Consider the following 134,292-nt stretch of genomic DNA (forward strand, 5'->3'; position numbering starts at 1 on the left):
TCAAACCATGAGAAGTCACCTCTTCTGAAATAATATCTAAATCCCAAGATAATATGTTTGGCCTTTAAAGTGACTGCTAATCCTCTTTCTCAGGACTGATGCTACCATCATATTTGGAAATATTCACTACTACAAGAAGTATATAATCCTCTTCAAACTCCACAATTTCCATGGAAACAAAGACAAACTTGGAAAAATAATTATGTCATAATTTCAGATTCAAGAGGTACCACATAACTTCAGCTACAAGAAGACAGGGGTCATTTTGTCTGAAAATACACTGATTCAGACAATGCACTTTGACCTACTTTATAATGATGGAAGAGAAGCAGATCTGCTCAGTAGGTGACCTGGATGCAAGTAGGTGCCCTTGTGGGCTTTCTGACTATGCCCACCTTGCCTTTGAAGATGATGCTTTGCCTAATACCAAGTATTGATCTCTCTAGTTGGGTACCCTACTAAAATCGCCTAGCTGGAAGATACGTTTGTAGAGAATCAGCCTTCTCTGTCTCTTTGCACAGGAATCCAGACAGGAAGTCTTTCCTCAGATCAGGTACTGAAAGACTCAGGAGAAAACACGATATGCCAGACATTTAAATCTTGATAGGCTTCACAGCTTTAAGACTCGCCACCAAGGCTCTTAGTTCTGTCAGCTGTGAGGCCAGAGAACTGCTTTCTCCTCTCAGGCACTTGGTCTTAATAGATCTAATACTTACCTCAGTTTTCCTCCAAAATTTAGTCATCTCTTCACCTCCAGTGGCTACAAAGTGTGCAGCTTCATTTGGCTTCCTTTCCTTGGTGGACACTGAAGTTGTCTTAGGCTTCCCTCAAAGACATAGGTCCTCGCTCTTGGCTGCACATTGAAATTACCTAAGAGGCTTTTTTAAAAAGCTCAACATCCAGGCCAAATATGGGCAATAAAATCAAGTCTCTCAAGACGAAATGAGGTTTCCTTTTGTTTAATGGTCCTCAGCTGATTTCAGGGTGCAGTCAGTGTTGAGATCCACTGTTCTAGACGCCCTGTTGGTGTAGAGGTGGAGCATCTTTTCATATGCTTATTTGTATGGCTTTATTTTTAACATTACATTTTTGAGGTTCACCCATAATATTATGAGTCACTGCTTGCTTATCTACTCACTATTGCTGAACATTTGCATTGCCTATAGTGTGGGGATACTGTGAATAAAGTTTCTATACATATTCTTGAAGAATCCATTTCTCTGTAGGCATAGTTTCACTTCCCAGGTAAATACCTAGGAGTGGAATTACTGTGTCATAAAGTTTATATTTATTTAACTTTATAAAAACTGTTCAAGAGTTTTCCAAAGTGATTCTAACATGTTATGGTCCCCTCAATAATGTAGGAGAGCTGTTCCACATTCTCATCAATGTTTTGTCAGTCTTTTTAATTTTGCCCATTCTAGTGAGAATGAAATGGTATCTCATTGTGGTTTCCATTTGCATTTGTCTTCTAACTAATGATATGGAGCACAATTTTGTGTGCTTCTTGGCTATTTGTATTTCTTCTATTATAAAGTAACTATTTTTTTGCCCATTTTAAATTGAATTATCTTTTTATTATTGATTTGTAAGAGTTTATTGTTTTGTAGCATTTGGGTATGTGTGATCATATATATATACGTATTCTTATACAACTCCTATATATACACAACTGTTTCATATTCTTTTTATTGATTTGTAATTTGTTTCATGTGTGTATATATACACACATATATACATAAATATATGTATATATGTATGTGAAAATATATATATATAGCATATACACTCTGTATACAAGTCCTTTGTCTGATATATGTATTGTGAATATTTTGACCTAGACTGTGGTTTTTCTTTTTAATAGTATGCTCATAAGCAGAAATTATGACTTTTAATAAAAGCTAGTGTCATTTTTTTTCTACAATGCTTGTGCTTTTTCTCTCTGCTCTAAGGAATATCTGCCTGCCTCTGACATGCAAAAATAGTCTCTATGATTTTTCTCTAGAATATTCATAGTTTTTACTTTTATGTTGGGACTATAATTCATCTCAAATTTTTATGTGTAGTATTAAGTAAGGCTGAACTTAGCGTTTTCATATGTCTATCTAAGTATCCCAATATCATTTATTGAAGACTTTTATTTTCTCATTTAATTGACATGAACTCTTGTCGAAAATCATATGACTATATATGCATGAATCTGTTTCTGGTTTCTATATGGTGTTCCATTGATCTGTTTGTTCAGCCTTTAACCAATACCTCACTTTTTGATTATGGTAGATTGCTGGTAAGTTTTAAAATACTCAAAAATATTCAGTCTGAAAATCTACAAACATACCTCTTTATTTTTTGTCTTCAGTTTATCTCAGCAAAGTTTTTTAATTTTTACTGTAGAGGTCTTTTGATAAAATTATACTTAAGTATTTAATATTTTATAATGTTATTGTATATAGGGTGGTTTAAATTTTTATTTATTTGCTTCCAGCATATAAAAATACAATTAATTTTTGTATGTTAACTGTTATCTTACAAAAAACTATTCTAAATTAATATATTGTTTCTAGTAGCTGTTTGAAGATTCTTTGAAATTTTATACTTAATAATGTTATCAGCAAATAAAGACAATTTTATTTCTTCTTTCTCCATGTGTATGCCCTTTTAAAAAAAAAAAAAAATTTTATTTCACTGGCTAGGATCTCCAGTGTAGTACTGATTAGATTTAATGTGAATATACATTCTGGCCTTGTTCCTGTTTTTAGGAAAAAAATATTCACTATTTCATCATTGGATATAATGTTAACTGTAGGTCATTTGTAGATTCCCTTTATCAGATTTAAAAGGCCCATTTTTATTTCAACTTTGCTAACAATTTTTACCAATAATGAGTATTGAATTTTATTTAAAAATTTTTTGTATTTATTGAGATACAGTTTCTCTCTTCCATTTTGTTAACATGGTTAATTACAGTGACTAATCTTCGAATGTTTAATAAACCTCACATTCCTGGTATAAGCCTCACTTAGTTATAGTGTATTATTCTCTTTATATGTTGCTCTACTTTATTTGTTAATATATTGTTAAGGATCTTGCCATATATATTTATGTGGAATACTAACCTCTATTTTTTTTAATTGCATATCTGTCAAGATTTGGTGACAAGGTTATTCTGGCCTAATGAAACAAGTTAGAAAACATTTCCTCCATCTTTATTTTCTTAAAACTTTGTGTAAGATTAGTATTATTTCTTCTCTAAATATTTGATATGATTCACCAGAGAAACCATTTGGACCTGAAATGTTTAATTCATAAAGGTCTATATTTCTTTAATAATTACAACCTATTTAATAGCTATAGTGCTATTAAGATTTTCTATTTCTTCTTGTGTCTATTTTGGTTTCATTTTTCAAGGAGTTTGTCCATTTTATCTAAGTTTTTAACTTTTTGCCAAAAGTTTTATCAGAATGTCCCTTTATTGACATTTTAATGTCTGTAGTATGTTTCCCTATTCCCTTATTCTCAATTTTGATTACTTTGTTGTCTCTTTTTATTTATTGTTTTAGCTAGTGATTCGTCAACTTGTTGATGTTTACAAGCAATCAACATTTGTTTTTCATTTGATTTTCTCTACTTCTTTTATTTCCTCCTATTTATGTCCTGTTATTTATTATTTTCTTTCTTCTTTCTTTGTTTTAATTTCTCTTCCTGCTTTAGCTTCTTAAAGCAGAGAATTTGATCAACAATGAAAAATTTTTGTTGTTCTAATGTAAACATTTAAGCTTTAAGTTTCCTGCTCAACACATCTTGCCTGCATCATGCAAATTTTGATATGTTGCATTTTCATTTTTAATCAATTTGAACTTTTATCTAATTATACTTTATATTTGTTGTTTCACCAATGTTGTATTCGAATTGCATTGTTTTATTTCCAAGAATTTGGGACTTCACTAGATGTCTTATTGATAGTAATTTCTAATTTAATGCACCAGAACACATATTCTATAATATTTCAATATTTTGAAATTTATTGAGACTTACTTTATGGCTCAGCATATTGTCTTTGTGAATAATTCATGAGTATTTGAAAAAGATATGCTGTTGTTGAATGTAGTGCTCCATAACTATCAATTAGGTCAAGCTGTTTGATACTGTTAGATATTCTACACTTTTCTGACTTTTTGTGTCATTTTAATCTCAAATAATGAGAGATACATTTAAACATCTTTCAACACGATTGTGGATTTGTCTATTTCTCTCTAGTCCTGTCAGTGTTTGCTTTATCCTTTTTGAAGCTCTAATATTAAATTCTTACATGTTTATAATTACTATGCCTATCTGATAAATTTACCCTTTTATAATTTTAGAATTATAAAATAATTTAAAATTACCTTTATTTCTCATAATACTTGCTTTGAAGTCCACCTGGATGGATATTAAAATAATCACTCTAGCTTTCATATGCTTTTAGTTTTCTTGATATGTTAGATCATTCATGCATTGCTATAAATAAATACCTGAGGCTGGATAATTTATAAGAAAAAAGGTTTAATTGGCTCATGGTTCTGCAAGCTATACAGGAAGCACAGAGAGAGCATCTGCTTCTGGTGAGACCTCAGGAAGTTTGCAATCATGAAGGAAGGTGAAGGGGGAACAGGCATCTCCCATGGCAAAAGCAGGAGCAAGACAGAGACTGGAGGGGAGGTGCGCTATACTTTTAAACATCCAGGTCTCATGGGAACTCACTCACTATCTTAAGGAAAGCACAAAGCCATGAGAGATCTGCCCTCACAGTTTAAACACAGTCCAGCAGGCCCCACCTCCAACATTAAGGATTATGTTTCAACATGAGATTTAGAGAGAACAACACCCAAACTAAATCACTTGGTTAATTTTTCTATTCTATTACTTTCAAATATCTCTTTATTTTTCAAATATGTCTGTTAAGAGAAAGCCACTGGACCAATATATTCAAAGTGCTAAAAACAATACTGTCAGTCACCCTATATTCAGTAAACTCTCCTTCAAATGTGAGGGAGAAATTAAGACATTTCAGACAAAGAAAAGCTAATAGAGTTTGTTACCACCATATCTGCTCTGCAAGAAATGCTTCAGGGAGCCCTGCAAGGTGAAACAAAAGAACACTAGATAGTAATTCAAAGCTGTATGAAAAAAAATAAAGACCTTAATAAAGCTACATGGGCAGTGATAAAAGCTAGTGTAAGTTTGTAACAAGATTGTAACTCTGCTTTTTGTTCTCTACATGATTAAAGGGACTAATACACTTTTAAAAATATGAATCTAAAATCTAGTATCATCATAAATTTAGTTTGTAGCTCCACATTTTGTTTTGTACATAATTAAAAGACTAATTTAGGCCAGGAATGGTGACTCAAGAGCCTATAATCCCAGCACTTTGGGAGGCCAAGGCGGGTGGATCACTTGAGGTCAGGAGTTCGAGACCAGCTTGGCCAACACGGTGAAACCCCATCTCTACTAAAAATACCAAAATTAGCCAGGTGTCATGGCTGCGTCTACTCAGGAGGCTGAGGCAGGAGAATTGCTTGAACCTGGGAGGTGGAGGTTGCAGTAAGCCAAGATAACATCATTGAACTCCCGCCTGGGTGACAGAGCAAGACTCCATAAAAATAAAAAAAAAAGACTAATTTATGTAGAGAATTATTAGCTTAGAAAAGGAGAGAGGAAGGGATGGAGCAGGGTGGCTGAATAAAAGCCTATACTCTTCCTTATCTCTTGGCAACAGCCACGTGGCATGGAGATCTGTGTACCTGAAGGAGGGCACAGCAAGTGTGAGGCTTTGCATTGAACTCAGTGCTGCCCTGTCACAGCAGAAAGCAGAACCAGGTGAAAGTCAGCTGATGTCTGTCCATGGAGGAAGCATTTGAATTGGCCCTAGCCAGAAGGGAATTGCCTATCCCAGATGCCAGAACTTAAGTTCTGGCCAGCCTTGCCACTGCAAGATGGAGTGCTCTGGGGCTCTAGTGAACCTGAGAGGCAGATTGGACCAGAAGGACTGCAATTCCCAGGCAAAGTCTAGTGCTAGGCTAGCCTCAGAGCCAGTGGACTTGGGAGACATGTGACCTACATCAGAGTGGCTAAGAGAGTGTTTGTGCCACCCTGCCAACACACCCCAGAAATGGCCGCCCAATGTGGAGAAATCCATTCCCTTGGGAGAGGGAGAGTGCAGAAATTGAGGGACCTTACATTGAACTCAGTGCTGCTCTGTCAAAGCGGAGACCTGGCAGGATGCATCACCTACTGACTAGAGACCCTGGTCCGTGAATTCCCAATGGTGACATCCAGGTACTATACTGCAGTTTGGGCTCTGAGACACGTTGGCTTCAGGTGTGATCCAGCACATCTACAGCTGTGGTGGTTATGGTGAAAGACTCCTTCTGTTTTGAGAAAAGCAAAAGGAAAAGTAAATGGGACTTTGTCTTACACCTTATGTCCCAATTTAGCCACAGTAGGTTAGACCATTAAGCAGGACCTTGGGATCCCTGAATCCAGGACTAGGCACTTGATCAGTATTTCTGAGCCTGTCCTGGGCCAAAGGGAAATCCACTGCCCTAAAGAATGAGTTCTAGGTCTGGCAGCATTCATCCCAAGCTAACTGATGAAGAACTCTTGATCTTTAAGTGAACATCAGCAGAATCCTGGCAGAACTCCCCATAGAACCGTGGTGGTGGTGACCACAGAGAGTGGTTCCTCTGCCTGTGGCAATGGCAGAGAAGAATGGGAAGAACTTTGTCTTGTGGGTTGAGTGCCAAGTTGGCTGCAGAATGGGACACTAGGTAAATTTCTAAGGTGTTTTACTTCAATCCCTGGCTCCCAGATATCATCTGTGGACCCAGCCAGGGCCTGGGGTAACTTGCGACTCTGAAGGGGGCAACACCAGCCTCTAGGGGGTATTTGGACCTGAGAAGATTCTGTATCACGTCCTTGAGCCCACTGCTGGGCCTGCTCCCACACCGCAGAGTGTACTTTCACTTTCATTAAGTGTTTGCTTTTGTTACTTCATTCAAAAAAAAAGTGGAGAGCAAAGGACTTGCATGGACATTTCTCCAAAGAAGATATACAAATGGCCAATAAACACATGAAAAGATGTTCGACATCATTAATCACTGGGAAAATGCAAATCAAAATTATAATGATTAAACCCCTCAGCAAATTCAGCATAGAAGGGACATACCTTAAGGTAATAAAAGCCATCTATGACAAACTCACAGCCAACATCATACTAAATGGGGAAACATTGAAAGGAATTTCCCTGAGAACTGGAACAAGACAAGGAAGCCCACTTTCACCACTTCTATTCAACATGGTACTGGAAGTTCTAGCCAGGGAAATCAGCAAAGAGAAAGAAATAAGGGGCATCCAGATTGGCAAAGAGGAAGTCAAACTGTCACTGCTGATGATATGACCATATATCTAGAAAACCCTAAAGACTCATCTTAAAAGCTCCTAGAACTGGCAAATGAATTCAGAAAAGTTTCAGGATACAAAATTAACGTACGTAAATCAGTAGCTCTGCTATATACCAACAGTGACCAAGCTGAGAATCAAATCATGAACTCAACCCTTTCACAATAGCTGCAAAAAAAAAAATTAGAAATATACCTAACCAACAACATGAAAACTACAAAACAACAAGGAAAACTACAAAACACTGCTGAAATAAATCATAGATGACACAAACCAATGGAAACACATCCCATGCTCATGGATGGGTAGAATCAATATTGTGAAAATATCATACTGCCAGCGCAATCTACAGATTCAATGCAATTCCCATCAAAATGACACCACCATTCTTCACAGAATTAGAAAAAAACAATAGACCTCTCATAGCCAAAGCAAGACTAAGCAAAAAGAATAAATCTGGAGGCATCACATTACCCAACTTCATGATATTAGTATGAAAAATGGTACTGCTATAAAAAAAACAGCATGGTACTGGTATAAAAATAGGCACATAGGTCAATGGAACAGAATAGAAGAAATAAAGCCAAATACTTACAGCTAAGTGATCTTTAACAAGGTGAACAAAAACATGAAGTGTGGAAATGATACCCTATTCAACAAATGGCACTAGGATAATTGGCAAACCACATGTAGGAGAATAAAACTGGATTCTCATCTCTCATCTTATACAAAAATCAACTCAAGATGGATTAAAGGCTTAAGTCTAAGACCTGAAACCATAAAGACTCTAGAAGATAATAATAACACAGGAAAAAAATCCTTCTAGATATTGGCTTAAGCAAAGACTTACCATATGGTGGAAAACAGTATGATAGTTCCCCAAAGAGTTAAAAATAAAATTACTATATAACCCAGTTATTCCACTTCTGTGTACATACCCAAAAGAATTAAAAGCAGAATCTCAAAAAGATTATTTGTACACCCGTGTTTATAGTAGCATTATCAACAATCACTAAAATGTGGAAGCAACCAAAGTGTCAATAAACAATGAATGGATAAGAAAAATGTGGTCTTATTTATACAATGGAATAGAATTCAGTCTTAAAAAGAAGAGTCTGCATTCTGCTAAAACATGGTTGAACCTTAAGAACATTATGCTGGCTGGGCACAGTAACTTGAGCCTGTAATCCCAACACTTTGGGAGGCAGAGGTGGGTGGATCACAAGGTCAAGAGATCGAGACCATCCTGGCCAACATGATGAAACCCTGTCTCTACTAAAACTACAAAAAAAAAAAATAGCTGGCTGTGGTGGCGTGCACCTATACTCCCAGCTACCTGGGAGGCTGAGGCAGGAGAATTGCTTGAACCTGGGAGGCAGAGGTTGCAGTGAGCCAAGGTTGCCACTGCACTCCAGACTGGTTCCTGGTGACAGAACGAGACTCTGTCTCAAAAAAAAAAAAAAAGGAAAATTATGCTAAGTGTAACCAGCCAGTCACAAAAAGAGATATTATATGATTCCACTTAAATGAGATACCAAAGTAATTAAAATCATGGAGGCAGAAAGTAGAATGGTGGCTGCAAGGGGCCTGAGCAAGGGGAAATTAGGAGTTATTGTCTGATAGGTATAGAGTTTTGATTTTATAAGATGAAAAGAATTATAGAGTTGCATGGTGGTGATGGCTGCATATTATGAATGTATTTAATACCATGCTATGAATGTACTTAATAACTTTTTTAAGTTGTACACTTAAAAAAGGTTAAGTTGGATCTGGAAGATGGTGCTATAGGAGCAACTCAGGATTGCAGCTCCCAGTGAAAGCGCAGAGGGTGAGTGGATGCCACATTTCCAGACAGATCTTTATTGCCCACAGACCAGGAGATTCCCAGGTGTAGGAGCCCCACAGGCTGCCAGCGCAACTGTTTCGACTAGCGTGGCCGTTTCGGCCAGTGTGGCAGCACAGTGGCACTCCATACAAAATACACTGGTCTGGTTGCCCTGTTAAACTGGCAATTTGAGATTTGGGAAGGCAGATTAGCACATCCATCTGATTAAATGGGACTTAAATAGTAAGCCAGGCCAGGAGATTCCCAGGAGGCAACGTTGTTTCAGCTGGCTCAGTGGGTTGCTGCACGGGAAATCACACAGATCCTGGTGCCCTTTCAGCAGGCGACTGAAATACCTGGGAGAGAGTCAACCGTTCAACTTAAATAAAAAGGCTCTGAGGCAGGGAGCCAGGTGATCAGGCTCGGCGGGTCCCACCCCCACAAAAACAAACAAAACAGCAATTGGAAACACTCAGGGTTAAGAGTTTCACGGCAAGTACAGCTGAACCCAGGACAGTGCAGGTCAGTGGAGGAGGGGCATCCACCATTACCGAGGCACTCCACCCCTACAGAGGTACTCTGCCATTGCTGATGCAGCTGCCGTTACGGAGGCAACCCGCCATATCAGAGAGAGTCCGCCATTACAGAGGCGGGCTACCATCGCCACGGCAGTTCTAACCACACCCATATAAACAGGACTACAGGGAATTACACACGGCAGCAGGACGGAGCCCATGGCAGCAGGTCGGAGCCCAGAACAGCTCAGCATAGCCTTGGCAGGCAGGCAGTGGCTATACTGCCTCCTTGCTGGGCAGGACAGTGCAAGGGATACTCATAAATAAAGCCCTAACTCCCCAGGACAGAGCACCTGAGAAAGAAAAGGGGCTTTATAAGTTCTGCTGCAGCAGACTTAAACGTACCTGACTAGAAGCCTTGAATGAACAACAGAGCTCACAGCTCAGCACGTGAGCTCCTATAAAGTACAGACCACCTTTTCAAGCAGCTCCCTGACCCCCGTATATCCAAAGAGTCACCTCACAAAGGACTGATCAGACTGACATTTGGCGGGCATCATTCTGGAACAAATATAGCAGAAGAAAAAACTGGTAGCAACCCTCACTGTTCCACAGCTGCTACAGGTATTCCCCAGGCAAGCAGGGCCTGGAGTGGACCTCAGTAGTCCTACAGCACAGGGGCTAGACTGTTAGAGGGAAAACTAAGAAACAGAAATACTTCATCATCAACAATCTGGACATCCACTCAGAGACCCAATCAGAAAGTCAGCAACTACTCAGATGACAGGTGGATAAATCCACAAAGATGGGAAGAAACCAGCGCAAAAAGGAGGAAAACATCCAAAACTGGAACACCTCACCTCCTACAAGTGATCACAATCCCTCACCAGCAAGGAAACAAAGCTGGATGGAGAATGAGTGTGATGAAATGACAGAATCAGAATTCAGAAGGTGGGTAATGAGAAACTTCCGTGAGCTAAAAGAACACGTTCTAACTCAATGCAAAGAAACTAAGAACCTTGAAAAAAGATTTGAGGAAATGATAACAAGAATGACAATTTAGAGAGAAATATGAGTGAATTGATGGAGCTGAAAAACACAAGAACTTCCCAAAGCTTGCACAAGTCTCAACAGCCAAATTGACCAAGCAGAAGAAAGGATATCAGAGGTTGAAGATCAACTCAATGAAATAAAATGAGAAACCAAGACTAGAGAAAAAAGCACAAAAAGGAATGAACAAAGTCTCCAAGAAATGTGGGACTACGTGTAGAGACCTAATCTACGTTTAATAGGTGTACCTGAATGTGACAAAGAGAATGAATCCAAGCTGGAAAATACTCTTCAGGATATTATCCAGGAAATTTTCCCCAATCTAGGAAGGCAGGCCAATATTCAAGTCCAGGAAATACAGAGAACACCACAAAGATAGTCCGCAAGAAGAGCAACCCCAAGGCACATAATCATCAGATGCACCAGGGTTGTAATGAAGGAGAAAATGCTAAGGGCAGCCAGAGAAAAAGGTTGGGTCACCCACAAAGGGAAGCCCATCAGACTCACAGCAGATCTCTCAGCAGAAACCCTACAAGCCAGAAGAGAGTGAGGGGCAATATTCAACATCCTTAAAGAAAAGAACTTTCAACCCAGAATTTTATATCCAGCCAAACTGAGCTTCAGAAGTGAAGGAAAAATCAAATCCTTTGCAAACAAGCAAGTACTTAGAGATTTTGTCACCACCAGGCCAGCTTTACAAGCGCTCCTGAAAGAGGGACTGCACATACAAAGGAACAACCAGTACCAGCCATTCCAAAAACATACCAAATGCTAAATAGCATCAACAAAATGAAGAATCTGCATCAACTAATAAGCAAAACAGGCAGCTAGCATCAAAATGGCAGTATCAAATACACACATAACAATATTAACCAAAATGTAAATGGGCTAAATGCACCAATCAAAAGACACAGACTGGCAAATTGGATAAAAAGCCAAAACCCATTGGTGTGCTGTATCCAGGAAACCCATCCCACATGCAAGGATATACAAAGGCTCAAAATAAAGGGATGGAGGAAGATTTACCAAGCAAATGGAGAGCAAAAAAAAGCAGGAGTTGCAATTCTCGTCTCTGATAAAATACACTTTAAAGCAACAAAGATCAAAAGAGACAAAGAAGGACATTACATAATGGTAACAGGATCAATATAACAAGAAGAGCTAACGATCCTAAATATATACGGATCCAATACAGGAGCACGCAGATACATAAGGCAAGTTCTTAATGACTTACAAAGAGACTTAGACTCCCACACAATAATAGTGGGAGACTTTAACACTCCACTGTCAATATTAGACACATCAACCAGACAGAAAATTAACAAGGATATCGAGGACTTGAACTCAGACCTGGAACAAGCAAACCTCAGAGATACTTACAGAACTTTCCACCCCAAATCCACAGAATATACATTCTTCTCAGCACCAGATCACACCTACTCTAAAATTGAAAATATAATTGGAAGTAAATCGCTCCTCAGCAAATGCAAAACAACTGAAATCATAACAGTCTGTCGGACCATAGTGCAATCAAATTAGAACTCAGAATTCAGAAACTAACTCAGAAACGCACAGCTTCATGGAAACTGAACAACTGGCTCTTGAATGTTGACTGGATAAACAATGAAATGAAGGAAGAAATAAAGAAGTTCTTTGAAACCAATGAGAATGAAGACACAACATACCAGAATCTCTGGGACACATTTAAAGCAGTCTCTAGAGGAAAATATATAGCAATAATATTATTCCCACATGAGAAGAGTGGAGAGATCCAAAATTGACACCCCATCATCAAAATTGAAAGAGCTAGAGGAGCAAGATCAAAAAAACTGAAAACCTAGCAGAAGACAAGAAATAACTAAGAGCAGAGCAGAACTGAAGGAGATTGAGACACGAAAAACCCTTCAAAAAATCAGTAAATCCAAGAGCTGTTTTTTTGAAAAGATCAACAAAATAGGCAGACCACTAGCCAGATTGATAAAAAAGAAAAGAGAGAATAACCAAATAGATGCAATAAAAAATGATAAAGGGGAAATCACCACAGATTCCACAGAAATTCAAACCATCATCAGAGAATATTACAAACAACTCTATGCACATAAACTAGTAAACCTGGAAGAAATGGATAAATTCCTGGACACTTGTGTCCTCCCAAGCCTAAACCAGGAGGAAGCCAAAACTATGAATAGACGAATAACAAGGTCTGAAGTCGAGGCAGCAATTAAGAGTCTACCACACAAAAAAAGCCCAGGTCCAGATGGGTTCACAGCCAAATTCTACCAGACACACAAAGAGGAGCTGGTACCATTCCTTCTAAAACTATTCCAAATAATCCAAAAAGAGGGAATCCTTCCCAAATCATTTTATGAGACCAACATCATCCTGATACCAAAACCTGGCAGAGACTCAACAAGAAAAGAAAACTTCAGGCCAATATCCATGATGAACATAGATGCAAAAATCTTCAATAAAATATTGGCAATCCGATTGCAACAGCACATCAAAAAGCTTATCCACCATGATCAAGTAGGATTCATCCCGGGGATGCAAGGCTGGTTCAACATATGCAAGTCTATAAACGTAATTCACCACATAAACAGAACCAAAAACAAAAACTACATGATTATCTCAATTGACACAGAGAAGGCCTTTGACAAAATTCAACAGCCGTTTATGCTAAAAACCCTCAATAAACTCAGTATTGATGGAATGTATCTCAAAATAATAAAAGCCATTTATGACAAACCAACAGCCAATATCATACTGAATGGGCAAAAACTGGAAGCATTCCCTTTGAAATCTGGCACTAGACAAGGATGCCCTCTCTCACCACTCCTATTCAATATAGTATTGGAAGTTCTAGCCAGAGCAATCAGGCAAGAAAAAGAAATAAACGGTATTCAAATAGGAAAGGAGGAAGTGAAATGGTCTCTATTTGCAGACAATATGATTGTATATCTAGAAGACCCCATCGTCTCACCCAAAAATCTCCGGAAACTGGTAAGCAACTTCAGCAAAGTCTCAGGATACAAAATCAATGTGCAAAAATCACAAGCATTCCTATACACCAATAACAGACTTAAAGAGAGCCAAATCAAGAACGAACTGCCATTCACAATTGCTACAAAGAGAATAATAAAATACCTAGGAATACAACTTACAAGGAATGTAAAGGACCTCTTCAAGGAGAACTACAAACCACTGCTCAACGAAATAAGAGAGGACACAAACAGATGGAGAAACATTCCATGTTCATGGTTAGGAAGAATCAATATCATGAAAATGGCCATACTGCCCAAAGTAATTTACAGATGCAACACTATCCCCATCAAGCTACCAATGACCTTCTTCACAGAACTGAAAAAAAACACCTTAAATTTCACATGGAATCAAAAGAGAGCCCACATAGCCAAGTCAGTTATAAGGAAAAAGAACACAGCAGGAAGCATCATACTACCGTACTTCAAACTATACTACAAGGCTACAGTAATCAAAATAGCATGGTATTGCTACCAAAACAGAGATATAGACTAATGGAACAGAACAGAGGCATTGGAGGCAACACAACATATCTACTACCATACAATCTTTGATAAACCTGACAAAAACAAGGAATGGGAAAGGATTCCTTGTTTAATAAATGGTGTTGGGAAAACTGGCTAGCCATGTGCAGAAAGCAGAAACTGGACCCCTTCCTAACACCTTACACTAAAATTAACTCCAGATGGATTAAAGACTGAAACATAAGACCTGGCACCATAAAAACCCTAGAAGAAAATCTAGGCAAAACCATTCAGGACATAGGAGTAGGCAAGGACTTCATGACCAAAACACCAAAAGCATTGGCAACAAAAGCCAAAATAGACAAATGGGACCTAATCAAACTCCAGAGCTTCTGCACAGCAAAAGAAACAGTCATTAGAATGAATCAGCAACCAACAGAATGGGAAAAAATTTTTGCAGTTTACCCATCTGACAAAGGGGCTGATATTCAGAATTTACAAAGAATTAAAACAGATTTACAAGAAACAAACAAACAAGCCCATTCAAAAATGGGCAAAGGATATGAACAGACACTTTACAAAAGAAGACATACATGAGGCCAACAAACATATGAAAAAATGCTCATCATCACTGGTCATTAGAGAGATGCAAATCAAAACTACATTGTGATACCATCTCACGCCAGTTAGAATGGTGATCATTAAAAAATCTGGAGACAGATGCTGGAGAGGATGTCGAGAAATAGGAACACTTTTACACTGTTGGTGGGAGTGTAAGTTAGTTCAACCATTGTGGAAGACAGTGTGGTGATTCCTCAAGGCCTTCGAAATAGAAATTCCATTTGACCCAGCAATCCCATCACTGGGCATATATCCAAGAAACTATAAGGACACATGCACACGAATGTTCATTGCAGCACTGTTTACAATAGCAAAGACCTGGAACCAACCCAAATGCCCATCGATGATAGACTGGACTGGGAAAATGTGGCACATATACACCATGGAATATTATGCAGCAATCAAAAATGATGAGTTCGTGTCGTTTGTAGGGACATGGATGAATCTGGAGAACATCACTCTCCGCAAACTGACACAAGAACAGAAAATGTAATACCGCACGTTCTCACTTATAGGCAGGTGATGAACAATGAGAACACATGGACACAGGGAGGAGAGCACTACAAACTGGGGTCTGTTGGGGGGAATAGGGGAGGGACAGCGGGGGGGGGAAGCTGGGGAGGGATAGCATGGGGAGAAATGCCAGATGTGGGTGAAGGGGAGGAAGGCAGCAAATCACACTGCCATTTGTGTACCTATGCAACTATCTTGCATGTTCTGCACATGTACCCCAAAACCTAAAATGCAATTTAAAAAAAAAAAGATTAAGTTGGTAAGTTTTGCTTTCCATATTTTACCACAATAGAAAAAAAAATGAGGAAAAGATATTTTTAAAAAAACAAAAGTAAAACAAGTAGACCAGCACATTGGAGAAAGCGCAGCTCATAGTGACTTGTGTTGACTGTATTCTGACCTTAGACATCATGTCACTCCAGACAGGCCAACAGATCTCTAAACTACAAAGAGACAACTCCCCTTGAAAATAAAAGTGTCAGCCATCTCAGAAAGTAAAACTATATGTTTGTTAAGAGAAGAGCATTGTTGGATATTATTTTTATCCAGTCTTTTAATTGCTGCCCTTTGATTATTGTTCATTTATAGTCAAGGCAATTTCAACATGGTTGGATTTAGGTGCACAATGTTGGTATTTGTCATTTATGTGTCTTATCTGTTTTTGTTTTCTTTTCCTTCTTTCCTGCTTTTAGAAAAATCTTTTTAAAAATTCTCTATTGCACCTTAGCTATACCTATTTTTATGAAATTTTTGGTGGTTGCTCTAAGGATTACAGAATCAATTCTTATTACAGTCTACCTAGAATTAACATTATATACAATGATCTTGCGAAAGTATGGTTTCATTGTCACCAATCCTCATCCTTTGTGCCCTTTTGTCCTATATTTTACATATACATCTATTATAAATCCCACAATATAATGTTATAATTTTTGCTTTATTTTTTATTGAAAAATAAAAACTGTATATATTTATCATATACAACATGTTGTTTTGAAATACCCACATGTTGTAGAATGGCTCAATCAAGCTGATTAACACATGCATTACCTCACATACACACCATATTTTTGTGGGGAAACACTTAAAACCTACTCTCTTAGCAATTTTCAGGAATACAATACATATTTATAAACTACGGTCACTATGTTGTACAGTACTTCTATTCGTTCAACATTTTTAGATTCCACATGTGATTTTTTTCTTGAAATTGTCAATTACATTTTCAAGAAACTAAGAGAAGAGAAAAGATAGTTGTTTGTATTTGCCCACACACTAGCCATTTCTAGTACCTTGCAGTTAGGCTCAAAGGGTGATGCAGAGTAATAAAATGTGATCTGTTTAGCATGGAACCCTCAATTTAGTTGAGGGTTACATACAAACATATAGGAAATATTTAAATAGTAATAAGAGTTTGTATCTAATTAGGTGTCAACATTATTGGCATAAACCAACTGTGTAACCAGGCTTTGGATCTGAATTCAAGTGAATGTTATACACAGAGGTTTAGAGGTGGGAGTGAGCCTAGCAAGTTCTCTACAGTAGGTAGAGGTCAGATTATGGAGCCAAGATCAAGAGTTGGGCCTTTTTCATGTTAGTAGCTATAACGGAATCTTAAATAAGGAAGTGACATAATGACAGCATTTATTTTATGTGCAGGATTGATTTGAAGGGGAGGAGGCAAAGGATTTGAACCATGTGCACTTCAGTCACAATAAAAGGAAATTTGGTCTGGGGTGGAGGTAGTAGAAATAATGAATAAGGAATAGATTGAGAGGGCTTTGGAAAAACATCATCATCTTGTGTCTTAATATGGTGGTTGAGAGGGAAGGAAGAATCAGGGAGGATTTCATCGTGGGGTTGCAATAGGATGTAACCACTTAAGAAAAATTAAAGAAGTTGAGAGAGGAAGTTGGTCTGAATTTGGAATAAATTGTAAAATTTGAATTGTATTACAACTGGGTAGACAGTTTCTAAGTTTTCTACTTCGAAAACACCAGCAGACTTTTCAAAATGAAGAACTGAAATTCAGATTACAGGTTGGAACTAGAAATAGACTTGTAGTCATCAAAAGAGAGCCCACATGAAAACTGTAAGATTTGATTTGGGTTATAAAGGCAGAGGGAAAATGTTGGCAAGGTTAGAGGCTGTGAAATTCTGGGAGGAACAGGTAGGCAAGAGGATGGTTGAAAAAGACCCATTTTTTTTTTTTTTTTTTGGTCTTCTCAGACCCTCCTTTCCTCTGAGAACAATCACCTCCAACTAGAGGCAACTGCTTCTCTGTGATGCTGCTAAGTGTTCTCCATGATCCTACCCTTTACCATATTTGATGGATTCACTGTAAGCCCATCAAAGTCTATTTTTGGTAATTTTCTAACTTGATCAAAGAAAACTTTTGTAAGGTATGAAATCCAGCAGTTTCTCATAGCTATGTTCTCTACCCTATAGCCTACTACATGCAGAAATGAACAGAAACAAAGAGATGAGTACAGCTAAAACCTGGTTTTATTCAGTTCCCAATGTTCCAGAGGTCCAGCTATATCCTTGCCCTGTTTGGCTTTCATTGTCCAACCCTTTAATATTCCATAAACCAATACATACCACTTTTGCCTAAATCTGTTTGAATTGAATTACTGACTCTGTCAACCCAAAGATGTATGCTGCACTGAGTGGTACAAAATCACATAAATGGAACAACTAAGTCCATGGGCAGACACATAGAGAAGGGATAAATACGTAAGTTTGTTATGGATCGGGAAAATAAAAAGCATTATTCTTAGAATGGCCTGACTCAGACTCAATGGGAAATCTAAATAGAAGATTAAATTTCAGAACAAAAAAAAGATGAAATGTCAGAGAAAATCTAACAAATGGCTTATTGGTACAGTCTCTTATATGGTTTGTTTTAGTCTACTTGATTCACTTTGTTTGCAAGGTATATTTAATTTGACAGGTTATGATTAAGTTTAAATAAAGGTTTATTTATTTAAAAGTGTTATTCATTTAAATACTGCCTGAGCAGGTATTGTGCTTGTAAATAAGGTTGGGAGATGAAATGACGACACAGGCATCAACCTGAGCTTTTCTGTGCAAAAGAGGCCCTACATATACACAGTTATTTAATAGTTTGTAATTTCATTGGAGGAATGCTCCAAGTCCCTCTCAATCCATATCATCTCTTCTCCTAATCATTCAGCAAATATACTGTGTGCATTTGAGGGCATTCATGACCAAAGTGGAAGTAGGGGAAACTGAAAAAGAACTGGTGAAGACAAAGTATATTGACTTCACTGTTTTGCTGAGGGCTAGCATCTCCCAAGTTCCAGACACAGTTCAGGTCCTCAGGCATCTCCTAGTTGGAGCAGAGAGGCAGTGGGGCCCTTCACATGTGGAAGTGTGAACACAGATACACATAGTCTGAGGGAAACATGACAAACCTAATCACCCATCTATGAACTTTAAGGATGTCCAGAGTTAGTCCCAGACATTCCAGCCTCAGATTAATTATGGAAATAATTAATAAGAGCCTGGGGAAGGTGATACTTGAGTGCCTTTTGATTTGTTTAAACACCTGGTGGAATTAAGCAATTGTTTTTACACACGGTTTAGTTTAGTATAAACCTGGGGGTTCCATAGCACTATTTTGTGTCTTTTATTTTCCATTTAGATCTCTGAGCAATACCTTTGAACATCATGTACAGAGGTTTTTCCACTAATTTTTGCTTCTGGAATATGAACTTTCAGAGACAATCCAATTGAAAGTAGCAAAGTCAATTGCTAAGCCTGGAGGTTTTGGAGTCATAATGGCCAATAGTTGCAACCTCAGCTCCAACATTGACCAAATTAGAAACATCAAAATATCTATTAATAGATAAATGGATAAACACATTGTGATATATGCATGCAATGGTGTGCTACACGGCCATGAAATGAACATGGGTGATCTCACAAATATATTGTTGAATGAACAAAGAAAGTTTTAGGGCAATTTGTATACTATGATATCATTACTTCAGTTCTTAAATATCTACAAAACACCACCACATACTATGCAAGGTTCCATAAGTGGGTGAGAAAGCAGAAAGAAATGTGTGAGAATTATAAACACTTCATTCAGGAGCATGGTTACTGCTGATGGAAGAGTAGTATAAAAAGAGATTCTGGGCGATTCCTCAAGGCCTTAGAAATAGAAATTCCATTTGACCCAGCAATCCCATTACTGGGTATATACCCAAAGGACTATAAATCATTCTACCATAAGGACACATGCACACGAATGTTCATTGCAGCACTGTTTACAATAACAAAGACCTGGAATCAACCCAAATGCCCATTGATGATAGACTGGATTGGGAAAATGTGGCACATATACACCATGGAATATTATGCAGCAATCAGAAATGATGAGTTCGTGTCATTTCTAGGGACATGGATGAATCTGGAGAACATTATTCTCAGCAAACTGACACAAGAAGAGAAAATGAAACACCGCATATTCTCACTCATAGGCGGGTGATGAAAAATGAGAACACATGGACACAGAGAGGGGAGTACTAAACACTGGGGTCTATTGGGGGGAAAAGCGGAGGGCCAGTGGGAGGGGGAGGAGGGGAGGGATAGCCTGGGGAGAAATGCCAAATGTGGGTGAAGGGGAGAAAGCAAACAAAACACACTGCCATGTGTGTACCTATGCAACTGTATTGCATGCTCTGCATATGTACCCCAAAACCTAAAATGCAATATAAAAAAAAAAAGATTCTGGGATGGCTTACACCTGTAATCCCAGCACTTTGGGTGGTCGAGGTAGGCGAATCACCTGAGGTCACGAGTTCAAGACCAGCTTAACCAACACGATGAAACCCCGTCTCTACTAAAAATATAAAATTAGCTGGGCATGGTGCCTCATATGTGTAATCCCAGCTACTCAGGAGGCTGAGGCAGGAGAATCACGAACCTGGAAGGTGAAGGTTTTGGTGAGCCAAGATAATGCCACTGCACTCCAGCCTGGGCAACATGAGTGAAACTCCACCTCAAAAAAAAAAAAAAGATTCCATTATTTTGTAATGGTTCAGTTCTTAGGTTAGGAGACAGGTGTTTATTATTATTATAATATTATCATTTTTTGTATATCTGAAATATTATGTAATATATTTCTCAAAGATTACATCATAGATTTGGCTGTTTTTGTCGACATTACATGCTATGTAAATACTTTAGATATTTCTCTATCAGGACATTTACATGTAGATACACAATAGTATAATGAGTTTCTTTCATTCTTAGAACGTATTTTTTTGGAAGGCATATTAACAATAAACAATCTAGTCAATTTCCTACGGCAAAAATAGTCTTTAGAAACAGAACATGACACAAAAATTCTATTATAAAATGAAAGATTAATTTTGAGCATATGTTCTCTACCTTTAAAATTATTGGGCAAATATTCTATCTATGTTTAGAAAAATCTATACTGGGAACAATCATTTTCCATTCTGAGTTAGAATGCAATTAAAAATAGTTCCTAGTTAGTGGATTAAAGACAATATTTTGTAAATCACATTATTATGAGTGAATTAACCTAAAATTATATCTACAAAAGAAAAAGTACTAGGTTTCTACTTCCAAATAAAAGGTTTTCCGGGGGGGAGGACACAAGATGGCACTGTGAGAACAACCCAGGATTGGAGCTCTCGTTGAATCCGCAAATGGTGAGTTAGAGTTGCATTTCCAGACTGATCTTTGTTGCCCACAGAACGGGGAAACTCCCAAGTATAAAAAAGACACGGGACGCCAGGCAGTAGGTCTGCCTGGCCAAGCCGGCAGCCGGGGCGTCGGCGGCCGGCCCTACCCAGCAATCCCCACAGGGCGCGCTTGTCCGGGTGCCCTGTTGAACCGGCAACCTGAGACTTGAGAGGGCTGGAGTTGAGACTGAACGAGACATGGACAGTAGGCCAGCCCAGGGGATTGCAGGGACAGATCGTTTGGGATACCCAGTGGGACGAACAAAACCGCGATTTCAAACTATCCCGAGCAGACGGTCCGAGACGCTCTGTGGGGGAGGGGCGTCCACCACTACCGAGGCAACCGGCCCCAACTGAGATACACGCCCACTGCTGACGCAGCCAGCCGTTGCCGAGGCAACCCACCCCAACTGAGATACACGCCCACTGCTGACGCAGCCTGCCATTGCTGAGGCAACACGCTACAACGAAGAGACTCCGCCGCAGGGCGTGGTGGAGACCACAGCAGAGCCTGCAGGAACAGGGCGAATCACACAACAGCAGGGAAGAGCCTCGGCAGCCAAACAGTGGCTAGTCTGCCTTCTAGCTGGGCAGGACACCTCATCGGACATCGAAAAATAAAGCCCGAACCCCCCAACACAGAGCATTTGAGAAAAAAACGGTTTTTTTTAATGAGCTCTGTTGCAGCAGAATCAAACATAGCAGCCTAACAGCCCTGAATAAACAACAGAGCTCACAGCTCAGCAATTGAGCTGCAAAAAAGTACAGACTGTCTCCTCAAGCAGCTCCCTGAACCCTCTATATCCAAAAGACTGACATATGGCAGGCATCATCCTGGGACAAAGATAGCAGAAAAAGAAACGGGTAGCATCCCTCGCTGTGCCACAGCTGCTAGAGGTGCACCCCAGACAAGCAGGGCCTAGAGTGGACCTCAGCAGTCATACAGCGAAGGGGCTAGGCTGGTAGAAGAAAAACCAAGTAACAGAAATACTTCATCATCAACAATCTGGGTGTCCACTCAGAGACCCAATCGAAAAGTCAGCAACTACGCAGACGACAAGCAGATAAACCCACAAAGATGGGAAGAAACCAGCGAAAAAAGGAGAAAAACACCCGAAACCAGAACACCTCGCCTCCTAGAAAGGACCAAAACTCCTCACCAGCAAGGGAGCAAAGCTGGACGGAGAATGACTGTGACAAAATGACGGAATTAGACTTCAGAAGATGGATAATGAGAAACTTTTGTGAGCTAAAAGAACATGTATTAAATCAATGCAAAGAAACTAAGGAACTTAAAAAAAAGATATGAGGAAATGATAACAAGAATGGACAACTTAGAGAGGAATATGAATGAATTAAAGGAGCTGAAAAACACAATACAAGAACTTCGCGATGCATGCACAGGTTTCAATAGCTGAATTGACCAAGCAGAAGAAAGAATATCTGAAGTCGAAGAGAACTCAATAAAACAAAACGAGAAACCAAGATCAGAGAAAAAAAGCACAAAAAGGAATGAACAAAGTCTCCAAGAAATGTGGGACTATGTGAAAAGACCTAATCTACGTTTGATAGGTGTACCAGAAGGGGACGAAGAGAATGAATCCAAGCTGGAAAATACTCTTCAGGACATCATCCAGGAAAACTTCCCCCACCTAGCAAGACAGGCCAACACTCAAATGCAGGAAATACAGAGAACACCACAAAGATATTCTGCAAGAAGAGCAACCCCAAGGCACATAATCGTCAGATTCAACAAGGTTGAAATAAAGGAGAAAATACTAAGGGCAGCCAGAGAGAAAGGTCGAGTTACCCACAAAGGGAAGCCCATCAGACTCACAGCAGATCTCTTGGCAGAAACACTACAAGCCAGAAGAGAGTGGGGGCCAATATTCAACATTCTTAAAGAAAAGAACTTTTAACCCAGAATTTCATATCCAGCCAAACTGAGCTTCAGAAGTGAAGGAAAAATAAAATCCTTTGCGAACAAGCAAGTACTCAGAGATTTTGTCATCACCAGTCCAGCTTTACAAGACCTCCTAAAAGAGGCACTACACATAGAAAGGTACAACCAGTACCAGCCATTCCAAAATCACACTAAAAGTTAAAGAGCATCAACATAATGAAGATTCTACAACAACTAACAGGCAAAACAGCCACTCAGCATCAAAATGGCAGTATCAAATTCACACATAACAATATTAACCCTAAATGTAAATGGACTAAATGCACCAATCAAAAGACACAAACTGGCAAATTGGATAAAAATCCAAAACCCATCAGTGTGCTGTATCCAGGAAACCCATCTCACATGCAAGGATACACAAAGGCTCAAAATAAAGGGATGGAGGAAGATTTACCAAGCAAAAAAAAGCAGGAGTTGCAATTCTCATCTCTGATAAAATAGACTTTAAAGCAACAAAGATCAAAAGAGACAAAGAAGGCCATTACATACTGGTAAAAGGATCGATAAAACAAGAAGAGCTAACGATCCTAAACATATATGGACCCAATGCAGGAGCACCCAGATACATAAGGCAAGTTCTTAATGACTTACAAAGAGACTTAGACTCCCACACAATAATAGTGGGAGACTTTAACACTCCACTATCAATATTAGACAGACCAACCAGACAGAAAATCAACAAGGATATCCAGGGCTTGAACTCAGACCTGGAGCAAGCAAACCTGATAGACATTTACAGAACTCTCCACCCCAAATCCACAGAATATACATTTTTCTCAGCACCACATCACACCTACTCTAAAATTGACCACATAATTGGAAGTAAAACTGCTCAACAAATGCAAAACAACTGAAATCATAACAAACAGCCTCTCAGACCATAGTGCAATCAAGTTAGAACTCAGAATACAGAAACCAACCCAGATCGCACAGCTTCATGGAAACTGAACAACTGGCTCTTGAATGTTGGCTGGGTAAACAATGAAATGAAGTCAAAAATAAAGAAGTTCTTTGAAACCAATGAGAATGAAGACACAACATGCCAGAACCGCTGGGACACATTTAAAGCAGTCTCTAGAGGAAAGTATATAGCAATAAGTGCCCATATGAGGAGAATGGAGAGATCCAAAATTGACACCCTATCATCAAAATTGAAAGAGCTAGAGGAGCAAGATCAAAAAAACTCAAAACCCAGCAGAAGACAAGAAATAACTAAGATCAGAGCTGAACTGAAGGAGATTGAGATACGAAAAACCCTTCATAAAATCAATAAACCCAAGAGCTGGTTTTTTGAAAGGATCAACAAAATAGACAGACCACTAGCCAGATTGATTAAAAATAAGAGAGAGAACAACCAAATAGATGCACTAAAAAATGATAAAGGGGAAATCACCACAGATTCCACAGAAATTCAAACCATCATCAGAGAATATTACAAACAACTCTATGCACATAAACTAGTAAACCTGGAAGAAATGGATAAATTCCTGGACTCCTGTGTCCTCCCAAGCCTAAACCAGGAGGAAGCTGAAACTATGAATAGACCAATAACAAGGTCAGAAGTCGAGGCAGCAATTAAGAGCCTACCACACAAAAAAAGCCCAGGTCCAGACGGGTTCACAGCCGAATTCTACCAGACACACAAAGAGGAGCTGGTACCATTCCTTCTAAAACTATTTCAAACAATCCAAAAAGAGGGAATACTTCCCAAATCATTTTACGAGACCAACATCATCCTGATACCAAAACCTGGCAGAGACCCAACGAGAAAAGAAAACTTCAGGCCAATATCCATGATGAACATAGATGCAAAAATCTTCAATAAAATATTGGCAAGCCGAATGCAACAGCAATCAAAAAACTTATTCACCATGGTCAAGTAGGATTCATCCGGGGATGCAAGGCTGGTTCAACATACGCAAGTCTATCAACGTAATTCACCACATAAACAGAACCAAAAACAAAAACCACATGATTATCTCAATTGACGCAGAGAAGGCATTTGACAAAATTCAACAGCCCTTTATGCTAAAAACCCTCAATAAACTCGGTATCGATGGAACGTATCTCAAAGTAATAAAAGCTATTTATGACAAACCAACAGCCAATATCATACTGAATGGGCAAAAACTGGAAGCATTCCCTTTGAAATCTGGCACTAGACAAGGATGCCCTCTTTCACCACTCCTATTCAATATAGTTCTGGAAGTTCTAGTCAGAGCAATCAGGCAAGAAAAAGAAATAAAGGGTATTCAAATAGGAAAGGTGGAAGCCAAATTGTCTCTATTTGCAGACGACATGATAGTATACCTAGAAGACCCCATCACCTCAGCCCAAAAACTCCTGAAACTGATAAGCAACTTCAGCAAAGTCTCAGGATATAAAGTCAATGTGCAAAAATCACAAGCATTCGTCTACACCAATAACAGACTTAAAGAAAGCCAAATCAAGAATGAACTGCCATTCACAATTGCTACAAAAAGAATAAAATACCTTGGAATACAACTCACAAGGAACGTAAGGGACCTCTTCAAGGAGAACTACAAACCACTGCTCAACGAAATAAGAGAGGACACAAACAGGTGGAGAAACATTCCATGTTCATGATTAGGAAGAATTAATATCGTGAAAATGGCTATACTGCCCAAAGTAATTTACAGAATCAACGCTATCCCCATCAAGCTACCATTGACTTTCTTCACAGAACTGGAAAAAACCACCATGAACTTCATATGGAACCAAAAGAGAGTCTGCATAGCCAAGTCAATTCTAAGCAAAAAGAACACAGTGGGGGGCATCACACTACCGAATTTCAAACTATACTACAAGGCTACAGTAATCAAAACAGCATGGTACTGGTACCAAAACAGATATAGACCAATGGAACAAAACAGAGGCACCGGAGGCAACACAACATATCTACAACTATACAATCTTTGATAAACCTGACAAAAACAAGCAAGGGGGAAAGGATTCCATGTTTAACAAATGGTGTTGGGAAAACTGGCTAGCCATGTGCAGAAAGCAGAAACTGGACCCCTTCCTAACACCTTACACTAAAATTAACTCCAGATGGATTAAACACTGAAACATAAGACCTGGCACCATAAAAACCCTAGAAGGAAATCTAGGCAAAACTATCCAGGACATAGGAGTAGGCAAGGACTTTATGAACAAAACACCAAAAGCATTGGCAACAAAAGCCAAAATAGACAAATGGGACCTAATGAAACTCCACAGCTTCTGCACGGCAAAAGAAACAGTCACTAGAGTGCATTGGCAACCAACAGAATGGGAAAAAATTTTTGCAGTTTACCCATCTGACAAAGGGCTGATATCCAGAATTTACAAAGAACTCAAATGGATTTACAGGAAAAAAACAAACAAGCCCATTCAAAAGTGGGCAAAGGATATGAACAGACACTTTATGAAAGAAGACATATATGAGGCCAACAATCATATGAAAAAATGCTCATCGTCACTGGTCATCAGAGAGATGCAAATCAAAACCACATTGAGATACCATCTCACGCCAGTTAGAATGGCGATCATTAAAAAATCTGGAGACAACAGATGCTGGAGAGGATGTGGAGAAAAAGGAACACTTTTACACTGTTGGTGGGAGTGTAAATTAGTTCAACCATTGTGGAAGACAGTGTGGCGATTCCTCAAGGCCTTAGAAATAGAAATTCCATTTGACCCAGCAATCCCATTACTGGGTATATATCCAAAAGACTATAAATCGTTCTACTATAAGGACACATGTACACGAATGTTCATTGCAGCACTGTTTACCATAGCAAAGACCTGGAATCAACCCAAATGCCCATTGATAATAGACTGGATTGGAAAAATGTGGCACATATACACCATGGAATATTATGCAGCAATCAGAAATAATGAGTTTGTGTCGTTTGTAGGGACATGGATGAATCTGGAGAACATCATCCTCAGCAAACTGACACAAGAACAGAAAATGAAACACCGCATATTCTCACTCATAGGTGGGTGATGAAAAATGAGAACACATGGACACAGAAAGGGGAGTACTAAACACTGGGGTCTATTGGGGGGAAAAGGGGAGGGCCAGTGGGAGTGGGAGGTGGGGAGGGATAGCCTGGGGAGAAATGCCAAATGTGGGTGAAGGGGAGAAGGAAAGAAAAGCACACTGCCATGTGTGTTCCTACGCAACTGTCTTGCATGCTCTGCTCATGTACCCCAAAACCTAAAATCAAATAAAAAATTTAAAAAAAAAAAAGGTATATCAGGTTATGAAAATATAATTTAATAATGAAACCTTTCCAATTATCAATTTGCATTTTTTTCTTTTGTTTCTCTCTTTGGTTTGTTTTGTATGTTTGTTTGTTTGTTTGTTTGTTTTCTGAGATGTAGACTAACTCTGTTGCCCAGACTGGAGTGCTGTGGTGCAATCTCAGCTCACGCAATCTGCACCTACTGGGTTCAAGTGATTCTCCTGCCCCAGTCTCCTGAGTAACTGGGATTACAGGCATATGCCATCATTCCTGGCTAATTTTTGCATTTTAAGTAGAGACTGGGTTTCACCACGTTGGCCAGGCTGGTCTCCAACTCCTGACCTTAAGTAATCCACCTGCCTCAGCCTCCCAAAGTGCTGGGATTACAGGCATGAGCTGCCACGCCTGCCCCAACTGTATTTTTTCAATGCATTCAATATATTGTCTCCAATATTATGCATGTTTGTGTTATGTGCTTCATTCAATAAAATAAAGTTGTATAATTCTGACAGATGTTTTTCTTATTCCTGGTTGTCTTTACATATTTTACTAATTTTGGGGTCCTTATAGGTATTTGAGATTAAAAATCACTGGTTTATAGGCCACAACACTATAAAAACATATAAAGAGATCTTGCTGTGGCAAAATTATATACAATATCCATCACCGAACAAAATGATGAACCTTTAGTTTGATGTAACTTCACAAAAGTCAATTCACCATTTATACCAGTTATATGGTTTGGTTGTGTCCCCACCCAAATCTCACCTTGAATTGTAATAATCCCCATATCTCAAGGTTGGGGCCAGGTGGAGATAACTGAATCATGGAGCAGTTTCCCCATACTGTTCTCATGGTAATGAATAAGTCTCAGGAGAAAGATGGAGGCCAGAAGACTCAGCCAGTCCTTCCATGTTCCTCTGCCTGCTTTTATCCTAGATGGCAGCTGATTAGATGGTTCGTGCCCAAATTGAGGGTGGGTCTGCCTCTCCCAGTTCACGAACTCAAATATTAATCTCCTTTGGCAACACCCTCACAGAAACACCCAGGAACAATACTTTGCATCCTATTAAAGTTGACACTCAATATTAACAAAGGATGGAAACAGAGAAGCCAGGGATAATAGCCACACTCCATGATTCAGGCAACAAAACAAATGAACTTTACATTCAGAGACATGGAACATGAGAGAATAAACATGTTTTAGCCATGGTACAGCAATTAATACATTTTAGGGCATGGCAACTCCGGTGTCTGTGAAGCACCTCAGTGAAAAATATAACTAGTCAGAGATATATAGATCTGAAGCTCTCTGATAAAGGAATCTGATATAGGAATAGCTCTCTGGCATAGGAATCAGCTTCATGAACATGGTGATTAAAATCTTGATATGAAGAAAGGAGAAATAAGTACATAATTTGAGGAATAGGCAGAGGAGAAAATAATAAATGGAGAGGCCAGGGAGAAGGGAGGAAATCTGGAAGAATGTAAAATTATGGAGACCAAGAAAAAGATTATATAATGTAAGCTGATGTGGGCCCCTGCCACGAGATCAAGTGGCATAAAGACTGAAAGGAGCCTATTTAATTCATCCAGTAGGAGTCATCACTTAGTGATATGGTCATAGTGGAACTCAGATTGGCATGAGCTGAGGAGTAAGTGGGAGGTGGGAAAGAGGGGGACATGAAAACTGGCAATCCTTGGGAGGCTGAAGTGGGTGGATCACAAGGTCAGAAGTTCAAGACCAGCCTGACCAACACAGTGAAACCCTGTCTCTACTAAAAATACAAAAATTAGCTGGGTGTGGTGGCATGTGCCTGTTATCCCAGCTACTAGGGAGGCTGAGGCAGAAGAATTGCTTGAACTCAGGAGGCAGAGGTTGCAGTGAGTCAAGACTGCACCACTGCATTCCAGCCTGTGTGACAAAGCTAGACTTCTTCTCAAAAAAAAGAAAGAAAGAAAGAAAAGAAAATTGGCAATCAAATTCTGACTGTGAAAATAAGGGAAAACATCAGGTTGCTTTCAAATTTTTAGGCTTTCTCACTAAACTGCCTGAGAGAATTCCTGCAATATACATTTAAGGAAATATACATATACTTTCATATATATACACACAGACACACACACACACACACACACACACACATATATGTATATATACATATATATGCCTACTATTAAGGCTCAAGAGACTGTACTAGTCTTTATCATCTTGAGATACAAAATAAAGTTGTTTTTTAAATATTCATGTTGATATCACTTTGAAACTCCAATTAATGAATCATAGGATGTCCTTTCTTCTTCTGGTTTTTTTCTTGATACCCACGGACACCCAATCCAAATGTGGCGGTTACAGTTCCTACTTTCACAAAGTCTGGTCAGTCCACCAAGCTGGTATTGTTGCTGTCACTGTCACTATAGGGTAAACATTCTGAAAATAGTGGCCCAGCTGTGTGGTGTCATACCCTATCGGCATCAACAGGTGATCCTGGGAGCTGGAGAAACAAAACTTTATAGATCTTCTTTTGCTCTTGATAGGATTGGAGTTCTTAGTGACTATCCATGTCAATACACAAACACACACACACACACACACACACACACACTGCTGTTTTCCCCCACAACACACACACAATATACCCAGAAGCCTTGTTTAGCCTTATACTGTGTCCCTTCCAAATTACCTACAATTGTGGGCATGTTCTTCTATCTTCTTAATTCTGTGGTAATTACAATTTAGAGCTGACTTCGTTGTCTGGTTAGGCAATTACAATATTGCATAATACTGTCCCTAAAGACTTAGCATTTCCAACTTAATATCACATGAAGGTTGCCAAAGTTACATTTCAGTTTTACTCTTTAATAAAACTTTTTCTTTATTTTTAGGGCTCAGCCTGGGGAAAGAGATCTAATTTGACTCACTAAGCAGAGAATTTATTATCTCAGTCTATAACAACGTTTAAAAACTAGTGATCTCATGGGTTTCTTTCCCAGAAAACAATGTGCGGGTATTTCCTTACAACTGTGTGACTAGAAGCCCCTTCCTGATTATTTTCCCAAAGCAATGGGCATGGGTCCCAGATGCTATTGACTTCATCTCTAGTAACCCCGCAGTGACATTTGCCATGGCAGACTATTGACCTTTTTTAGCAAGGTTTCTGATAATGTCAAGTTTAAGGAAAACATTGGAGTGCAAAGCCTTGAACAAGAATTTAGATTTTTCTATAGATTTTCCAGAATAGGAGAAGTATCCCAAAAGGCATCAATCTGAGTACTATCCCCAAAACTTCTGTGGACATCCTTTTATACTATGACATTTTCTCCTATTTTGATGGTATTTGAAAGATCTCATACCTTTTTGTTATAAAGATTCACATGCTATCCAAGTGTACAGATTTTATTAAGTTATTCAGAAAGTCTCTGTTAAAAACTTTCTAAACAATAAAAACCAAGTCTCCTGAATCCCATATTGCCTAACATAGTGGGCATAATTGCACATATTTATTGTTTAATAAATATGTGGATTCTTCTGGACAGCAACCCAGGATCTAGAAGTAATTACTTTGTGACCAGATAAATCAGGTTCAATGAGATTTTTCAAAAAACTTGGAGGATTATCCAAGTGAAACAAAACACAACTATAATGGTTCAAAGCCCTCCAAAGGTACATGTCTTTTGATCCAGCAGTTACATTTCTGATAATTTAGCCTAAGAAAATTATTAGGGACATGTAAAAGGATGCACGCACTCAGCCGTTCCCTGTGCATTGGGCGTTTTAGGAAATAGAATACTACCCGAAGTTAATTTAAAGAAGAAAGGTTATTTGAATATTAGAACTCATCCAGTTGCAACTTCATTTGCTGTGTTTGATGACACTGCTTATAATTGACCCTACTGGAGAGGAGGAACATTTGACAACGGGAACCTTAACAATAGTAATCATGAGGAAGGCAGGCTCTGTTGTCTCAAACCAGGTGGAAGTGGGCTAACTGGAGCTAAACTTCAAGACTATATGAGCTGAGCAGTTACAAAACACAAAGAAGTTTTAAAAAATTGCTGGATGAAGTGATAAAAGTATGAAACCCAAATAAATAGCCACCACGTTTTCAAAACAGATTTGTAAAAGTTGTATTTGTTAACACTGTGCACAAACATTTTATACTAAATAAATATCAAACTATGTTCTTCTGAAAAAAGAAAAAGATGCTGGGTATCATGCTATTGAATTATAAGCATTATCTTGCTTATTTCTCAGAAAAATTCTATTGATATTTACTATAATTACTCTATAATTATCTATAATTTATAGATTAAGAAATGGAAGTTAAAGAGACTTGGTAACTTAATCAAGGATGTTCAGCTAGTAAAGGTCAGATCAGGAATCAAAACCAGGACTAATTTGAAAAACTTTGTTCTTGTCCACCACACTTTACTAGAAGATTTGTGGTTATGCAATTGTTAAATATACTTTTACACCTGAATAAATAAATCACACTCACTTTTTCACCTTAATGCTATGCACATATTAAATAATACATTATCAAAATCTACATTTTGACATGAAAAGATATAACATAGTGTTACCTTAATCTTGAGTATATAGATTACAAAATAATATGTACAATATGTTCCTATTGTTCTATGTGAACCAGTGTTTGTCTATCTATCTATCCATCTATCCATCCATCTTTCTATCTATCTATTCATCTCAAAAGAATACATCCTGAGGTGCTAGCAATGACTATATCTAAATGTACAAGGTTATAAATGTCTATTGTTTTCTCAATTTTCCTTGTTAATATTTTCCAGCCACCTTTTGTCATGAGCACATGTAGCTTTTATAGTAGGGAAAATAAAAGCAAATTTTCAAATTTAATATGCAATTAAAACTTCTTCGATAATAGGACTTGAGTATTGTTCACCACAGCACTCTGCTGTATCCAGCAGAGTGCCATGCTCAAGAAACACTGAGGCGCCACCATGAGGTCTGAAAGGTGAGCAGGTGGTACCAGAGAGAAGTCCATGATAAAGGGGAATGAGCAGAGCTCCAGTGAATGGAACAAATGGAATAGCAAGGACCTGCTCGGCTTAACTGGGTTTCTTTTCTTAACATTTTTAACTTGACATAATTTCAGACTTGTGGAAATATTGTAAGGACATTACAAATAACTTCCAGCTACCTTTTATCCAGATTCAACACTTGCTAAAACTTTACTACATTTCTCTTCCCCTCATATATCAAGGAGATTTAGACATGGAGGAAGCACAACTGTGTGTTGAGGTATTTTGCTTTGCAAATTCTCCTTAAAATGTTCCTCTGTGTTAGAACTCCCCTGGCAGGAACTCCTTGTCACCACTAGGGCTAGAGACTCTCTTCCCTTCTTTGCCCCGCCTGCTCCCTTTGCCAAGAACACTGAACAGGAAGAAGGTATTTCTTGGGATTGCTGCCAAGGCAGAGACTGTGAAGAAGGAAGAACACTGCCTGAGCAGAAGGAGCATATTCTCAGGAGACGGGGCCCCTGCCAGCCACACCAAGTATTAGGCCACCAGGAAGACCCCCATTTGCAAGCCAGCCCAGCCTTCCAGAGAAAAAGAGGTGAGTCTGTCTGTCCTGGCTGCACAGACTATTGACTCTTCCCCAAGACCTTCAGGGATGCCTGTCCTGTCTGTAGTTACCAACCTTGGCATTTGAGAGGTTGAGGCTTCTGACAACTTAAGTAAGTATGGTGAAGACTACAAACTAAGGTTCTTGGGAACAGGGGTCATTTCAAGGATAAGGGTTCTCAAAATATAGGAGAGGGTTTATTTGTTGGACAGAATTTAGGAGACCGCAAATAGGGCCAGACTGAGGCCTAGACCAGGGAATGAGTGAAAGAGAGGCAGCATTCCAAGTTCAAAGGCTCCAATCAATACATGGTTCTTTCTGTGTTCTGGGCCCATGATGTGTCACCTCCTGGTACCTATCAATGCCTTGCCTGTCTTCCAAGCCTCCCTTGCTCTGGGTACTCTGAGCGAAAGGCTGGGATATGTCCTGGTGAAAAGCAGCCTTGTTCCTGAATTCTGATCCTGTTATAATCTAATCTTCACAGGCCCCTGCAGCTCCTTCGTCATGAACTGGCACATGATCATCTCTGGGCTGATTGTCATGGTGATTAAAGTTGTTGGAATGACCTTCTTCCTACTTTATTGTGAGTATTTGGGCAACCTCTTGCCCTAACGTCTGTGTTGTCTTGCTCATTGACTCCTCCGTCAGAATGCAAGGTTGAGTGAAAGGTCACATACCCCAGTCTTTCCACCTGAGAGCAACTGACCCAAACTGAGGTCAATTGGCAATGCCTTTCTCACTCCCCAGCACACACACTGGGCCAGGCTCCTTGGTCTACCTTGGAGATATAGAACTTACAACTTTCTGATGGTTAGAACCCCATGCAAAGTTTTTGCTAGTAAAGTATTAGTTAGGTGATCTGAGCTGAAGTACTTAGCAGTGCTTGTTACTGTTGCCAAAATCTAAAAATACATCTCCAGTTCAACCCAATGATAAGGCCATGGTAAGAGATGAATTATAGTGTAACAGGATTTAACTGAGAAAGAAATTTTTGTCTGTGTACATATAAATTAATTCATCCAAATGCCTAGTAAAAGAAGGATTTCACTATCCTACCAAAGGATTTCACTGCAATCAGAAACTAGAATCTTCACCAGCCCCAGAAGCCAGTAGGGAAAACAAATGAGGAAGGAAATGTGAGTAGGAGGCAGTGGTTAGCTAAGAAGTGTCTTCCTCATGATGCAATCTGAAGGTGCAGTTCCTATCAAGTCAGACAGCAGGAAAGAAATATGAATAAGTGAATGTAGTCACAAACCACATTTACACGTCTTCACTGAGTCAGAGAGTTCAGTATTTTCCACTAACAGTCACAGCACCCTGGCAGCCCCTGTGCTGAGGCTTGTTTGCTATATTCATCATGCAGTCACATTTGGGGCTGAGCCAACAGCTGATTTTCTTTGCAGTCCCACAGATTTTTAACAAAAGTGACAATGGTTTCACCACCACCACCACTGGGAGCTATGGAACAGGTAATCTGCACAGTGGTAAATCTCCCCATCCTCCTGCTACTTCCATGCTGAACTATTAGAGACCTTCCACATAGCCTCCTTCCCCAATAAATTCTTTTGGACGAATGTTCCATAAAGATCTTCTAATTAATTCCCTTTCTTTTATATATGAGAAAACCAAGAGCAGACTGAGGGAATGTTCCATAAAGATCTTCTAATTAATTCCCTTTCTTTTATATATGAGAAAACCAAGAGCAGACTGAGGGAAATTCCTGATCATCAGTTTTCCTCCTGGATACGGGGGTAATTTATCTCTAATCATTGTAATAGGATGTGAAAGTGCTTAATAGCCAGTAGCTATGGGAGATTGAGAGACGAGTGGGGCATGGTTCTCCTCTCCCTATTAAACCAGCTTCCTCTTGAAGTCTTACCCAAGAACATCCTCCCTCTCACTTCCTCTTAAGACACCTATTACTACTGAGATCGTTAGGAGAAAGACCATTTCGAAAATATGTATTGAATCCTCTCAGTTATAATCTCAAAGTTGTTTCTGATGAAAACCAGGCTAATACATCTTAGAGTCTGTGAACTGGGTACTGAAATAAAAAGTGAATGCCAATTTGTTTCATTAAGATAAATGTAAGCAATCTGATGTCAGAGTAAAGTTGTCTTCAACCACAATGGACAAATAACCAGCACCCCTGACGCGATGTTTGACCAGTCTCTGAAGCCACTGCCAGCTGCCTGCTCAGACAGCCAGTGTTCCCAGGAAAATGAGGCCCCTATATAGGTTTCTAGAAATGAATGGACCCTTCTCTGCTTTTAGAAAATCTCCATAAAGTTCACCCGCTTCCTTGTCTGCCAAAACCCCCTCAGCCCTGAAATTTTTTTCCAATTAGCCTCACTCCTTAGAGCTAATACAGTGCTGATGAGGAAAGAGTCCCAGAGCTGCCTGGGATTATGAGTTATCATATTGAGTTTGGGACACCAGAAATAGAAAGAACAGCAAAGATGCTATATGGAGCCTTGGGGAGAAGTACTCCAAACAGTTGTTTGGAGAAAACACTGTCAAACGTTTCTATAAGATAAGAATATGAGAGTTTCCCTCTGATACTAAATTCCTCCATTATTTTCCTTTCTCCTGTTCTTTTTCTCAGGATTTGATGCCTATTGCTACATCAAAAAAAAAAGAGAGAGAGAGAGACAGGAAATAGGATTTGGGTGTCGAGCATGACAAGTAATGGTAGTAGTTAGATGGAAGGCGCAAATAAATAAATTTTCTGAAATGTTCTAAATCAGAGTGGCCAAGAGCTTCTTGTCCTCCATAATTCAGAGATAGTCACACAGCCCATACTCTGATGTTTCTGTTTCTGTGTTGTATTCATCATACAGTAACATTCAGGTTTTCTTTTCACTTCAGTCTCACAGATTTTCGGGAGCAGTTCCCCAGGTCCCAACAGCTTCCTTCCCACAGGGAGCTATGGAACAGGTAAAGTGCATGGTTACAACCTACTCTCTATCCCCTAAGTTCTTATGCACTGAATTCTTAGCGACTTCTCCCATTGTCTTTATTCTTATGGAACGTTTTTGCTCAAAGGGACCATAAAGATCTTCCAGTTCATTTTCTTTATATATATTATTTTGGCTTTTATTTTTTAATTTTCTGAGTATATAGTATTTTTTAATTTTCTGAGTATTGCCTCAAGCATTTATCTTTTGTGTTACAAACAAACTAAAGAATTACAAACTCTAATCCCAGCACTTTGGGAGGCCAAGGAGGGTGGATCACGAGGTCAATAAATCGACACCATCCTGGTCAGCATGGTGAAACCCCGTCTCTACTAAAAATACAAAAATTAGCTGGGCATGGTGGCGTGTGCCTGTAATCTCAGCTACTCAGGAAGCTGAGGCAGGAGAATTGCCTGAATCCAGGAGGCGGAGGTTGCGGTGAGCCGAGATCGCGCCATTGCACTCCAGCCTGGGTAACAAGAGCGAAACTCCCTCTCAAATAAAAAAGGAATTACAAACTCTTAGTTATGTTTAAATCTGCAATTACACTATGTGTGGCTATAGCCACTTGTTGTGCCAGCAAATACTAGGTCTTATTTATTCTTTCTATTTTTCAGTACCCATTAACAATCCCCATTTCTCCCCCATACCTCCCCACTGACTACCCTTCCCAGCCTCTGGTAACCGTCCATCTATGCTCTATCTCCATGAGTTTGTTTTAAATTTTAGCTCCTGTAAATAAGTGAAAACATGAAAAGTTTGTCTTTCTCTGCCTGACTTATTTCACGTTTAACATAATAACCTCCAGTTCAATTCATGTTGTTGCAAATGACAGGATCTGATCTTTTTATGGATGAATAGTACTCCATCCTGTATATGTACCACATTTCCTCATCCATTCATCTGTTGATAGACACTTAGGTTATTTCCAAATCTTGGCTATTGTGTACAGTGTTGCAATAAAAACAGGAGTGCAGATATCTCTTCAATATACTGATTTCCTTTCTTTTGAAACTTTACTTAGGAGTAGGATCGCTGGGTCATGTGGTAGCTCTATTTATAGTTGTTTGATGAGCCTCCAAACTCTTCTCCTGTACTAGTTTACATTCCCACCAACCTTGTATGAGGGTTCCCTTTTCTCCAGATCCTCTCCAGCTTTGGTTATTGCCAGCCTTTTGGATAAAAGCCATTTTAACTGGGTTGAATGATACCTCATTGTAGTTTTGATTTGAAATTCTATACTGAGGAATGGTGTTGAGCACCTTTTCATGTTTATATTTGCCATTTGTATGACTTCTTTAGAGAAATGTCTATTTAGATCTTTTGCCCAATTTTTAACTAGATTCTTAGATTTTTTTTCCTATACAGTTGTTTGGGTTCCTTACATATTCTGGTCATTAAGCCCTTGTCAAAAGGGTAGTTTTCAAATATTTTCTTCGATTCTGTGGGTTGTCTCTTCACGTTTTTGATTGTTTCCTTTGCTAAGTAGAAGGAAACTTGATAAACTTTTTAATTTGATATGATCTCATTTATCTATTTCTCCTTTGGTTGCCTGTGCTTGTGGTATACTACTCAAGAAATCTTTGCTCACTTCAGTGTCCTATAGAGTTTCCCCAAAGTTTTCTTGCATTTTCATAACTTGAGATTTTAGACTTATATCTTTAATCCACTTTGATTTGTTTTTTGTGTCTGTCAAGAGATAGGGGGTCTCATTTCATTCTTCTGCATATGAATATCTAGTTTCCCAGCACCATTTATTGAAGACACTGTTCCTTCCTCAATGCATGCTCTTGGCACCTTTGTCAAAAATGAGTTCACTGTAGATGTATGGAATTATTTCTGGGTTCTCCCTTCTGTTCCAGTCTATGTGTCTGTTGTTATGCCAGTACCATGGCATTTTGGTTACTAAAACTCTGTAGCATAATTTGAAGTCAGGTAATGTGACTCCTCCAGTTTTGTTACTTTTGTGCTTAGGATAGCTTTGGACAGTCTGGGTCTTCTATGGCTCCATGTACATTTTAGGATAATTTTTTCTATTTCTGTGAAGAATGTCACTGGGTTTTTGATAAAGATTGCATTAAATCTGCAGATCGCTTTGGGTAGTGTGAACATTTTAACAATATTGATTCTTCCAATTCATGAACATGGAATATTTCTCAAGTTTTTGATGCCCTTGTCAATTTCTTTCACCAGTGTTTTATGGTTTTCATTGGTCAGATCTTTCACTTCTTTGGTTAATTCATAGATATTTTATTGTATTTGTAGCTATTATAAATGGGATTAGTCTCTTAATTGCTTTTCAGAGTGTTCACTGTTGGCATATAGAAATGCTACTAATTTTTGTCTGTTGATTTTGTATCCTGAAACTTTACTGAATTTGTTTATCAGTTCTAATAGCATTTTGGTGGAACCTTTAGGTTTTTACAAACATAAGATCATATCATCTGCAAACAAGGATCATTTGACTTCTTCCTTTCCAACTTGGATGTCTTTTATTTCTTTCTTGTCTGACTGCTCTAGCTAAGCCTTCAAGTACTATGCTGAAAAACAGTGATGAAAGTGGGTGCAGCCTTGCCATGTTCCAGATCTTACCAGAAAAGCTTTCATTTTTCCCCATTCAATATGATGCTAGCTGTGGGTTTGTCATGTATGGCTTTTATTTTGTTGAGGGATGTTCCTTCAATACTCTGTTTTTTGAGAGTTTTTATCATGAAGGGATGTTAACTTTTATCAAATAATTTTTCAGCATTAATTAAAATGATCATATGGTTTTTGTCCTTCATTCTGTTGATATAATGTATTACATTGATTAATTTGCATGTGTTGAACCATTCTTGCATTCCTGGGTTAAATCCCACTCGGTCATGATGAATGATCTTTTTAATATGTTGTTGAATTCAGCTTGCTAGTATTTTGTTGAGGGATTTTGCATCAATATTGATCACTATATTTACCTGTATTTTTCTGTTTTTGATGTGTCTCAATCTGGTTTTGGTATCAGGGTAATGTAGGCTTTATAAAATAAATTTGGAACTATTCCCTTCTCCTGTATTTTTCAGAACAGTTTGAATAGAATCGGTACTAATTCTTCCGTAATATTTTAGCAGTAAAGCCATTGGATCCTGGGCTTTTCTTTATTGGGAGAGTTTTTATCATGGCTTTGATCTCATTATTTGTTACTGATCTGTTCAGGTTTTGGATTTCTTTGTGGTTCAATCTTGGTAGATTGTATATGTCTAGGAATTTGTTCATGTCTTCTATATTTTCCAATTTGTTGGCATATAGTTGCTCAGAGTAGTCACTAATGATCCTCTGAATTTCTGTGCCGTTCATTGAAATGTCTTATTTTTCATCTCTGATTTTATTAATTTGAGGATTCTCTTGTTTTTTTCTTGGTCTGGCTACAGGTTTATTGATTTTGTTTATCTTTTCAAAAAGCCAACTTTTGTTGCATTGATGTTTTGTGTTGTTTTCTTCATTTCAATTTATTTCAGCTTTGATTTTTATTATTTCTTATGTTCTACCAATTTTGACTTTAATTCGTGCTTGCTTTTTAGTTCTTTAAGATTCATCATTGGGTTTTTGTTTGAAGTTTTTCTTTTTTTTTTTTTTTTTGATGTAGACATTTATGGGTATAAACTTCCATCTTAATATCCAATAGGCTCTGGTATGTTGTGTTTTCATTATCATTTGTTTCAAGAAATTTTCCAATTCCCTTCTTAATGTCTTTGTTAACTGACTGGTCATCCATGAGTATATTGTTTAATTTCCATGTATTTATACAGTTTCCAAGTTTTCTCTTGTTACTGATTTCTAGTTTAATTCCATTGCAGTCAGAGAAGATGCTTAATATTATTTCAATTTTTTGAATGTTTTAAGACTTGTTTGGTTACCTAACATATAATCTGTCCTTGAGAATAATCCATATGCTGAGGAAAAGAATGTGTATTCTGTAGCCGATGAATAGAATGTTCTATAAATATCTATTATGTCCATTTGATCTATAGTATAGATGAAGTCCAATGTTAGTTTGTTGATTTTTCCATCTGAAAGGCTAGTCAAATGCTGAAAGCAGAATGTTAAATTCTCCTCTTGCTGAAATGGCCCTTTTATCATTATATAGTGACCTTCTTTGTGTCTTCTTATAGTTTTGTCTATTTGGCCTAATATAAGTATGGCTACTGTTGCTCCTTTTTGGTTTCCACTGGCATGGAATATCTCTTTTTAATCCCTTCATTTTCAGTTTGTGTCTTTATAGGTGAAGTGTGTTCCTTGCAGAAAATACATCATTAGGTCTTGTTTTTTCATCCATTCAGCCACTCTACATAGTTTGATTGGAAAGTTTAATCCATTTACATTCAATATTATTATTAATAAGTAAGCACTTACTTCCGCAAATTTTGTTGTTTTCTTGTTGTTTTTTGGTCTTCTTTTCCCCTTTCTTTCCTTCCTGCCTTCCTTTTAGTGAAAGTGATTTTCTCTGGTGGTATGATTTAATTTCCTGCTTTTTGTACATCTACTGTATGTTTTTTGATTCAAGGTTACTATGAGGCTTGCAAATACTATCTTATAACCCATTACTGTAAGGTATTAACAACTTAACTCTTCTTGCATAAACAAACAAAGCTAGCAAAAAAAAAGAAAGAAAACTCTACACTTTAACTTTTTCTCCCAGTTTTTAACTTTTTGTTGTTTCCATTTATACCTTTGTTTTTACTATGTCTTGAAAAATTGTAGTTATCATTTTTATTGGTTCATCTTTTAGTCTTTCTACTTGACGACTTCACATACCACAGTTACACTGTTATGATACTGTGTTTTTCTATGTACCTACTATAATCAATGAGTTTCATATATTCAGATGATTTCTTATTGCTCATTAATTTCCTTTGCTTTCAGATTAAAGAGCTACTTTAGCATGTCTTATAGGACTGTTGATTAAATCCCTCAGCTTTTATTTTTCTGGAAAAGCCTGTATTTCTCCTTCATGTTTGAAGGATATTTTCTTCAGATATGCTATTCTAGCATAAAGGGTTTTTTCCTTCTGCAACTTAAATATGCCATGCCATTCTCTCCTGGACTGTAAGATTTCCACTGAGGAGTCTGCTGCCAGACATATTGGAGCTTTATTGTACATTATTTGTTTCTTTTCTCTTGCTGCTTTTAGAATCCTTTCATTATCCTTGACCTTTGGGAGTTCGGTTATTAAGTGCCTTAAGGTGGTCTTCTCTGGGTTAAATCTGCTTGGTGTTCTATAACCTTCTTGTACTTGGATATTGATATCCTTCTCTAGGTTTGGGAAGTTCTCTGTTATTATCCCTTCGAATAAACTTTCTACCTCTATCTCTTTCTCTACCTCCTCTTTAAGGCCAGTAACTCTTACACTTGCCCTTTTGAGGCTATTTTTAGATCTCACAGGTGTGTTTTGTTGTTTCTTATTCTTTTTTCTTTTGTTTCTTCTGACTTCTAGGATCCCTCTGATTCTGTTATTAAGATATTCTGATGCATTTCTCAGTATGTGAATTTCATTTTTTAACTCCAGAATTTCTGATTGATCCTTTTTAATTATTTAATCTCTTAGTTTATCTGATAGAATTCTGAATTTCTTCTCTGTGTTATCTTGAATTTCTTTGAGTTTCCTCAACCCAGCTATTTTGAATTTTCTGTACAAAAAGTCATATATTTCTGTTTCTCCAGGATTGGTCCCTGGTGTCTTACTTACCTCAATTAGTGAGGTCATGTTTTCCTGAATGGACTTAATATTTGTGGATGTTCGTTAGTGTCTGTGCATTAAAGAGTAAGGTATTTATTGTAGTCTTCACAGTCTGGGTTTGTTTATACCTGTCCTTCTTGGGAAGAGGCTTTCCAGGTATTCAAAAGGACTTGGGTGTTGTGATCTAAGCTCTATCTGCATGGGGGACATCCCAACCCCAGTAATGCTGTGGTCTTGCAGACTCATAGAGGTACCTACCTTGTTGTTCTTGGATAAGATCTGAAAGAATTATCGGGATTACCAGACAAAGACTCTTGTTCTTTTTCCTTACTTTCTCCCAAACAGAGTCTCTTTCTCTGTGCTGAGCTGTCTAGAGCTGAGAATGTGATGACACAAGCATCCCTGTGGCCACCACCACTGGGACTGCATTGGGTCAGACCTGAAGCCAGCACAGCACTGAGTCTCACCCAAAGCCCACTGTAACCACTACTTGGCTACTACTTATGTTTTATCAAGGTCCTAAGGCTCTATATATAATCAGCACATGGTGAAGCCAGTCATGTCTGTGACCTTCCCTTAGGGAAGTGAGTTCCCCCAGGCCTCAAATAGGTCCAGAAATGCTATCTTAGAACCAGGGACTGGAGTCAAAACCTTATAAATCTACCTGGTGTTCTATCCTTCTGTGGCTGAGCTGAAACTCAAATCATGAAACACAGTTCTTTCCACTCTCCCCCCACTTTCCACAGGCAGAGGAGCTCACCCTGTGACCACCACCACCCCAGGCCTACAGGGTCAGTGCCAGACCACCACTGATTTTTGTTTAAGGCTCAGTGGCCCTTTGGTCAGCTTGTCTGAATGCCTAGAACCCACCCTTTATATCTGTGGGCTCCTATCTGATTCAGGGCAGGTTCAGAAATGCTATCCACAAGTCAAGGCCTGGAATCTTGGACCCCAAGAGCTTTCCTTTACCTCTCTTTGACCAGGCTGATATATAACGTGCAAGACAAAGCCTTCTTTACTTTTCTCTACTCTTTTCTCAAGCAGAAGAATGTGCTGGGTCTCACCTCTGAGACATCTCAGTATCACCCAAGGCCCACAACATACTACCTAGGTATTGCTGCTGGTTATTCAGGGCCTAAGAACTCTTTCCTCAGCAGGTGAGGGATCCTGTCAGGATACTGTCCTTATCTTCAAGACAGAGGATTCCCTTTTGGCCCAGGGTATGTCTAAGTGTGTCTAGAAATATCTTTCAGAAACTAGGCTTTGCAATGGGGACCTCACAACTCTGTCTAGTACCCTATTCTATTGTGGCTGAGCTGGTATCCAAGACAAAGCACTCTTTATTCTTCCCTCCCCTCTCCTCAAGTAGAAAGAAAGGGTCTCTTTCGAAGTTGCAAGTCGTGCTTCTTGGGGTTGGGAGTGCAATGGCACAAGCATTCCCTTGGCCACCATGGATGGTATCTCAATAGGTGCCTCCTAATTCTACCAGCTCAAAGCCCAGCTTAGCACAAGAACTTGCCTAGGAGTTGCAGTCCTTGTGGCCTAGGCTACCTTTCAAGTTTATTTAGGGCCCAAAAGCAACTCAGTTCACAGTGGCAAGGCTTGCCAGAACTCAAGTTTCAACCACTGTCATGCAATCATCTACATGCTCCCTTCATGGTTGGGCATCAGCTGAGTTCAGCCCGTTTTGCCCTCCACAGTGACAGGGTAGCACTGAGTCCAATCTAAAGTCTCAAAATCCCTGCACACTCCCTGTCCCATGCACACAGATTTTACCATGCCAGCTGTCACTGCAGCAAGGATAGAGGAAGGGTGGTGTTGGCAATTCAAGACTGTCTTTCCTACCCTCTGCAGTATCTCCTTCCGCTATAGGAAATTAAACCCAGGTACTGAGTGTTCATTTAATTTTTTGTTCTCATGTACATGTTTGTGCTTTTTTGTGTGTGGATAGTGTTCAAATTTGGTGTTCCTATAGGGGAATGATTAATGGAACCTTCTATTTGGCCATTGTGCTCTGCTCCTCCTTATTGTCCTTTTATATTATTGTTAGGGAACAGGACTAGACTGGGTGGAATTTGTTCCTGGATGGAGAGTAATTTGTACCAATATATTTGTTAAAACAAAACAAAACCATGTATCACTATTTTATGACTTAGTTCCAGGATTTATACCCCAAACCGGTACCCTCATACTCTCCTTTCTTGAACCTCTTCAGTCTGCCCGAAAGAGTGGGAATTTCATCAAGGAAGATGTTTTTTCTTATCCACTTCTGAATCATCTTGGAATGAAAGCAGAGAGTTTTGCGAAAGAAAAGGATCCACATTGGCAATTGTCAACACGCTAGAGAAACTGGTGAGGACACTGGAATGGTACAGTAAAGCCATACACTCTACACACCCTCAGTGAGTGGGTGGTATGGGGTGGAAATTTAGGGGAGTGGGGATGGAATGGAGTAAGGAATGGAGAGGTGGCTGAAAAACTGAAGCTGTTTGTTCTGGAGTGGGGATTAGGAGACTTTTTAGTAGCAGTGAAGCAGCATGTTTTTCAGTTTCATTTAACCACAGAAATCCACACCTGTGGTCTTTTCTATGGGGCACAGCAATGAGCTGGTATCCTGGGGATGGGCCAAGTGCAGCAAATGACCAAATGAGCTGATGTGTGTGAAAGTTGTTTAACAACTAAAAGAATACTTCATAGATGTGAAATGTCAATGTACCATCCCAGTCTGCATAGTAAACAAGGAAGATGTGGATTGACAACATTTGTAATATGAAAACAAATAATCAGGTCATAGGACTGAATTTGCAGTTGATTATCATGATAATAATCATAAGGATGGATTATTATTCACATTTTATAAATGGAAACTAGGGCACAGAAAAGTAATTTGCCCAAGGTCAAACAACAGAATATGGAATTGAATTTAGATCTCACTGACTCCAAACCCCATACTCTAATCAATTATTGACTATAATTTATTTTAGATTATAGATGCCTCTCCTTTGACTGCTAAGCACATAGCCTAAAATAAATTATAGGTTTAATTATAAATTAAAGGTTGCACAGTGCAACCTTTGCGCCTTCCCTCCAGCCTTGTCTCTCAAACCACCTCCCTGCCACCTCTGCACTAGCTACACTGAGCATCCTGTAGTTCCTCAAATGCTCCAGACTGCTTCCTCACCTGCCTGTAGTCCATGCTCTCTCTTCTAGGAAGTCCATACCCTCCCCTACAGTTTGTCTGACAAACTTAGCCTAAAAGTCATCTCAGGTATCACCTCATCAATCATTCTAGAAAAGTTTTAGATCTATGAAGAATGATCACTTCCTCCTTTCTGTCTCTTCCAGATCTAGTATATAATTTCCTAGAACTACACCTGAGATATCTCATTATGCTGGTTAAGTTGGTTGTCTTCCCTCACTAAACCGGTGGGGACCACTGACTTTTTAATAATGGTGATAAAATCTATGTACCTCTTCCCAGAAACATTACATAAGCAAAATATTTTTCATAAAATTCCAGTGGCTTCATAGTTTTCCTGGGAAATTATCAATGGCTTCCAGCATAAGAATTCAGCATTAAGGACTCTTGTTTTAGACGATGGGTCAGAGAACTTTCTTTAAAAAGGGCCAGATTAATATACATTTTAAGCTTTTCATGGCATTGGTCTCTGTCACAACTATTCAACTCTGCTGTTGTAGCTTGAAAGCAGCCATAGACAGTATGTGAACAATGGTCATGGGTGCATTTCAATGAAACATTTACCGAAACAGGATACAGGCTGGATTTGGCCCACTGGCTGTAGTTTGCCAACCCTCTTGATCATAATTTCTTTGAGGTTAAATATACTTGTTTTCATATCCTCAGCGTAGTACAATGCATGGCACATAAGAGACACTCAAAAGATGTTTGGTAAATGAGAAAATTCAGTAATTCATTAAAAAGTAATGAAATAAGCGGGATCCAAAGTGGCTCCCGCCGGAGGTCGTGGCGCTCGCGAAGGTGAGGTCATCAGTTCAAGGCTAACCTGAGCAAACTCATAAGCTCAAACGGATTGGCAAAAAAAAAGTAATGAAATAAGATGTTTCAGAAAAGGAGAAACTAAGGCAATAGCCATGGGGATGGAAAGGATGAGACTTGGATACCCACTGATTATGGGAGGTATGTGACAAGTATAGGAAACACTTCTGGCTGAAATAATTTATAATGTATCAATTAATTACAGAACAAAGATGTCTAGGACTAGTGTCAAATTAGCAAATATTCAACAAGCACTTGCTTATTTCTTCTTGGATGATCTGCTTTAGCAATACACTTTTAAGTCTTGCTGTTTTCCTCTGCTAAGTACTCAAGAAATAGAAACCCATTTTGGTAGCACTTGATTTAGCCTTATTTAGCATACAAAATTTCTGGCAACAAAAACAATCCTATGGATAGAAGCATGACACATTTTTTTAAATGACCCTGTTTTAGATTGCACAGTACCCCTTCCCCTTCATTCTCACAGTGTGGCCCCTGGACAGCAACATCAGTATCACCTGGGTATTTGGTAGAAAAGTAAATTATTGGTTCCCTTGACTGGACCTACTTAACCAGGAGCCTAGCAGTCTGTGTTTTAACAAGACCTCAGGTTTTCCAGATTCCCTGTCAAGCTTGACAACCTCTTTAGGGTTAGTGATGAGTCCCAGCTACAGCTAGTCTCAGAGTTCCCTACCAGCCTCCTTTATTCCCAGGATCAGATAGAATCATGGGCACATTGGCTCAAGAGAGGCATCATTAAAACACTCACTGTTGAAATTCCTTTTTAATTTCTAGAAGTTTCTTCAGGACCTAACTGAGGCTGAGAAGTATTTTATTGGCTTAATGTACCATCGTGAAGACAAAAAGTGGCGTTGGATCAACAACTCTGTGTTCAATGGCAAGTACGTGAACATCCCAGTTTCCTGGGGAATCTTGGTTTGCCTCAAAAGACCAAACCTGTGATTGATGGGTTCACACTGGAATAGCTCAAATGCTGACACTTGACTTTGTTCTGCTCCTCTCCTTTCTTCTAACCCGTCTATTCCCTGAGACACATTTTTATAAACTTTTTATTATGAGAGAGATCAAATTTTCATAAGGAGAGAGAAGAGTATTCATATAGCAAATTATTTTGTTCAAATCCAGATCCAAACAAATCTACATAAGTAGCATTTGTTTTATGTATCTGTAGCTCTCTATAGATGCTAGTTACTACAGCACTGAGCATTTCTGACTGATCAAAAGGGCTTAGTCTGTTGACCTCAAACAGACTGGATATGAGTCTAGACTGGATGCTAGCTATATCCAGGAGACAGGGTCAGGTTTATGGAGGCAACTCAGTTGGTATAGAGATGAGATCTGTTTCTATAATACCTAGCATTTCTCATAGATCAAAAAGAGCTAGTCTTTTAACCCACGGAAATTATATACTAGATTTTATTGCAAAGTACCTACAAGTTTCCCCAGATGTGCCTTCTTTATCTAAAGAGAGGTTATTATAAGGTTTATAATAAGGTTTATTATAAGGTTTATAAGGTTATTTAAGGTTATTATAACTTAAAACTATGAACTTCTGATTCTCAAAGGCTGTCTCCTATGACTTGTTCCATGGAGATAAGCATTGGTGAGAACACCAAAAATTTTCCCAGTGTTTATATGAAAGTAGTGATTCAGACAGAGTCAGGTCAGTCCCCTAGCTTGTAACTGGGCTTCCCGACAGAAGGGATGAAATTAATATTTATTCAGTGTCTGCTAACGCTGGCACTATGCTAAACACTTTGCATATGTTGTCTCCTGAAATATTCCCCATGATGCTACATGAAAAGCTTTTATCACTCCCCATTTCACAGACAGTTGAATTGAGGACAAGAAAGCTTAGAAATGTGTTAAATATCACAAAGCAGGGGCCGGGCGTGGTGGCTCATGCCTGTAATCCCAGCACTTTTGGAGGCCAAGCCAGGTGGATCATGAGGTCAGGAGTTAGAGACCAGCCTAACCAATATGGTGAAACCTGATCTCTACTAAAAATACAAAAAAATTAGCCAGGTGTGGTGGCACATGCCTGTAGTCCTAGCTACTCGGGAGGCTGAGGCAGAAGAATTGCTTGAACCCTGGAGTCGGAGGTTACAATGAGCTGAGATTGCACCACTGCACTCCAGCCTGGGTGACAGAGTGAGACTTCATTTCAAAATATAGATAGATAGATAGATGATAGATATATCACAAAGCTAGTCCAAAACTCATGACCTTTCTGTGAAACCAGAGTCTTTTCAGTCAGACTGAAACAAACTGAGTGACAGAAAAAGAGGTGAGAGAACCAACACACATCTCCACCAAGTTTTTCTGAAGCCACTACGGTCTGGGAAGGGATGCACAACCTCTCTCGTTTTTCTTTCTGTCCTCCCACTGTGAACATACTGTCCTCAATAATACTTTTGGAAGAAGAGTCCACCCATGAGATGCTTCTAACCAAACACCAGAGTGAGTTGATCCAAGACTTTGTCAAGCCATACAAGCTCACGGGAGAGCTGACAGGAAAGGGTCAGTTTAGAGCTGCATTTGGATTAGGAGAGGGATTTGAGCTATAAAGGAGGCTGCCCAAGTAGAGGCGTGCATGGGCCCCATAGTCTGCTGCCCTTCCAGACAAAACTGCAAGACTCTTACTCTGGAATCAGGAAGAGGCTGGGCTAAAAAGATGGGCCATCATCATCCTTTATTTTTTTTTTTTTCCTCATTTAGTGTTACCAATCAGAATCAGAATTTCAACTGTGTGACCATTGGGCTCACGAAGACACTTGATGCTGCATCATGTGACATCAGCTACCGCAGGATCTGTGAGAAGAATGCCAGATGATCACAGTTCCCTGTGACAAGAACCATACTTGCAACTCTTTCTGAATCCATGCAGGTCATCTGGCCAAAGATTCTTTTACCTATCTGTCTACCAGTAGCAGTCCTTGCCTGTTTAGGAAACCAAGCTTCTTTCTTCTGCACCGGGGGACTGGATGCTAGCCATCTCCAGGAGACAGGATCAGTTTTATGGCAAGAACTCAGTTGGTATAGAGACGAGGTCTGCTTCTGTAGCACTGAGCATTTCTGACTGATCAAAAGAGCCTACTCTACTGGCAGAGTTTGTTTTATTTTAGTCTCAGAGTACGTACCATACTACCAGGGAGCAACTGTAGACTGAGGAATTGTAAACATTATTTAATGAGTAGCATGGTAGAAGAGGGATAAACGTAGCCCCTGTGACCTCATCTCTGTTCTCAACAGAACCCCATTCACATGCCCCTTTCAACTCCACAAGCTGGGGTAGCAGCTCTCCTCAGTCTGAACTAAGGTTGTGCCTTGGGGAGGGCTCCTAGTGCTGAGCTTGGAGCACAGACAGCAGCACCATTTATGGGAATGGAGAGAGGTCTGGGCAGGATAGGAACCTTCTTGGGGACCCCTTTGAAGAAATCTAGACAGCCAAGGAAACCAAACACACTAGATTTCTTTTCTTCAGCAAAGCCCTGAAGAGACATTCAAGCTAAAAATTCCCTTGTCATATTTCTGAAATCCCATCATAACATATGTAATTCCTTTGCAACCAAATTTTAGGTAAGCAGACATCATTTGCTCTGAAGGTTTTGAGTACCTGGCTATATTTGTTGAGTATGTTTTAAGAATTTTGGATAGACTTTTGGACACTAATAATCACAATACATTTGTCCCTTCTGTTATAGAGAGCCTGACACCAGGCACAGCCTACTGACCCCAAGGAGCCTGGCACTGGTTGGCATCACATTGATCTAGAACTGGTCCAGCTGACAAAGCAGTAGAAAAAGAGGAGGGCTGCTCAGGAAAGCATTGGCTGGGGGCAAGGAGGAAGCATATAGTAGAAAAGGAACATCAGGGTCAAGTAGAAATCACCTGAGACAAGAAATGAGTTCATTTGGCAACACGGAAAGAAAGGCAAGAAAGAGGAAGAAAAGTATTGTAGTACCCTGGCTGTCCTCTACACTCACAAGACATCAGCTACATACCCTGCTTGGTGCATGAGAAAGAGAAAAGAGATGTCTTGTGTATTCTGAGTAACAATAATTAAACCATAAGGAAGACCATGTATAAAACTAAAGAAAATAATAGTCACCGAAATATACTGCTTACCATTTTGTCTCTAATAACAATGAACCACAGTAATTATTGTACATATCATTCTATGCATACCAAACTAAATTGTTGTAAATTATGTTTTTTATTACAACACTAAGTTCTCTTTCTGCATTCTTAGGTTTCATCATTTTTGGCTCCTTAGCATGGCCACTTACAATTTTTTTTTTTTAATTTTTTATTGGATTATAGGTTTTGGGGTACATGAGCAGAGCATGCAAGACAGTTGCGTAGGTACACACATGGCAGTGTGCTTTGCTTTTCTTCTCCCCTTCACCCACATTTGGCATTTCTCCCCAGGCTATCCCTCCCCACCTCCACCTCCCACTGGCCCTCCCCTTTTCCCCCCAATAGACCCCAGTGTTTAGTACTCCCCTTTCTGTGTCCATGTGTTCTCATTTTTCATCACCCACCTATGAGTGAGAATATGCGGTGTTTCATTTTCTGTTCTTGTGTCAGTTTGCTGAGGATGATGTTTTCCAGATTCATCCATGTCCCTACAAACTACACGAACTCATCATTTCTGATTGCGGCATAATATTCCATGGTGTATATGTGCCACATTTTTCCAATCCAGTCTATTATCAATGGGCATTTGGGTTGATTCCAGGTCTTTGCTATTGTAAACAGTGCTGCAATGAACATTCGTGTACATGTGTCCTTATAGTAGAACGATTTATAGTCTTTTGGATATATACCCAGTAATGGGATTGCTGGGTCAAATGGAATTTCTATTTCTAAGGCCTTGAGGAATCGCCACACTGTCTTCCACAATGGTTGAACTAATTTACACTCCCACCAACAGTGTAAAAGTGTTCCTTTTTCTCCACATCCTCTCCAGCATCTGTTGTCTCCAGATTTTTTAATGATCGCCATTCTAACTGGCGTGAGATGGTATCTCAATGTGGTTTTGATTTGCATCTCTCTGATGACCAGTGACGATGAGCATTTTTTCATATGATTGTTGGCCTCATATATGTCTTCTTTCATAAAGTATCTGTTCATATCCTTTGCCCACTTTTGAATGGGCTTGTTTGTTTTTTTCCTGTAAATATGCTTGAGTTGTTTGTAAATTCTGGATATCAGCCCTTTGTCAGATGGGTAGACTGCGAAAATTTTTTCCCATTCTGTTGGTTGCCGATCCACTCTAGAGACTGTTTCTTTTGCCGTGCAGAAGCTGTGGAGTTTCATTAGGTCCCATTTGTCTATTTTGGCTTTTGTTGCCAATGCTCTTGGTGTTTTGTTCATGAAGTCCTTGCCTACTCCTATGTCCTGGATAGTTTTGCCTAGATTTCCTTCTAGGGTTTTTATGGTGCCAGGTCTTATGTTTAAGTCTTTAATCCATCTGGAGTTAATTTTTGTGTAAGGTGTCAGGAAGGGGTCCAGTTTCTGCTTTCTGCACATGGCTAGCCAGTTTTCCCAACACCATTTGTTAAACATGGAATCCTTTCCCCATTGCTTGTTTTTGTCAGGTTTATCAAAGATTGTATAGTTGTATGTATGTTGTGTTGCCTCCGGTGCCTCTGTTTTGTTCCATTGGTCTATATCTCTGTTTTTGTACCAGTACCATGCTGTTTTGATTACTGTAGCCTTGTAGTATAGTTTGAAATCCGGTAGTGTGATGCCCCCCGCTGTGTTCTTTTTGCTTAGAATTGACTTGGCTATGCGGGCTCTCTTTTGGTTCCATATGAAGTTCATGGTGGTTTTTTCCAGTTCTGTGAAGAAAGTCAATGGTAGCTTGATGGGGATAGCGTTGATTCTGTAAATTACTTTGGGCAGTATAGCCATTTTCATGATATTGATTCTTCCTAACCATGAACATGGAATGTTTCTCCATCTGTTTGTGTCCTCTCTGATTTCGTTGAGCAGTGGTTTGTAGTTCTCCTTGAAGAGGTCCCTTACGTTCCTTGTGAGTTGTATTCCAAGGTATTTTATTCTTTTTGTAGCAATTGCAAATGGCAGTTCGCTCTTGATTTGGCTTTCTTTAAGTCTGTTATTGGTGTAGACGAATGCCTGTGATTTTTGCACATTGATTTTATATCCTGAGACTTTGCTGAAGTTGTTTATCAGTTTCAGGAGTTTTTGGGCTGAGGCGATGGGGTCTTCTAGGTATACTATCATGTCGTCTGCAAATAGAGACAATTTGGCTTCCACCTTTCCTATTTGAATACCCTTTATTTCTTTTTCTTGCCTGATTGCTCTGGCTAGAACTTCCAGTACTATATTGAATAGGAGTGGTGAGAGCGGGCATCCTTGTCTAGTACCAGATTTCAAAGGGAATGCTTCCAGTTTTTGCCCATTCAGTATGATATTGGCTGTTGGTTTGTCATAAATAGCTTTTATTACTTTGAGATACGTTCCATCGATACCGAGTTTATTGAGGGTTTTTAGCATAAAGGGCTGTTGAATTTTGTCACATGCCTTCTCTGTGTCAATTGAGATAATCATGTGGTTTTTGTTTTTGGTTCTGTTTATGTGGTGAATTAAGTTGATAGACTTGCGTATGTTGAACCAGCCTTGCATCCCTGGGATGAATCCTACTTGATCATGATGAATAAGTTTTTTGATTTGCTGTTGCAATCGGCTTGCCAATATTTTATTGAAGATTTTTGCATCTATGTTCATCATGGATATTGGCCTGAAGTTTTCTTTTCTCGTTGGGTCTCTGCCGGGTTTTGGTATCAGGATGATGTTGGTCTCATAAAATGATTTGGGAAGGATTCCCTCTTTTTGGATTCTTTGAAATAGTTTTAGAAGGAATGGTACCAGCTCCTCCTTGTGTGTCTGGTAGAATTCGGCTGTGAACCCATCTGGACCTGGGCTTTTTTTGTGAGGTAGGCTCTTAATTGCTGCCTCAACTTCAGACCTTGTTATTGGTCTATTCATAGTTTCAGCTTCCTCCTGGTTTAGGCTTGGGAGGACACAGGAGTCCAGGAATTTATCCATTTCTTCCAGATTTACTAGTTTATGTGCATAGAGTTGTTTGTAATATTCTCTGATGATGGTTTGAATTTCTGTGGAATCTGTGGTGATTTCCCCTTTATCATTTTTTATTGCATCTATTTGGTTGTTCTCTCTTTTCTTTTTAATCAATCTGGCTAGTGGTCTGTCTATTTTGTTGATCTTTTCAAAAAACCAGCTCTTGGATTTATTGATCTTTTGAAGGGTTTTTCGTGTCTCAATCTCCTTCAGCTCAGCTCTGATCTTAGTAATTTCTTGTCTTCTGCTGGGTTTTGAGTTTTTTTGATCTTGCTCCTCTAGCTCTTTAAATTTTGACGATAGGGTGTCAATTTTGGATCTCTCCATTCTCCTCATATGGGCACTTATTGCTATATACTTTCCTCTAGAGACTGCTTTAAATGTGTCCCAGAGGTTCTGGCACGTTGTGTCTTCATTCTCATTGGTTTCGAAGAACTTCTTTATTTCTGCCTTCATTTCGTTGTTTACCCAGTCAACATTCAAGAGCCAGTTGTTCAGTTTCCATGAAGCTGTGCGGTTCTGGGTCAGTTTCTGAATTCTGAGTTCTAACTTGATTGCACTATGGTCTGAGAGGCTGTTTGTTATGGTTTCAGTTGTTTTGCATTTGTTGAGCAGTGCTTTACTTCCAATTATGTGGTCAATTTTAGAGTAGGTGTGATGTGGTGCTGAGAAGAATGTGTATTCTGTGGATTTGGGGTGGAGAGTTCTGTAAATGTCCACCAGGTTTGCTTGCTCCAGGTCTGAGTTCAAGCCCTGGGTATCCTTGTTGATTTTCTGTCTGGTTGATCTGTCTAGTATTGACAGTGGAGTGTTAAAGTCTCCCACTATTATTGTGTGGGAGTCTAAGTCCTTCTGTAAGTCATTAAGAACTTGCCTTATGTATCTGGGTGCTCCTGTGTTGGGTCCATATATATGTTTATAAACATATGTTTAGGATCGTTAGCTCTTCTTGTTGTATCGATCCTTTTACCATTATGTAATGGCCTTCTTTGTCTCTTTTGATCTTTGTTGCTTTAAAGTCTATTTTATCAGAGATGAGAATTGCAACTCCTGCTTTTTTTTGCTTTCCATTAGCTTGGTAAATCTTCCTCCATCCCTTTATTTTGAGCCTTTGTGTATCCTTGCATATGAGATGGGTTTCCTGGATACAGCACACTGATGGGTTTTGGATTTTTATCCAATTTGCCAGTCTGTGTCTTTTGATTGGTGCATTTAGTCCATTTACATTTAGGGTTAATATTGTTATGTGTGAATTTGATACTGCCATTTTGATTCTAAGTGGCTGTTTTGCCTGTTAGTTGTTGTAGATTCTTCATTATGTTGAAGCTCTTTAGCATTCAGTGTGATTTTGGAATGGCTGGTACTGATTGATCCTTTCTATGTGTAGTGCCTCTTTTAGGAGCTCTTGTAAAGCAGGCCTGGTGGTGACAAAATCTCTGAGTACTTGCTTGTTCGCAAAGGATTTTATTCTTCCTTCACTTCTGAAGCTCAGTTTGGCTGGATATGAAATTCTGGGTTGAAAGTTCTTTTCGTTAAGAATGTTGAATATTGGCCCCCACTCTCTTCTGGCTTGTAGTGTTTCTGCCGAGAGATCTGCTGTGAGTCTGATGGGCTTCCCTTTGTGGGTGACCCGACCTTTCTCTCTGGCTGCCCTTAGTATTCTCTCCTTTATTTCAACCCTGTTGAATCTGACGATTATGTGCCTTGGGGTTGCTCTTCTTGCAGAATATCTTTGTGGTGTTCTCTGTATTTCCTGCAATTGAGTGTTGGCTTGTCTTGCTAGGTGGGGGAAATTTTCCTGGATGATGTCCTGAAGAGTATTTTCCAGCTGGGATTCATTCTCTTCGTCCCCTTCTGCTACACCTATCAAACGTAGGTTAGGTCTTTTCACATAGTCCCACATTTCTTGGAGACTTTGTTCATTCCTTTTTGCGCTTTTTTCTCTGATCTTGGTTTCTCGTTTTATTTCATTGAGTTGGTCTTCGACTTCAGATATTCTTTCTTCTGCTTGGTCAATTCAGCTATTGAAACTTGCGTTTGCTTCGCGAAGTTCTCGTATTGTGTTTTTCAGCTCCTTTAATTCATTCATATTCCTCTCTAAGGTATCCATTCTTGTTATCATTTCCTCGAATCTTTTTTCAAATCTTTTTTCAAGGTTCTTAGTTTCTTTGCATTGATTTAATACATGATCTTTTAGCTCACAAAAGTTTCTCATTATCCATCTTCTGAAGTCTAATTCCGTCATTTCATCACAGTCATTCTCCGTCCAGCTTTGTTCCCTTGCTGGTGAGGAGTTTTGGTTCTTTCTAGGAGGCGATGTGTTCTGGTTTCGGGTGTTTTCCTCCTTTTTGCGCTGGTTTCTTCCCATCTTTGTGGATTTGTCCACTGGTCGTCTGCGTAGTTGCTGACTTTTCATTTGGGTCTCTGAGTGGACACCCAGAATGTTGATGATGAAGTATTTCTGTTGCTTGGTTTTCCTTCTACCAGTCTAGCCCCTTCGCTGTACGACTGTTGAGGTCCGCTCCAGACCCTGCTTTTCTGGGGTGCACCTCTAGTAGCCGTGGCACAGCGAGGGATGCTACCAGTTTCTTTTTCTGCTCTCTTTGTCCCAGGATGATGCCTGCCTAATGACAGTCTTTTGGATATAGAGGGGTCAGGGAGCTGCTTGAGGAGACAGTTTGTACTTTATAGGGGTTTAATTGCTGAGCTGTGCACTCTGTTGTTCATTCAGGGCTGTTAGGCTGCTATGTTTGATTCTGCTGCAACACAGCTCATTAAACAACCCTTTTTTTTTTCTCAAATGCTCTGTGTTGAGGGGTTTGGGCTTTATTTTTGGATGTCGGATCAGGTGTCCTGCCCAGCTCAAAGGCAGACTAGCCACTGTTTGGCTGCCGAGGCTCCGCCCTGCTGTTGTGTGATTCGCGCTGTTCCTGCCGGCTCTGCTGTGGTCTCCGCCACGCCCTGCGGCGGAGTCTCTTCGTTGTAGCGTGTTGCCTCAGCAATGGCAGGCTGCGTCAGCAGTGGGCGTGTATCTCAGTAGGGACGGGTTGCCTCGGCAACGGCTGGCTGCGTCAGCAGTGGGCGTGTATCTCAGTTGGGGCGGGTTGCCTCGGCAACGGCTGGCTGCCTCAGCAGTGGGCGTGTTTATCAGTTGGGGCAGGTTGCCTCCGTAGTGGTGGACGCCCCTCCCCCACAGAGCGTCTCGGACCGTCTGCCCGGGATAGTTTGAAATCGCGGTTTTGTTCGTCCCACTGGGTATCCCAAACGATCTGTCCCTGCAATCCCCTGGGCTGGGCTACTGTGCAAGTCTCGTTCAGTCTCAAGTCCAGCCCTCTCAAGTCTCAGGTTGCCGGTTCAACAAGGCACCCGGACAAGCGTGCCCTGTGGGGATTGCTGGGTAGGGCCGGCCGCCGCCGCCCCGGCTGCCGGCTTAGCCAGGCAGACCTACTGCCTGGCGTCCCGTGTCTTTTTATACTTGGGAGTTTCCCCGTTCTGTGGGCAACAAAGATCAGTCTGGAAATGCAGCACTGACTCACCGTTTGCGAATTCAACGTGGGCTCCAATCCTGGGTTGTTCTCACAGCGCCATCTTGAGTCCCCACCTCACTTACAATTTTTTTAAATGAGATAACACATCAGGTGTCAGAACTTGCTTGAAGGGAGGTACCGGGAATAATTTGTGTTTGAGACGGGGTAGATATTGTAATTATATTAGTAGCTGGTGGAGATACAAGTTCTCTGACTGTGTGGGTAAAGAATAAGTGCTATGTCTGGGGAGGAATAACATGAGGAGAAATGCCAGATACAGGTGACGGGGGGATGGAGGCAGCAAACCACATTGCCAGGTTTGTACCTATGCAAAAATCCTGCATGATCTGCACATGTACCCCAGAACCTAAAGTACAATAATTTAAAAAAAAAAAAAAAAAAAAAAGAAGTACTACAATAAGAAGGGAAGAAAGGCTGAGTCTAGGTGGAGAAAAGAATCAACAGCCCTCTAGCCAAAGGAAGCCACAGGACTCAAACAACAGAACGGAAATCCTAATCCTTCTGTTTTGAGAAGAGAGAACTATAGTTGCTTCACTTCCTATTTCATGACAGAAGAACTGCGAACTTTTAAGGTCAGGAAATGTGGACATCTAGTGATTTCTGTAGTAGACAGCTTAAATTTCCCCAAGAAAGGAGAGACTTCTGTGCAGGTTCTAAAAGGAGACCAGCGGCCTGGGGTGAGGGTGGGGAGTAGATTGGAAATATGCGGGCTTTGGTTTAAGTTGGTTTAAGTTCATCATTGGCGGAGTTGCTGGATCCTTGGAAGCTTAGGTAAATGTGATTTTTATTAGACAGCAGTGGCATGCTTTAAAAAAAAAAAAAAAGCAATGAAAATTTAGCAAACCATTGAATTTGAGTTTTGACTTTGCTTCTAATATGCTGTGTGAATCCTTACAGTGTTCTTACCCTTTCTTTGTCTTAGTTTCCTTACTGATAAAATAGAGTAGTAATGCCTACCTCAAAAAATTCTTGCACATATTAAATAACATTCCTCTATGTATCTTAATGGCATTAGACATTAGGAGAAACATTTTGTGGAGGATTTGAAGTTGAGATCTTCAGCCAAGAAGTAGCTTTTCAATTTGCTAAGCTTAATGTAGGCAAGCCACTTAATTTTTCAGAACTTGTTTACTTATTTATAATATGGGAATAAAAATATGTCCAAGTCAGAGAAAGGCACTTTAAAAATGTTGTGGCCAAGCCACATGGAGATCAAAGGCACACTTTTCATGACTTCAAATGTGGCCCAGCCTAGGTCAGCCAACCCCCATCCAACCCTTAGACTCATAAACAAATCCACCTGAGGTCAGCTGAGCCACCCTATATGAGCCGAAACTTTAAGCATGAAAATAAACTCGGGAGACTGAGGCAGGAGAATTGCTTGAACCCAGGAGGCAGAGGTTGTGGTGAGCCGAGATTGCGCCATTGCACTCCAGCCTGGGTAACAAGAGTGAAACTCCTTCTCAAAAAAAGAAAGAAAAGCATGAAAATAAGAGCTTGTAGCTGTGTACCACTGGAGTTTTCTGGTTATCTTCTTTATAGCAAAATCTAACTGATGCAATCTCCATCTGGCCTCCCTCCAACTCCCTTTATTGTCCTTGGGCATATTGTCCATCCAGCAACCAGGATGATCTTGTTACAAGATTACACAGATTCCGTCACTCTTCTTCAGCCCCTGTGATGGTTTTCCAATGTGCTTCTGGAAAGAGAAAACGTCTTTAAAATGCTCAAAAGGCTCTACATGGTCTACTTTCCAATGAGGGCTGTGATTGCACTTGCTGTTACTTTCTCCCTTGCACACTCCATCTCAGCGTCTTTGCTATGCCTTCCCTAGGATCTCCCACTTATTACTCACTATGCCTGGAATGTTCTTTAACAGGTTTCCAAATGTATCACCACCTTACCTCTCTCAATCCCTCCCTGAAAACCTTACTTGAAATTTCAGCACTCCCCCAAGATATATTCCCTTTCATTCCTGTTTCACTTTTCTTCATAATACTTCTTCAACATCTAATGTACTATTTTCAATAGCTTTATTGAAATATAATTCACATCCCATAAAATTAATTCATTGAAAATGTACAGTTCAGTGGTTTTTGGTATATTCATAGATATTTACAACCATCACCTCAAAAAGAAAGCCTACACCCCTTAGCTATCGCTATCCCATGTCTGCATTCCCCTCAGCCCTAAGCAACCACAAGTCTCCTTTCTAGACTATGTAGATATTCTATCTCTGACATTCATTTTTTTCAAAGTCTAATTGTGAAATCATCATATCTTAAGAAAGGCAGATGATGGATAGATAGCCAGCCATGTCTTTAAAATAATAAAGTGAATGTCAAGTAACAACTAACCATATTTAAAAACTGAAGTTGTAATTTAAAAGTCTCCTGTTGCACCCAAATTATTTGGTAATGGTAATAATTATGACGCAGCTCAAAGATTAGCAAGTTTTTTTTAGATTATTTGAGAATCTCTACTAAGTGCTTTACCATATAAAATGCCTCAGAGCAGGGGTAATTCCTGAATAGTTGACAGCAGTGTTTCACCCTATCACGAAGGACCTCTATGACTTTATCATTCCGGAGGGTGAAGATAAAAGGATTGAGGAAAGGAGTTACTACTGAAACCATCAGGGAAACGACCGATTGTAATCAGCTGCCTGTGTTTGCTTGGGTTTCACATAGAGAAACAAGCAGCTGCCGTAGCTGATCACAACACAGGTGAAGTGGGAGGCACAGGTGGAGAAGGCTTTCCTCCAGCCAGAGGCTGACGGGATCTTGAGGATGGTGGAGATGATGTAAGTGTAGGAGACGATTGTAGGGATCAAAGAACCAAACAGAACAAAAACAGCCATTAAGAAGAGGATAAACTCTGAACAGAGTATTATTGCAGGATAGTTTGAACAATTGCCCTCGGTCACAGAAAAAATTGTTCACCACGTTTGATTTGAAGTAAGTAAGCTGAAACATGGCACAGACTGGCCAGATTTGAAAAAGGAACCCAAAAACCCATGACACAAGAACCACAATGTTGCAGGTGGGTCTGTTCACAATGATGTTGTACCTCAAAGGGTTACACACAGCCACATAGCGGTCCACAGCCATTGCTCCAAGTAATGCAAACTCTGTTGTCCCCACAGCAAGGTACAAGAAGAGCTGGACAACACAGGCAGACAAAGATATTGCCTGCATTCCAGGCAGCAGCAATCCCCAAAGCATCACAGGGATGATTATGGTTGTGACCAGAATCTCCAGGACAGAGAGGTGGCCAAGGAAGAAATACATGGGAGACTGCAGACGTTTATCCACACAGACAATCACGATGATGACCATGTTTCCCGTTAATGTCACCAAGTAGAAAAAGAATATAGCAAAAAGGATATGATGTAGTTCTTCAGAGCCAGGGAAGCCAAGGAGATAAAATTCAGTGGCACTAGAGTAATTAATCAACATTTAGTTCTAAGCCCTTGCTCCTTGTGAAATCCAGAAAGCAAAAGAGAGAGAACACTGCTTCTCATCCTAAAAATGATTAAAGACATTTCAGGTTGAAAAGACTTTCCTCTCCTACTCCTCAACTCCATAACCTGACTCTACTATTTTCTACACAAGGTTGATGTCAAATGCTTTATGAATATATATCTTCTGAAGATAAATGTTTATGTTCAAGATGATGAAATCCAGTCATGAATACAAAGTGATAAACATGGAAACCTGCCCACCCTGGCATGCACTCTCTCAATACACTGGACATCCTGCCTCCAACTCTGCTCTCATTGGCCACCTGTCTACTGCCATGATCACAACCTGTTCACTTACATCAATGCTTCTATCATCTTGGATGGAGCTAACTTGTCTTTTCTGCCTATTTTGTCTCCATTTGCAAATCCTAATGCATCTAAACAATTATAAGAAAGCATTTATAGCCAATCCACACAGGCACGGTTACTTTTGTCTTCTGTATCCTCTAAACATAGGCTCTATTTGCATTATGTTCATTTAAAAGTTTTCACCTGAGTTACATTTACCATTTAGGGGGGTGATGTTGGAAAGCGAGGTCTATCCAGGACATTGTCACATGGAAAGAGCCATTTTAAGAAAAAGTATTGAATCTTTCCCTGACTTCTGGGGTATTGGCTCCCTTAAGTGGATTACCTACTTCTTCTTCCTTAGTTTTATAATGAAAACCATCCCCACCTCTTATCTAAGTGAATGTGTCTCCCACACACAGGCAGAGTCTGGGCAATTCCCAATTAACAATTTCTAGCTCTCAGATTTTGATTCCTCTTGTCACCAGATGGCAAAGAGGAGAAGGAGAAATCCAGGAGTGAAGAGGCTGGAACTTTAATCCCCAACTCCCAACACAGCCTCCTCCTAGGGCCAGGACACAAGAAAACAGCTATGGGGTAGAGGTAACATATCCTCTGTGTTGCCCAGTTCTCAGCACCTGTTTCAACAGAGACAAGACCTTCAAATGGGAAGTCTGTGCCTGCATCCAACTTACCATAGTCTCAGTCTGTTAGAGCAGCTTGGAAGTTCCACAAATATCTGCTCCTCTGTGACTGCCTATTTTCTCCAGAGTCCTGGGGTAATGAAAAGTGTCAGAAGACACCAAAATGGATCACTCTGAACTCCATAGAATGTCTGGACTCCTTCCCTTATCACATTCAGTTATTTACTCAAATGTTTCCTCTTCATGGGCCCCTTCCCATTCAGCTTCTCTAAAACAATATAGGCATACCTTTCCTCTCAAACCTGTTAGGCTATATTTTTCTTACTAACTGTCCTCACCAATATTTCCAATCATATTATACTATTACTTCTTTATTAATTTATCATCAAAATCCTATATTTAATTAAATACTTCATAGGTGGATCATTTCTCTTTCTTGTTCATTTTATCTCTCTTATATTACCAGTGCCAAGAACAGAGTCTGACATTAGAACAGAATATGCACTCTATATTTTATTTTATTTTATTTTATTTTTGAGACGGCATTTCACTCTTGTTACCCAGGCTGGAGTGCAATGGTGCGATCTCAGCTCACCGCAACTTCTGCCTCCTGGGATCAGGCAATTCTCCTGCCTCAGCCTCCCGAGTAGCTGGGATTACAGGCACGCGCCACCATGCCCAGCTAATTTTTTGTGTTTTTAGTAGAGACGGGGTTTCACCATGTTGACCAGGATGGTGTCGATGTCTTGACCTCGTGATCCACCCGCCTCGGCCTCCCAAAGTGCTGGGATTACAGGCGTGAGCCACCGCGCCCGGCCAATAAATACATTTTTAAGTCTATTTATGTTGACCAGGATGGTCTCGCTCTCTTCACCTCATGATCCACCCTCCTTGGCCTCCCAAAGTGCTGTGATTACAGGCGTGAGCCACCACGCCCAGCCACACTCTATATTTTAAATTAATATATCAGTGAATAGATTTTTTTAGAAATCAGTGAATGAACAAGGACTATAAGCCTGACTCTCCTTCTCTCCATTCATTCTTCTTTGAAGCAACATAAAGTCAACCTGCAATCCCTCTCCCTGGAGCTCCCCACCAATGTGGCAGGTAGATACATGGAAGGAATGGGAAGAAATCAGAGAGCAGGGACTTGGGTAGCAGCGAAGCATTTTGCTTCTCACCAGTACAGGGCAGAGAAGAAATGATTCTGCACTCTGCTCTGGAGGGAGGCTTTGCTGTAGAGCTCATCCTCTGTGCAACCCCCTGTCCAGGCTTCAGGCTCTAGGTATCCTTGTTCTAGGAGGCAGCGAAGCCCTGGTCCTTCATCATGTTGCTCTCCTACTCTCCACAGACAGGAACCTCCTCTGGAAGACACTCACCTCTGGAGAAGCAGCCTGGACTGGAAAGTTCTACCGCTCCCCAGGGACAAGCCCAGGTTATCTCCCTCCCAGTTAGTGCTGAGCTATGCTCAGGAGACAGGGACAGCTGCTTCTGTCTCCGTTCAGAGTCTGTCCTTGCTTAGACAGAAGCTTAGGCAAAAGTCCAGGAATACGAGTGCTGAGGAGAGAGTCCAACTGTCTCTATCTCTCTCCTTCTCTTTGCTTCCTTCTCTCACTTCCTTGTCTGTCTCCAAGGATAATTATTCACTGAGGAACAATTTGTATAAGTTCATAGACACACCAGGGATGCTGTCAAGGAAAAGCTGCCAAAAACATTTACCCTTCCCTCCTGAGGTTAATCAAGTTTTAGAACACCGAAAAGTTGTCTAACGGGCAAACTTGAAATCTCCCTTGTCAGGAACCTCTCAACACTGTTCAGGCTCTAAGTTATCACCATACAACCCAGGCTGTGAATGGTTAGTCCCTGAGCTGCTCCATGCCTCTCCCTGATTCCACATGGCCCTATGGATCCTAAGCTCCCTACCTGCTTTGATGGCCCCACTATTGACTCCAAGGCACATAGAAAAATTCTAGAGGCCACCAAATGAAATTTTATCACATTTTCTCTTCATTTCCAAGTATTATGAAGCACAGCTTTCCAGATGATCTCTGCATTCCTTCTATCAGAAACCCTCTGCCTATGGGAACCCTGGTAAGTAATAGATGGGATCTACCACCTGCTCCAACCTCATGGACAGTTAATGCTACAGCCCATTCCAATGTCTGCAACATGCAACTGTGGCTTCTCGGTCATGGGAACTGTGCTGACAACTGCCCAGGCGGCTGTGCTGAGTCATGTTATGACAGGTAGAGAAATGTGAAGGAAGGGTGCTGAGAAATGAGGAAGTCCAAGGAGGATGGAACTTCTGTCTGAGAGAGCAAATTACAGAACCAAATTCCCTAAGTCAAGGAATGGTTCAGTTTCTCCAGACATATTTCCAGGGTTATTAACTACACTTTGGCAGAGTGGAAAATGCAACAGTAGAAAGGAATGTAAAATAGTAAAACCCATGGGAAAATGTTTGCTTCTTATTAACTTAAATATACATCTACTCTGTGACCCAGCAATTCTATTTCTAGGTAGTTGCATAATACAAATGAAAACATGTTCTCACAAATATTTGTTATAATATTCATTATATATTATAGCTAATAATGACAAAAAATAAATACCCATCAATAAGATAATTCAATATTCATATGATGAAATACTATTCAGCAATGATTCACTACTTGCTAATTCAGTGATCCCAGAGACTTCATAAGACATAACTAATCCACATAATGAGAGTCAACTACGTGTTTATATAAGAGAATAATGGTCAGGAGAAAAAGTAACAAAGTACTGATGGATACAACATAAACAAATTTCAAATACATTACACTACATAAAATGATCTGACATCAAAATATGTTTACTGTATGATCCTAACATAACATGCTCTAGAATGAACAAAATCCATAAAAGAAACCCCATAAGTATTCAATATAGTACTGGAAGTTCTAGCCAGAGCAATCAAGCAAGAAAAAGAAATAAAGGGTATTCAAATAGGAAAGGTGGAAGCCAAATTGTCTCTATTTGCAGACGACATGATTGTATATCTAGAAGATCCCATCATCTCAGCCCAAAATATCCTGAAACTGAAAAGCAACTTCAGCAAAGTCTCAGGTTACAAAATCAATGTGCAAATATCACAAGTATTCCTATACACCAATAACAGACTTAAAGAGAGCCAAATCAAGAATGAACTACCATTCACAATTGCTACATAGAGAATAAAATACCTAGGAATACAACTTACAAGGAATGTAAAGGACCTCTTCAAGGAGAACTACAAACCACTGCTCAACGAAATAAGAGAGGACACAAACAGATGGAGAAACATTCCATGTTCGTGTTAGGAAGAATCAATATCATGAAAATGGCCATACTGCCCAAAGTAATTTATAGATTCAATGCTATCTCCATCAAGCTACAAATGACCTTCACAGAACTGGAAAAAAACCACCTTAAACTTTATATGGAACCAAAAGAGAGCCCACATAGCCAAGTCAATTCTAAGTAAAAAGAACACAGCAGGATGCATCACACTACCGGACTTCAAACTTACTACAAGTCTACAGTAATCAAAACAGCATGGTACTGGTGTCAAAACAGAGATATAGACCAATGGAACAGAACAGAAGCCTCGGAGGCAACACAACTTATCTACAACCATCTTATCTTTGAAAAACCTGACAAAAATAAGCAATGGGGAAAGAATTTTCTGTTTAATAAATGGTGTTGGGAAAACTGCCTAGCTATGTACAGAAAGCAGAAACTGGACCCCTTCCTGACACCTTACACTAAAACTAACTCCAGATGGATTAAAGACTTAAACATAAGATGTAACACCATAAAAACCCTAGAAGAAAATCTAGGCAAAACCATTCAGGACATAGGAGTAGGCAAGGACTTCATGACCAAAACACCAAAAGCATTGGCAACAAAAGCCAAAATAGACAAATGGAACCTAATCAAACTCCACAGCTTCTGCACGGCAAAAGAAACAGTCATTAGAGTGAATTGGCAACCAACAGAATGGGAAAAAATTTTGCAGTTTGCCCATCTGACAGAGGGATGATATCCAGAATTCACAAAGAACTAAAACAGATTTACAAGAAAAAAACAAGCCCATTCAAAAGTGGGCAAAAGATAAGAACAGACACTTTACAAAAGAAGACATACATGAGGCCAACAAACATGAAAAAATGCGCATCATCACTGCTCATTAGAGAAATGCAAATCAAAACTACACAGAGATACCATCTCACGCCAGTTAGAATGGTGATCATTAAAAAATCTGGAGACAACAGATGCTGGAAAGGATGTGGAGAAATATGAACACTTTTACACTGCTGATGGGAGTGTAAATTAGATCAACCATTGTGGAAGACAGTGTGGCGATTCCTCAAGGACCTAGAAATAAAAATTCCATTTGACCCAGCAATGCCATTACTGGGTATATATCCAGAGGATTATAAATCATTCTAGTATAAGGACATATGAACACGAATGTTCATTGCAGCACTGTTTATGATAGCAAAGACCTGGAACCAACCCAAATACCCATCAGTGATAGACTGGACAGGGAAAATGTGGCACATATACACCATGGAATATTATGCAGCCATCAAAAACGATGAGTTCGTGTCCTTTGTAGGGACATGGATGAACCTGGAGACCATCATTCTCAGCAAACTGACACAAGAACAAAAAACAAAATACCGCATGTTCTCACTCATAGGTGGGTGTTGAACAATGAGAACACATGGATACAGGGAGGGGAGTGCTACACACTGGGGTCTGCTGGGGGAATAGGGGAGGGACAGCGGGGGGTGGGGAGTTGGGGAGAGATAGCATGGGGAGAAATGCCAGATATGGGTGAAGGGAAGGAAGACAGCAAATCACACTGCCATGTGTGTACCTATGCAACTATCTTGCATGTTCTTCATATGTACCCCAAAACCTAAAATACAATAAAAAAAAATTTAAAAACACAGACACAGGACAAAAAAAAAAAAAAGAAAAGAAAGAAACCCCACAAGGATTGTCTTTGTTCTGGGAGGAAATTGACTGTGAAAGATTATGAGACTATTCTTAGCTATTATCCCTTTTTAAATTGCTGAAATATATTTGGCCTAATAAATATGTTAGGCCTCCAAATTAATGAGAGATATTGGTCTGTGGTTTGCATTTTCTGTAAGGTTCTTGTCATGTTTAAGTTACCATAAATTAATGAAAAAATAAGCCCTCTTTTTCTATTTTATGGGAAAAAAAATTTGTATTATTTTCTCCTAAACTGTTTGGCAAAAGTCATCATTGAGTACACTTAGGCCAGGAGTTTTATTTGTGAGAAAGTTTTTAATTACAGGTTGAATGTATTTAATAGCTATGTGACTATTCAGAATTTCCACTTCGGTTTGTGTCCATTTTGAAAAATTGTGTTCAAGTAAATTGCTTAGTTCATCTAAACCGTTGGATTTATTGGCATAAAGTTGCTCATATTCACTTTCACGCTTTCACGGTTCACTGTCTCCATCATGATATCCCTTGTTTTCACTTCTGATATTGGTACTTTGTGTACTTTTGTTTCCTTGATTATTCTTGCTAGGAATTTATTCATTTTATTAAATTTTTTCGGAGACATTATTTGGGCTTTATTGATTTTTTTCTATTTCTTTTCTGGTTTATATTTTAAGTTCACAAGGCAGTTTTTCCTGTGTATGTCTTCAAGTGGCTTTTCATAAGAACATCAGTCATATACTTAGGAGTCCACCCTACTCCATTATGACCTCATATTACCTAATAACACCTGCAACAACCTTGTCTCCAAATAAGTTCACATTCTAAGGTACTGGGGTTAAGTCTACTAGGGATGAATTTGGAGGCACAAAATCCAACCATAATAGACATCTTGATTGCCACTGACTCGGGATAATTATGAATAGAGCTACTATAAATATTTATGTAGTATTAGCATTGTTAACTATACGCACAGTGTTATACATCAGATCTCTAGAACCTACTCATCTTGTATTATTAAAACTTTATACCCATTGAACAGCAATTTCCCATTTTCCACGGAAACATCACTCTATTTTCTGCTCTTAAGAGTTTGACTATTCTAGGTACCTTATATATGTGGGATATTTTCCTTCTGTTTATTTCACTAGCATGTCCTCTAGGTTCATCCATGTTGTCAAGTATGGCAAATGCTTTCTTTTTTAAGAAAATGGCCTTCTTTTTATGGCAGTTTCAGCTTTCAGCTCTTGCATGTAAGTTTTCAATTCATTTTGAGTTGATTTACAGAAGAGAGCTGAAATGCGGCATAGACTGACCAGATTTCAGAAAGGAACCCAATCAATAATACAATTACCAATGAGATGCAGTATGTCTTTTCATAATGATGTTTCACTTCAAAGAGTTACAGAGAGTCACATAATGGCTCACAGCCATCACTCCCACTAATGCAAATTTTGTGTACCCCCCAAAACAACATTCATATAGAGTTGGGCAACACATATCATCTAAGGTATTGTTTGAATCATGGAAAGTAACAATCACTGCGCATCGGGGGAACAGCAACATATGTGATGAGTATCTCCATGATAGACAGGTAGCCAAGGAATAAATATAGGAGGAATGGAAGGCATTTATCTACACATTCTATGATGATTAGGTAATTTCTTGTTACAATCACTGACAAAGAAAGAAAAGGGTAACAAATAGGACATGGCATAGTTATTGAGAGTCGGGGAACCCTAAGAAAGAAAATTCAGTAGCACCAGTGTGACTCCCATATATTTAGTCCTGAGAGTTTGCTCCTTGTGAAATGGAAAGAGCAGGAAAAAAAAAACAGATGAGACTGCTTCTGATCATGAAAAGATTAAAGATATTTCCAGATTGAGAAAATATTCCCCTCCTGCTTCTAGGGTCCACACCACGACTCTATACAAGGTTGACACTAAATGTTTTATCAAGGGTAGATAGGTAGGTAGAAAGGTGGATAAATGTATATGTCCAAGAAAATAAGCACTGATCACCAACACTGCACCACAGGCATGAAAACCCATCCACAAAAGCACACACTGTTTCTCGATTCACTGGACATCTTTGTTGTGGTTCACTCAGGATGGTGGCAGAAATATTAAAGAAACGTTATGGAATATAGTCACAAACACTTTTGGAAGGTCTAAGGATTTTTCGTTATTTGGCTGAAATCAGCCTTGTCCCTTTAGTTAAATAATTAGATAAACTCCCCACATTTCTTTGTCTCCACTCTAACTAGCTTGTTTACTCATGTAACCTTTGCGCTGGATGACCCTCGGGGGAAGGTAGACCAAGAAAATTATTCTTTAGTGGTGTTCATTCTAGGCATCAGTATCTGAGCTTTAATCTTTTCAATAACTACTCTCTTAACCGTGTTAATTATCCACAAGTGTATTTATGCTAAGCTTTTGTTGTTAAATCTATACTGAATAAATGTGAGGAAGAACTAGTGGGGGTCGTGTAGCTGCCATCTCACTCTGTAGGAAGCACACGACCCCCTTGTCCACTAGTTCACTGTACCGTGTATGTGAGTGCATTTATTCATCTGTCACACAACTGGGGTCTGTAGGACAGACCCCAGCAGGTGGTAACCCCAATGTGACCAATGTCACAGATGGTGCCTCACATGGGGCACAAACCTATGACTTTGGGATTAAGAGTCTTATGCTCTACTGACTGAGCTAGCTGGGCCACTTACAATATTTACGGGCTGAGTAGAAATATTTTCCAGTGCCAGAATCAGGACTCCAATCTCAGCTCTCTAAATGCTAGTAAATTTAGATTGAGTGATTTAATTATGTGGACTCCACCAGATTGCCACTTTTTTGGGCCAGATTGTCTACAAAACATCTTAGCTCCAACTCTGCTCTAACTAGCTACTCTACTTCCCTGATTACAACCTGCTTATCAATACCATGTCTTCCATCCTGAACGGAAACTGTCTTTTCTACATACTATATCCCTGTCATGCAAAAACCTACTGCATCTCAACAGTTATATAAAAGTATTTTTAGCAAGTCCTACCCAGATATGATTACTTCTTTCCTGAGTGTGGGTGCTATGGTTTGGCTGTGTCCTCACCCAGAATCTCATCTTGAATCGTAATCCCCATAATCCCCAAGTATCAAGGGCAGGACCAGGTGGAGGTAGTTGGATCATGAGGGTGGGTTTCTCCCATGCTGTTCTCATGATAGCGAGTGAGGCTCAGGAGATCTGATGGTTTCATAAGTATCTGGTATTTCCCCTCCTTGCACTCCCTCTGTCCTGCCACCCTGGGAAGAAGGTCCTTGCTTCTCCTTGGCCTTTCACCATGATTGTAAGTTTCCTGAGACCTCCCCAGCAATGCAGAACCATGAGTCAATTAAACCTTTTTCCTTTATAAATTGTGAATTCACCTACTCAAAATTTATTTGTAACTGTAAAATCATTATCTGTAGTTTGTCTAGGGTCACTGGCTGACATGTACAAGCATGACTTGTTTTCAGCTGAGATAGAACAAGATATTCTGCCTTCTTCTTTCTGTTCTCATCCTATAAACAAGTGTCCTTCTGGTGGTCTTCAGTGCCACATTTTTGGGGGGGATTTTGTACTTTTTGCTGATTATTTTGCTTTTTGAAATGGCTCCTAAGCATGACGTCAAAGTTCTGTCTAGTGTTCCTAATGCAAGAAGGCTGTGATGTGCCTTACAGCAAAAATGCATGTGTTAAGTATGCCGCGTTCAGGTATAAGGTATAGTGCTGTGAGCCATGAGCTCTGTGTTAATAAATCAACAATATATATTAAATAAGGTGTCTTTAAGAGGAAACATTACATTTTAAAAAGGTAATGTATTGATCAGTTGGCAAAAATATTGTAACAAGAGGCTCACAGTAACCTATCCCTGTAATCCCTAAGAGCAATGATTCAGTATGCATTAATTCAGTATTCCTGGAGACTAGGACCTGTAACTACCACAAATAATGAGAACCAACTATACATTCATGAGAAAATGATACTTAGAAATGAAAAATAACAAACTACTGATACATACAAGATGGACGAATCTCAGATCCATGACACTGAATGAGAGAAGCCAGACAACAAAGAACGCATACTATGACTCCATCACATAATGCTCTAGATTAGGCAAAAATCATCATAATCCATGTTTAAAGAAATCCCAACAGTGATTGCTTTGTTCCTGAGAGAATAAACTTAGAGAGATTAAGAGGAAATGGTGGAATATATTCTCTCTTGCATAATTGCCATATTCTATTTGCTAAGTTTTTATTCAGGATGTTTATGGTTATGAGAGATGTTGGCCTGGAGTTCTACTTTCTTGTAAGGTCTTTGTCAGGTTTTGGTATCAAGGTAATTTTGGTTATCATCAAACAAACTGGGAAGTATGTCTTTTTTATTTTATGGAAAAATATTATTTCTTCCTACATTGCTAAGAAGTGTTAATCAGTGAGAACATCTAGGCCAGTAATTGCCTTTATAGAAATATTTTATTTATTTTTTAATTGTTTTAAGTGTATTTTCTTTTATTGACTTAAAACAAATTTTAAATGTTGGCTCTTGAAGAAAAAAATTCTCCTAGTAAATATTATGCATAATGATTGTCCAAAAATGTATACAGCTGTTTTCTAACATATTTATATACATAGTGGTTCACTTAAGACCAGCCCTGTTAGAATCTTCTGAATATAATGTGCTCTTAATCTATAAATTGGCTACCCTCAGTATGTAAAATATATAGGCATGTATGTTATACATACAAAGTAAAAAATATAAAAAGGAAACATGGAAGAAAAAAGAAAGTGTCCTTTCCTATAAGATCCAGACAGAAAGTCATTATAATTAGTTGGACCATGGAAAATATCTGAAGGATTTCAGTTTTGGCAAATACTTTTCAGGAAAATATCCAAGCTGTGAGAACACTAAATGTCTATTTTAATAATTTAGTAAAGGTTTCTATTCAAACATTCAGTGAAGATGTTGCAGTCTTCTATGTAGAAAAGAAGACTTTTGGAGTATCTGTTAAAAGCAAAGAGCTGCTCATTTTTAACAGGTTAGTAATAATCTTTTAATCAAGTATATGTCATGCAGAGACTCAGAGCCTCATCCAATAGTGTTTGAGTATGTCTGATGGAAGATTTCAATAGTGAGGATCCAAATTCTTTCTAGATCTTAGAGGGAATGGGGCAAGATGTTACGGCAATGGAGGGGGTCAGTCCCAAAGGTAGCTGGCCTAACCTTAACTGTAGATGTTAAAAATTAAAAAAGAAAGAAAGAAACCACAGATGCTTCCATAGTATTGTTTTAGCTGCATTTTCTTTATTTTAAGCCATAGGTCTATTTGGAGGGTCATGCAGCAAGCGGCTTCTAATAAACTCAAAGTCTATGAATAGTGTCATCGCATTAAGAGACAGAATTGCTGGATTCTCTCATTATGTAAGAAGCTCGCTTCTTGGGAACATATGCGTTGGTAATATTTATGGGATACCTGAGATGTACCTTGCTCCAATTAACATTACCATGCTACTCACTATAAAAAAGCCCAAGGACACACTGCAGAAGATACTAGGGTCACCACTTTCTGGAGACTGAGTTGTAACCCAACCCATTGACTTCATCACAGCTTTCTTCCATGTAGAATAACGAATTTCACTTTCCTCAGCATTAATCTGAGGTTCAAACCGCTCCATCGTGATGGTAGACAAATCCTCAGGTTCGAGACTCCACACGCCGACTCCTTCCGCAGCCCCTGCTGCCATGGCGGCACCCAGTGCAGTGGTTTCAGGCATCAGGGACTTAACTACTGGAATATACAGAATGTCTGCTTGTAGCTGCATAAGGATTTTGTTGCTGGTCATTCCTCCATCTACCTGCAAATGACTGAGTGGAATTCCACAGTCTCGATTCATGGCATCCAAAATCTCTCGAGTTTGGAAACAAACAGCTTCTAATGCAGCAAAAGCAATATGGCATTTATTGGTGAACTGAGTGAGTCCACAGATTATCCCCCTTGCACTGGGCTCCCAATAAGGTGCATATAACCCCGAAAATGCTGGGACGAAGTAGCAGCCATAAGAAGTACCTACTTCTTTAGCAAGTTTTTCAATTTCTTCTGAGGTCTTTATAATTCCAAGATTGTCTCTTAGCCAGCGAATAACAGCACCAGCTATAGCTACAGAACCTTCCAATGCATAATATACCGGTTTGTCTCTGCCAAGTTTGTAAGCCACTGTGGTGAGAAGACCATGATCAGAAAATACACATGTACGGCCTGTATTACATAGTAAGAAACATCCCGTTCCATACGTATTTTTGGCTTGTCCATTCTGGAAGCACATTTGTCCCACCAATGCAGCAGACTGGTCCCCTAAACACCCAGATATTGGCACACCTTCCAGGGCCCCAGCTTTCATTAGGCCATAGATCTCAGAAGAACTCCGGACATTTGGAAGAATTTCCATTGGAATTCCAAAAAATTCACAGAGCTGTTTATCCCATTCCAAAGAATGAATGTTGAAAAGCATAGTCCTGCTTGCATTTGTTACATCCGTATTGTGGACCCCTCCATTGACTCCTCCCGTCAAACTCCAAATAAGCCATGAATCAATAGTTCCAAAAAGCGCTCGTTTTTCTTCAACAGCCTTTCGAACTTTTCTCACATTGTCAAGGAGCCAACGAAGTTTCACGGCGCTGAAGTAAGTGCTAAGTGGAAGGCCTGTCTTGGACTTGACAAAGTTGTTACTTCTTGGAATTCTTTTACCAAGACTCTCAACGGTAGACTGGGTTCTTAGGTCAAGCCACACCACAGCATTGTAGAGAGGCTCTCCAGTTAACTTGTCCCAGACTACAGTGGTTTCTCTCTGGTTGCTGACGCCAATAGCTTTGATGTTGGAAATATCAATATTGAGCTGTCCGAGTTTCTCACATGTTTTCTCTATACACTCATAGACAGAATGCAGAATTTCCTTCGGGTCTTGTTCCACCCATCCTTCTCTGGGAAACTCTTGTTTTATTTCCACTTGATGATGACTGAGCAGTTCAGCTGTTTTTGAACTGAAAACCAAAAAGCGTGTGGAACTGGTGCCCTGGTCCACCGCCCCTACCAATGGCCCCAAAACTGACTTATTTGAGGCTGCCATGAAACCAGCTTCAGGTCTGCGGGTGATTGTGGCTGGTTTCCCGGGTGACGGCGGCGGGTGGGGGAGGGGAGGGTGACGAGTTCTGAGAGGGAGGTCCGCGTGTCCGCTGAATGCCTATTTTTTAATTTTTAAATCAATTCCCAAATGCTTGAAAGTATAGAGAAGCTTTCAATTACAGGCTATGGTCGGCTGAATAATGCTTCTCACCAAATGATATTCAGATCCTAATCTTCAGAAACCGAATATATGGCACTCAAAAGGTATTTGTACCTTGTATGGCAAAAAAAGGACTTTGAAAATATGATTACATTAAGGCTTTTGATATGGGGAGATTATCTTGGAATATACTGATGGCCTCTCTACATCTGGTAGTACTTCTTGCCTTAAAGTCTGCTCTTTCTAATATTGCATACACCTCCAGGTTTCTTAAGCTTTCTGTTTTAATAACTTTTTTCATCATTGTAATTTCAATCTGTCTTTAATTTAAAGTGTATCACACGTAGACATCATAGAATTGGTCTGACAGTGTCTGATTTTTGATTGTAGTATTTAGTCCATTTACATGGAATATTAACTCTTGATACTTTTATTTAGGTACACCATTTCCTATCTCTTTAAATTTGTCCCTTCTATATTTTTTCTTCTATTTTTCCTTTCCTATTACCTTCTAGATTAATACTTTTAAGTTTTAATTGTAATTCCTTCATTGACACATTGGATGTACCTTTTTGATTATAGTGTTTATTATTGGGATTATAATATGCACCATTAAATAGTCACAGTCTATTAGAGTTGATGCTGCAACACTGTACATAAAATGTAAGAGCCTTGAAAAAGTACACTTATATTTGTGCTCCTGTCCATTAGACCATTATCATACATATTAAATCTATAGATGCTCTAGCCCCCAGAATATAGGATTATAACTTTTTATTTAAAGATTCATATGTGTATTAAAAGAATTATTAGAAGAAAAAATATTTTTTGCTACTGGTGTGTGAGAATCTACATATATAACAGTAAGGTCTCCTTTATTGACTATGTTCAATCTTTTTATCCTTACTTTTTGCCTACTTGTCCTAAGGACTGAGAATAGTATTAAAGTCTCTCAGTGTTTTGGATGTATTTATTTCTCCTTTCACCTCATGTAGTTTCTGTTTTATGAAGGCAATTTGTTACATGATGCACAGACATACATGTATGACCCTACTGAAATTGGGCATTTAGAATTAAAAATCTTTTCACAGTTATCATTTTTGTACTGAAATCTTCCTCATTTGATATTAAAATATGACTGTGTTTATCAACTGTTCTTTTGAAAAATATTTTCTCAGTCATCCGTTGTCTCCCTCTTTGCTAATTAAAGGAAATAATTAGGAAAATAAATTGTTCTCTTGCTTATTGGTTCTAATAACAAATCTGATATACTGGCATAATTTATATTACTTGTACGTGGTATTTTATATTCCTGGAATTTTGTCTTCACTTTCAAAGTCTAACGGTTTTGTCACAGGTGTATCTGTTCTAGGTCACTTTCCCAGATACATACTGAAACTTTTCATTATGCATATTCAAAACAATCTTCATTTCAAGATGGCTATCAAACATACTGTTAAATATTATATTTTTTCATTGTATTGCTTTTGTTCTTTATAAATCCCAAATATATATAATGAATCTACTTAGCCTACCTCAATCTCTTTAATTTTGCCTATTTTTCTCTAATATTTTATACCCCTTTAGTTATTTCAAATTCATTATGTAGCTATTTCTATTTCTTTGCTTAATAGCTCTTATTTTTTTTTTATTGGATTTTAGGTTTTGGGGTACATGAGCAGAGCATGCAAGACAGTTGCGTAGGTACACACATGGCAGTGTGCTTTGCTTCCCTTCTCCCCTTCACCCACATTTGGCATTTCTCCCCAGGATATCCGTCCCCACCTCCCCCTCCCACTGGCCCTCCCATTCTCCCCCCAATACACCCCAGTGTTTAGTACTCCCCTTTCTGTGTCCATGTGTTCTCATTTTTCATCACCCGCCTATGAGTGAGAATATGCGGTGTTTCATTTTCTGTTGTTGTGTCAGTTTGCTGAGGATGATGTTCTCCAGATTCATCCATGTCCCTACAAACGACACAAACTCATCATTTCTGATTGCTGCATAATATTCCATGGTGTATATGTGCCACATTTTTCCAATCCAGTCTATTATCAATGGGCATTTGGGTTGATTCCAGGTCTTTGCTATTGTAAACAGTGCTGCAATGAACATTTGTGTACATGTATCCTTATAGTAGAACGATTTATAGTCCTTTGGATATATGCCCAGTAATGGGATTGCTGGGTCAAATGGAATTTCTATTTCTAAGGCCTTGAGGAATCGCCACACTGTCTTCCACAATGGTTGAACTAATTTACACTCCCACCAACAGTGTAAAAGTGTTCCTTTTTCTCCACATCCTCTCCAGCATCTGTTCTCTCCAGATTTTTTAATGATCGCCATTCTAACTGGCGTGAGATGGTATCTCAATGTGGTTTTGATTTGCATCTCTCTGATGACCAGTGACGATGAGCATTTTTTCATATGATTGTTGGCCTCACATATGTCTTCTTTCATAAAGTGTCTGTTCATATCTTTTGCCCACTTTTGAATGGGCTTGTTTGTTTTTTTCCTGTAAATCTGTTTGAGTTCTTTGTAAATTCTGGATATCAGCCCTTTGTCAGATGGGTAAACTGCAAAAATTTTTTCCCATTCTGTTTGTTGCCGATCCATTCTAGTGACTGTTTCTTTTGCCGTGCAGAAGTTGTGGATAGGTCCGATTTGTCTATTTTGGCTTTTGTTGCCAATGCTTTTGGTGTTTTGGTCATGAAGGCCTTGCCTACTCCTATGTCCTGGATAGTTTTGCCTAGATTTCCTTCTAGGGTTTTTATTGTGCCAGGTCTTATGTTTAAGTCTTTAATCCATCTGGAGTTAATTTTAGTGTAAGGTGTTAGGAAGGGGTCCAGTTTCTGCTTTCTGCACATGGCTAGCCAGTTTTCCCAACACCATTTGTTAAACAGGGAATCCTTTCCCCATTGCTTGTTTTGTCAGGTTTATCAAAGATTGTATAGTTGTATGTATGTTGTGTTGCCTCCGGTGCCTCTGTTTTGTTCCATTGGTCTATATCTGTTTTGGTACCAGTACCATGCTGTTTTGATTACTGTAGCCTTGTAGTATAGTTTGAAATCCGGTAGTGTGATGCCCCCCGCTGTGTTCTTTTTGCTTAGAATTGACTTGGCTATGCGGGCTCTCTTTTGGTTCCATATGAAGTTCATGGTGGTTTTTTCCAGTTCTGTGAAGAAAGTCAATGGTAGCTTGATGGGGATAGCGTTGATTCTGTAAATTACTTTGGGCAGTATAGCCATTTTCACGATATTAATTCTTCCTAACCATGAACATGGAATGTTTCTCCACCTGTTTGTGTCCTCTCTTATTTCGTTGAGCAGTGGTTTGTAGTTCTCCTTGAAGAGGTCCCTTATGTTCCTTGTGAGTTGTATTCCAAGGTATTTTATTCTTTTTGTAGCAATTGTGAATGGCAGTTCGTTCTTGATTTGGCTTTCTTTAAGTCTGTTATTGGTGTAGACGAATGCTTGTGATTTTTGCACATTGATTTTATATCCTGAGACTTTGCTGAAGTTGCTTATCAGTTTCAGGAGTTTCTGGGCTGAGGTGATGGGGTCTTCTAGGTATACTATCATGTCGTCTGCAAATAGAGACAATTTGGCTTCCACCTTTCCTATTTGAATACCCTTTATTTCTTTTCTTGCCTGATTGCTCTGGCTAGAACTTCCAGAACTATATTGAATAGGAGTGGTGAGAGAGGGCATCCTTGTCTAGTGCCAGATTTCAAAGGGAATGCTTCCAGTTTTTGCCCATTCAGTATGATATTGGCTGTTGGTTTGTCATAAATAGTTTTTATTACTTTGAGATACGTTCCATCCATACCGAGTTTATTGAGGGTTTTTAGCATAAAGGGCTGTTGAATTTTGTCAAATGCCTTCTCTGCGTCAATTGACATAATCATGTGGTTTTTGGTTTTGGTTCTGTTTATGTGGTGAATTACATTTATAGACTTGCGTATGTTGAACCAGCCTTGCATCCCCGGGATGAATCCTACTTGATCATGATGAATAAGTTTTTTGATTTGCTGTTGCAATCAGCTTACCAATATTTTATTGAAGATTTTTGCATCTATGTTCATCATGGATATTGGCCTGAAGTTTTCTTTTCTTGTTGGGTCTCTGCCAGGTTTTGGTATCAGAATGATGTTGGTCTCGTAAAATGATTTGGGAAGGCTTCCCTCTTTTTGGATTGTTTGGAATAGTTTTAGAAGGAATGGTACCAGCTCCTCTTTGTGTGTCTGGTAGAATTCGGCTGTGAACCCGTCTGGACCTGGGCTTTTTTTGTGTGGTAGGCTCTTAATTGCTGCCTCGACTTCTGACCTTGTTATTGGTCTATTCATAGTTTCAACTTCCTCCTGGTTTAGGTTTGGGAGGACACAGGAGTCCAGGAATTTATCCATTTCTTCCAGGTTTACTAGTTTATGTGCATAGAGTTGTTTGTAATATTCTCTGATGATGGTTTGAATTTCTGTGGAATCTGTGGTGATTTCCCCTTTATCATTTTTTATTGCATCTATTTGGTTGTTCTCTCTCTTATTTTTAATCAATCTCGCTAGTGGTCTGTCTATTTTGTTGATCTTTTCAAAAAACCAGCTCTTGGATTTATTGATTTTTTGAAGGGGTTTTCGTGTCTCAATCTCCTTCAGTTCAGCTCTGATCTTAGTAATTTCTTGTCTTCTGCTGGGTTTTGAGTTTTTTTGATCTTGCTCCTCTAGCTCTTTCAATTTTGACGATAGGGTGTCAATTTTGGATCTCTCCATTCTCCTCATATGGGCACTTATTGCTATATACTTTCCTCTAGAGACTGCTTTAAATGGTCCCAGCGGTTCTGGCATGTTGTGTCTTCGTTCTCATTGGTTTCAAAGAACTTCTTTATTTCTGTCTTCATTTCATTGTTTACCCAGTCAACATTCAAGAGCCAGTTGTTCAGTTTCCATGAAGCTGTGCGGTTCTGGGTTGGTTTCTGTATTCTGAGTTCTAACTTGATTGCACTATGGTCTGAGAGGCTGTTTGTTATGATTTCAGTTGTTTTGCATTTGTTGAGCAGTGCTTTACTTCCAATTATGTGGTCAATTTTAGAGTAGGTGTGATGTGGTGCTGAGAAGAATGTGTATTCTGTGTATTTGGGGTGGAGAGTTCTGTAAATGTCTATCAGGTTTGCTTGCTCCAGGTCTGAGTTCAAGCCCTGGCTATCCTTGTTGATTTTCTGTCTGGTTGATCTGTCTAATATTGACAGTGGAGTGTTAAAGTCTCCCACTATTATTGTGTGGGAGTCTAAGTCTCTTTGTAAGTCATTAAGAACTTGCCTTATGTATCTGGGTGCTCCTGCATTGGGTCCATATATGTTCAGGATCGTTAGCTCTTCTTGTTGTATCGATCCTTTTTACCATTATATAATGGCCTTCTTTGTCTCTTTTGATCTTTGTTGCTTTAAAGTCTATTTTATCAGACATGAGATTTGCAACTCCTGCTTTTTTTTTGCTCTCCATTTGCTTGGTAAATCTTCCTCCATCCCTTTATTTTGAGCCTTTGTGTATCCTTGCATGTGAGATGGGTTTCCTGGATACAGCACACTGATGGGTTTTGGATTTTTATCCAATTTGCCAGTCTGTGTCTTTTGATTTGGAGCATTTAGTCCATTTACATTTAGGGTTAAAATTGTTATGTGTGAATTTGATACTGCCATTTTGATGCTAAGTTGCTGTTTTGCCTGTTAGTTGTTGTAGATTCTTCATTATGTTGATGCTCTTTAGCATTTAGTGTGATTTTGGAATGGCTGGTACTGGTTGTTCCTTTCTATGTGTAGTGCCTCTTTTAGGAGCTCTTGTAAAGCAGACCTGGTGGTGACAAAATCTCTGAGTACTTGCTTGTTCACAAAGGATTTTATTTTTCCTTCACTTCTGAAGCTCAGTTTGGCTGGATATGAAATTCTGGGTTGAAAGTTCTTTTCTTTAAGAATGTTGAATATTGGCCCCCACTCTCTTCTGGCTTGTAGTGTTTCTGCCGAGAGATCTGCTGTGAGTCTGATGGGCTTCCCTTTGTGGGTGACCCGACCTTTCTCTCTGGCTGCCCTTAGTCTTTTCTCCTTCATTTCTACCTTGTTGAATCTGACGATTATGCGCCTTGGGGTTGCTCTTCTTGTAGAATATCTTTGTGGTATTCTCTGTATTTCCTGCATTTGAGTGTTGGCCTGTCTTGCTAGGTGGGGGAAATTTTCCTGGATGATGTCCTGAAGAGTATTTTCCAGCTTGGATTCATTCTCTTTGTCCCCTTCTGGTACACCTATCAAACGTAGGTTAGGTCTTTTCACATAGTCCCACATTTCTTGGAGACTGTTCATTCCTTTTTGCACTTTTTTCTCTAATCTTGGTTTCTCGTTTTATTTCATTGAGTTGGTCTTCGACTTCAGATATTCTTTCTTCTGCTTGGTCAATTCGGCTATTAAAGCTTGTGCATGCTTCGCGAAGTTCTCGTATTGTGTTTTTCAGCTCCTTTAATTCATTCATATTCCTCTCTAAGTTATCCATTCTTGTTATCATTTCCTCAAATCTTTTTTCATATCTTTTTTCAAGTTCCTTAGTTTCTTTGCATTGATTTAATACATGTTCTTTTAGCTCACAAAAGTTTCTCATTATCCACCTTCTGAAGTCTAATTCTGTCATTTTGTCACAGTCATTCTCCGTCCAGCTTTGTTCCCGTGCTGGTGAGGAGTTTTGGTCCTTTCTAGGAGGCGAAGTGTTCTGGTTTCGGGTGTTTTCCTCCTTTTTGCACTGGTTTCTTCCCATCTTTGTGGATTTATCTGCTTGTCATCTGTGCAGTTGCTGACTTTTCGATTGGGTCTCTGAGTGGACACCCAGATTGTTGATGATGAAGTATTTCTGTTACTTGGTTTTCCTTCTACCAGTCTAGCCCCTTCACTGTACGACTGCTGAGGTCCACTCCAGGCCCTGCTTGTCTGGGGTGCACCTCTAGCAGCTGTGGCACAGTGAGGGATGCTACCAGTTTCTTTTTCTGCTATCTTTGTCCCAGGATGATGCCTGCCAAATGTCAGTCTTTTGGCTATAGAGGGGTCAGGGCACTGCTTGAGGAGACAGTCTGTACTTTATAGGAGCTCAGTTGCTGAGCTGTGAGCTCTGTTGTTCATTCAGGGCTGTTAGGCTGCTATGTTTGATTCTGCTGCAACAGAGCTCATTAAAAAAACCTTTTTTTCTCAAATGCTCTGTGTTGGGGGGTTTGAGCTTTATTTTTGGATGTCTGTTGAGGTGTCCTGCCCAGCTAGGAGGCAGACTAGCCACTGTTTGCCTGCCGACGCTCCACCCTGCTGTTGTGTGGTTCGCCCTGTTGCTGCAGGCTCTGCTGTTCTGCTGCGGTCTCCGCCACTGGCTCCGCCCTGCAGTGGAGTCTCTCTGTTGTAGCAGGTTGCCTCGGCAACAGCAGGCTGTGTCAGCAGTGGGCGTGTATCTCAGTTTGGGCGGGTTGCCTTAGTAATGGTGGACGCCCCTCCCCCACAGAGCATCTTGGACCGTCTGCACAGGGAGCATTTGAAATCGCGGTTTTGTTCATCCCACTGGGCTACCCCAAAACGCTCTGTCCCTGCAATCCCCTGGGCTGGCCCACTGTCCAAGTCTCGTTCGGTCTCATGTCCAGCCCTCTCAAGTCTCAGGTTGCCGGTTCAACAGGGCACCCAGACAAGCGCGCCCTGTAGGGAGCGCTGGGTAGGGCCGGCTGCCGCCACCCCGGCTGCCAGCTTCGCCAGGCAGAGGTACTGCCTGGCATCCCGCGTCTCCTTTATACTTGGGAATTTCCCCGTTCTGTGGGCAACAAAGATCAGTCTGGAATTGCAGCTCCGACTCACCTCTCCACAGATTCAATGAGAGCTCCAATCCTGGGTTGTTCTCACAGCGCCATCTTGAGTCCTCCCCCTCAATAGCTCTTATTTTACTTTCAGTCTAATATACTCTTTTTTTGGGAACTTGCAATTTTTTTATTTCTTCAATGATTTTGTTTTTTTCTTTTCAAAATTTATTTAACTCTTATTTTACATCTTACTCCTTTCAATCCATTACTGTTTGTTGTTATATTGGTAAATAAATAAGGCAGAGACAGTGGCAGATTATACTACTTAGATATATGCAACACCTGAGAATTTCAAGAACGCATAAGAAATAATAAAGCTTTATGCAATAGAAAATAATTAAAATGGATATTACCTTATCAATCCGCTTTAGATGAAGAATAAATATCTATTAATCAACTTGGCAGGAATAAATATTCTGATGTAAAGGTCATTCTTGTATGATGTTGTAAATATTTCTCAAGAGAGTCAGTGACCTCCCCTCCCTGGTTTTTCTTTCAGCTACTCACCTATTTTGATCTTTTATCTGTGATTAGCCACAATACATTCTCCTTAATTCTTCTCCTATATTCAGATGGGCATCCAATTCTAGTGCTTCAAATATTCCTATAATCCCCACTTAATAGAGATATCCTTGAGTACTCCCCAAGCTCATCTATTTAAAAATCAGTAGTGAAAATAAAATTGGGTGAAGATGATTTTTATTTGGAATATAACAAAATTCTACTATAATAAAAGATATGAACACCCATGACACACACCTTAAACTACATATATATACACACACACCCCAACTTTGTATATATATAAACATATATATACATAAATATATATGACCTCTAGGCATGCTGACCTCTGTCATGGATACAGTTTAGAGAACGTTTCTGGGTGATTTTGATCTATCTTAGACACTTATCATCACTTTGCAGAAAGTCTACCCAACACTTCAACTTTTTAAGTTGATTTTCCATAAATATAAAATATAATTGGGGCCTATATCCCTCTCCACATGCTAATGACTTAGATAAGAAATTTCTCTTTCTTCTACCTTCACCTTATTTCAAACTTATAATCTTTCATCAAGACCCATTTAATTGCCACCTACTTAAGGACATTTCCTTGACTGTCTCAGAATTAGAAACTTTGCTCTTATATTCCCAATGTGATAGTGAATGTTATGTGTCAACTCAAGTAGGCCATAGGGTGTCTGGAGCAAATATTTCTGGATGTGTCTGGGAGGAGCTTTCCAAACGACATTACTGTTTGAATTGGTGGACTCAGTAGACTACCCTCCCTAATGTGAACAAGCATCATCCAATCCACTGAGAATAGAACAAAAAGTGGAGGGAAGGAGAAATTCACTTCTTTTTTTCAAGCCTCATTGCTTGAGCTGTGACATCTCATCTTCTTCTGACCTTAGACTGGGATTTACACCATCAGCTCACCTGGTCCTCTGGCCTTCAGACTTGAACTGAATTACACTATTGTCTTTCCTGGGTCTCCAGCTTTCAGTTGGCAGCTCTTGGAATTTCTCAGCCTCCATAATTGTGTGAGCCAATTTTTCACTTATATAGAATAGATATGGATAGCTATGTATCTTTATCCTATTCTGTTGCTCTGGAGAACTCTCACTAATACACCACAGCACTTGTACATTATTAATCATGAATTATTTAACCCACTGTACTATAATTATTTATATATTTATCTGCCTCTTACAATTAAGATTGAGCTCCTTGAGTGCTGGAATTATGTCTTACTGTATCTTCTCTCCATTGCAAAGAAGGATAACTAGCCCTTGGTAGGCATTCAATAAATGTTAGTAAATTTTGTATTTATAGTTTAAAAACATGTAAAGTAATTTACTTGACTTGGAGAAAAAGAAATACCATAAACATAATTTAACTGAAGTTTAATCAACGTATTTTTAAATGTTACTTTTTTAAAAGAATAACTAGATGATAGTATCATTAATTAGATGTGCCCTGATGTGTATAAATGACTCCAAACAGGTGCTGACTGATGGCTCACTATAAGATAAAGTGAAATTTCTAATAAGGGTTCCAGAGCTAATACTTCAGTCCCATACTATTAGTATGATTAGGGGTAACATTTATAATATATAGTCATCAGTCTTATCAGAGAGAAAGGATAATTGAGAAAAAAATCATTCCTAGAAAGTTAAGATCATATCTTGAATGGGAAATACTGAAAATAGGTCTGAGTCTTGTGGATCAGAGCACTGACTATTGAAGATCAAAAAATAGAAAGGTATGCCTATATACAGGGGAATAGGGGCATCCATCTATTAAAAGCATACTCTTTTGGAGGTGGGAGGCAATTTGAAGTGGGAGGCAAATCTTAGAGCCTTGAGGATGAAGTGGAAGCAAGAGGCAAAACTTAGGGTCTTAACAAAAACATGAGTATCAAAAACAAGTACCAACTCATCCAATCCCAAAATAGCACCATTTACTACAGAAAATGCACAACATGTCTAGTAGCAGAAAGCATTAACAACTATAGGATGAAACATAGTAAACCATTCACACAAGATGACTCACTTCATACAAACAAGTTTTCTTGCTGTATCAGGAAACCTCCAAAAACTTTGAAGCAACAGAAAATAATGAACATACATATAATGCTTCTAAAACAACAAAATGAAATGGTAAAATAAAATTTTCAGCTGAGAAAAATATTATCCAAATATTTACAAAATTGAGGTCTTCCCCAATAGTCTTTTATAAAATAAGTCCCCAACATGAATTAGCCACAACTAAAAGGCATTTATGAATAGGAAACAACACTGGAAATCAGAATTTTTTAAAAACTTAGAATAGAAGTGCACAAAAATAGCAACAGATAAAAAAACTCAAGTAAATTTGATAAAGAAATGTTAAAATCTGTCAAAAATATTTCAGAAGTAAATATTAAATTACAAGGTGCCCAAAGAGGACTATATTTGAGTGAAATATAGTAAATGGCATTGAGAAGAAGAATGAACAAAGCCAAAAAATTAAATTAAATTAAAAGATAGGAAGCATGTAGAGGGAACTTCATAAATTAAAACAAACTTAAAACACAAAATATAATACATGAACCTTGATAGGATCCTTGATTTTTAAAAAACCATAAATATTTTCCAAATGGGAAAATATTTGGAAATTGAAATATAAAGTATACCTTTTTATTATTGAAGTTATTAATTTTCTTATGTGGGATGACAATAATATTATCATATAGGAGAATTCAGTGTCTTCTCAATGTCAGAAATATAATAGATAGTTAATATCTGACATTCCTTTACTAATCATGATGCAAATGAATTAAGAACATGGGAAGGACACTGATTCACCAGATTAAATCTCTACAAGCCATCTTAGACTACGTAGGCAGAGGAGTAGTGAACAGGCTACATAAGGAGTCTCCAGCTGTGTTCACTATCAATGAGTCATATAAGAAATTTAAGTCAACTCTGATCTTTGGATTTTAAAAGAGACACCATAAAATTAGTGGGCATCTACAGATGGGCAGTCTGGATGTTAAAAGGTCAAGATTCCATACTGATTACTGGGATTGAAATATTTTGTACAGAAATTTTAATATCTAAGTGGGAAGACACTTTTAAAAGCCAGTCCACGGAACTCAAAAAGGCAGAATTGGACAACAGGAGGAAGTTACATTTAGTTCGATTAATTGATTAAATTTAAACAGTTGAATTCCTAAAGTTGTGTTTTCACCATTCCTAGAGATGCTCGTGTTTCAATGTCCACCAAGTAATAATGTTATAAAGAAGGATTCCTGCACCTAGTGGCAGATGGATTTGAATGCCCTCCTCTGTGCTTTTTAATCTGTGGGTCTCAGACTCAGTTGCATCACTCTCTTATGTGGGATTGTGATTCTTAGACACTACTGTGCCATATATCATAATCCCAGGATTCCATCTAGCAAGCCAGATTTCACATTTGACCTATTATGCAAACACCACCCCAGAGTTTCTCAAATGACTAAATACACTCATGGTCCCTGACCAATGAAGAGAAATTTAAGGGGATCAAAGAATCTAAGAATCAGTCTCACCAGAACAGATGTTCTCCCAATCTCCAACATATCCTCCTTTACAAGTCTCAAGAGGTTAAAGAAGCTGAACCATTTGTATCAGGATGATGCTGGCCTCATAGAATGAGTTAGGAAAATGTCCCTCCTCCTCAGTTTTTTGGAATCATTTCAGTAGGAGTGGCACCAACACTTCTTTATACATCTAGTAGAATTTGACTGTGAATCCATCTGGCCCTGGGATTTTTTCTTGGTTAGCAGGCTTTTTATTACTGATTCAATTTCAGAACTTATTATTGATCTGTTCAGGGATTGAACTGCTTACTGAAAGCTGAACCTCTTGGTCTGGCTTACCTAGCATGTTAAAATAAAACTCAGGTTAAGATTTTTAGGGAATAATTCTTAGCCCTTTTCTCCAGAAATAGGATTTCTAAAAATAGTGACCAAGAGAAAGGTCTTTAGAAAATTAATGAAAAATACTTCATAAAATATTCCTTTATGTCCTAAGAATAGAAAAAGGTCTGCCTGTTAGTTCCCTAATATATTTTATTTTACATTAGTCTATATATGAGATAGGGTTGTTCCCATGTAATGTAGGTGATAATGGACCAAATGTTTATCCTAAACCAAGTTCCCAAAACCCAGACGTCAATACTTTATTATTCAGAAAGGGAGAGAAAAAAAAGAAAAGATAATGTTTTCTTGTTGATTTCTGACGGAGGGGTATGATTAAGAGGTTGGAAGAGTTGCAGAAGTCTCTTAAGAGAAAAATCTGCCTGATATTGTGCCCTGATACGTAAGTAGAAACCTAGTGAAGGTGTGGGCCCTCTAAAAAGGAGATAATTGCTTTAATTCCTTACAAAGTTTTCAAGGTGGTGAAATAATTAGTCCCTTGTGAGTGAGTCAATGCAGAGAAACTTTCAGGTTGAAAAAAAAAAAATGATTTCCTGATTTAGAGATGCTTTCCAACATTTACAGATACTCAAAGATGGAGAGATTTCCACTTACATTCTGGTGGCATTTGGAGTTGATCTTTAATTAAGGGCTTAACAGCTATCTATTACCTAGAGTTTAATATCTACAGCTTGCATTCCTGTGATACACTAGGTGTGTACATGCATGCAAGCATGCACACAAATACCTGCATCTGCCCGACCTCTCCATTTGTCATCCCAGCACCAGCAGCCTTGGATCAGTGGGTGCCCTGCATTGCGGATATTCATGTTGCAATTATAAGGATGCTGCTCCTCTGCTAATAGTGTCAATGGCACTGACATCAAGGCCAAAGATGCTGGAAGATCTGCTGCATCAAAACTTGGAGGTAAACAAAGAAAGAGGAGGACAGATAATTTGAAAAGAAGGAATCTAACACAGGAGAGCTGTGAAGGGATGTCCCTGGCCAAGGCCTCTGTCCCACTTCTGGAGTGACTTACCTGGTTCCTTGTGCTATTTAGGGCCTATTTGTATCTATTCTTTTTCTACTTTCCTAATCCTGACCCCTTTGCCAGGCTCAATGTAGTCCAAGAAAACAGTGAATTTCCCAGAGCCATGTGATCTGAGCTATTCATACATGCATCCTCTGCCTATGACTCCCTATGTACCAGAATCTCAGAGGAGGCATTTCAAAATTTGCCCTTTCTCCATTACCCATCTCTTCCCACCAACATGCAGATCTAATTCATTCTCTCCCACTGGTCAAAATTAAACCACATTCACTGTGAGTGGCCTACAAACTCCCAGATAACCTAGTAAGTCCAGAACCAGAAGATGGTGTATCAAGCATCAGAGAGACTCAAGATTCCTAAAAAACAGATAGCTGACTCTTCTCCATGATGCAACAGTTAAGTTTCTAGGAAAATAAGAAATAAATAGACTGCTTTTAAAATTATGGGGGGAAAGGGTTCATTCTAGCCTTTACAACCTGGCAAGTATAATGCCAAAATAAAGCATCCAAGTATTCAAAAACGTAGCTCATATGAGTTTTCCCTTAGAAATATGCTGGAAGATCTGCTCCATCAAAACTTGGAAGTAAACAAAAAAAGAAGCAGAGAGATAATTTGGAAAGAAGAAATCCAGCAGAGCAGAACTGTGAAGGGATATCCCTGGACAAAGATTCTGTCCCAGGCCAACAGAGGACACAGCTAGAGCATTTGGAAAAAATACCAGTAGGTTTCAGATGTATGTAGAATCATCTTAGGTGAAAAGTTTGCAAATAGAAACAAGATTTTTTAAACAAAAAAAATTTTTATTGCATTTTAGGTTTTGGGGTACATGTGCAGAACATGCAAGATAGTTGCATAGGTATACACTTGGCAGTGTAATTTGCTGCCTTCCTCCCCTTCACCCACATCTGGCATTTCTCTCCAGGCTATCCCTCCCCAAATCCTCCCCCGCACTGTCCCTCCCCTATTCCCCCCAATAGACCCCAGTGTGTAGTGCTCCCCTCCCTGTGTCCATGTGGTCTCATTGTTCATCACCCGCCTATGAGTGAGAACATGCGGTATTTCATTTTCTGTTCTTGTGCCAGTTTGCTGAGAATGATGTTCTCCAGATTCATCCATGTCCCTACAAAGGACACGAACTCATCGTTTTTTATTGCTGCATAATATTCCATGGTGTATATGTGCCACATTTTCCCAGTCCAGTCTATCATCGATGGGCATTTGGGTTGGTTCCAGGTCTTTGCTATTGCAAACAGTGCTGCAATGAACATTCGTGTGCATGTGTCCTTACAGTAAACTAAACAAAAATTTTTACAGACACCTATTAACTATAGGAAAAACACATTTGAGAATTAAGAACTGTTTACACAAGCATATTACTACTAAATATGTACCAAAAGAAATAGTTGGATACTCTGAAGAGTAACACCATATGAGTAAAAAGAAAAAGGGCAACAGTCTGTCACCTTTCTATATCAGTTGCTTACAATTATTTGACAATTTTAAAAATATGCATGTATAACTTTGATTTTTAAAATATTTAAATTAAAAATGCAAATATAGCAAAAATATCCCAGTCAATGATGGAAGCACTGTTGAAAACATATATAGTTTTTGGCAAAAACTACTACAAATTCATTGTCATTTTTACATGAATTTTTGTAATAGCATTGGCATGCACTTAAAAGATTCAGATATGTTAGGCCTACATGGACTATTAACTGTCCATGTGGGTCCACGTTGTGGATCACAAAAGTTGAGAACTTTTGCCTACTTGTTAGCCTACATAAAAGCATTTGACATGGGGCATAGAAGATTATGACCTAAACAGAAAATGAAGAAGGAAATGTCTAAAAATATTTAACAGTGAACAATGTAGAAGGCAGATTCACTATATATGAGCTATATACATGCCTTCTAGTGTCTTTTATTTAAGCTGTTTACTTTTACTTTTAATTATAAGGGTTGAAATTAAAAATTATATAGTATTTGAGAATAAAAATATCCTGGCAGCACTTGTGCATGTGGAGACCCCAAGGCCAGAGTGATGTCTCTGATATACAGTCTATAATAAGCTGGTCACAGTTGCTAACAGCTAGTGGTGCAGCTGAGTGATACAGATGTAATATTCAAAACCAATATTGGCTCTTTGGATTGTATGTAGAGGGCCTAAAGGTGAATGAAGACTCTTAAATAATGATCTGTTCAATGTATGTGGCTTCTGAGGTGTTGTAAAGTCTGTTGGGCAGTTTTGTACGATGGTTTCATGACAATACAAATACACAAAATATAAAAGTTAGGTCACTAGTGCACACTGATGGAAGGCTCACAAGCAAGCCTGATACACAGGAGAGACAAATGTGCCTAAACTAAAAATAAGACATTGAGTACATGTCACTGAGACATGAAGGATGAGGTATTCACCTCTTACTACCAAAGAATTGCCACTCAAACATGTGATCAAGCTAAACATTTAAAATGATACATGAATTTAAGGAGCCCTGTTCTTTCAGATTGTAAGACATTTTGATGTTTCAAAAACGGTCTCAATTAAAATCCCAAAAAGATGTTTTGTAATGATTTACAAACTAATTCTAATATTTATATGGAAAGGTAGTGGTAAGAAAATAGCCAAAACCATTCTGAAAAAGAGAAATAAAATAATGTTTCTATTGTTTATTCAATCCTTTATATCATATTTATTAAATATCAGTATTTTATACTATAGGTTATAATCCAAACTATGTTATTAAATTTATTACTCAAATAATTCTAGATTTGGCTATTAGGAGCTGCTGTAAAGTAAATGCTTATATTCCTCCAAAAATTCAGATATTGAAACATAATGCCCAACACAATGATATTTGGAGGCGGGACTTTAGCAAGGTGATTAGGTAATGGCATGGAGGCCTCATAAATGTGATTAGTGCCCCTATTTAAAAGACCCCAGAGACCTCACTTGCATCTTCTGCTATCACCAGATACCAAATCTGTTAATGCCTTGATTTTAAACTTCCCAGCCTTAAGAGCTGTAAGAAGAAAATTTATGTTGTTTATCAGCCACACAGTCTATGGCATTCTTTTATAGCATCCCACAGGGACTAAGACATCCTTCAGGTTGGGTCCTGTATCCCTTTGATGTGCCCCATCCTTTTGCTTTTAAGAGTATTTCTATACTTTTTAACATTACAAGATGCCTCGGCCTTATCTTAGTCTTTCTTGCTCAGACTCTGAATCACCCATGTCTTCAAAGAGCACTGGTTGATTTTTTTCAACAATGTTACTACAGAATAAGATCCCAACAGGGGTATACAAGTAATTACAGACAGAGATAGGGAATACATGTTTATACATTAGCACACATTAACAGATATCCTTAATAATTTCCATATATATTATCTGAATCTATAGTAAGCTAAACATGAGCTCAAGTTGATGTCTTTGATTCTAATCCAATACCACATGATACATTGTATTCTTCTTCCCCTGCATCTCTGTAGCTCTTCTCTTCTAAGAAACCAGGCTCTCATCATCTACTATCCTTTTTTTTCTTACTGAACTCCAGTATACACCTACAGCAACTTCAGGATTGTTCGTAACCCTTTCTTCCACAAGAAACAATTTGAACAATTACAGTGCAGAGATTATGTTGTTATTTTTCTTTTAGTATTATCATTGTCTGTCAAAACGTTGTTTTCCAAAGTTGTATAAGGCAGTTCATATTCCCCACCCTCTTCAGTAAACTTATACCATACACAGATTTTTTGTCAGTCTGCATTCTATCTTAGGAGTCACCAAGTTCTTTCTGGATATTTTTAAATTTGCATATGTTAAAGTTAACTTTTTGTGCAGTAAAGTGCTATGAGTTTGACAAATGCATAATGGATCTGACAATCTCATACACATTAGTTCTATCACCCAAAAATCCCCCTGTACTTTCCTAGTAAAATGCTGCCCTCTTGTTTATCACAAAGACAGAAGTATCCACTTATCTTTTTTCCCTATTAGTTTCTTCTTTGTTACAGAATGTCATTAGAATTCAGTCATATATCAGAGTCTTTTGCTATAGCTTTTCACTTAGCAAAACACATTTGTGGTTCATGCATTTTGTTATGCGAATTATTAGCTCAATGGATCACAATTTGTTATCAATTTACCTACTGAGGACATTTTAATTGCTTCTAATTGCTGGTAAGTATAAATATATCTTCTGTAAACATTCATACATGGGTTTTGTGTGGATTTAAATTTTTACTTCACTTGGGTAAATACCTAGCAAGTACAATGGCTAGGTTGTATGGGAAGTCTGTCTAACTTTATAAGAAACATCTGAACTGCCTTCCCAAGTTGTCCAAACATTTTTCTAGGACAGCAATAAATGAGGCTGCTTCATGCCCCACATTTTTCCCAGCATTTGGAACTGACAATTTTTTTATTTTAGCTGTTAAAATAGGATTATAGTGGTATTTTGCTGTAGTTTCCTAATGACAATTTATGTTCAGCATGTTTTTAAAAGTCAATTTGCCATCCTTGTATTTTCTTTAGGATGTATCCATTCAGATCTTTTCTACGGTTTTTTATTGAGCTGTTTCTTTTCTTATTATTGAGTTTCTAGAGATGTTTTTATTCAGTTTATTCTGGATACAAGTTTTTCATCAGACATGAAATATTCAAATATTTGCTTTTAGTCAGTACCTTATCTTTTAAAAAAAATCTTTTATTTTTAGTTCAGGGTAGAAGTGCAGGTTTGCTACATAGGTAAACTTGTGAAATGAGAGTTTGTTCTACAGATTATTTGCCTTCACAGTGACTTGTGTAGAGCAAAAGTTTTCAGTTTTGACGGAGATCAATTTTTCTTTTTTTTCTTTCATTAATTGGGTTTTTAGTGTTTTATGTAAAAACCAACCACCAAACTCAAGGTCACATAGATTTTTCTCCTAGACATTCCATAATTTTGCATACATGTTTAAGTCATTTTATTTAATTTTTATGTAAGATATAAGTGAAATATTGGGAATCATTTTATTGCATAAAGATGTTGAACTCTTCCAGCACTAGTTTTTTAGAAAGGTTAACTTTTTTATTGAATTTCCTTTCCAATGTTGTTAAAAATAATGATAGTGGCTTAGGTCTATTTCTGGGCTCTCTATTCTCTTATCTTAATTTATGTATCTATCATTTCTCTAATATCACACTGACTTGATCATTGTAACATTACAGGAAGTCTTAAAATTAAGACTTCCTGGCATGTCTTCTGACTGTTTTTGTTTTTTGTTTTTCAAAATTATCTTGGCCTTTCTATTACCTTTGCCTCTCTATAAATCTTAGAATTATTTTGTCAACATCTACATAAAAGCTTGCTAGAATTTGATTCAAATTGCACTAAATCCATAGAACAAAATTGTAAAGAATTAACATCTTAACAATTTTGAATCTTTCAATCCATGAGTATGGTACATCTCTCCAATTATTTGGAGCTTCTTTGATTTATTTCACCAGTAATTTGTACATTTCTAATAATATCCTGAACTTATTTTGTTAGATTAATACAAAGTACTTCATTTATTTGGGTGCTGTAAAAAATGATATTAGTTTATACATTTCAGTTATAATTGTTCATTGCAGGTATATAAAAAAGCAATTGACTTTTGCATATTGACCTTATCTCTTTCAGCCTTGCTAAATCTCTTACTATTTCCAGGAAGTTTTTTTTTTTTGGTAGAATTTTAGGGTCTTTCTATATAGACAATCATGTCATTGGCTAATCATCAGGAAACAATGGTCAGCAGGGTAATTGATCACACTGCCTTGTTTACCATGCTTCCTGTCTCACTTCATTTACTTTTGCTATACTGGGATTGCTTCCTTCCCCAAATAAACCGTTACCACTTAATCTTTGCCTAAGGCTCTGATTTCTAGAGAGTGCAGAGTGTCAGCAACCTCTTACCTACCTCAATATAAATTTTAATTATTTGATTTTAATATCAAATGTCAAGATAGAAACACCACTTAAAAATATGTATAACTATCACAAGGTAAATCACTTCATAATAATTGCAATCACTACCAAGATCAGGAAACAGAATTTTGATAGCAGCCACATAAAACCATTTGTGTGTTCCATTACAATTGCAATGCTCACATTATCAGCAAAAACAACAATCTCAAACTTTAAATAATTACTGCCTTGCCACACTGCCATGTGTGTACCTACGCAACTGTCTTGCATGCTCTGCTCATGTACCCCAAAACCTATAATCCAATAAAAAATTAAAAAAGAAAAAGAAAAAAAAAATTACTGCCTTGCTTTCTGAATGGTTTAATCATCCCAATTTGAATTGTTACACATTATAGCCTAGTCTTGCATATTTTGTAATTCTGTATGTTTTAAGTCTATTTTAATCTATAGTTTCTCTGTACAGCCCAATCACTTTCTTCCAATCTACTTGTTGAAGAACTCAGGTATTTTGACTGTAGAGTTGTCCATAATGTGGGTTTTGCTCCTTTCATCCACATGGTGCAATTAAACATATTCATCTGTTTCAACTTCACCTTATAAGTTTCCTGTACTAAACCTGGAATCAGTCATTTCTTTAAGAAGCCCTAGATTCTCACATTGAGAAAAATGATTGCAATACCACAATCTGAACCTAGGAATGATCATATTTATTTGAATGCTCAATGTCATTGGAATTTTGAGTGCACATAGTCAGCAGGTAAATAGATAAATGGGAGATAGATAGATAGATAGATAGATAGACCATGAGTCCATCATGTATATATATAATTTAAATAGAAGACTCTAATCACTTTCCCTAACCTCCTCTATATTATATTTGAAATTGGGATATTCAATAAGTAATCATTTGCTTTATCTCACATCACACATGCAACAATTATAAAATGCTAATACTATATCCACAAATGTAATTACTGAAAATGTTTTAAAAATATTTGCATATGCTCTCCTCATTTTCTCTTTTTTTAAAAAAAAATGTTCTACTGTATCTCCATTGTCAAACTACAGAGATTTTTTTTTTAAGACAGAGTCTAACTCTGTCACTCAGGCTGTAATGCAGTGGTGTGATCTTGGCTCAAATGATTCTCTTACCTCAGCCTCCTCAGTAGCTGGGATTATAGCCACATGCCACCATGCTCGGCTAATTTTTAAAAATTTTTAAGAGAGACAGGGTTTCACCATGTTGGCCATGCTGGTCTCAAACTCCTGACCTCAAGTGACCTGCCTATCTCGGCCTCCAAAATGCTGGGATTATGGGTGTGAGCCACTGCAGCTGGGCCTAGATATTTCAAAAGACAATTTTTGAATCTTTTGAATAAAAAAATTGTTAACAATATACGCACATACAAATCACAAAAGAAATTATTAATTTGACAAAAGGAAAATTAATACTTTTACATGACAAGATTTCATTAAAAACTAAAAAGTCAAAAAACAGATTGAAAAAAGGTATTTATAAAGCAATACTCAAAATGTCTAAAGAATATCTCTATATTATTATAAAAGTAATGAAGACCTCAGGATAAGAAAAATATGAAGCCCCATCTATGCTCCCTTATTATTCTTCCATTTTCCCTACTTAGCTCCAGAGAAACTTTACAAAATATTCAGAGTTCATAAAGACCCTTCTGCCAAAATATCTCCTTTGTTACAATCAATTATGTGGATAAACAAGCAGACTTTCCTTGGCAATTAGAAACAGAATGAAGTCTTTTATTTTTTAGATGGTACAACATTACTATGATGGAGAAGAGAAAGCAACATGCACAGCTGTACCATAAACAGTGTCCTTCACAGACTATTCCCATAAATGCCATTTCCAAAAACACATCCCCAAGGTAACCCATTTCCTTGTTTCCCTCCCAGATGTTTCTTTATGCAACTACATATAAATATGCATATAAACTAAGTTGTACCTTGTTCTTATTTTTTAAAAAAAATAACAAATAAACATTTTCTGTTGTTTGCTTTTCTTATCCAACAGTGTATCTTGGAGATACACTTTATTTTTACTGGTACAGAAAACATCCTCGTGTTTCCAACCCTCATATAATAGCAACTGAATGAAAGTCCCATAAAATATATAAGTAGTCATCTTTTAATGTCCATTCGGCTTGCCACCAGACTTGTGTAATCATTTGTGTAATGACGCAGAGAAAACTGTGTGTTAAGCAATACAGAAATATTAATTGCAACTAGTGGGTATGACAGGAACTAGGGAGAGGATGGGGCAATACAGGAACTGAGATAGAGGAATTAAGGGAGTTCAGTGTAGAGCTAGAAGGCAGGTGATAAACCTGGATTTTGTCAGAAAATAAGGGAGAAAAGAAACAAATGAGTTTGGTAGTCACAGAAAGAGACACACAAAAAGGAATTAAGGAAGAAACTGAGCAGGAAGTGGGAAAGCAAAGGGAGTTCTGAGGACGATTGTGCCATTTCAGGATTGAAGAATGCATGAGATGCAGGAAAAGGGGCTGTAGGCTACCATTCCCTCTGCCCTCTCTCCACTCCACCCTCAGCCCAAAGACACAGAAAGCCCAGCTATCCCTTATCACATCACCTCCCAAAACACAGCTCCATTTCCCTCCCTCATTTGAGGCTGGCATAATGATATGGGTGACATTAGATAAAATGCCTCTTTCTAAGATCTTCTATCCACACCTGAGAAGGTCCACCAGTTTGAGATGTGCCTGTATGAGCACACATTCAGTCTTAAGATCGCTAAGCAGTTAGGGTCGGGGAGTGAGTTCACTCTCACAAATGCCAGTCGGAAAACCCAAAGAAATGCACTGTTGCTATTGGACACTGCAAGCAGGAATCAACAAGGAAAGTTTGGAGCTTGTGCTGGCCCTAAGATTACTCAGAGAGGTACTAGTGAGTTTAAACAATGAGCAGACACCTTGAAACCACATGGCAATATAGAGGAAGATAATCTTGGCACATAAGATCAAACACGTATGTCAGATGTAAGAAAATATATCATGCTTCTTTTGTTTTCCTCATTATCAGGTCCAAGGTTTAAAACACTGAACATCTTTCAGATGTTTACACTTCTCACATTCATTTTGCAACATGCATTACAACTACAGAGGGCTAATAAATTTATACCTCTATCTAAAAATAATGATGTGATCTTCCATGGAAAAAGAATTCAATATAAATTGAAGCTGTGTCATAGCTTAAATACCCATTGTAGACCATGAGATGTTTGATTCTGAGAATGATCATTTTGGATTCAGTTAGTACTATCAGATTCCTCAAACCCATCATGAGGATGGATTTAACTCAGGACAGACTTAACTTTTCAGGAGCTGATAGCAGCGTTTCAAGACATTTCCAAAGGCCTGTATGAATTTGTCATTCCTCAGGGTGAAGATAAAAGGGTTCAGAAAAGGGGTCACCACTAAAACCAGCAATGATGCTACCCTGTTATACTCAGCTGCCTGTGTTTGCTTGGGTTTCACGTAGAGAAACAAGCAGCTGCCGAAGCCGATCACAACATAAGTGAAGTGGGAGGCACAGGTGGAGAAGGCTTTCCTCCGGCCAGAGGCTGATGGGATCTTGAGGATGGTGGAGATGATGTAGGTGTAGGAGACGATTGTAGCGATCAAAGGACCAATGATAATGAAAACGGCCATTAGAAAAAGAATAAACTCTGTTAAAAGAGTATCCTCACAGGATACCTTGAGCAACTGCCCTCGATCACAGTAAAAATGATCTAACACATTTGATTTGCAGAAAGTAAGCTGAAAAGTGGCATAGACCGGCCAGATTTCAGAAAGAAACCCAAAAACCCATGACACAATTACCACCCAAATGCAGGTGCTGCTGTTCATAATGATGTTGTACCTCAAAGGGTTACACACAGCCACATAACGGTCCACAGCCATTGCTCCAAGTAATGCCAACTCCGAGGTACCCAAAGAAAGGTATAAATATAGCTGTGCAGCACACGCAGCCAAAGATATGCTCTGAGTGTTTGGAAGCAGCAACCCCCAGAGCATACAAGGGACAGCGGTGGATATGATCAGGACCTCCAGGACAGAGAGGTGGCCAAGGAAGAAATACATGGGGGACTGCAGATGTTTATTAACACAGACGGTGATAATGATGACTGTGTTTCCCATCACCGTCACTGCATACAAAAGGAAGAAAGTCACAAAAAGGATACGACGTACTTCTTGGGAGCCAGGGAATCCTAAGAGAAAAAATTCAGTGGCACTGGAGGAATTTCCCAACATTTACTTCTGAGTGCTTTACCCTTCTGAAATCTAGAAAACAAAAGAAAGCTAATATGGCTTCCCATCCCAACAGATGTAGAAACTGTTTTGAAATTCCCCTCCTGTCCACAGACTTCACAACATGACTGGAATAGTAAGCATTCATATTCTACTATTCCTGTATATGGTCAGTGGCAATTTTTCTAAATATGCACAATGTGTGAGAAAAGTTGAGCTGGCCAAGAAGATGATCCGTCCCCAGTGCTGTATTATAAACATGAGAGCCTGTCTCCCACCCAGCAGGCACCACTGCACCCTCAATGCTCAGTTCACCTGCCTCCCACTCTGCTCTAAACAGTCATCAGTCAGCCTCCATGACCACAGTGGGTTCCTTTCCACCACTAACTCCCTTCCATCTGGAAGTCCTAAACTACTCCATCTGCCAAGTATTTTCTATCCTGTAAATTCCTGCTCCAGTATCATGTTCTATACAAAAGTTTTCCTGCCAACACCCCTGAGCTCGTTACTTGGTTTCTTTGTTTCATCTGAATGTAGGTTCCATTTACAGAATGTTTATTTTAAAACTTCTGCTTTTCCTTCATCATCACTGTTGTGTGTTGGTGAAACTGAGGGAAGTCTCCTGAGGAGTTTCTATAAATTCTCGAGGGCAAGGACTGAGTATCTCTTAATCTACTGGTCAGCTGGTTCCCTGCATGGATTACTCCTTTCTTCCTCCCTATCTTGGGAATGAAACCCTCCCTTACTTTTGTCCTCAGTGAACATGTCTTCTCACAGAAGGCTGACAAATGAGCACCTGGGCTGAGTTGAGCCTGGCCATCTCTTTCTAAGACTCTAACAACTCCTGTCACCAGACTGTGACAGAAGTCAGATTCAGAATGAAGCATAGGAGGAACTTTTACCCTCAGTCTCTGTCTGTCCCACATTGACCTCATACTGAGACTGACAAATAAAAGGCTTTAGGTCTACATGCCTTGCCTCTAGGAGAGCCCAAAGCCACCAAGTGTGACCTCCAGGTCCAGCCCAGCTTCTAAATACAGAGGGTATGCTCTCATTCTATTATAAAGTTTGGGATATCTCCTCAAAGTCAATGTTCCTTATACATCACATTTTTTCTCCCAAAATCATACCAGAAATTAAAGAGCCAGCTGTTACTAACATAAAATGGACCCAATTTCCTGAGTACCTTAGAATTTCTGGGCTTTATCCCTTGCTTCCTTCAGGTCTTGCCCGAGTGTCCAAGTTCAGGGAAATTGTCTTCATCATTCTGTCTAAGAAAAAACACATACTACCCTTCACTCACTATCTCCTTGCTAAAGATAATCTACTTATCTTTTTAGCCTTCATCACTTGAAATTATGTCACTCATATTACACTGTAGGCACTGTTAAAGCAAGAAGATCGTCATTCTTGTTCATCGTGTCTCATGATCTAGTACTATTTTTGAATGAATTAAATGAATTTGTCAATTAAAGGCTGAATCTATGATCAGAGCCAATGAACACTTAGTTATCACCAATGCTGAAGGCAGCTGCTTTCTCTCCCTTCTATCCTCACTGAGACAGTGCCCAGTCTAAGTTCATTCAGTCCTCTCTCTGAGACCTCTTGTAAAATAATATTTGGGAAGGACCAACTTGATGAAATAAATCAGTCTGATCTCCACAATCTCTGCTTACATGGGACCAGATGAAAAGAAAGGAGATACTCTGGTTCTGACAATAGCAAGGAACTGTGCCTACCTCAAGCACTGAGTCAGAATGGTTGAAAGTGCTTACTGCTATGCAAGAAGGATTTGATAATGAGCCTATTACTCTTTAGAATCTGGATGTCCTCATCCTACAGGACAAGCAAGCCCAGAACTTCCCATCCTGAGCCTCTCCTAGTTTCTCCTTCACAGAGCAGAACTCCTGGAAAATACTCACCTCCAGAGAAATACCCTGGAGTGAAAAGTTGAATGGCTCCTTAGGACTCGACCCAGGGTGCCTCCTGACTGATTAGTGCTGAGATTGCTCTGTGACCCAGAGGAAGCTGCTGCTTCTTTACTCTCAGTGAAGTCTAGAAATCATAATGCCATGGGATGCCCCACTGTTTCCCTCTTTCTCTTTCCCTCCTTCTTTCACTCTGCAATGCATCCCTAAGGAATATTGTTCACTAAGTTAAGTTAGTTCAGAGAAACCCTAGGGATACAGCGAAAGAAACACCAAAGAAACGTTCAGCTTTTCTCTCCTGAGACTAATCAGGTTTGAGAACTCTTAAAAGTTTTGTGTAATGGGAAAACTTGTAATCTCCCTCATCAAGAGTTTCTCGAAACCCAGGCTGTCTTTCTCTAGGCTCTCAGTCCGGGTTATAAACAGCTCAAGTCAGTCCTGCATTCTCTCATGTGCATCTCTCTAATTCCATTTAACCCTACAGAGACTACACTGCCTGTGATGGTTAACACATGTGTCAACTTGACTGGATTGAGAGATGCCTAGATGGACAGTGAAGCATTGGGTCCTAGGAGTGTCTATGAGGGTGCTTCCAGGGGAAATTGACATGTGGGTCAGTGGACTTGGAGAGGAGGCCCATCCAATGGGCTGTGGATGAGGCTAGAACAAAGTTTTCAGAAGGGGGACATTCAGCTTGCTTAGATTCCTCTCTCTCTCTTTCTCTCACCCTTCTAAAGTAAGTGTCTTTTCTCCTCCCACTCTCAGACATCAAATCCCAGCCTTTGGACTCTAGGACTTGCACCAGCATCCTGCCTCAGACTGGAAGCTACACTGTCAGCTTCCTTGGTCTTGAGGCTTTTGAGCTGGGACTGAGCTACACTACAAGGTTTTCTCATTTCCCACCTTGGAGAAAACCTACTTGGAGACTTCTCCTTTGTAATCATGTGAACCAATTCTCCTGAATAAATTTCCTTTCATATATATATATATATATATATATATATATATATGAAAATATGTGTGTGTACATGAACACTTGTGTATACACATATACTATTGGCTCTCTTCCTCTTGAGAAACATGACTAATATATATCAAAAATCCAGAGGCCAGGGATGAGCGAGTAACATGAGAAAACAGTGGTACAGGCAGCTTCAAGCTCCTGACTCTCCACTGAAAAGACAAAAACAGCCTGAAACTGCCAAAATCAACTTTATCAGAACTTTAGAAAATACTCAGTTTTTCAGCAACCAAGCAAACACTGAAACAAGAAAAAAAAACTTAAAAATATTAGGAAAGCTTTGTGGTGTTTTTAATTACCTTTGCCTACCTCTCCCCACCTCACCAGCAGTCTTGAAAATGACAGCCTGTATCCCCAAAGTGAGATCCAGTCTCTGGTTCTAGAGAGTGCAGAGCAAACCCCATTCACAAAGTGCTATGCATGTCTATTCTAATCTGTCTGGACTACCTGAAGGACTGGCCCAAGGTGCTAATCTTTGTTTCACTTAAGACAGATTCTATGGTAAAAAGTCCAGCCATTGTGTAAGAATATTGTAAGACTAACAAAAATTCTGCAATCTCCTATGGTAAAAGATTACTATCGAAACATAAAGCAGATCATGTAAGCTTCAACCTCAGAAAACTTGAAAAATGACGGAAAATTAAATCCAAAGAAAGCAGAAGAAAATAAATAATAAAAATTAGTGCTGAAATCAAAGCAATTGAAAATAGGAAAGAGAGAAATCAAGAAAGCCAAAAACAGGCTCTTTGAAAAGACCAAGAACATTGACAAACCTCTCTCACCGAGCTAACCAAGAAAAAAGAAAGAAGACAAAAATTACTAATGTAAGAGACAAAAGAAAGGCCATTATCATTGATACCATGGACATCAAAAGAATGGTAAAAGAACACTGTGAGAAACTCTACACCAACAAATTTGATAATTTGTATAAACAAACTAATCCTTCTAAGACACAATCTACCTAAACTCAGACAAGGATGAACTAAATAAGCTTATATCGGCCAGGCACGGTGGCTCATGCCTGTGGTCCCAGCACTTTGGGAGGCCAAGGTGGGTGGATCCTGAGGTCAAGAGATCGAGACCATCCTGGTCAACATGGTGAAACCCCATCTCTACTAAAAATACAAAAAATTAGCTGCGCATGGTGGCGTGTGCCTGTAATCCCAGCTACTCAGGAGGCTGAGGCAAGAGAATTGCCTGAACCCAGGAGGCGGAGGTTGCGGTAAGCCGAGATTGCGCCATTGCACTCCAGCCTGGGTAACAAAAGCGAAACTCCGTCTCAAAAAATAAATAAATAAATAAGCCTGTATCTATTAAAGAAATTGAGTAAGCAATTAATAACCTTCCAAAAGAAAAAACACCCAGCCCAGATATTTTCACTGGTGAATACTACCAAAGACTTAAAGAAGAAATGATTACTAACCTGGCACGATAAAAACCCTAGAAGGAAATCTAGGCAAAACTATCCAGGACATAGGAGTAGGCAAGGACTTCATGAACAAAACACCAAAAGCATTGGCAACAAAAGCCAAAATAGACAAATAGGACCTAATTAAAATCCACAGCTTCTGCACGGCAAAAGAAACAGTCACTAGAGTGAATCGGCAACCAACAGAATGGGAAAAAATTTTTGCAGTTTACCCATCTGACAAAGGGCTGATATCCAGAATTTACAAAGAACTCAAACAGATTTACAGGAAAAAACCAAACAAGCCCATTCAAAAGTGGGCAAAGGATATGAACAGACACTTTATGAAAGAAGACATATGTGAGGCCAACAATCATATGAAAAAATGCTCATCGTCACTGGTCATCAGAGAGACGCAAATCAAAACCACATTGAGATACCACCTCATGCCAGTTAGAATGGCGATCATTAAAAAATCTGGAGACAACAGATGCTGGAGAGGATGTGGAGAAAAAGGAACACTTTTACACTGTTGGTGGGAGTGTAAATTAGTTCAACCATTGTGGAAGACAGTGTGGCGATTCCTCAAGGCCTTAGAAATAGAAATTCCATTTGACCCAGCAATCCCATTACTGGGTATATATCCAAAAGACTATAAATCGTTCTACTATAAGGACACATGTACACGAATGTTCATTGCAGCACTGTTTACAATAGCAAAGACCTGGAATCAACCCAAATGCCCATTGATAATAGACTGGATTGGAAAAATGTGGCACATATACACCATGGAATATTATGCAGCAATCAGAAATGATGAGTTTGTGTCGTTTGTAGGGACATGGATGAATCTGGAGAACATCATTCTCAGCAAACTGACACAAGAACAGAAAATGAAACACCGCATATTCTCACTCATAGGCGGGTGATGAAAAATGAGAACACATGGACACAGGGAGGGGAGTACTAAACACTGGGGTCTATTAGGGGGAAAAGGGGAGGGCCAGTGGGAGGGGGAGGCGGGGAGGGATAGCCTGGGGAGAAATGCCAAATGTGGGTGAAGGGGAGAAAGGAAGCAAAACACACTGCCATGTGTGTACCTACGCAACTGTCTTGCATGTTCTGCTCATGTACCCCAAAACCTTAAATGCAATAAAAAATTAATAAAAAAAAAGAAAAAGAAAAAAAAAGAAAATAAATAAATAAATAAATAAATAAATAAATAAAAAGAAATGATTACTAATTCTCTGCAATCTCTTCCAGAAAATATAAGCAGAGGAAACACTTCCTATTTATTCTGTATGGCCAGCATCACACTAATACCAAAAACAAACAAGGATAGTACAATAAAGAAAAATTACAGACCAAGTTTCTCCTGAAGATAGATGCAAAAATTCTCAAATAAAACTGAAATAATTATTAGCAAATCAAATCTAACAAGTATAAGAAGAATTATATACCAAAACCAAGTACAATTTATCCCTGATATGTGAGGCTGGTTTCACCTTAGAAAACCAATTAATATAATTCATCACATCAACAACAAAAAGGAAAGATCATATATTCATATTAATAGCTGTAGGAGAAGCATTTGACAAAATCAAATATTCATTGATGCTTTTAAAAACTCTCAGCAAACTAGGAATGGAGAGGAACTTCCTTACCTAATAAAGCATATCCACAAAAAAGCCTACAGCTAACATCATATTTAATGGGAAATAACTAGTGCCCCACTGAACACTCCTAATCAAAACTGTACTGGAAATCTCAGCTAATGCCATAAGACAAGAAAAGGTACTTAGGTTGGAAAGGAAGTCATAAACTGTCTTTGTTCACAGGTGACATGATTGTTCACATAAATAATCTTAAAAAATTGGTGGAAAAATTCTCCTGGAACAAATAGGCAATTATAGAAATGTAGCAGGATATAAAGTCAATGTGTAAAAGTCACTTACTTTCCTATATACCAAAATGAACAATTTGAATTTGAAATTAAAAACACAATACCATTTACATAAGCACCAAAAAAAGAGAAATACTTAGATAAAAATCTAACATACAAAATTCATGTGAGGAAATCAAAATAAATGAAAAGATAAGTAGTAAGACTCCATACTTTTAAGACGTTAGTTCTTCACTTGATTTATAGATTCAATACAATCCCAATTAAATTCCAGCAAGTTATTTTATGAATACTAAAAATTGATTGTAAAGTTCAGAATAGAAAGTCAAAATACCCAGAATAGCCAACAAGATACTGAAAAAGAACAAAGTTGGAGAACTAAATATTAAATAAATAACCTTCTCCTAATCTCAGCAGGAACTGAGAGATCAAAACATGACTCAGACAAGCCTAGTTTGGCGAATAAATGAGTTTATTAGGACTCACATAAGAGGCATTCCTGGATGCAGAGGACAGCTTTGGAGATCTGCCCTGACTCCAATTTCTAAGCCACTTTTAAGTTAATTTTTTGGCTCTTTGCCTACTATGTATATGTGTGATGGGACTGTTTTCCTTGGTAGGTTCTCAGATATTCACTGGGATGTTTGGATTCTTAGGGACACCTGCACCTCAGCTGGGCACTATGGTATTGGCTCACTGTCCAACCTTTGTGGTTTAAGCAGTGGACATACACCCCTTAAGTAACATGGTAGGGGACACATCACACTAGAATCCACCCTGTCCATAAGCTCATACAAGCTTTCTGCCAATCTTGCATAAGTGTCCCTGAGCTGGGCACGAGGGGAAGAACTATACAGGCCAATAATGTATAGCCATGGCTTGTGGATACAGGCCTCATCCACAGTGCACACAAGAGCATAAAAAGCAGATGCTAACTACAATTATAATGCCTTTTAGCAAAACATAACTCCAGTGACTAGGTAAGATGTGTAAACAATCTGAAAACGGGTCAAAGAAACCTGATTGACTTATGTCATAGATCTGAGTTGACAAATGATTGATTTAAAGTATCTGTAACAATATTCTCTTTATCAGGGATATATGCACAACAGATAGTGCCTATAATGGAACATGTAGTTGGATGACCATCAGGTTGGTGATTGGGCTTCCAAGTGAAGGCAATCCCCAGTGAACCTGAGTTGCATTATTAGTGCTGCTGAACCAATCACTCCAATTCTGCAGGGGTAAAGGCAGACTATTCCAAGCCAAGGCATATTATTATCATTTGATAGGAAAAGGCATCCATAAACCCAACAATCAGACTGGTTGCTGATTGCTGCTCTAGTCACAGCCCAGTCCAGATGCTGTGGGTAGCAGTAACAAGAGCCTATGGACATAGACACAGATGTTTAGTAGGATCCTTCATGGGTGCATCCACTCCTTACAACATTATTAGCAATGTATATTCTCCCATTGGTCTTATCAGGGAGGCTACTACGGGCTTCAGGCCTAGCTAACAGTACCACACATAGCTTCTCTCCCTAGGAGTGGGTAAGCATCCAATTAATTGCTAAGCTTCTGGTCTTGCCCACTCTATCTGCACTGTGCCCGCTCCAGAGGTATTGATGCTGCCCTGTGTTGATATTGTAAGGCTCTCAGACCTCCATCAAGGAACACAGCTGAGATGACCACCCCTCCAGCAGTCTTCGTGGTACCCTCCCATCCCATAAAACCAATCCAGTATGGGGGCACTTTCCAGCTCAACTTCAGGTCCACATAGCTGTCACCTCTTGGCAGATCCACTGGTGTTCTTAGGAACACAGTATGTCCATTTTCTTCAGGAGCATTTCTCAGAGTTGCAGAGGCATCCCTGAGAGTTTGTGGGACCTATTTCACAGGCCTTCCCAGCTTCATAGGGAATGATGCCAAGGCCTTCCGTTCATCTTTTTATGGCATAGGCAGTGTTTAGTGTGATGGTCTGCTTTCTGGTGATGGCCTCCACTTCTTGCAATGCCCTATACATGGCCAATAACTGTTGCTCTAGGACTGTATAATGGGTTCTGCACGCTCTCATAATTGAGACCAAAATCCTACAGGTACCATTCACACTGGTTGCTTTTATCACAAACCCCAAATCACCCCCATGGCATCTTTGTGGCTTCACAAACTCATTATTATATAAAAGACAGCTGGATCCAAATTATTTTTGATAAAATTGAGACCTGTTCACATGGCTAAACTTTATTTGCCCCAATAGGTAATCCAAGGAAAGCAGTGGATCGATAATTTGGTAAAACAATTTCTAATGGCAGTTTGATTTTTAAAAATCTCCTTTATCCATTTTTTTCAGTTCCAAATGAGTTTAATTCTTTACATTTTAGCTAGAACTGGCTGAACTGTATAAGGAAAACAAAATCTCCAAGTGGCCTTGAATTAGCGAATTTCATCTCAATACCTGTAGCTTAATAACAGTAGATTCAAAGCAGGCAGAAAAGGAAAGAGAAATAAAGAGCTTTAGAAGACTCTACTTAAACTCTATAGCTGTAGATTTGAGCTCTAAATTTTTCGTGTAATTTGCCCAACAGTTTCAAAATGTGCACAAGAAAGGGCCATAATATGTTACCAGCTGTAGGATTAGAAAACCATGCCTCTGAACTTCTGTAAGAGTTTCTACCCATTTTCCCTGTCCTGCTCTAATGATTTGTCATTAGCCAGCCTCATTGCAATAACACCACATTTACTACCATTATCATGCTTTAGTATCTTAGCTTCTTGCAATAGGTCTTCAGTCCTTGCCAGTGTTTTCCAAGCATCCCTCTACTCATGCAGTGGTCCACAAAGGTTCTGCAGTTGGGCAACTCCACTCCACGTGGAGCTGACCACCCAGGGATTCCCCACCATAGACACTCATTCCTGACGCTTTATTTGGTCTCTCTGACCCCATTTGTGATGCCAATTGTAACTAGAAAAATCCAGAATCATGTTTTTAAAAAACCTTCCCCCAAACTTGGAGGGAGCCAAGAGACCAAAGAATGACTCAGAGAAGTCCAGCTTGGCCAGTGAATAAGGTTACTAGGTCTTACATATGAGACACTTCTAGATAGCAGAGAACAACTTCAGAGACCTGCCCTGCTTTCCATTTCTAAGCTGCTTTTAAGCTAATTTTCTGGCTCTTTGCCTACTGTGCATGCATGATGGGAACTTTCCTTGGTAAGTTCTCAGATATTCTCTGGGATGTTTGGGTTCTCAAAGACACCTGCTCCTCAGCTGGGCACCATGGCCTTGGCTCTCACCACTTGGCCATCAACGACACCTGCTCCTTGGCTGGACACCATGGCATTGGCTTACTACTTGGCCATTAAGTTTCAGGCAGTGGGTATATAACCTTAAGTAACCTGGTAGGGGACCTGCAACCCTACTCCAGTAACAAGGCCTACTTCTCCTCGTCTATCACATGTGACTTTGGGAAAATTACTTATATTCTTTCTGGTTCAGTTCTGCCACCCACAAACCAGAAATAATGATACCAGGCCCAGCCCTATCTCTTCTTTCTGGGGTTGCTGTGACATTTGGAATGAGATTATGGGTTTAAGATTCTAACTTTAAAGGGTTAGAGTGATACAAAATGTAATGAATTTTACACCTCAGACTAACCTGATACAAAATCTCTACTGACAAGTCTGTAAAGACCTTAGCTCAGTGCCTAGGATTCAGGAAATGCTTAGCGGATATTAGCTATTAGTGTTACCACTCTTTTTCTTGTTAAACTGTGTTCCTAATGATCCAAGGATGAATCTGGTAGCCTATCATTAGCCTAAATCTTTAAACATTAGAGGTACCGCCTTCTGAATTGTCACCAGGCCTAATGTCATCTAGACTGTAAACAATCCCCCAACTATTAAGATAACTGTTCTACGAATGCTTTTCATTTCCAAATTTTCTTGGCTCAATGCTGTTGGTCAGGACAACAAAGACCAAGTTGGTGATGATGACTGAGTGATGAAATAGTGATCAAAGGGACATGTGAAGCTAGTGTAACAAAGATGGGAGGGGCTGGGGAGAGTATAAGTAACTGTTAGGAGGTTCAAAGCAAACCTCAGGACCTTTTCTCCCTGAGCTAAGGTAGACAACATTGTCTCTCATAACCCTGGTCTCAAAAGCTTTGCAGGGAAGATAAGTCCTGAGCCTAGAGCTGCCTTTTCCACAGACAACTGAACTACCTTCAAACAGTTGTGCTTTCAGGGGCAGCAGATAGAAGGAGCTGAATTAGGAGCTTCCTTCCCTGAAATGCCCCAGTAGAGGCACAGTCCTCCACCTTCCCTGGAACAGAAGGGCTTTCATCTGTCTATCTGGAGCCATCTCCTCTCCTGTTTATGCCCAGAACTGCTTTCCAGCTCCATGGAGTGCCCCCATGCCTAAGTATAGCCACTGAGTCTACCAGGTGTTCCTGAGGAGACAACAAAGCCAATCACTCCACACTCTTCTGATTTTCTCCATCTCACGGGGGGAAAAGCTAGATCACCATGAAATTTGTCTTCTATTTGGGTGTCCTTGCTGGTAAGTATTCAGACCTTGTACTCTGTTCTATAAGGCAGAGGCAGGATGTGTAAAGAGTACAGAAAAAGTCAAAAATACTGTCATCAGCAGAATTAGGGGCCTGCCTTTTAGACGCCATCGAAAGGCTCTCTAGATAGGCTGAGCCTACTTTTCTGGTGTTAAGCTATAGGGTGGGTTAAGGCACACACATGCCTAGAAGAAGGACTCCCACCGACCCTGATTATTCAAAAAGGTGAGCCTCATCACCATCTGGCTAAGCCCCAATGTGGTCACTAGGACAGAGAACTCATTTTCACCTCTGATATTCATCTATTTCCAAAACTTTAAAGACTCAGAATGCAGGAGACGGAGAAGGTAGAAACAAAAGATCAAATACTAGGGTCCTACCTTCTATAGTCCCTGCCCCACATGGAGTTCTTCTGATGGCAGAATTTGCAGGTGAGGCATTTCCCACCACTCTGACTGCCTAGCTTGTATCACACATTAGCTGTCTGAGATTAGGCAAGTTAATTAATACTTCTGTGCTTCAGTGTCTTCAAAATGGGGTATGACTACCTATATTATAGAGTTATTGTGAAGATTAAACAAATCTGTGTAAAGCACTTAGCACAGTGCCTGCTATAGAGAGCTCAATGTCTCTTGCCCTTGTTGATAGTCTACCCTTTTTCCTTGGGGCTTCTAACTGCATGATCACACAGAAGGGTGTGGTGAGGTACAGGCCCAGGCTTGGGGAAGATTGACAGGAGAACCAAGAGCAGCCAAGACAAGAACAGGGCTTTATTTCTGATATTAGAATCAGTCTTCCTCCCCTTTATTCTCTAGGGTATGTAATAAATAATTCATTCATAAAAACAATACATGTTAATATTACAAAATTTAGATATTTTTAAGTAGAAAAATAATCTTCATTCATAATCCCACCTCTTCATCAACATATGTTAACACTTTGAGTTTACTCCCAGACTCTCTATATTTTTGCTGTTTAAATGGTTTTTTATTTACTTGTTTATAGACAAATGGATTATATATACATTGTTCTTTTCCTTTTTAACTTAAATAAGCATTAATATTTCTTTTTCTGTTTAATATTCTAATTTAATTTTTAATATATGATGTTCCACTTTTTCATGTACTTCATTTCAATGTCCAATATTACCATATCAGACATTTATGTTTCCAACGTTCAGCTATTATAAATAGTGCTAATATGAGCACATTTACTTGTAATCCTTGTCTATATCTGATTTTTTTCTTTAGAATGGATTCTTGGGGTTGGAATGATTGGGTCACAGGTTATAAACAATTTATTATTCTTGATGCCTATTTCTAAATTGCTTTTCAAGAAGATGGAATCAATTTACTAGCAGTGATGAAAGTCTCTCATTATACTCTTAGATTATCAATATTAAAATTATTACAAATATGAGATAAAATGGTATATCATTTTAATTCACATTTTTATTAGAAAAACATGTCAAATACATTAACATTTCCTGACCAATTGATAACTGTTTAAGGATCATCCATATTCCTTTTCAACTAGGAGATTATTATCTTATTTTTTTAATATTTATGTATTAAGAATGTTCATTATTTTCTCAGGGACCTTTTTCTTTGCTGATGCATCTGTTCAGAAAGAAGACCCTGCTCCCTATTTGGTATACCTCAAGTCTCACTTCAACCCCTGTGTGGGCGTCCTCATCAAACCCAGCTGGGTACTGGCCCCAGCTCACTGCTACTTACAGTTGAGTATTTGGGCATCTCCATCCCCAGAACAACTACTGTTCATTCTAGATCAGTGGCTCTCAGATAAGGGTAACTTCTCCCCAGGGTACACTTGGTAATGTCTGAAGATATGTTTGGTTGTCACAACGAGGGGGCAGTGCTACTGGCATCTAATGGGGAGAGGCTAGAGCAAAGATTCTGTTCCACACCCTACAATGCATGGCACAGTCCCCACAATAAAGACTTGTCCAGCCCAGAATAGCATAGGAACCCTGCGCTTCATGTTATACCTCCTCAGTCTCTCATAAGTATTTTTCAAGTTTTTTTTTTACTGGCAATTTGAATGCATTTTTATCAATTAAAGGTCAAGCAGGTAACTGATGATGCACTCAAATTGGGTCAACTGAGGTGCATTTTAAAAAGACACTAATCACAAAGGTATGGAGGCATTAAAGGGGCGATCCTAAGAATAGTTCCATACCACCAGGGTTTGTATTGAGAAAATGCAGTTACCACCCCTAGGCCTAAAAAGGCAAGAGAAGAAAACAATTTCAAAGGAGGCAGGGACAGATAGAGACAAGGCGAGACCTGTGTGAAGAGACAATCTGATTGGAATCGTAACCCCTAGTCAAGGAACACAGCTACTCTGTGACAAAACCACAGGGAGGTACCTGAGAGGGTAAATACTCCAATCTCACTCTTCTCCCTCCAGTTACTTTCTGGTGCTTCCTAGTGGCCAATACAAGGAAGCCAGAGGACGAGAAAGCCCATTGATTAAATCCATATATGTCCCCTTCCAAAGGTGCAGAGCAGAATAGAATAGGGTTGTTAGTGCATCAGCTAGTGAACCAAAGAGGAGACACCCAGAACTAGGTCATCTCATTCTCTGGTCTTCACCAAAACGGAAATTTTCCAGTTAGATAGGTGAGAGAACTACATTTCCTTGACTTGCATCATCTTCCTCTCCTGTACATTAAAGAACACATTAAAATGTAGTGGAGGGCTCCACCACTTACTATATCACCATGAGTGGATTACTCCTATGTGCTCCATTAATTCATGGGCTAAATGGGGATAAAAAGAGAATCCACTTTGTAGACTTGTTGTGGAGTTAAATGAAATAATCCAGAAAAAGCACTTGACACAGGTCCTGGTACTTTGTAACATTCAGTATCTTAGCCATGATGATGATGATAGTGATTACTTCCAATCCCTTCTCCCTCCAGAAATCTGAAAGTGATGCTGGGAAATTTCAAGACCAGAGTCAGAGATGGTACTGAACAGACAATTAACCCCATCCAGATCGTCCGCTACTGGAACTACAGTCATAGCGCCCCACAGGATGACCTCATGCTCATCAAGCTGGCTAAGCCTGCTATGCTCAACCCCAAAGTCCAGCCCCTTCCCCTCGCCACCACCAATGTCCGGCCAGGCACTGTCTGTCTACTCTCAGGTTTGGACTGGAGCCAAGAAAACAGTGGTAAGTGTGCCTTCCACAGCAAGTCAGGTCATCAGTTGTCCTTTAAGACGAAGATCCATGTCCTCATAGCTATGAGAAGAGAGGAGGAAAGGGGAATGAGAGGAGACCTAATGGAGATGCTACATGAGTGGCCTGGCAATCAGAGATCTGCCCAGAGGAACAAAGCTCCTCTTTCCCGGGTGTCTAATGCCCCACAGCCTCTGCAGGGCTTTGGCAGCTGGAGCCACCAGGCCATCTGACTCTGCACAGAGGCCCAGTCATTCCCAATTGTCAAAGGCACAATTCGCATGCCTTCTCATGCGTGGTCCTACTTCTCATACTTGCTCATTTCACATGTGAAGGACCCCTCTGAGAATTGACTCAGGTCATTTAGTCCTCCAAGAAAGGCGACCAATAAAAAATAAACTACCTCGAAGAGACGTAAAGCCTATTTCAAAATCTTTGAGATTAGCTCATAACCATGCTCTTGATGATGTCTCCCCTCTTCCTCATTCCTTATTTTCTTTAAACACGCACAAAAAGACAAAAGTTGAAATAGAGGCTGATGGTTAGAAGGACTAAATCACAATTGTCAGCAGGATGTTTTATTTTATCCCCATCTCCCTCAGGCCGACACCCTGACCTGCGGCAGAACCTGGAGGCCCCTGTGATGTCTGATAAAGAATGCCAGAAAACAGAACAAGGAAAAAGCCACAGGAACTCCTTATGCGTGAAATTTGTGAAAGTATTCAGCAGAATTTTTGGGGTAATCTTCTCTCTATATTCAGCTTTCAGCTTTCATTTATTTGCATATGCTCAGTTAACTATTTACTTGTTTTTTTTTTTTTTTTTTTTGAGACAGAGTCTCACTCTGTTGCCCAGGCTGGAGTGCAATGGCATGATCTTGGCTCACTGCAACCTCTGCCTCCTAGGTTCAAGTGATTTTCCTGCCTCAGCCTCCCGAGTAGCTGGGACTACAGGCATGTGCCATCACACCCAGCTAATTTTTGTATTTTTAATAGAGACAGGGTTTCACCATGTTGGCCAGGATGGTCTCCATCTCTTGACCTCGTGATCCATCTGCCTCGGCCTCCCAAAGTGCTGGGATTACAGGCATGAGATAGAAAATACAGGCGTGAGATAAAAAATACAGGCGTGAGATAAAAAATACAGGCATGAGATAAAATTCTCAAAAAATAATTTTTTGAGAATTTTATAAAGCTGCTGCAAAGTCAGTACTGTTTCTTCAGTAATGGACTTCCCTTAAAGTGTCTTTATTTATTAGAGGCACAGTAAAGTACATCCAGTTAAACACACCATTTGCTAGGTGTTCATTCTCATAACTACAAGTAAAATTGTAAAAACAGCCATTTAAAAAAAAATCAGACTTTTCACAAACAGAAAATGCCTTCACCACTTGAAAAAAATGGAGTGTGATCCATTTTACATGTGACTTCTAGAGAGGCTGTTCTCTGACTTTCTCAAGGTCACACAAAGTTAATTATGGCAAAGTGAAGAAAAAAAGGGGCTCAAGCTTTCTGTCCCCTGATTCAGTGCTCTGGTTGTGAGTCCAGCATATGCCTGCAGACAGGGCTCAGCCAAGCGGGACACCAAGGTTCCTGTGAGAAGATCTGACACACTCACCCTCTCTCTCTCACCTCTTCATCTCTGCATGATCTCTGGTAGGAGGTGGCCGTTGCTACGGTCATCTGCAAAGACAAGCTCCAGGGGATCGAGGTCGGGCACTTCATGGGCGGGGACGTCGGCATCTACACCAACGTTTACAAATATGTACCCTGGATTGAGAACACTGCTAAGGACAACTGAGTCCCTACTTCTTCCTCTGCATTCCACTGGCTCTGCCACGGACTGTACAAGCAGATAATTTTCCCTCAATTCAAAATAAAATCTCCAAATAAAAATTTGGGAATGTAGCTTACTAGTAGCCCATGTTTTCTTGTTTGTGTCTCTGTATCCTACAATGATGAGAAGAACCAAGATCAAATCATGAAATGAGCATTTACGACACTGTCCTGGATTGCATTGATTATCTCATTTAATGTTCATAACAAACCTTTGAGGTTATCTTTTGTTCCAACTTTACACATGAGAAAATTAAGGCTAAAAGAGGTTACTTAACATTGCCTATAGCTGGTAGACATCAGAGCCTGAAATGGAACCCAAAATTGCCATATTCTAAATCCCTTGCTATTAGTCTCAATGTTATGGGGGAGTCTACAGCATCACAATAGATGTTGGCTATGTATTTGCCTCCCTCTCTTTCCACTTAAAGGGCTTGAAGTTCTCACTTGTGGCTAAGATCTTGGGTACTGGGATAAGCTTTCCTAAGAAACGGCATGCCTCATCTCAGCGCTACATAAATTGCAGTACATTTAGAGAGTTAGTAGAAGAGTAGAAAGTAAAAAACATAACTTCAGAACAAGGTCAACAATCATAAATCAAGTCCAAAAGGGAGTTTGGCAGCTTGGTAAAAGGTGAAGATGTCATCTAGATCCAAAGAAGATAGAGTCCCAGGCAGCAGTGGAGCTTGAAAGGCAGAGATGGCTGAGATAAGGTGAAGGAGAGAAATTGGGCTTAGCCCCACGCCATGGTCCTAAAATAGCCAGGAAAGCAGGCCCCAGTCCTATGCTTGAGAAACTGGTAAAGCTCTGCTATAGTCTGAATGTGTATGTCCCCCACAAATTTTTAAGTTGAAACCTAATCCCCAAAGTGATGGTATTTGGAGGTGAAGCCCTTGAGAGGTGATTATTTCATGAAGGCAGAACCCTCACAAAAGGGATTAATGCCCTCATAAAAGAGAAGCAGAGGTCTCATGTCCCCCTTTTGCCATGTGAGGTTGCAGCAAGAGACAGTAGTCTATGAACCAGGAAGTGAACTTCATCATACACCAAATCTGCTGCTGCCTTGATCCTGAATTTCCCAGGCTCTAGAACCGTGAGAAATAAATTTTTGTTGTTTATAAGCTTCATACAGTCAACAATATTGTTATAGGTGATAGAGTAATTCCAGATATCCAAAAGACAGGGACATGTAGGACAAGAATGGGTAAAGTAGCCCCCATGCAGGTGAAGATTCAAGAAAAAAATTGCACATTATCCTTGAAGTCATATTTTCTGCTCTTATGGTTTAAAATATAATCTATACTTCAATGAATTTTGTAGTAGGCAGAATAATGGCCCTGCAAAGGGTCCACACTCTAATCTCATGAATATAATATAATCATATTTAACTATGGTTCTGAACGTCAAAATTGGCCAATTATCCTAGATTATCTGGTGAATCCAATGTCACCAAATAGAGGCAGGTGGATCACAAGGTCAGGATTTCGAGACCAGCCTGGTCAATATGGTGAAACCCCATCTCTACTAAAAATACAAAAAAAAAATTAGCCAGGTGTTGGTCTGTAATCCCAGCTACTCAGGAGGCTGAGATAGGAGAATTGCTTGAACCTGGGAGGCAGAGGGTGCAGTGAGTCAAGATCATGCCATTGCACTCCAGCCTGGGTGACAGAGCGAAACTCCTTCTCCAAAAAAAAAAAAAAAAAAAAGGTGAACAAGGAAAGCAGAAGATGTTGCTGGGGAGATGTAACAACAGAATAAGAGGCAGGAGAGATTCAAAGCATGAGAAGAAACTGACCAGCTAGTGCAGGCTTTGAAAAAAATAGAAAGGGAACCTACAGGCAAAGAATGTGAGCAGCCCCTAGAAGCTGGGAAGGGCTCTAACCTGACAACTGGCAAGGAAATGGTGGATCACAGGTGTACACAATTCTACAACCAATCTACATGAGCAAGGAAATAGACTCTCCAGAAAGTCTATTGCATAACTCTGCTGATACCTTTATTTTAGTTCAGTAAAATCTTTGTCAAACTTCTGACCTACAGTACTGTAAGATAATACATTTGTGTTGCTTTAGGCAACCTGTAGTAATTTGTTACAGCAGCCATAGAAAACACACTTTTAAATACACATATCCAAAAATAGCTATTAGTACTTTTTATAATGAAATATTAAAACTTTCAATGGCTCCCAGTTTTCCTGAGAATAAATTTGAAATTCTAGGCTTAGAGTGGTAAACTCAGAACTCTAAACTTATAATGGTATCTAGGCTTTCTTGAGACTTCCCATATACCCCTTCCCATTACCCCCCACCACCAAATAAAAGTATTTTTCAATAAATATTCTGCCACTTGGCATTGTTTTCTGACCCTGTGAAATGCAAATTTGGGTATAAAAGAATGTCAGAGAAAAATATAAGAAAGAGCCCAATACCCTCTCTTTAAGTTGGTAACCTGGTCAAGACCCACACATAACACAGCCAGATCCATTTAAAAAACAACAAGCTAGGCACAGTGACACAAACCTGTAATCCCAGCAATTTGGGAGGTGGAGGCAGGTGGATTACTTGAGCTCGGGAGTTCAAGACCAACCTGGACAACATGGTGAAACCCTGTCTCTATAAAAAAAATTTAAAAATTAGCCAGATGTGGTGATGCGTGTCTGTGGTCCCAGCTACTCAGGAGGCTGAGGTGGGAGGATCACCTGAGCCCAGGTGGTCAAGGCTGCAGTGAGCCATGATCGCACCACTGTACTCCAGCCTCGGTGACAGAGTGAGACCTTGCCTCAAAAACAACCACCGCCAACAACATTTTTCAGCTGAAATTAAATCTTCAAGTGTTGAAATCAGGTCCCAGGCAATGGGAACTATTTCCTCTTTTCCCAATTGCCCATAGTTTAGGCAAAAGCAAATCATACCAATTACTATTCAATTAACTCCTCTAGTTTGTTTTCTCTCCCCAATTAGAGTGCTGTTCTCCAAGCATAGTGACCAGCAACATGGGCTTCGAGGCCGAATCATCAAGAGGATACTTTGCCTGACTGTGGGGGATACTCCCCTAAGATCTCTTGCCTCTATTCCTCCTTTCACTCCTGGCTCCTACATCTGAGATTGTACTGTGCTCTTTCCTGTAGGGAGGTGTCAGCTGATCTTCACTGATGTTATTTCACTCATCTCAATCCCCAACCTCCCCAAAGGGTTTGAGATTGTATTCCACCTTTGGCAGAGTGGCAATTGCCTCTCTAATGTTTGCCTCCCAGGTTCAAGCTATTCTCCTGCCTCAGCCTCCCAAGTAGCTGGGATTACAGGCACCCACTACCACACCCAGTTATTTTATTTTTTTAATATTTTTAGTAGAGATAGGGTTTCACTATGTTGGCCAGGCTGGTCTTGAACTCTTGTTTAGCTTGTTTTCTATGTGAAAATATTTTAACTGTTACTGTTTCAATTTATTAAATTAAATAAGTAGCCAGATAAATTTAATTTATAAGTAAATTAAAATTTTTTAATTTACTGAAGCAAATTTATTTATAGTATCTTTATTCTTTTTTAATATTTTAATAATTTCTGTATCTATAGCTAAGGACCATTCTTCATTCATACAATTTATCTTCTGTCTTTAATTCCTAATTTATCTCATCAGTGGTTTCTTAGTCTGCTCAGGACGCCATAACAAAATACCATAAACTAGGTAGCTTATAAACAACATAAATATATTTCTCATAGTTTTAGAAGCTGCAAAGTCCAAGATATAGGCACTGGTAGATTCAGTGTCTGATGTGAACCTACTTCCTTGTGGATAGACAGCCATCTTTTCCCTGGATCCTTACATGATATAAGGGCAAACGAGCTCTCTAGGACCTCTTTTATAAGGATACTGTATTAGTCTGTTTTTACACTGCTGATAAAGATATACCTACTGGACAATTTACAAAAGAAAGAGGTTTAATTGGACTTACAGTTCCACGTGACTGGTAAAGACTCACAATCAAGGTGGAAGGCAAGGAAGAGCAAGTGGCATCTTCCCTGGATGGCAGCAGGCAAAGAAAGAAGCGCTTGGGTAGTGGAACTCCCTTTTTATAGCCATCAGATCTCATGAGACTTATTCACTATCACAAGAACACATGGGAAAAACCTGCCCCCATGATTCAATTACCTCCCACTGGTTCCCTCTCATAACACGTGGAAATTCAAGATGAGATTTGGGTAGGAACTCAGCTAAACCATATTAGGCACTAATCCCATTCATTAAGGCTCTACCCTCAGTACCTGACCGCATCCTCAAAATCCCACCTCCAAATACCATCACACTGGGGATTAGGTTTCAATATACACATTTTTGAGGGACACAAACATTCAGTCTATACCAAATGACTTTTCTACCTTGTTACTCTTTTCAAAGAACAAACTTTTGGTTTCGTTTTTTTTTTTTTTTTTTTCATATATATCAGAAAAACAACACACTTGAAGAAATAAATAAAGAAAATTTAATAATTTGTGAGTGCTTGGGAAAGATTAAAGGAATTGTGATCATTTGAAATTTTATTTATATTTTCCATTGATTTCTTCCATATCTTTATTACCTCTTTCCCTCTAGTCCTTAGTCCAAAGTCATTGAAAACTAACTTTTCAGTTAGTTAAAAATTTTGCATATCCCCCATGTTCTGCCCTGAGCCCACAATTTATCAATCCTATTCAGTTTAGCATTTAGAATGCTTCCAATTTTTTAGTTTTATAAATAACTGTGTGATGAACATCTTTGTAAAAGCAACTTTACATAGATCTTTAATAGAGGTATATTTACAAAGTATAATTGCTATATGAAGATATATACCTGTGTGTTAAAATATACTGCCAAATTGTCCCTCAGAGTATTATACCAATTAGTGCATCCATTCTCAATGTATGAGAACATCCTTTCCCTGTATTCTCAGCAAAACCGTTATCTTTCTTGTTTTAATCTTTGCTAACTGGATAAACACAAAATGGTATTACAAAATGTCACTTTTTTATGACTAGTGAGAAATTACAATGTTTACAAACCACATATATTGATTTATTTTTTAATTGCTTCCAAAGCCTATTTCATTTTTCTATTGGAATGTTTGGAATCTTATGGGTTTTTTTTCTTTTTCTTTCTTTCTTTCTTTCTTTGAGACGGAGTCTTGCTCTGCTGCCTGGGCTGGAGTGCAGTGGCGCAATCTCAGCTCACTGCAACCTCCGCCTTCTGGGTTCAAGTGATTCTCTTGCCTAACTAAGCCTCCCTAGTAGCTGGGATTACGGGCACCTGCCACCACGCCCAGCTAATATTTTGTACTTTTAGTAGAGAAGGGGTTTCACTATGTTGGCCAGGCTGATCTCAAACTCCTGACCTTGTGATCCTCCAAACTCAGCCTCCCAAAGTGCTGACATTACAGGCATGAGCCACTGTGCCTAGCCTGTTATTGTTCTTTTTTAATGGTTTTGTAACAATAATAATAACTCATTCTTCTAGTTATATATGCTTAGTTGTGATTTTTGTCCTCTGTTTATCCATTGCTATTGACAGTTATAGGCATCCTGTTTGCGACATGAAGAAGTTTAATTATTTTTGTGATCATATATGTTAATTTCTGGATGATTTTTGTCCTTGATAGTATAATTAGAAATTTCTTCTTCCATACCCCAATAATTTATTCATCTATGTTTTCTTTGAGCTTTTTATGGTTTCATTTCTTAAACTTAATTCTTTAACTCAAATTTAGTAAAGATAATGTGAAATAAAAATCTAAAATTACCATATCCTAAATGCTTAGCCACTTGTTTCAGTAAGTGGCTCAATAATCCTTTTTGAGAAGAAGACCACATTTATCATCCGTTAAATTTACATATTTATCTGGTTTTTCTATTCTATTTTCTTTATCTCTTTATTATTCTTTGCGAGTACAAATATTTTAGATTATTTCTTCTAAATCCTGTCATTTCAGACAATGTGAATAAATCCGAGGACCTTATGCTAAATGAAATAAGCCAGGCACAGAAAGACAAACACCTCATGATCTCACTTACATGTGGAATCTAAAACATTCAAACTCATAGAAGCAGAGTGTAGGATGATAGTTACCAGAGGCTGGGCGGTGGAGAAAATCAGGAAATGTTGGTCAAAGAGTAAAATGTTACAGTTAAGTTACACAAGTGGAATAAACAAGTTTTAAGGGTGACAGATATATTAATTAACTTGATTCAATCATTCCATACTGTGTGTGTGTGTGTATATATATGTGTGTGTGTGTGTGTATATATATATATATATATATATAACATCGCTATCACTGTGTACCCCATAATTTACATTATTTGTCAAAAGTGTAAATAAATTATTTTTCCTAAATAGCAGTATGATAATAATACTAAAGATTAAAAATTATATCCATTATTACATACCAGGTACTCTTTTAAGCCCTTTACATCTATTAATTCATTTAATCTTCATGACAACCTATGAGGTATACACAGGCCTTCCTTCATAAAGTGATATATATGTTCTTATAAAACTTTAAATTCTGCAAAATCATGCACAAAATATAAGAGTTTATTTGGGGATGGGACAGAATAAGGTTGGAGAAGACTATTGAAAACCCATGTAACTGTGTACCTACAGAATACCAACTGAAATAAAAACAACCCTAATAAAAATCCTAGAATGATATATGTCTATAGCCTTTGCATTCAACATCTGTCAGTCATTCATTCTCAGCCTTTATACTGGGGCTTACGTTTCTTTCAAAGTATAGATAGATCTTTGAGAATTAATTTTCAGAGATTAATTTCATTACAAAATCTGAACCAGTGTAGGATGACTATAGTTAACAATAATCTATTATATCATTTCACATAACTAAGAGAATATTGAATGTTCTCAACACAAAGAAATGATAAATGTTTGAGATGACAGATGTGCTGATTCCCCTGATGTGATCACAATTACATTATGTGTATCAAAACATCACTAGGTACCCCATGAATATATACAATTACTATTTGTCAAGTAAAAAAAGGTAAAATTTTAAAATCCGAACAAGAGTACAACCTTATCTATCAATACACTTTTTAAAACACAGGAGAAATGTTTTTGCTGCTATTTAATCTTCACTCAGTTTCACTAATAATTCAACAGGTGTGCAGAATGTGGAAGTCCTTGAAGCCACTCCACAGCTTCCACTAAAGGAGATCACTGCAGCAAAGTGTTCAGTTTCTTTCTTAAGATGCTCATATATTGCTAAGGCTTTCCCTTTAACTGGGAGAAAGTTGACCCACTTGTTTCTTTGTCTTCAGTTGAAATGTTTAATTTTTCCTGTTTCCGTTGCTGCACCCAACAAATTCTGATGCACTGGTAATAACCTGTGCTATTTTTTTCCTTCCAGAGTCATCTCCAATTCTATGCTACATTGACTCCTTTAATTCATTTATAAATGTGACATCACAATCTCTCCAAATCCTTTAGTTTTAAGATTTTCTTTGATTGTTCAAATATTTCAGAATTTTCTCACTAACCTTATGACAATCAACCCACTGAGCCTTCACTGGCATTTTTAGAATTAACTCCCCATTTATAATTAATATAAAATATGTTCCTAGTCAGAAAAAATATTTCTAAACTTTTCTTCTTGGTGTTACTTGAAAATAAGAACAAAATATTTACTAGAATAAAATGTCATTTAGAAATCTTTTGCTGTATTCTCCTGAGAAATGTCAATCTGATTCTTGATCTGTTCTTTCAAAGTTTTGTAAAATTTCCTTTGTCTTTGATATTCTTAAATCTCTACAATGTGTTTAAGTGAGACGAATTCCTCCCACTTCATCTGTCTTCAACATCCCTTGAGCCCTTTTAGTCTGTCCTTTTTCATCATTAACGTAATGCAATTCTTGATCATTAATTAATTCTTCAAATATTTCATTCCTTGTGCTCATTTTTTTCATCTCCTTCTGGGGCTCCAACCATTCCTATGATTGTCCTTTTATTTCTGTGTGTCATATTGCTTTGCTTTTAAATTTTCCATGCCTTTATTACTTCGTCACATCTCCTGCGAGTTTCTAGAGCTGGCCTTCCAGTGCATTAATTCCACACCAGCAGCTGTTCCCATTGTGCTGCTTAAATCCATGGTAGAATAATTTATTTCACCTAATTTTAAAACGTATATTTCAGAAGTCAAAGGGAAATCTGACTTTTCCTCACCCTAGGGCTTGTCAGCTAGGGTAGGCATGTGATTTAGAATCAGCCAGCCAAGAATCCCACCCAAGAATCCCAAGAATGGCTCAAAGAGACACATTCTCAGAGGCAGTGGCAGTGTCAATGACACAGTGCTGACAGCTGAAATGGGAAAGGTGGTGCCAGCATCAGTCCCTGGAGCATGACTTGACTGTGTTTTCGTCTACTTAGCCCGTCTTGGTTCCCATTCTGAGGTTGATTCTCCAGCCTTCTCCTTGATTCTATAATGTAGTCAATTTCCTTTCAATAAGTATATTTTCTCCTTAAGTCATATGAAGTTGGACTATGTCATTCATAACTGATAGCACAGGTGACAGAAGTTGAGATATGGGAGAAGTGCAGGACAGGTAAACCACTCATTTCTTCCTCCTACATAACTAGGACTCTATGGATATTGTCATAAGGCATGGTTCAAAAAGCAGGGTTGAAAATATATTACTTATAATTGTAAAAGTAATGACTATCAGAATGACAAAACCAATCAAATTTAGGAGAGGAAATTTGATTAGGGGTAAAATGAGATAATCCCCAAACCTTGATGAATGAGACACAAAAGCTACAGTTTAAAGCTGATAAGACAAGTAAAAGAGCCAAAATCTTACTATTTAGAATTGTAAAAAATAACCACTAAAAGAACTAACACAAGTGATAAGATACAATTCTATCCAGGTAGTAGGACTGATAATGGAAGGTGGAATGGGAAAACGTTACTGTTCATTTTCTACCTTTCTGTGCTGTTCAATTCATTTTTAGCCATGCTCATATTATCACATTTTTAACGTTTCACACCTCCTCTAGGCTACACCACCACAGAGCATATCACGTAATTAAATGTAAGGCCATTAATACACACACATACACACACACACACACACACACACAGATGCACATGGATCCAGCTGCAACTCTAAATATGCAAATTATAAAAGATTCAATTACATAGGAATTAATTCAAGAGTATATATTTGCCTTTGGATTTGTTTTCTTTGCTAAAACACAAAGCAGTCTCATACCCATCATAAGCTAAATTGTGTACAGAAAAAGAAGGAAATCCACAGGCTAATCCTATTTTGAATTCTTACAAATATGAACAATGAGCTACTTAGAATTTACTGGAAAGAGCACAAGACTTGGAGTCAAAAAATCTGGGACTACTCCATCTACATTATTTACAAGTTGATGAACTTGGGCAAATCATCACTCCAGCCTTGTCACCTGTAAACTGGGGATAAAACTGCTAACTGCATAGAGTTGCTATTAAAATAAAATGAGATAATGAACTATATGTGAGATTGTCTGGTAAAATGTAAAGCCCAATACAAATATTAAATACTATTATCATTATTACAGCAACTGGTCACAAAGGACATCTGTAAAAAAATAGAAATGGCATAATGAAAATTAATTCTACTAACAAATATATAACCAAGAAGCAGCACCTTTCTATTTAAAAAGAATGAATATGATCCTTCCCAGGACACAAAATATGGTACTTGACCTCATACAACTCACAGTGACAGTGGAACTAGTCTCCCCCTGTGTGATGACTGATATCCACATTGCCTAGCATGTACCTCAATTCTGAGCTTCAGGTAAGAAAAAGATATGTTTGAGAGAATAGATTAATGAAAGTAGATTCGTATGGTCAATAGGAAGCAGAAAAGAACGTTTAAGAACATCAGGAACACCATTTAGATTTCAGATCCCCCAGAACTGAAACAAAGAAGGCTAGAAAGAAGGTGGAGAAAGAGGTGCATAGAAAAGCCTGCAGCAAGAGGGATGGGATTCAAAGGAGGGAAGGGCAAGTTAGCTCGTTATGAAAGTAGCATGTTGTAAAGCAAAGGGCCCTGGACCAAGAGTCAAGAAACAGTTCTAGTCCCAGCACTGACACAAGCTCTCTATGAAACCTGGGCAGGACACTGCCCCTCTCAGGCCTCAGTTTCTTTACCTATAATACAAAGGAGGTGTTGTAAGAGTAGTTAGTACAGCTAATCAATCGTTCACCAAGTATTTATTGTTTATTATGGGATAGGCAGTTGTTCTAGTCTCCAGAGACATAAGAGAAAATAAAAACAGACACAGCTCCTGCTGCCATGGATCTGGCATTCTCAATGACTTCCCTCCAACTCAAAGACCTGGCACACTAGAACTCTGACTGTAGGCTATGGTGCGGCCACAGTGGACAGGCAAAACGGCTAAATGCCTGAAGAGGAGACAGCATGACCTCTTCAAAAGCAGTCTTTTTTTTTTTTTTAAGCAGAAGCAAGTGCCCCTCACTCTCATGTTGCCCAACTCCAGGTCCTGAGCCTTGGAGCTTAATACAGATAGTGGCATCCAACTGACTTTTATTCTGAAAGCCAAGACTGGGGCTCCAAGAAACTTCCAGAAATATAAGATGCTTTGTTTTGTTTTTCAGTTATATAATTAGAGTCATTACAGCAGAGAAATGGGGAAATTATTTCATGCTTTTTTTAAAAGTCTATCTAAAATGACTAACATTAATGTAATTTCATAAAATTTAACAATCACTATAATTGTTCCTAATCTGTTTTCTATAATAGGAAAAACACAATTTTTATATGAATTATTTGCTATATAGAGACAGAATATAATACCTTTCACCAAACATGAAGCCCTAACCTTGATTTCTGTAGTACATTAAAAAAATGTATTTTGTATTGCCAAAAGAGAAATAGTATTGGGTTTCGATCCGTATTTTCTGTTGCTCATTCATAAATTGGAGTAAAAGAAGGAAAATCTTAAAAGACATGAAAGGCAGCTCCCTTATAGAGAGCTATCAACAGAGCATCCCAAGAGTGCCCTGACCACATGTTTCTCCCCAGATCATGGGCCCCAGCATCTCCGAGCACACACTGTCTTCCGCAGAATCTTCTGACAAGTCTGCTTCACCTTAGGAATCCCCATGATCAGTATGAGGGAATGAAGAGAAGGATAGGCAGCCATGAATGTCTCAGAGATGAAGACATTGGTGAGATTAGGAGGATAAGCCTTGGAGGTGATGGAGAAGGGGCTGGCAATGACATAAACCAGGTGAAGTACGAGGAAGCAGCCCAAGGACTTCAGGGCAGTGATGTGAGCCTTGGCTCGGGCATCCCTCCTACCAACTGAATGGACCTTCATCTTCCTGTGGTGTGTATACAAAGAGACAATCAGCATCCCAGAGGAAACAAGAAACACTATGAAAGGCAACCAACTTCCTGAATTGAGCTGAAATACATAGAAGTACTGCCAGTTTGCAAAGAGATATAGCATGGTGCTGTTTCCTTGGGGAGGATGAGAGAATGTTAAACCCATTCGGACCGTAAGTAACAAATTGATTATAAAGTACCACAGAAGGCACAAGAGACTCAGGTTACAGGCCCTCTGCTTCAACCACAAGCAGGCAGGATGATCACAGGTTGTGATCTTCTTGCAATAGAAGACACCGAGGAAGGTGGCAAACCACAAGCTGGCTTGGCTTACCAGGACCCAGAAGACACTAAGATAGCGAAGCCAAAGGCTGCTCTGGAAAAGTGGAAACAAGCTTAAGTCCAAAATGATCAGCCACTGCAGGAGAAATCGGCAGCCAGCCAGGCCCAGGATAATGAGGTTATATGAGGACCAGCTGAATTTTCTGATCCATTCCCTAAAACTCCAGACCACGAGGACTCCATTTCCAATTAAACCGATGAGAAATTCAACCACTGCTACCAGCATCAGCAGTCCTAGGGCAGTACTCAGCATGGCTGGGGAGGGGAGGCTCTCACTGCTCCTGGCTGAGGTCAGATCCCCTGGTAGCGATAACACACCAGGGTAAATTTTCACACCACAAAATCTGGATTTGACCTTGTCCTTCTGTAATCTATCTTCAAACAAGACTGAATAGCTATGACGAGGAACAGAGAGGTTGGAAATTATGATAGCCTCTGTATTTGCATCTACATGAAGGAACCCTGAGTGTAGACCCAGAGATGGCAAACAGTACCACAGACACTGGATCTCCATCTCAAAGGTCGCGGGCCAAAGTCTAGACACCAGGATACAGTGTAACAAGACCCCTCAACAAGAAAGACCAAATCAAAACATGCGCATGCTCTATACAGTGCCAGTTATAAGCGCATATGCTATATATTAAAAAAAAGAAATTTTATTTTCATAAAGAGAACATTGGGCTGGGCACAGTGGCTAACACCTGTAATCCCAACACTGGCCAATATGGTGAAACCCCATATCTAGAAAAATTATCCAGGCATGGTGGCAGGTATCTGTAGTCCCAAATACTCAGGAGGCTGAGGAAGGAGAATCACTTGAACCCAGGAGGCAGAAGCTCCAGTGGGCCAAGATTGCACCATTGCACTCCAGCCTGGGCAACAGAGCAAGACTCCATCCCCCACCAAAAACAATAATGTAAGCATGATGAGAACTCTCTGTGAAGCTGTAGGCAGGTAGGTCACTGCCCCTCTCTAGGCCTCAGTTGCTCTACTAATAACTGGATGGATTGTAGGGCTAGATTTCCATTTCTTGAGTAGATTTGCAGAGTGCTTATTTTGTGTCAAGCTACAGTGTACTAGGCGCAGGGGATGATACCATTATAATACACAGTCCCTGCCTCCACGTAGTATTCATTGTACATCATCTCCACCCAGCTGCAAGAGCTAGCATTCTAAAACTCTGGCTGTAGGATATGGAGGGGCAGAGAAGGTCATGATCTTCTACTGGCCAGAAAACCTAGGGGAGGCTTGAAACTATCCAAAAGCAGCCTTTCTTTGGCAACTTTCTGATAGAGTCATATTGCCTCTCTCTCCCCAACTGCCCCAGTCTAGCCTTGCAGAGGAATCTGCCACAGATCCTGGTAGCCAACTGATATATTACCGGAAACCTAGCCTGGCATAAAAAAAAAACAAAATATCTAGAAATATAAAGATAGGATTTTTGGCAGACTACTTTACCACCGGTGTTGACAGGCTAAACCACATGGAAAATTGAGATACTAACGTAGCTAATTCCACTAAGAAAAGTGCTTGCCTAAAAAAATCCAGCAATTAACATACAGGTTCACTTCTTTTTAAAATATATTATTTTCAAACTATAGCTATTTGATACTTCCTTTTATCAAAAACATAGTGTATTGGCAATGGAAATTGGATTATCTGCAGTAATTTTTTTTAAATGTGATACTTTCCATGTAAAATATGAAAACTCAGTTTTGACTTCTGTAGTTTATTAAAATAATGTGATTTGCATCACTTAGAGTGCAATAAGCTCCAATTTCTATCCTGTTTTTCATTTTATTTCAAAATCAAAGAAGAATTGAGAAGGAGAATTGAGAATAAAAATTTTATTTTACTAAAAACCTACAATTATTTTTGTTGTTGTCAATGATACAGTTAAGGGCCTGATTAGATCCTTCTCCCACATCGTGGCCTCTGGGATTTCCAAGCACATATTATCGCCCACAGAATTCTCTGACAAGTCTGATTCCTCATAACCCTTACAATAGAGGGAAGTGAAACAGAGGCAGCCATGAGTGCTGCAGAGATGGCAAGAATGGTGAGATCAGAGGAAGAGTAGAAGGTTATGGAAAAGTGGCTGGCCAACGCAGAAACCATGTAAAGGGGGAAGTTCAGAGCCAGAGCGACATGCACCGTGGTTCAAGCCTCCTCCGTACAGCTGTGTAGTCCTCCGTCTTCCTGTGATGTCTACACAAAAAGACAAGTAGAACAGGAACACCACAAATAGCAATCAGTTTCCTGCACTAGACTGCAATCTATAAAAATAACAAGTTTAAAATGGGATGGAGGATGCTGCTATTTCCTGTTAATGGTTTTTAAAGCATCCAGCCAACAAGAGCTGAGAAATAAAAAGTGATCTGGAAAGACACTAGCAAAAAACAAAAACCCAGCCTCCAAGCCCTCTTCTTCAGCTATAAGAAGTCAGGGAGGCAAAGTTCATGATCTTCATGCAGCAGAAGCCACTGAAGAAAGTAGCAAAGCACATGGTGACCTGGCTTACCAGGACTCAGAAGACATTAAGATAGTAAAGCCAACTACTGCTCTGGGAAAGTGGAAACAGATTAAGTCCAACAGGATCAGCCTGAGCAGGCAAAAGTGGCTTAATGAAGATTTATAGGGACTTCTTACATTTTTTGACCCGTTCTCTAAAACTCCAGACTACAGGGACTCTATTTCCAACCAGGCCAATAAGAAATTCAGCCACTGCAACTGGCATCAGCAGTCCTAGGGCAGCAGTCAACGTGGCTGGGAAGGTGAATGTCTCACTGCTGAATCAGGAGGTGCCCTGCTTCAGTGCTGATGAGTATGTCCTGCTCCTGGCCATGTCAGAATCCCTGAAGATGCTGTCAGTATTATGGTAAAACACCTCTCACAACTCAGATTTTGCTACTGTCTGAAATCCATTCTCTGGCAAAGATATTGCAGCTGTGAACAGAAGAAACATTCTTGAAGGTAACAGTTCCACCTTCATTTACATCTACATGACGCTGGCCTGGGATCTGAGATTAAGTACAGAGCCACAGTTATGGAATGGCCTTCTGAAGAAAAGAGCTAAAATCCAGACAGCCTAGAGCACAGTTTCCTGAAATCCTTCTTTCACCCAACCTAACTCCACAAAAGCTAAATAAGACATTCTGAGAATTTAAACGGTGGCAAATGCAAGGCACCTTGTGTTATAAAAAGGGAAAGCATGAAATTTATCAATTATTTAGCAAATATTTATGAATGACTACTATGTGCCAGGCCTCTGTTCCAAGATCTTGGGATACAGTGGAAAGAAACAAAGTTGCTGCTCTCATGGAGCTTACATTCTGGTGGGTGAGGCAAGTAATTGATGGTTTTAATATGTTTGTAATTTGAATATATAAACACAAGAGCTATATTTACACCTGTGGAAAGGCTTACTGCAATGACAATGAAAACAAAGGGAAGGATAGGGTGAGCAAACAAGCGAAAACAAGAAGGCAGGATAAACATCAAATGCTGAATAATAAATTCTAGGAGAGGTCAGGCAGGAGAGAAATCTGTGACCCATGGCTGCTACTTAAATCTCCACACAGAACTGTCCAGCCTATTGGCATCCACGCCCAGAGCTGCATTGCAGGGGTGTATGTGGAGAATAATAGCCTCAGTGCCATTCACTTTAACAGAGCCACAGTATTGGTTTTCACTTTTGACACGACCAAAATGTGTCTGCTATGATACTACCATACCTCTTTCTACCAAAGTCCCTTCTATTCACGCTCCTATTCCCCACTGCTCTGAGCCTTCAGCTACTTCGGCAGTACCTGAACCAAGTAAAGAAAACTGATGAAAGATCAAGCGGGATGCTAGCATCAACAGAGCAACCTATAATAAGAATATTAAAAAGAATGAAACAAAGAACAAGCATTGGTTTTGAAAACTTGGCACTTTCACCAAAAAAAAAACTGCCCCCTTCTGCTACCAGACCCAGTACAGTTCCATCTCCTATCCCCTCTTCTACATCTCACTTGCAAACCTTCCTGTTCCAGGGACTTTTTAAAATGCTTCTTAGAATTGTGCCTATTTTGCCACTAGATGGCGTCAAGACAACTCCTCTGTAAAAGCTGTTGACCTAAGCAAATTCCCTTAATGAGCTGAAATAGTCCAGATATTCATAAATTGAACAGGTCAAGCATGTTTTTCATAAGCACGTGTACCAGAAACACAATTTATGAATATACACAAATTCATAGTCTTGCCCGCTTCCTTCCTCACAACCGTATGAGGAGGAGTCTTGCTCACTAGCCATTGTGGCCTCTTTGGAGCTGCAATTTAGGCGCTGGGAGAGAGGAGGAAGCGCTAACTACACCATGGAAGGTGCTGTGTGCAGCAAAGATCACAGCCCCGACGAAGAAAATGACCCGCATCAGCAGCGTTGCTCAGGGAAGGAAAGTGAATACAGTAAAAGTGGGCTAGTGAGGGGACTGCAGATGAAGGGAGGGGAAGTTAATTGTATGCTTTTATGAATATGAAATTTGGAGGGCTGAGAATTTTTAACTACAGCAGGCAAAATGTGGGGAACTCTCCAGGAGGTGCAGCTTAATTTCCCTCCCTCTGAGTTTGGATTGGACTCAATGACTTGCTCCCAAAGAACCAAGTATGGAAATGGGGGGGAAAATAGTAACTTTGCAATGTTCCTGGCAGACACCACCTTGACCAAGTGATCAAGGTTAACGTCACCAGTGACCAGTCATGTTGATATCACATAACTCCTAACGTGACGACTAGGGCACTTTACGTCAGTCTGACTGACAAAAACATCAGACAAACCCAAATTGAGGGACGTTCTATGAAATGCCTGAATAGTAATCTTTAAAACTGTCAAGGCGGCCAGGCACTGTGGTTCACGCCTGTAATCCTGGCACTTTGGGAGGCCGAGGTGGATGGAGTCAGAAGTTCAAGACTATCCTGGCCATCATGGTGAAACCCCATCCTTATTAAAAAAAAAAAAAAAAAAAAAAAAAAAAACTGTCAAGGTAATTTTAAAAAGAGCTGAGAAACTGACGCAGAGTAGAGATACTAAGTCCACCTGTACCATGGTTATGGTAAGATATAAACATTAGCAGAAACTGGGCGAGGGTGATATTTGAACTCTCTGTACTTACTCTGCAACTTTTCTATAAAATAAAATGAAATTAAAACATTATTTTTAAAATTTAAATAAAACTCAGATCTAATAATTACATTTTTTAGCATTGAGAATTACATTTTTAGCATTTAGCAATAAGAATTGTGTGTATCCAGAGAACACTGAGGTGTTCCCATAACATTGCAAAATCACACTAAGCAAAGGGTCAAGCAGGACAGACTACAGACAGGACTTTCTGGGTGTCTGCCCATTCAAAGCAAAGAGTTCTTAGGTTCATGCTAGTACTGGCCCTCAATGGGACACAGACCTCACGACTAGCTTTCTGTTACATGTATTAATCAATGGGGCACTGTGGCCATCCAGAGAAAGGCAATGCGTTTTGAAGTCAAACAGATTTGGGGGTGCTCCCAACTCAACCAGTTAGCAGGTAGGTCCTTAAAGAAGTCAATTAACTCCTCTGAGCTTCAGTTCCCCCTCTGTAAAAATGATGATGATAATGTTTACCTCACAGGGCTATTGTGATGATAAAAGAAATTACCTAGCCTGATGCTCCCCAAATAGTCTAATTAGTGTTATTTTTCTTCCTTTCCTTGGCGATTTCTCTCCCTAAGTACTAATTTCAATAAAGTCAGAGAGCACCTGAAGTCTGTTATTCACAGTATGCAAATCCAAGATGAACTGAGCTACTAATTCTAGACACAGGTGTCCAGTTCTGCACAATTCCAGGATCTCTGGAAAGCATAAGTAGAGATGAGAGACTAATTAACCCAGGCCTTTAAGACACATAGAAGCCAAAGATGTAAAGGGATAGATGGGAGTTAGGAGAGATCTTTTCTGAGTAATATCAATATCCAGCTATTTCTTCTCTTGAGATACCTGGATTTCAGATCATTATAACCACAGCCATTGTCCCATCTGTGAAAGTAGCAAAATTGAGAGAAATAATTTTTCCATATTTAAAATAGGTCAGAAATGTTATCAGACCAATCAAGTATGTACCTGTATTTAGATATCTTATATCTAAAATGACTGCACACACCCAGTCATTTTCCCAGGGCTCCTGGCTCCTGGCTCCTTCCTGCTGACTCAAGGTAGAGTTACAGTCACCCCATTTCCCAGACCCCATATATCCACATAGACATAATCCAGATAATCACACCGTAGCGAAGTGATGTTGACCTTACACCTCCACCAGGCATAGGGAGGAGGGTTTACAGACTGCACCCCTCCTCCTGCTGTTGCCCTTATCCTCACGTCTTCCCTTTCCTCTCCTCTTCTCCCACCCCCATTAACCCATATCACTTTCTTGTTAATTTCTATGCCAGGCAAATTCTTATAGCAACATGGATTTTTTTTTCACACTTTTTTCCTCATGGAGTAAAACTGGCCTGTGCTCTTCTCTTAGAGGGGGAAATGTGTATCTGTGTCTTTCCTTAGACCACAATATCCAATTCCCTAGGGAGTTTTGTCAAATTCCACTTCCCCCTTCCACTCCCACACCCAGAAGGAATTAAGGCAGAGTATAAAATTTGAAAAATAAAAATTCCCAGTGGACTCTGATGTACTTCTCACCCTCCCAGCCTTCTTTGAGCACCAGTGAACTAGACTAGATGATCCACCTCCAGCTTTAACTTGTAAAAAAAAAAATTATATTATTGAAAAATTTATTTTAAATGCCTTCAGTAAGCTTCAATTTCACCTAAAGACTGTGGCTTTTGAGGCTACCTTAAAAGTTACATTCTGTTCATGCTTTAAAAGACTCCTTTCTAGTAATCTTTTCTCTTTTTTTAACAATTGAAAATGGTTTATCAACAGAATGCTAGTAACAATGATCAGGGAAACCCAAAGCCAGACATATTTAAAAATGTTTAAGTGAAATTTAAGTGCTATAAAGAAACCTTAAAAATCTTTGAAATTTTTAAGAATTTCATTTAGTTCTTACAGAAATTGTATCTACCTTCTCATCATATTTCTGTTGGCCTATTCCTTCCCAAGTAGCAACATTCAAAAGATATCTAATAATTTTTTCTTCTTTAATGTAACTACTTTTTCATTTAAAAACACATCTCCTATAAATCTCAAGGCCTAGAAGTCCAGAGTCTCTGTGACACCATGACATTCATTTCAGCTAACGAAACCAAGCACCCACAATAATTTCATACTTTCAGAGACTATACTTGAAGCTCTGGATCTATTCTTTCCTAGTTCTGCTATTATGAACCATTCATATGGTTTATTTGTGCCTTAATTTTCTCAACTATATAATGGAGACAATAATAACTACCATACTAAAGAGGTTAGGACCAGCTAAAAAAATCACACGTGGAAATGTAGCTCATACAGTATTGGGCGTGTAGCAGTCAAAAGATGGAAAAAAACAGAGGCACCGGAGGCAACACAACATATCTACAACTATACAATCTTTGATAAACCTGACAAAAACAAGCAATGGGGAAAGGATTCCCTGTTTAACAAATGGTGTTGGGAAAACTGGCAAGCCATGTGCAGAAAGCAGAAACTGGACCCCTTCCTGACACCTTACACTAAAATTAACTCCAGATGGATCAAAGACTTAAACATAAGACCTGGCACCATAAAAACCCTAGAAGGAAATCTAGGCAAAACCATCCAGGACATAGGAGTAGGCAAAGACTTCATGAACAAAACACCAAAAGCATTGGCAACAAAAGCCAAAATAGACAAATGGGACCTAATTAAAATCCACAGCTTCTGCACGGCAAAAGAAACAGTCACTAGAGTGGATCGGCAACCAACAGAATGGGAAAAAATTTTTGCAGTTTACCCATCTGACAAAGGGCTGATATCCAGAATTTACAAAGAACTCAAACAGATTTACAGGAAGAAAACAAACAAGCCCATTCAAAAGTGGGCAAAGGATATGAACAGACACTTTACAAAAGAAGACATATATGAGGCCAACAATCATATGAAAAAATGCTCATCGTCACTGGTCATCAGAGAGATGCAAATCAAAACCACATTGAGAAACCATCTCACGCCAGTTAGAATGGCGACCATTAAAAAATCTGGAGACAACAGATGCTGGAGAGGATGTGGAGAAAAAGGAACACTTTTACACTGTTGGTGGGAGTGTAAATTAGTTCAACCATTGTGGAAGACAGTGTGGCGATTCCTCAAGGCCTTAGAAACAGAAATTCCATTTGATCCAGCAATCCCATTACTGGGTATATATCCAAAAGACTATAAATCGTTCTACTATAAGGACACATGTACACGAATGTTCATTGCAGCACTGTTTACAATAGCAAAGACCTGGAATCAACCCAAATGCCCATTGATAATAGACGGGATCGGGAAAATGTGGCACATATACACCATGGAATATTATGCAGCAATCAGAAATGATGAGTTTGTGTTGTTTGTAGGGACATGGATGAATCTGGAGAACATCATTCTCAGCAAACTGACACAAGAACAGAAAATGAAACACCGCATATTCTCACTCATAGGCGGGTGATGAAAAATGAGAACACATGGACACAGAAAGGGGAGTACTAAACACTGGGGTCTAATGGGGGGAAAAGGGGAGGGCCAGTGGGAGGGGGAGGTGGGGAGGGATAGCCTGGGGAGAAATGCCAAACGTGGGTGAAGGGGAAAAGGAAAGCAAAGCACACTGCCATGTGTGTACCTACGCAACTGTCTTGCATGCTCTGCTCATGTACCCCAAAACCTAAAATCCAATAAAAAATTAAAAAAAAAAAAAAGAGAAGAGGAAAAAAAAAAAAAGAAATGGCAATGATCATGAGTTATAGTTACCACAATGAGTGTTTCATGAGGTTCTACACTGTTGTGACACCTGCCCTTCACGTCAGAAAGTGACTTCTTAACAAAGAGCTTTTAGTCTCCCTCTATTCTCTACCTACTGCAGGAAAGGGAGGGGTAGGCAGGATGTTATTTTTATTGGAGAGCCTGTAAGTTACTGTGTCTTGAAAAAATCAAACCAAAAACCAAATGTTTTAAGTCCCTGGCTAACAAGTGGTTAGTGGTGGGTATTTAGCAAAGCATGTTAGAACCAGGAAAACTCTAAACACACAGCAGTCTTAAAAACTGTGCCCAAAGGGGACTTAGGGCAAGTGCCTAAGCAAAGACTCAAAACTTGCTTCAAACAGCAAAAATAGTCCTAACACAAAGACAACACATCCAATCCAGAGAGGGGAAAACTGAAGACAGTGTAGGACAAATCAGGAAAGAAATTGGCAGAACTTTGCCAATACAAGAAAAAGAATCCAGACAAAGCAAGAAGACAATTCACTTACCTTTCTTAGTGAGGACAAACTGGATTTGGACCTCAGGACTCCTTCTGTGTCTTTTAGGTATGAGATAGGTAGGTAGGTAGGTAGGTAGGTAAGTAGATAGATAGATAGATAGATAGATAGATAGATAGATAGATAGACTATATATACTTCATATATTTTTAAAGGTTTTTTGATTATATAAAAATGTTCATCACAGAAAACTTGAAATATACAAAAAAATTATTCAATTCCTACCACCTAAAATAGTTAGTTTACATTTTGATGCATTTCCTTTTAGACTTTTCTTCATATATATTCATTTTTACCAAAAAATGACATTATACCACATGTACAGATTTTATTTCAATTGCACTTAGTAGGTCATATAAAAACGTTCTTTGGGCCAGGTACTGTGGCTCACACCTCTAATCCTAGAATTTGGGAAGCTGAGGTGGATGGACCACGAGGTCAGGAGTTTGAGACCACCCTGACAACAT

General features: G+C 39.1%; 5 protein-coding genes, 1 long non-coding RNA gene and 1 pseudogene across 7 annotated transcripts; 3 read left to right on the forward strand and 4 right to left on the reverse strand.

Moving 5' to 3' along the window:
* Nucleotides 1-32,885: 32,885 nt before the first annotated feature.
* CLEC5A (C-type lectin domain containing 5A) lies at nt 32,886-49,983 on the forward strand. The gene is made up of 6 exons (XM_017975569.4): nt 32,886-33,020; nt 33,514-33,612; nt 35,898-35,966; nt 43,915-44,051; nt 46,513-46,619; nt 48,457-49,983. Exons 2-6 carry the CDS (start codon nt 33,534-33,536, stop codon nt 48,569-48,571), a joined length of 507 nt encoding a protein of 168 aa, XP_017831058.3. The 5' UTR covers nt 32,886-33,020; nt 33,514-33,533; the 3' UTR covers nt 48,572-49,983.
* A 7,487-nt stretch (nt 49,984-57,470) lies between these two features.
* On the reverse strand, nt 57,471-61,544 carry OR9A4 (olfactory receptor family 9 subfamily A member 4). The gene is given in 3 exon segments (XM_017975570.4): nt 57,471-59,046; nt 59,049-59,278; nt 59,280-61,544. Coding segments are annotated over 3 exon segments (990 nt in total). The 5' UTR covers nt 59,855-61,544; the 3' UTR covers nt 57,471-58,861.
* A 9,629-nt stretch (nt 61,545-71,173) lies between these two features.
* Nucleotides 71,174-73,036, reverse strand: LOC100392202 (glycerol kinase pseudogene; annotated as a pseudogene). The gene has a single exon (XR_013523765.1). The product of XR_013523765.1 is annotated as a glycerol kinase pseudogene (transcript).
* A 41-nt stretch (nt 73,037-73,077) lies between these two features.
* Nucleotides 73,078-87,307, forward strand: LOC144578286 (uncharacterized). Its single transcript, XR_013523766.1, has 4 exons — nt 73,078-73,278; nt 82,455-82,583; nt 86,198-86,411; nt 87,082-87,307. It is a non-coding gene; the product is annotated as an uncharacterized LOC144578286 (long non-coding RNA).
* Nucleotides 87,308-94,025: 6,718 nt separating this feature from the next.
* Nucleotides 94,026-99,030, reverse strand: LOC100398743 (olfactory receptor 9A1). The gene has a single exon (XM_017975737.5). It carries the CDS (start codon nt 96,790-96,792, stop codon nt 95,848-95,850), a length of 945 nt encoding a protein of 314 aa, XP_017831226.3. The 5' UTR covers nt 96,793-99,030; the 3' UTR covers nt 94,026-95,847.
* An 8,110-nt stretch (nt 99,031-107,140) lies between these two features.
* Nucleotides 107,141-112,724, forward strand: PRSS37 (serine protease 37). The gene is made up of 5 exons (XM_017975571.4): nt 107,141-107,606; nt 109,209-109,350; nt 110,558-110,811; nt 111,420-111,556; nt 112,477-112,724. The coding sequence occupies exons 1-5, from the start codon at nt 107,573-107,575 to the stop codon at nt 112,615-112,617; spliced, it is 708 nt and encodes a 235-aa protein (XP_017831060.2). The 5' UTR covers nt 107,141-107,572; the 3' UTR covers nt 112,618-112,724.
* Nucleotides 112,725-123,520: 10,796 nt separating this feature from the next.
* TAS2R5 (taste 2 receptor member 5) lies at nt 123,521-125,939 on the reverse strand. Its single transcript, XM_035254559.3, has one exon. The coding sequence runs from the start codon at nt 124,896-124,898 to the stop codon at nt 123,738-123,740; it is 1,161 nt and encodes a 386-aa protein (XP_035110450.2). The 5' UTR covers nt 124,899-125,939; the 3' UTR covers nt 123,521-123,737.
* Between the last annotated feature and the right edge of the window lie 8,353 nt (nt 125,940-134,292).

Source organism: Callithrix jacchus, chromosome 11 (genome assembly GCF_049354715.1).
Source record: "Callithrix jacchus isolate 240 chromosome 11, calJac240_pri, whole genome shotgun sequence".
NCBI lineage: Eukaryota > Metazoa > Chordata > Mammalia > Primates > Cebidae > Callithrix > Callithrix jacchus.

Excerpts from the sequence above, each read along its gene's own strand:
- CLEC5A (XM_017975569.4), top strand. The coding sequence starts at position 33,534 with ATGAACTGGCACATGATCATCTCTGGGCTGATTGTCATGGTGATTAAA. Across the intron at positions 33,613-35,897 it reads GACCTTCTTCCTACTTTATT|TCTCACAGATTTTCGGGAGC; the intron begins GTGAGTATTTGG and ends TTTTCACTTCAG. Across the intron at positions 35,967-43,914 it reads CACAGGGAGCTATGGAACAG|TCTGCCCGAAAGAGTGGGAA; the intron begins GTAAAGTGCATG and ends GAACCTCTTCAG.
- LOC100398743 (XM_017975737.5), bottom strand. The coding sequence starts at position 96,792 with ATGTTGGGAAATTCCTCCAGTGCCACTGAATTTTTTCTCTTAGGATTC.
- PRSS37 (XM_017975571.4), top strand. The coding sequence starts at position 107,573 with ATGAAATTTGTCTTCTATTTGGGTGTCCTTGCTG. Across the intron at positions 109,351-110,557 it reads CCAGCTCACTGCTACTTACA|AAATCTGAAAGTGATGCTGG; the intron begins GTTGAGTATTTG and ends TTCTCCCTCCAG. Across the intron at positions 110,812-111,419 it reads CTGGAGCCAAGAAAACAGTG|GCCGACACCCTGACCTGCGG; the intron begins GTAAGTGTGCCT and ends CATCTCCCTCAG.
- TAS2R5 (XM_035254559.3), bottom strand. The coding sequence starts at position 124,898 with ATGGAGATCCAGTGTCTGTGGTACTGTTTGCCATCTCTGGGTCTACAC.